The 128,689-nt window shown below is 42.7% G+C and overlaps 4 protein-coding genes and 1 pseudogene across 15 annotated transcripts in view; 1 reads left to right on the plus strand and 4 right to left on the minus strand.

Annotated features, from left to right (window-relative positions):
- Positions 1-47,626: 47,626 nt before the first annotated feature.
- On the plus strand, positions 47,627-47,759 carry Gm23939 (annotated as a pseudogene).
- A 2,515-nt stretch (positions 47,760-50,274) lies between these two features.
- On the minus strand, positions 50,275-56,684 carry Snrpe (small nuclear ribonucleoprotein E). The gene is made up of 5 exons (NM_009227.3): positions 56,568-56,684; positions 56,122-56,148; positions 55,301-55,363; positions 52,905-52,983; positions 50,275-50,480 (listed from the first exon to the last, which is right to left on the minus strand). The coding sequence occupies exons 1-5, from the start codon at positions 56,619-56,621 to the stop codon at positions 50,425-50,427; spliced, it is 279 nt and encodes a 92-aa protein (NP_033253.1). The 5' UTR covers positions 56,622-56,684; the 3' UTR covers positions 50,275-50,424.
- A 9,581-nt stretch (positions 56,685-66,265) lies between these two features.
- Zc3h11a (zinc finger CCCH type containing 11A) lies at positions 66,266-107,803 on the minus strand. Of its 8 annotated transcripts, none has more exons than XM_030242922.1 (18): positions 107,660-107,784; positions 101,749-101,802; positions 100,377-100,436; positions 93,740-93,933; positions 92,131-92,250; positions 87,016-87,139; positions 85,444-85,647; positions 85,237-85,353; positions 84,937-85,017; positions 83,753-83,863; positions 82,401-82,460; positions 80,166-80,264; positions 73,171-73,674; positions 72,252-72,334; positions 70,887-71,214; positions 69,388-69,554; positions 68,521-68,588; positions 66,272-68,205 (listed from the first exon to the last, which is right to left on the minus strand). In XM_030242922.1, exons 4-18 carry the CDS (start codon positions 93,791-93,793, stop codon positions 67,947-67,949), a joined length of 2,379 nt encoding a protein of 792 aa, XP_030098782.1. In that variant the 5' UTR covers positions 93,794-93,933; positions 100,377-100,436; positions 101,749-101,802; positions 107,660-107,784; the 3' UTR covers positions 66,272-67,946. The 8 variants fall into 8 exon arrangements, with proteins under 8 accessions (NP_001344157.1, XP_030098782.1, XP_011246377.1 ...); XM_011248075.1 differs by having other exon boundaries at positions 100,377-100,842; positions 107,660-107,749; XM_011248073.2 differs by having other exon boundaries at positions 100,377-100,842; positions 107,641-107,730.
- Zbed6 (zinc finger, BED type containing 6) lies at positions 102,283-107,289 on the minus strand. The gene has a single exon (NM_001166552.1). The coding sequence runs from the start codon at positions 105,999-106,001 to the stop codon at positions 103,059-103,061; it is 2,943 nt and encodes a 980-aa protein (NP_001160024.1). The 5' UTR covers positions 106,002-107,289; the 3' UTR covers positions 102,283-103,058.
- Positions 107,804-125,420: 17,617 nt separating the features above from the next.
- Lax1 (lymphocyte transmembrane adaptor 1) overlaps positions 125,421-128,689 on the minus strand; it is a 14,006-nt gene continuing 10,737 nt past the window's right edge. For 3 of the 5 annotated variants that reach the window (XM_006529557.4, XM_030253995.1, XM_030253996.1), the window contains one exon: positions 125,421-127,039. In XM_006529557.4, coding sequence (XP_006529620.1) covers positions 126,182-127,039 — 858 coding nt within the window. In that variant the 3' untranslated portion in view covers positions 125,421-126,181. The remainder of the gene's footprint in view (positions 127,040-128,689) is intronic. The other 2 variants (NM_001159649.1, NM_172842.3) reach the window with 1 other exon arrangement.

Consider the following 128,689-nt stretch of genomic DNA (forward strand, 5'->3'; position numbering starts at 1 on the left):
CCACCATGTGGTTGCTGGGATTTGAACTTCAGACCTTTGGAAGAGCAGTCGGGTGCTCTTACCCACTGAGCCATCTCACCAGCCCATGGAGGCATTTTCTCAGTTGAGGTTCCCTCCTTTCAGATTACTTTATCTTGTGTTTAGTTTACATAAAACCATCCAGCACAGGGAGTAGGCACATCTAGTGAGAACCTTCTGCATTGCTCCACTAGGGAAGGGCACATGAACATGCTCAAAATGAGAAGGGTAAGGCCCAACTTCCACTTTCATAGCTAGCTTTTATAACTCTCGCATTAACGAACCCATTTCCTCTTAGAACTCTTTCAGTGACAACTAAACTTCAATGTTGGTGAGGACATTCAAACTATAAACATTTAAAAATATATAATATAATGCAGGGCAGGGCTGGGGAGCAGCTAGGAGCACCTGTTTCTCTTGCAGAGGACCTGCGTTCATTTCCCAGCATTCTCATGATGGCTCACGACTGCTTGTATTTCCAATTCTAGGGGTTCTGATACTCTTTTCTAACCTTCTCGGGCACAAGGCATGCAGGTGGTACACAGACTTACAGGAATAAGTAGACAAATCTGAAAACAAACTGTTATAAAGCAAAAATAAAACAAACAAAAAGCCCTGCCTTTATCTTCCATATTTTATATCCTCAGAAGTACAGGATAATTAAAATATTAATTCTGTGTCTGCGTTGGGGTTTGTGCATGTAAGTACAGAGCGTGAGGAGGCCAGAAGAGAGAACTGGATCCCCTAGAGCTGGAGTTACATGCAGTTTTGGGAGCTGTAGGATTTTCATGTTAGGGATTAAACTTAGGTCCTCTGGAAGAACAGGAAGTCCTCTTAACTGTGAGCTGTTTCCACAGCCCCACAACTACCGAGCTTGACAAAACAACTTAAAGGTAAAAAGATCATTTCCCAGGCCTAGTGGTACCAGTCTGTAAACCCAGTAACTCAGAAGGCAGAAGCAGGAATTCATAGTTCAAGGCCAGGCTGGGCTATGCAGGGTTCCTACCTTGCCTGAGCATTTTAGTGAAAGCATATCTCAGAAGGAGGAGGGGAGAAGGAGTCAGAGGAGAAGGAGTTGGTTGGTGGTGGTCGAATTAAGCACAGTGATAAAGTCTTTACCTAGATAAAGCCCTAGGTTACTTCTCCATCCCATAAAATGGGGGACAGTGATTTCATACATGCATATAATTTGCTTTAAAAATAATATTTCTGGCCTTTCCACATGGCTCCATTTGCAAAGGTGCTTGTGGCCAATCCTGATGACCCAAGTTTGATCCCAGTAACCATATTGTTGGACAAAGAGAATGGACTCCTGCGGGTTGTCCTGTGACCTCCACATGCACACTATGATACACACATTACTTACACACACACACACACACACACACACACACATACACACACACACACTACACACACAGATGTAACAAAAATAAAAACCTTTTAAAGTATTTCTCACACTCGGTATCACACACAGACACTGTCTCCTGTAGCTCAATTTACTTCCCCCACTCTAAACACAGCCTGCTCCCCTCCTGGTGAGCAGGCAAGGGCCAGGCTCTGCTTACCCATCACTCTCCTCTCCTAAGCACCACTGTGGGAGTGTGGGGCCATGTCACTACCCTGAACCACCAGGAGGAAGTCAGGAAAAGCTTGCAAGCACTTCAGGGGCTTTAGGTCCGCAGGTCTCAAGCACCTACAGACCTCCTCCCAGTAGACTCAGTCACCATCATGGAAGCTCCAAGAGAGCTAAGCTCGTGAGAGGGAGACATTTCCAGTCAATCTGCTTTCCTTGAAGACTGGAGAGCAGACGGTGGGAAAGAGGCTTTGGGACCAAGAAGGGGAAATAGAAGCAATGTGAGCTTTAGCCAGATGGGTTGAAAACAAATTTACTTTCCTGCTTCAGTCTCCCCAAGGGTTAGGATTACTGAGCTACCCCAGCCAGTGGGAAACTTTTTTCAGGTCTTTAACAATTTGTGTCTAGAGGCATTCATGGGCTGTTCAAAACAAAAACAAAAGAAAACAAAACAAACAAACAAACACCCACACAAAGCAAACCAAACCACCACCTCCAACAAATGTGGAAAACCGTGCTTGCTAATGTCTGAGTGAGGTACAGCTCTTTAATTTCAAGTCCTCAGAGGACCGCAGTCCTTGGAGGTATAGGGACCCACATTCTCTTGAAGCTACAGTGATTAAGAAAGAGAATTAATGCAGAAAGATGGCTCTGGTGCCACAAAAGCCCCCTTTTTAGAATGCCAGTCTTGCAAGGCTACTAAGGAGAGTGGGTAGAGCAGAAGCGGTCTGTTACTAATAATCTGGCCCTGAATAAATATACAAAAATGTATCTTCCTGTCAACATGGGCTTTGATGGCTATGAACGAAATCTCTATGACTGGTTCCTTACAATTATCTGAACACTTCCAGCTATTAAGAGTTATAATGGAGCCTGGGACAGGATCCTTCTAGTTTCTATCTGCTCCTGGATCTGGTCCTGTGTCATAGCACTTCATACCCAAATTCCTCCCTGAGAGAACTGGTCTCCCAGGAGGGACACTCAGGCTTGCAGGAGGGACAAGCCACAGTCAGAGACAGCAAGACCAGCTAACACCAGAGATAATCAGATGGCAAGAGGCAAGGGCAAGAATATAAGCAACAGAAACCAAGGCTACTTGGCATTGTCAGAACCCAGTTCTCTGACCACAGCAAGCTCTGGATACCCCAACACACCAGAAAAGCAAGAGTCTGATTTAAAATCACATCTCATGATGATGACAGAGGACTTTAAGAATGACATAAATAAATCCCTTAACGAAATACAAGAGAACACAGGTAAAAAGGTAGAAGCCCTTAAAGAGGAAACAAACAAACAAAAAAATCCCTTAAAAAATTACAGGAAAATACAACCAAACAGATGAAGGAATTGAACAAAACCATCTGGGGTCTAAAGATGGAAAAAGAAACAATAAAAAAAAATCACAAATGGAGACAACCCTGGAGATAGAAAACCTAGGAAAGAGATCGGGAGTCATAGATGCCAGCATCACCAACAAAATACAAGAGATAAAAGAGAGAATCTCAGATGCAGAAGATACCATAGAAAACATTGACACAACAGTCAAAGAAAATGCAAAATGCCAAAAGCTCCTAACCCAAAACATCCAGGAAATCCAGGACACAATGAGAAAACCAAACCTAAGGATAATAGGTATAGAAGAGAGTGAAGATTCCCAACTTCAAGGCCCAGTAAATATCTTCAACAAAATTATAAAAGAAAACTCCCCTAACCTAAAAAAGAGATGCCCATAAACATACAAGAAGCCTACAGAACTGCAAATAGGAAAAACCAGAAAAGAAACTCCAAACCAGAAAAGAACTCCAAACCAGAAAAGAAATTCCTCCCGTCACATAATAGTCAAAACACCAAATGCACAAAACAAAGAAAGAATATTAAAAGCAATAAGGGAAAAAGGCCAAGTAACATAAAGGCAGACCTATCAGAATTACACCAGACTTCTTAGCAGAGACTATGAAAGCTAGAAGATCCTGGGCAGATGTCATACAGACCCTAAGATAACACAAATGCCAGCCTAGACTGGCATTGGTATACCCAGCAAAACTCTCAATTACCACAAATGGAGAAACCAAGATATTCCATGAGAAAACCAAATTCACACAATACCTTTCCACAAATCCAGCCCTGCAAAGAATAATAGATGGAAAACTCCAACACAAGGAGGGAAGCTACACCCTATAAAAAGCAAGAAAGCAATCTTCTTTCAACAAACCCAAAAGAAGTTAGCCTCACAAACATAAAAATAACATTAAAAAATAACAGGGAGCAACAATCACTATTCCTTACTATCTCCTAACATCAATGGACTCAATTCCCCAATAATAAGACATAGACTAACAGACTGGATACTTAAACAGGATCCAGCATTTTGCTGCATACAGGAAATGTACCTCAGTGTCAAAGACAGACACTACCTCAGAGTAAAGGGCTGGAAAACAATTTTCCAAGCAAACAGTCCCAAGAAACAAGCTGGAGTAGCCATTCTAATATCAGATAAAGTCGACTTTCAACCAAAAGTAACCAAAAAAGACAAGGAGGGGCACTTCATACTCATCAAAGGAAAAATCTACCAAGAACTCTCAATTCTGAACACCTATGCTCCAAATGTAAGAGTACCCAAATTCATAAAAGAAACTTTATTAAAGTTCAAAGCACACGTTGCACCTCACAAAATAATAGTGGGAGACTTCAACATCCCACTTTCATCAATGGGCAGATCATAGAAACACAAATTTAAACAGAGACACAGTGAAACTAACAGAAGTTATGGACCAAATGGATTTAACAGATAGCTATAGAACGTTTCATCCTAAAAGAATATACCTTCTTCTCAGCACCTCATGGTACCTTCTCCAAAACTGACTATATAATTGGTTACAAGACAGACCTCAACCGATATAAGAAGACTGAAATAATCCCATGTGTCCTATCAGATCACCATGGACTAAGGCTAGTCTTCACTAGCAACAAAACAACAGAAAGCCCACATACACATGGAAGCTGAATAGCGCTCTACTCAATGATAACTTGGTCAAGGAAGAGATAAAGAAAGTAAAGACTTTTTAGAATTTAATGAAAATGAAAGGCACAACATAACCAAACTTATGGGACACAATGAAAGCAGTGCTAAGAGGAAAACTCATAGCTCCAAGTGCCTCCAAAAAGAAACTGGAGAGAGCATACACTCGCAGCTTGACAGCACATCTGAAAGCTCTAGAACAAAAAAGAAACAAATGCACCCAAGAGGAGTAGACAGCAGGAAATAATCAAACTCAGGACTGAAATCAACCAAGTAGAAACAAAAAAGAACTATAAAAAGAATCAACAAAACCAGGAGCTGGTTCTTTGAGAAAATCAATAAGATAGATTAAACCCTTAGCCAGACTAAACAGAGGGTACAAAGACAGTGTCCACATTAACAAATCAGAAACGAAAAAGGAGATTGAACAACAGAAACTGAGGAAATTAAAAAAATCATCAGATCCTACTATAAAAGCCTATACTCAACAAAATTGGAAAATCTGGATGAAATGGACAATTTTTTTTAGACAGATACCAAATACCAAAGTTAAATCAGGATCAGATAAACCATCTAAACAATCTCATAACCTCTAAAGAAATAGAAGCAGCCGGGCAGTGGTGGCACACACCTTCAATCCCAGCACTTGAGAGGCAGAGGCAGAGGCAGGTGGATTTCTGAGTTCCAGGACAGCCAGAGCTATACAGAGAAACCCTATCTCGAAACACAAAACAAAACAAAACAACAACAAAAAAACAAAAACAAAAAGAAATAGAAGCAGTCATTCCAAACCAGAAAAAGGCCCAGAACCAGATGGGTTTAGTGCAGAATTCTATTAGACCTTCAAAGAAGACTTAATACCAATACTCTTCAAAATATTCCACAAAATAGAAACAGAAGAACACTACCCAATTCACTCTATGAAGCCACAGTTACACTAATACCAAAACCACACAGAGACTCAACAAAGAAAGAGAACTTCAGACCAATTTTCCTTATGAATATCGATTCAAAAATACTCAGTAAAATTTTTGCAAACCAAATCCAAGAACACATTAAAGCAATCATTCACCACGATTAAGTAGGCTTCATCTCAGGGATGAAGGGATGGTTCAATATACAGAAATCCATCAATATAATCCACTACATAAACAAAACTCAAAAGAAAAAAAACCACATGGTCATTTCATTAGATGCTGAAAAAGCATTTGACAAAATTCAACATCACTTTATGTTAAAAGTCTTGGAAAGATCAGGAATTCAAGGCCCATACAAAAACATAGAAAAAGCAATATACAGCAAATCAGTAGCCGACATCAAACTAAATGGAGAGAAGTTTGAAGCAATCCCACTAAAATCGGGGACTAGACAAGGCTGCCCTCTCTCCCTGCCTATTCAATATAGTACTTCAAGTTCTAGCTTGAGCAATTGGTCAACAAAAGGAGGTCAAAGGGATACAAATCAGAAAGAAGTCAAAATATCACCATTTGCAGATTATATGATAGTATACTTAAGTGACACCCCCCCCCAATTCCACCAGAGAACGCCTACAGCTGATAAACAACTTCAGCAAAGTTGACCAGATATAAAATTAACTCAAACAAATCAGTGGCCTTCCTCTACTCAAAGGATAAATAGGCTGATAAAGAAATTAGGGAAACAACACCCTTCACAATAGTCACAAATAATATAAAATACCTTGGTGTGACTCTAACTAAGCTAGTGAAAGACCTGTATGACAAGAACTTCAAGTCTCTGAAGAAAGAAATTGAAGAAGACCTCAGAAGATGGAAAGATCTCCCATGCTCATGGATTGGCAGGATTAATATAGTAAAAATGGCCATCTTGCCAAAAGCAATCTAGAGATTCAATGCAATCCCAATCAAAATTCCAAATCAATTCTTCATAGAGTTAGAAAGAGTAATTCTCAAATTCATTTGGAATAACAAAAAACCCAGGATAGTGAAAACTATTCTAAACAACAAAAGAACTGGTGGAATCACCATCCCTGACCTCAAGCTGTACTACAGAGCAATCGTGATGTAAAACTACACAGTATTAGTACAGTGGCAGGCAGGTAGATGAATGGAATAGAATTGAAGACCCAGAAATGAACCCACACACCTATGATCATTTGATCTTTGACAAAGGAGCTAAAATCATCCAGTGGGAAAAAAGTCAGCTTTTTCGACAAATGGTGCTGGGTCAACTGGTGGTTAGCAGGAAGAAGAATGCAAATCAATCCATTCTTATCTCCTTGTACAAAGCTCAAGTCCAAGTGGATCAAGGACTTCCACATAAAACCTGATACACTGAATCTAATAGAAGAGAAAGTGGATAAAAGTCTCCAACATATGGGCACAGGGGAAAAGTTCTTGAACAGACACCAATGGCTTATGCTCTAAGATCAAGAATTGACAAATAGGACCTCATAAAAATGCAAAGTTTCTGTAAGGCAAAACACACTATCAATAGGACTAAATGGCAACCAACAGATCTTTGGGAAAAGATCTTTACCAATCCTACATCTGATAGAGGGCTAATATCCAATATATACAAAGAACTCAAGAAGTTAGATTCCAGAGAACCAAATAACCCTATTAAAATGGGGAACAGGGGCTGGAGAGATGGCTCTGTGGTTAAAAGCACTGTCTGCTCTTTTGGAGGTCCTGAGTTCAATTCCCAGCAACCACATGGTGGCTCACAACCATCTCTAATGGTATCTGATGTCCTCTTCTAGTGTGTTTGAAGAGAACAACACTATACTCATTACTAATATACACAAAATAAATAAATACTTTTTAAAAAAAAATGGGGAACAGAGCTATACAAAAAATTCTCAACTGAGGAATTCCGAATAGCTGAGAAGCACCTAAAGGAATGTTCAACATTCTTAGTCATCAGGGAAATGCAAATCAAAACAACCCTGAGATTCCACTTCACATCAGTCAGAATGGCTAAGATAAAAAAATCTCAGGTGACAGCAGATGCTGGAGAGGATGTGGAGAAAGAGGAGCACTCCTCCATTGTTGGTAGGATTGCAAGCTGGTACAACCACTCTGGAAATCTGTCTGGCAGTTCCTCAGAAAATTGGACATAGGACTACCTACGGACACAGATATACCACTCCTGGGCATATACCCAGAAGATGCTCCAACTTGTAATAATGACACATGCTCCACTATGTCCATAGCAGCCATATTTATAATAGCCAGAATCTGGGAAGAACATAGATGTCCCTCAACAGAGGAATGGATACAGAAAATGTGGTACATTTACACAATGGAGTACTACTCAGCTATTAAAAACAATGACTTCATGAAATTCTTAGACAAATGGATGTATCTGGAGGATATCATCCTAAGTGAGGTAACCCAATCACAAAAGAACACACATGATATGTACTCACTGATAAATGGATATTAGTCCAGAAGCTCAGAATACCCAAGATACAATTCACAGACAAATTTAAGCTCAAGAAGAAATATGGACACTTCGGTCCTTCTTAGAAGGGGGAACAAAATACCCATGAGAGGAGATACAGAGACAAAGTGTAGAGACTGAAGGAAAGACCAACTAGAGACTGCCCCACCTGGGGATCCATCCCAAATACAGTTACCAAACTCAGACACTATTGTGGATGCCATCAAGTACTTGTTGACAGGAACCCGATGTAGCTGTCTCCTGAGAGGGTCTGCCAGTTCCTCACAAATACAGAGGTGGATGCTCTCAGCTAACCATGGGACTGAGCACAACAAGGTCCTCAATGAAGGAGCTAGAGAAAGGACCGAAGGAACTGAAGGAGCTTGCAGCCGGACTAAACCACCAACCAAAGAATACAACATGGAGGGACTCATGGCTCCAGCTGCATATGTAGCAGAGGATGGCCTAGCCGGTCATAAATGGGAAGAGAGGCCCTTGGTCCTGTAAAGGCTCGATGCCCCAGTTATAAGGGAATGCCAGGACAGGGAAGTGGGAGTGGGTGGGTTAGAGAGCAGAGGGAGGGGGGATGGCATAAAATAAAAATACATTATATTTCTATTTGGTTTTGTTTGTTTGTGTTTTTAAGACAGGCTATTTGCATATAGTCCTGGCTGTCCTGGAACTTGCTATGTAAATCAGGGTGACCTTTTGAACTCACAGAGATCCTTCTGCCTCTGCCTCCTAAGTGCTGTTGTACCTTCCTCAGACTGATCTTTAGGTTACGATGTCCTGCTTAGTCAGAGCTTCCCATGCTATGGTAAACACTGTGAGCAAAAGCAACTGTGGGCAGAACGGCTTTGTTTCACCTTACAGATTCTAGTCTATCATCCAGGGAAGCCATGGCTGGAACTCTGGGTAGGAACCTTGTGGCAGGAACTAAAGCAGCCACTATGGAGGGATGCTGTTTACTGGCTTTCTTCCTATGACATACTCAGCCTGCTTTCTTACAGCATCCAGGACCACCAGCCAAGAGGTAGCACCGCCCACAGTGAGCTTGGCCCTCCCACATCAATCATTCTTCAAGAAAATGCCCTATAGACTTGCCCACAGGCTAACCTGGTGGCAGCAGTTTCTCAACTAAGGTTTCCTCTTCTCAAAATACTCTGTGTCAACTTGACAAAACAAACAAGCAACACCAAAAAGAGAAGAAGAAGAAGAAGAAGAAGAAGAAGAAGAAGAAGAAGAAGAAGAAGAAGAAGAAGAAGAAGAAGAAGAAGAAGAAGAAGAAGAAAAGAAAGAAACCCTAGCCAACACATATTTGCTTTGACTGTGCTACTAGTCTCAAAATAGTCCATAAATTAGTATATACTTATAACCAAGAAACATACAAAAAAGGAAAGTACGAAGAGACCGTGAGAATCTATAGAACAGGCACCTGTAATTCCAGCCCTTGCGAGGCTGAAAGGAGGGGTACAAGTCCGAGGCTAACCTGTGCTACATAGTGAGTCTGTCTCAAAACCACAAACAAACAACAAAAAACCCAAGACAATAACAAGAAGAATAGATATAAATAAAATAAGGAAACGGGCAAATATAGCATATCTGTGCATGGGAAAAACCCAATATTAAAAATAAAAATTCAAACCACATTCCAATAGACTCTTCTGGAGAGCCTTTAGCTCTTGTGAAAGATTAAAGAGCCAAGACAGTTTAAACAATACATCTCAATACCTCGTACAAAACCAAGCAAATATAATTTTAAAGACCATGGCAATGGCCTAGGGATTGCTGAGCCTGCCAGTGGACTAGATTGGAGAGCTAGGTGTACACACATTTAAGGGAGCAAGATGAACTTTCTGTCAAAAATCCCTCATGCAACTGAAATCATATTACACTAGCCAACAATCCGTAACTGAAGAAAATTAGAACTGGTCCCTTTTACAAGTACATTCTGCTTTCTCAGAGGCCTTGAGTTTGGTTCCCAGCATCTACAGCCACCTTAGCTTCAACCCCAGTAGATCTAATGCCCTATTCAAGCACACGTCACACACATGACATCACTCACACAGATATACCCAGATCAAATAAAGATATTTTTAAAATCCAAATATATATACAGAACTAAATATAAAAGCTAAGAAGGTAGCTTATTTTTAAGCTCTGGCCCTGTTGTGTTATCCAGGCTGGTCTCAATTCCTGGGCTTAAGTGGCCCTGTACCAGCCTCCCAAGAGCCTGAATCTAAAACCATGCACCACCATGGCTAGCCAAAATTTAAACATCTTTAGTAGAGAATTTTACTGTTATTTGAGATAGGGTCTCATTAGCCCAGGCTAGTCTTGAACTTGATATATGGCCAAGAGTGACCTTGAACGTCTGATCTTCCAGCTCTGCTTCCCAAGAGTTAGCATTCCAGAAATGTACCTCCATCCTCAGTTTCTTCCTGGAGAATATTTTATGATTTTAGACATAAACATTAAGGGAAAAGAACAGTAAGTTTGACATTGTTTCAACTTAACTTATGTAAAACAAGAATTCTGTAAGCTAAAACAATTCTGTAAATGTAAAACAAGCACAGACTAAGAGTCTATGAGTCAGTACACACAGCTCCCAAGGGTTCCGCACTTAGAATCCACAAAATATATCAATTTATACATTGATAAGAAAATGAAAAAAAGGCGTAAACAGAAAAGTGGCAACGGACAAGAAGCTCACCATAAAGAAAACTGAGAAGCCAATAACCACGAAGAGAGGCGCCCACCCTGCACTTGTAAAGAGAAGTCTAAGCAGCGAGTAAATCCCACTCATATTAACCCGATGGAGAATCATTTTAAAATCTATGGAACCTGATGTTAGTGAGGATGCGAGGAAGGAGGACCAGTACAGATGGCTGAAGGACAGGATGCAGACAGACAACAGGATGCAGACAGACAACACAAACCCCCTGGAGAACACAGCTGCCTGTACACAGGCAGAAAGTGTGAGTTTAGTCACTGCAGCGTAACATAGCCCGGAACCCTGGAAATGATTCTCCATGTTCATCAGCTGTGGGACTCCAAAGAAGCCCGGAGGGAATATGTCTTGTCTGGCACAGGCATGGGCATGCCAGGTTCACCAGTGCCTCAGACCTATGTGACTTGACAAAGCCTTCCTTTCCGAGGCTGAGGCTCAGAGGGATAGCAAAGCCTCCCTCTGTTCAGAGTGCCACTGTGGACAGTGAGAGCAAGTGTTAGTATGTATGCATGGCTAACTAGTGTGTACAAACCAGCAACTGCAGCTCCCTCCTCCAGGATGACTGCAACCTGAGCCTGCTCTCCTACAGAGACTGGTAACCCCTCACTCCGCGCTGTGGTTGTGGAGTAGGTTCATTCCATTGTAGCCAGGAGAGCCCACCCAGAATATCCAGTAGTTAAGCAATGAATAAATATATGAATAATATTGAATGGAAAAAAATCAGTTTTCAGAATACTGTCTGACCCATTTAAATAAAGTTTTGAAATAGGTAGAAAATGGGCATATACTATAGTATATACTGAATGCAAAAAAAATTATACAAGAAAATGATAGATACCAAGCAACAGCAGTGTTGGAGAGAAAAACAATGGCTTTTATGAAGTTAATTCTACCGCATATGTACTGTTCAATTCCTTTTTAAGAATATTTATGGGGGTGGGTGGGTATGGGGGACTTTTGGTATAGCATTGGAAATGTAAATGAGCTAAATACCTAATAAAAAATGGAAAAAAAAAGAAATGAGGAAGCATTTCTATAGAAAAAAAAGAATATTTATGTTATTTTAATGTGTTTTTGTGTATATCAATGTGTTTACACACACATGCATGTGCGTGCCACAGAGGCAAGAAGAGGGTGTCCGATACTCCAGGGGCTGTGAGTCCCCTGAAGTAGGTGCTGGGAATCCTACTTGGGTCCTCTGGAAGAAGAGCACGTGCTCTTTAGCGCCAAGCCTTCTCCCCAGCCTCCCTTGCAGTTTCTTAAACAGTACACACCCAAACGTCTGAAACAACACGACCAGTGGCTGAGATCTGACAAGACGCTAGATGGACACTGTTTTGAAGTTACTGACAATATTTCCCTGTCTGCCTGACAGCGTTTGTAACTTAGGTGGGAGAAAGAAGGAGCAGAAGGAACTGGGCAGGAGCCCATTCTCTGCAGCTCAGCACCGTCAAGTCACTCGCTGCCCCATCTCCTCAGTTAATCAGGAGAGTGGGGGAAGAAACGTCCTGTTTTTTTATTTAAATTAGATATGTTCTTTATTTACATTTCAAATGTTATTCCCTTTCCTTCTTTCCTCTCCGAAACCCCCCATCTGCTCCTCTGCCCGCTGCTCACCAACCCACCCACCCCTGCTTCCCTGTCCTGACATTCCCCAACACTTGGGCATCAAGCCTTCACATGACCAAGGGCTTCTCCTCCCATTGATGTCCAACAAGGTCATCCTCTGCTACATATGCAACTGGAGCCATGGGTCCCTCCATGTGTACTCTTTGGTTGGTAGTTTAGTCCCTGGGAGCTCTGGGGGTACTGATTGGTTCATATTGTTGTTCCTCCTATGGGGCTGCAAACCCCTTCGGCTCCTTGGATACTTTCTCTAGCTCCTTCATTGGGGACCCTGTGCTCAGTCCAATGGATGGCTGCGAGCATCCACCTCTGTATTTGTCAGGCACTGGCAGAGCCTCTCAGGAGACAGCAATATCGGGCTCCTGTCAGCAAGTACTTGTTGGCAATCCACAATAGTGTCGGGGTTTGGTAACTGTATTTGGGATGGATCCCAGGTGGGGCAGCCTCTGGATGGCCTTCCTTCAGTCTCTGCTCCACATTTTGTCTCTGTATCTCCTCTCATGGGTATTTTGTTCTCCCTTCTAAGAAGTACCAAAGTATCCACACTGTGGTCTTCCTTGAGCTTCATGTGGTCTGTGAATTGTATCTTGGGTATTCCAAGCTTTTGGTCTAATATCCACTTATGAGTGAGTGCATACAATGTGTGTTCTTTTGTGATTGGGTTACCTCACTCAGAATGATATTTTCAAGTTCCATCCATTTGCCTAAGAATTTCATGAAGTCATGGTTCTTAATAATTGAGTAGTACTCCATTGTGCAAATATACCACATTTTCTGTATCCATTCATCTGTTGAGGGACATCTGGGTTTTTTTCAGCTTCTGGCTATTATAAATATGGCTGCTATGAACATAGTGAACCATGTGTCCTTGTTATATGTTGGAGCATCTTCTGAGTATATCCCCAGGAGTGGTATTAGTGGATCCTCAGGTAGTCCTATGTCCAATTTTCTGAGGAACGGCCAGACTGATTTCCAGAGTGGTTGTACAAGCTTGCAATCCCACCAACAATGGAGGAATGCTCCTCTTTCTCCACATCCTCTCCAGCAACTGCTGTCACCTGAGTTTTTGATCTTATCCATTCTGACTAGTGTGAGGTGGAATCTCAGGGTTGTTTTGATTTGCATTTCCCTGATGACTAAGGATGTTGAACATTTCTTTAGGTGCTTTTTGGTCATTCAGTATTCCTCAGTGGAGAATTCTCTGTTTAGCTCTGTTCCCCATTTTTTAAACAGGGTTATTTGGTTCTCTGGAGTCTAACTTCTTGAGTTCTTTGTATATATTGGATATTAGCCCTCTATCAGATATAGGATTGAAAAAGATCTTTTCCCAATCTGTTGGTTGCCATTTTGTCCTATTGACAGTGTCCTTTGCCTTACAGAAGCTTTGCAATTTATCACTATTTGGAAGTGATATGATAGTATACTTAAGTGACCCCAAAAATTCCACCAGAGAATTCCTAAACCTGATAAACAATTTCAGCAAAGTAGCTGGATATAAAATTAACTCAAACAAATCAATGGCCTTCCTCTACTCAAAGGATAAATAGGCTGATAAAGAAATCAAGGAAACAACACCCTTCACAATAGTCACAAATAATATAAAATACCTTGGTGTGACTCTTAACTAAGCAAGTGAAAGACCTGTATGACAAGAACTTCAAGTCTTTGAAGAAAGAAATTAAAGAATATCTCAGACCCGGGCCGTGGTGGTGCATGCCTTTAATCCCAGCACTTGGGAGGCAGAGGCAGGTGGATTTCTGAGTTGGAGGCCAGCCTGGTCTACAGAGTGAGTTCCAGGACAGCCAGGGCTATACAGAGAAACCCTGTTTCAAAAAACCAAAAAAAAAAAAAAAAAAAAGACTATCTCAGAAGTTGGAAAAGATCTCCCCATGCTCATGGACTGGCAGGATTAATATAGTAAATATGGCGATCTTGCCAAAAACAATCTACAGATTCAATGCAATCCCCATCAAAATTCCAAATCAATTTTTCATAGAGTTAGAAAGAGCAATTCTCAAATTCATCTGGAATAACAAAAAGAAAAAACCAAGATAGCAAAAACTATTCTAAATAATAAAAGAACTTCTGTGGGAATCACCATCCCAGACCTCAAGCTGCACTACAGAGCAATCGTGATAAAAACTACACGGTATTGGTATCGGTATAGTGACAGGCAGGTAGATCTGTGGAATAGAACTGAAGACCCAGAAATGAACTCACACACCTATGGTCACTTGATCTTTGACAAGGGAGCTAAAACCATCCAGTGGAAAAAATATTAATGGTTCTGGTTCAACTGGCAGTTAGCATGTAGAAGAATGCAAATTGATCCATTACTTATCTCCTTGTACAAAGCTCAAGTCCACATGGATCAAGGACCTCCACATAAAACCAGATACACTGAAACTAATAGAAGAGAAAGTGGGGGGAAGTCTCAAACACATGGGCACAGGGGAAAAGTTCCTGAACAGAACACCAACAGCTTATGTTCTAAGATCAAGAATTGACAAATGGAAACGCCCTGTTTTAACACTGCCTCAGTGGTGCGTTGGGAGGCAGAGGCAGGAAGGTTATTTAATCCCGTGAGCTTGAGATGAATCTGAGTATCGCGGTGAGACCCCCTCTCAGAACGACAGCCAGAGAGACAGCTCAGCAGGGGAGGGCCTGAGCTGGAGCCCAAGAATTAGCGTGGTGGTGTGGCTTGTGTGCGAGCACACACACATGAACACAACAAACAAACATGCAACTTTAAAAAAAGGAAACTCAAAACAATAACAAGCAATCATCTCACCTAGAGTATTCTTTTTTTTTTAAGATTTATTTATTTATTTGTTATATGTAAGTACATTGTAGCTGTCTTCAGACACTCCAGAAGAGGGGGTCAGATCTTGTTACGGATGGTTGTGAGCCACCATGTGGTTGCTGGGATTTGAACTCTGGACCTTCGGAAGAGCAGTCTGGTGCTCTAACCCACTGAGCCATCTCACCAGCCCGAGTATTCTTAAATATACTTACCAAAAAATACCTGACAATGATTATCATATCACTACATGGGATCATTATGCTAAGACGTGAAAATCAAAATAGGTGTGGTTAAAAAAATGAAAATCAGTGAAATGGGGAATAACAGAAAAACTCATCTAGGATATAATAAAGATATATATGTATATATATGTGTGTGTGTGGTATGTATATGTACATATATATATATATATTTATATACGTGTACATATATACACAGGTAGGTTTTCTTTTTAATTTTTTTCCTGTTCTGGGATCAAATTCAGAATTACACAGTCCAGGCAGGTGCTACCTATAGCTGTGAGCCACACCCCGGGCCCCTAGGTTTTCAATGACTGTGAAAAGGGAGCAAGAATCAAGTCCTGGATAACTTGTCTCAGTATTTTCTTAATGGACACAATGGGGCTGGAGAGATGGCTCGTGGTAAGGGGACTGAGGAAGCAGTGTTGGTTTGACTCCTTGTGAAAAAGGTCTTGGTGGGCAGTGGCAGAGGATGAGGGAAGCTGTGGTGGCTTAAGGACAGGTGGTAGGGGAGGGGGTACTCAGGCTGCCTGGGCTGTGGGCCCTTCTACTCACAAGCTCTTCTGCATTGTCGTCAAAGTGTTTTGTATGTGTGATGAAGGACCATGATTGGTGGGCTTTAAGTCAAAGAGATTATTCTAGACAATCTTGGGGGTGGGGTGGGCTGTTTCAATCTGTTTCAAGGTCTTATAGGAACAGAACCGAGAAGAAATTCTACATATGGACTGAAACCTCAGTTTCCTAAAGAGCTGAGCCTGCCTAGGAGTCAGTCCCCTGTTCCGTGGAGTCTGGAGAGAGCACCAGCGTGCCAGAAGAGCCCACTGCTCTTTAGATTTGGGTTTTTTAGTCTGCTGTTATTAGCATATAAACTGTTTCCTTGAAAAAATATTTTTAAAAAATTACTTAGCCAGACATGATGGTGCACACCTTTAATCCCAGCACTCAGGGGACAGAGGCAGGTGGATCTCTGTGAGTTCAATGATAGCTGGTTTACATAGCAGGTTCCAGGATAACCAGAACTACATAGAGAGTCCCTGCCTCAAAATAAATTTTAATTTCATTGTGTGTGTGTGTATTCACATGACGTGTGTATTTATGAGTGTGGGTGTGTACCTGCCATAGTGCCTGGAGGGGGTCAGAGGGCAACCTTCAAGACTGACCCCATTCCTTCTACCCTGGGGTAAGTCTCTTGTACTGAGCCTTTGATTCTGGTGGAATCCTGATCAACTGGATAATATTTAGCTACAGTTCCTGATACATCTAAATTAAGATTATAAAAAAAAATATAGATCCTTTAGTCCCAGGACTCAGGAGGCAGAGGCAGGTGGATCTGTGAGTTTGAGGCCAGCCTGTTTTATAGTGAGTTCCAGGACAGCCAGAGCTACACAGGGAAACTTTGTCTCAAAAAAACAAAACAAACAAACAAACAAACAAAAAACCCCAAACAAAACAAACTATACATATATATGTATAAAATAAATATAATATGTTTTATATATCATATGAATATATTACTGATTTTAGAAATTATAAAACATCTAAATAATTTTTTTAAAAAATAAGGAGAAACACCTGTAGAATACATAAGAAGCCCGAAGGGTTTGGTGTGACAGTGTGTGCCTGCCATCTCATTGCTCTGGAAGGCTGAGGTAAGACAGGAAGATCACTGTGTCTACAAATTCAAGTCCACCCTGGGCAGCACAGTGATTCCTGGTCTCAAAATGAAAAGGAAAAAACAAGAGTGTACAAAACTACCTTAGAGTGTAAAGACTAAATATTTTTATTAGATGTATTTAAGTAAGTGTGTAACTACAGAATTAAGAATATTGCTGAGCATGGTAACATACCATGTTAGACCAGCATTTGGGAGGCAGAGGGGCAAAGGGGCAGAGGGGCAGAGGGACAGGGGGGCAGAGGGGCAGAGGGGCAGAGGGGCAGAGGGGCAGAGGGGCAGAGGGGCAGAGGGGCAGAGGGACAGAGGGACAGAGGGACAGAGGGACAGAGGGACAGAGGGACAGAGGGGCTGATCTCTGTGAGTTCCAGGCCAGCCTGGACTATATGAGATTTTTTTCAAACAAAAACCTAAACCCAACAAAAGATATTTGAGACTCCCAGTTTGTTTTCTCCTTCGATGATCTCCGGGATCAATTACTCTGAGGTAAGTCAGCTGACTCTGTCATAGAGGTTCTTAAGGGGGAACTGGCCAAGCCACCAAAGAACAAGACCTTGAAACAACAGCCCTCTGGGTGAGGCTGGAACTCAACCATCTAGCCCCGGGGACATTTTCAGAAGACCAAAGCACCAGGCGGCATCCTGTGCAACCTCAAGAAAGAATGAGGGGACCATGCTGTCAAGTCTCTCAACTTCCAGAAACTGGTTGAGATAATCGCTTCCTTTCCAGATAGACTTAAAAGATAACCGAAGCAAAGCAAAAGCCGCTGAGTGGAAGGAACAAAGATAAAAAGGAGGAAGCCTGAAGTGGAAACTAAGATTAAAGTCAACAATGAAACGATTGCTACTAAAAGGCAAAGGAACATAAATCACGGGGAAATGAGTCGCATTATATGTTTCTAATTTAGACATTTAGACACCAAAGGTCAAGGGAGGCCAAACAGAAGGAAATGAATGACGCCAAGCGTGGTGGCGCACAACTTTACTTCCAGCACTTGGGAGGCAGAGGCGGGCAGGTCTCCGTGAGTTCGAGGCCAGCCTAGGCCATGTAGTTTTGAAAGAAAGAAAAGAAAAGAAGTGAAGATAAACTAAGCTTACAGGAAAAGCATGCAAGGGTAGCAAGCAAAACTAATGTTAGGACAAAGTGAAGCTTAAGAGGAAAAGATCCACCAAGGCAGGGAGAGTTCTTACAGAAGGAAAGAAGATCGGTAATGATAACAAGAAACCGCTGCATACAGAGTCTCCTTGATTGGCCTCTGATGAGAAACTGGTCAAAGTACAATTAGAGTGAAAGATGTTAACCCTTTCACATACCCTTGGCGATCAAGCAGGGAGCACTGACCCAGTAAAGTTAGTAACATAATCCATTATCCCAGATTTCAGATTCTGCAAATAATGGCTATACATGCTCATGAATATAAATTGTAAAAAAAAAAATCAAACAAACAAGCAAACACTAAAAACAGATTACAGAGAAAACAATCTCATTAAAGGCAATTTAAAAAACATCTGATGGCTCATGTCTTCCGTCTAAAATTAAACACTGACGGCGTAAGTAGACTCCGAAAGCAGCCTTCACAAGCCTATACAGTAAGTAAGCTCCTCACAAATTAAAGCTTGCACGGCATAAAAAGAAACAAAAAAAAATGTGGAGGTGGGGTTAAGAGCGGAGGAGGGGTGTTGCAGAAGAGGATGCTGGGGCTAGAAAGACAGCTGAGCACCCCGAGCCTTTGCTCCTTTTGCAGAGGACCCGGGTTCCATCCCCAGCGTGCAGGACTGTCTGCAACCCAGCCTTCAAGGGCACCGGACACACACGGTACACAGACAAGCACACTCGTAAAGTAAAAAGAAAGAAACTGTTTAAAAAGAAAGCGATTTGTAGGCCACAGGCTATGGTGGGTGTTGGTAGTTACTATTAGTTGCCTATTAAAAGATGACAATAAGGGCCAGCAACATGGCTCAGTGGCTCAAGGCACCTGCCACCAAGTACTCATACCCTACGGACACAAAATAAATAGTGTAAAAATGTTTTTAAAGCATCTAAAAAATAATAGTGAAAAACATCAGGCTAAACCTTTGTGATAAGTCAGAGCACTCTTTTGAAGAAAACATACAATTTTAAATGTTACTTAATATTTTAAAATCTTTACTCATTTGTTTACGCAGATGAGCGGGCTGAGGTATATGAGACAGGCCAGGAGCGACCTGGAAAGAATCCATCTTTTCAGTTCCCTCCGTGGGTCTGCGGCTGTCAGGCTTGGCCCACTGAGCCATCTCGCTGGCCTAGTGTTATATTAAAAGCATCGATAGCCTCACATAGCAACACACGCCTGTAGCTCTGGTACTTGGAAGTGGGAGGATCAAGAGTTCAAGATCACACTCATCTATGTAGTGGATTCAAAGCCAGGCTAGACTATGAGAGTCTGCCTTGAACTAAACTCTGAAAACAAAACCCCTAAAAGAAATAAAAGAACAGGAGTTCTTTAGGCCAAATAAAACTAATTTGAAAATAAAAAGGATTTGATCATATAAACATTAGGAAATAGACAAGCCTTCAGAAAATCCAATTGAAAAGAAAATGTTCCCAAGAGGTAACAGTCTGCCAACACATTTAACAAGTCTCCTCTCCAAGGCTTTTTTTCCTTTCACTTGCTTTCGTTTTAAAAGATCCCTTCAAGAGCAAGCAGCTTCTAGAAATCAAATGTATTTCCAGATCATGAGTGTAATACAAATCTTTAGTTTTTCTGAGTGTTGCAGACTACATACTAGAACCATGTGCCATCATTAGCTAAAATCACAGGATTTTAAACAGTCTTTAATGTGTTCAGAAGTCGACAAGAGAAACAAGGGCAGTTGGCTGTATTATGCCTGCTCCAAGGGGTTACTGACTGGGTGACATGTCTCAGCTTGCTGCTTTTAATTCCTTTGCTCAAGTTTTGAAGACAGCATCTGAGGGAGGGTCTCACTGAGGTAGCCCAGGCTAGACCTAAGACTCTATTGCCTCTGCCTCCTCTGCCCCTGCCCCTGCCCCTGCCCCTGCCCCTGCCTCTCTCCAGGTGGATTGTAGGTGTGCTTGACAGTGTGTGGCCTTACTTAGGAGGAAGAAAGAAACACAGGAAACCTGATAATGCCTTCTTGTGCCTCAAGTCTGCTCCAACCCAGGGTCTGGAACAAGCGAGGTGAACATTCTACAACCACTGTACCTCCAGGCCTTGACTTGTCTTTTATGATTACTGAAGACTTTTTAGGCTGGGCATCTGTTTTACCGTTTATAGTTGGGCACACGTACAATGTAGAAATTAGTGGGGAACGAGAGGGATGCTAGAGGCATGCTGTGACCTCCCTTCTGTCTCTCTAACTCCTCTGCTCATGCCTCTGTGCACTAAGAACATTAATAATATATTCTTTTTCTCATTATGAAAAGTTTCTTTTTCAGCAAGGCATGATGGCACAGGCCTTCAGTCCCAGCACTCCGGAGTTGGAGGCCAGCCTGGTCTGGGTTATATGTGTGTGATGTGCATGTATGTGTTCAAAGGTATTGAAACACAAGTATGTGAGTATGCAGAAGTGTACACATATATGTGGAGATCCAAAGGCGAGGTTGGGTGTTTTCCTCGATAGCTCTGCATGTTATGGTGTCTTGCTGAACTGGAGTTCACTGATTCCAGGTAGTGTGACTGCCCAACTTGCCCCAGGGATCCACAGTCTCTGTTTTCTGAGAATTTGGTCCCCAGGACCCATGTATGGCAACTCACAACCACATGTAACTCCAGCTCCAGGGGATCCAATACTCTCATCTGGTTCTTATGGGTGCTCACAGACACACACATATAATTTAAAATATAATAACATAATTTAAAAACACCTCATATGCATCACAATTAGGGTAATAGATGACTTATCACTAACAATAACAGAAGTTAGGAGGTAGCAAGATAACACTTGAAGCTGGGTGGTGGTGGCGCACGCCTTTAATCCCAGCACTTGGGAGGCAGAGACAGGCGGATTTCTGAGTTCGAGGTCAGCCTGGTCTACAAAGTGAGTTCCAGGACAGCCAAGACTATACAGAGAAACCCTGTCTCGAAAAACCAAAAAAAAAAAAAACAAAAACAAAAACAAAAAAAACACTTGAAGATAGTTTTATAGGCACTATGAAGGGTGGTTGTCAACTCTTTATTGTTGTTGTTGGTTTGTTTGTTTCTCTGGGTATAGCCCTGGCTGTCCTGGAACTCACTATGCAGACTAGGCTAACCTCAAACTCAGAGATCCACCTGCCTCTGCCTCCCAAGTTAAAGATATGTACCACCATGCCTGTATTTCTTTCATCAGTAAATATAGATTTTTAAAAATAAAGAGTAAATGGGAGCTGGAGAAATAGCCTAGCAGTTAAAACCATGTACCACTCTTGCAGGATCCAAGGTTGGTTCCCAGAACCCATGTCAGGGGCCTCTAACTCCAGCTCCAAAGCATGGCCTCTGAAGGTGCGTGCATGCATGTGTACACATACACAATTAAAAATAAAGTCAATCTTTAATAAAAAAAAATAGAGTAAATAGAGGACCCTTCTAGAGACACAAAAGCAGTTGTTTGCCTCCACAGAACTTGAGTGTACACATTAGGTAGAAAGAAGACGGATGGTTTAAAATCTAAGAGGTAACAATAGGTGGGAGGACTCGTCTGTAAGCATATTTTCAAGACTAAGACAGAAGGGGTGACTTCTGGGCCAGCCTGGGCTATCTGGTAAACTTTTGTATCAAATAGAGGAGGAGGAGGGAGAGGAGAAAACAGCATAACAAAACCCCAGTGGTGCCTCCAAATGCTGGTCATGTGAAACTGTAATAACGAGCTCGCCTCGCGGAGTTAAGAAAATGAGATAAAGCACATGAGAAGCTTGGCATGAAGCTCTGGAGATGTGCCTGAAGCTGGATCATCCGAGGTTCACGCTGCTGGGAGGAGCTTTGGCTGTGGGCATGCGCAGAAGGTCATCTTCAGCTACACAGCAACAGGGGTTGTCTCTCTTACATGGGATGAGTCTTAAGTTGGGCCAGTCATTGGTTGACCAGTCCCTCAATCTCTGCTCCATCTTTATCCCTTTGCATCTTGTAGGCAGGACATATTTTGGGTTGAAGGTTTTGTGGGATTTTCCCTCCACTGGAAATTCCACCTGGCTATAGAGGTGGCCACTTCTGACTCCATATTCCCCGCTAGTAGGAGCCTCCCTGATCCTAGGTCTCCAGCTAGTCCCAGAGATGCCCTCATTGATTTCTGTTTTCACTCTCAGCCCTCTCATTCCCCCCTCCCCATACATGATCCCCAACCCTGTTCCCTAAAAGCTTTACTTTTATTAACTGTTCCTGATGGAGAAACCTGCTCCATCTTCTTAACGGTTCCAACATTGTTCCAAATCTCTCCTGAGACTCCAAGTAAACATGCCTGATAGTCTCTGGAAACAAACAAGCAAACAAACAAAAAACAACTAGCTAGCTGGGCATGGTGGCACACACTTTTAATCCCAGCTCTTGGGAGACAGAGGTAGACTGATCTCTGTGAGCTTACAGGGATTCTTACAGCATTCATTCTCTCAGAGAAGACCACACCCATACTCTTCTAATTGTCTTCTTTCAGAGCACCTCTTCACCTCTTCTCTCTTTGAACCCTCATGCTTAAGCTTATATTTAAATGTTGTCTTCATTAATGTTGTTCTATTGCAGTGATGAAACATCATGACCAAAAGCAACTTGAAGAGGAAAGGGTTTGTGTCCCTTCACTTCCAGGTAATAGTCCATAGCTGAGGGAAGCCAGAGCAGGAACTCAAGCAGTCCAGGAGCTGATGCAGAGGCCATGGGTGGATGCTTCTTACTGGCTTGCTTCTTGCAGCTTTCTCGGTCTGATTTCTTATAGAATCCAGGACCACCAGCTCAGGAGTATCTCAAGCCACAATGGGCTGGGTCCTCATCAATTACTAGGAAAATGTCTTGCAGGCTTGCTTGTTAACAGCCCAATATTATGGAGACATTTTCTCAATTGGTGTTCCCTCCTCTCAGATGACTCCAGCTTGTGTCAAGTTGACATAAAACTAGCCAGTACAAATAAACTAAGAACTCTGCTTTATACTGACTAATCTAGAAATTATTTTTCACATTGAAGCTATGAATCTCAATTTGAGCTGAACTGAGGTTCCCAAAAGATTAGAGGAATTCTTTAGGTTGTTATAGGTGACATCATGGATATATGGCTTCTGCGTCTGCCCACTTGACATTTGGGGGCTTGTCTGGGATACATAGGCAGCATTGCTGACAAGTTTCCCCCATCATTGTTAAACAGTTCTGTTCTACTCTCAGTTTGCACATACTTTGTTCTCTTTGCTTATATTTCCTGGTCATACTCAGGACAGCAGCACAATAACAGAAGTACCTGGGGAATCATTCTCTTCTTGGCTTTGTTTCTCAACACTGATAACCAACAGAGCAGAAGCAAAATACCATTTCAAAAAATTGCTGCTGCTGCTGCTACTGCTGCTGCTGGTAGTGCTGGTGCAGTTAAAAACCCATAACCCTTGTCAAACCACCATTTCCAAGAGTTTAGTTCAGGTAGCACTGAACTATATGTTGAAGCTTGACAGAAGAACACTGTGAGAAATCTTGAATCAAATATGAATATAACTGTACTTACTACTTTTCTGTTGCTGTGATAAAACACTCATAAACTTATGGAAAAAAGAGTGTTTGGCTTATGGTTCTAGAAGGGTAAGTGTCCATCATGATATAGAAGCAAGGTGGCTGACATAGTTGTCATCACATCTCAAGCACAAGAACAAAGCAGAGAGCAACTTGGGATTGGGGCAAAGATTTAAACTCCCCAAATCCTCCCTAAGTGATGCACTTCTAACAAGACTACATCTGCCATGACTTCTCCAAATAGTTCCACCAACTAGGGACCAAGTGTTGAAACCCCTGGGCCTATGGAGGACATTTTACATTCAAACCACCACAGTCACTCAGTAAGCTGACAACGTGGTGAAACCAAACTTTCATATAGATTCTAAACTGTGAGAAGCCACATGAGCCGTTGCAGAGTGGCACTGACTACTGCTGGCCACCACGCATAAGATTGGACAAACAACCAATGTGTACATATGCAGTAAAGTTTTTTGCAAAGACACTGCCTGGCCCAGGCATGATAATGAGGTTCTGTAAGGTACTGAGAGTATAACCAATCAGATGTGAGACATGCAAATGAGGTATGATAATGAGGTTCTGTAAGGTACTGAGAGTATAACCAATCAGATGTGAGACATGCAAATGAGGTATGATAATGAGGTTCTGTAAGGTACTGAGAGAGAGTAGCCAATCAGATGAGGAACATGCAAATGAGGCTTAGTGCATAACCAATCCGGGTGTGAGACACGCCCCTCCTAGGCCTATAAAAGCAGCACCAGTTCTGGGCTCGGGTCTTTTCGCCTCTGCAATCAAGCTCTCCCAATAAAAGTGTGCAGAAGGATCCTGTTGAAGCGTCGTTCTTCCTGGCCAGTCGAGCGCGCGCAAGACTAAACAGTGTTCAAGACACTGAGAAGAGATGCCCAGTTCAGGCTAGCAGGGATTCAAAGAGGCAGGGCTAGATTAGAGACTTCATTTGTGAAGTACTGCAAGAGTAATCAGATTATCCACAGATTCAGAAAGGAGAGGGGGGACGCCCATTGCAGGACCTTCCAGGGGCAGGGGAGTGTGAGAGAGTGCGGACAAAAGCCAACCATCTTCTGTATCTCTACCCAGGTTTCTCTGCACATCCTGTCTGTGTTTGATACCCAGGTTGTTTCTGAAGGACACACTGGTTCTACTCTGCTCTCGCCCTACATCACTTCCCCTTTATCTTTCTTTTAATACTTTCTCATTTTTCCCTTCTGCTTTTTTCTCTCCAAAGAACGTAGTCTGACCTGGTTTTCAGGGTTCCTGGTCTCAGCTTCCTTAGAGACAGTATTGTTCTACATTAACTGGTCCCGTGTCTTTCTTTGCCTCTCTCTTCTGTCTATATGTAGTCAGTAATCCCCTGACTTACTTTTTGGCCCTTAGTTTCACACACACACACACACACACACACACACACACACACACACACACACATATTCTCCTCTTCTACCTTCTATTATGCCAATATGAGCTACTAATCTTACTGGGTTTTTTCCTTCTTTTTCTTTCCACTTATGCCCACTACACAATCAGTACACATAGTGCTACTACTGATAAATGCTAAGTAGGGGTGGTTGTTGTATAGTCAGTTGGGTCAGTGGGTGTACTGTTTAATGGTAACTTTTTGTTATTGTTTTTGTTTTGTTTTGTTCTTTTCAGAGAATGGCTGGAGATAAAGCCTGATTCCCTAAACATCAATTTTACAGAGGAAAGTGATACCTCTCAATTCTACTACAACCTAGTCTCTACCCAAAATTACCAACACTTCCGATTGAAAGAACTTACTTTAACAAATCTTTTAAAATTCAAATAATGATCTGACTCCAGATGTGCAAGTCCAAATAAAGGGGCTAGAGAGATGTCTTGGTGGTAAAGAGCATTTGTTAGTCTTTCCGAGAACACGAATTTGGTTCCTAGCTTCCACTTGGTAACTTACAACCATCTGAAACTCTAGTTACAAAGAATCCTATGCCATCTTCTGACCCCAGTAGGTAGCAGGTATTTACATAGTATAATACATACATGAAGGCAAAAACACTTATGTACATAAAATGAAATAAATCTTTAAAAAAAACCACAAATGGTAATGCAAACTACAAGTAAAGTAAAAAAGGCAAGACAACTTGCCTTCTCCAAAATCTGTCAGTCCTGGAGTAAATTACCTTGATGAGAGTGATTTAGATGTGATTGTAGACAAAAAAATTCACAAGAACGATGATAAAGATGTTTAAAGAAGTAAAAGAGAGTGTTTGATGGCTATTCTTGGTTGTCAACTTGACTACATCAAAACTCACATGGCTGGACACATGGGTGAGGGTTTTTGTTTTGTTTTGATTAAATTATTTGAAGAGGGAAGAACTACTTCTAATACAAATTTTTTAAAGATTTATTTATTTATTTATTTAATGTATGAGCGCACTGTTGAAGTCTTCAGACACAACAGAAAAGAGAATCAGATCCTATTGCAGATGGTTGCTGGGAATTAAACTCAGGACCTCTGGAAGAGCAGTCTGTGCTCTTAACCACTGCACCATCTCTCTGGCCCCTAATATGGATCTTTTAGGTTCGAAGATCCACCTTTAATCTGGGCCACATCTTCTGCTGGCAGCCTATAGAAAGGACATGGAAGAAGGAAGCTTGTTCCCTCTGCCTGCTTGATCTAATTATTGCTAGCAAATCCATTCCTTCAAAGTCTAATGCCTACTTCTCCAGGGTTCACGTGTATATACTGAAGACTGGAGACCAGCTAGATGTTTATCTAGCCTCATTGACTGAACAACTACTGGATTCTCAGGCCTCTGTTGGACTGGCTGAACCATAGCCTGTAAGCCATTCTAATAAATCACCTCTCTCTGTGTGTGTGTGTGTGTGTGTGTGTGTGTGTGTGTTCACCCTATATATATTCTGTTTCTCTAGAGAACTCTGACTCATATAGGGTGTGAATAGGTTCTGAATGAATTCCAAGAGAAAACAGACAAACAGTTGAATGAAAAAGAAAAGATACTATTGAAAACTATGAAAAAACAGAATTCTATATAACTATAAATGCTGAAGAAAACTCAAACTGAAGTCATGCTGGAAATAACAATCCAATAATTCAAATAAATGTCTCAGTGGAGAGCCTTATCAGTGTGAAGGCTCAAGAAGAGGACAGAACATCAAGACTTAAAGACAGAGTAGAGGAATTGAAATTTCAGTCTAGGATAGTCAGTTTTTAAAAACATGAACAGAAAGTGCATGACCTTTGAGATCCCATGGGAAGACCATATCTATGAGTTATGGGCATAGAAAAAGAGCTCCATCCAAATGGCACAGAAAGGATTTTCAGTATAATCATTGTGGAAATTTTCCTGAAACTTGGGAAAGAAAGGTCCATTCTGGTACAAGAGGCACATAGAACATCAAATAGGCAGAAAGGAGGTTCCCATGTCATGTTATGTTTAAAATACTAAACATATTTGTATTGCAGTTTGTAAACATATTCTTTACGTACAAAGGAAGTTTACTGGGAGCTCCAAGTGAGAAATATCAAGTCACAAAGAAAGTCAGGTCTATCAGAACTACAGCTGATCTTCCAACAGAAACTTTGATAACGCAAGGGGCATAGAAGGATATCATTCAAGTTCTTAAACATTACAGTTGCCAATCTAGTGCTTTATACCTGGAGAACATGGTCTACTTAGTGAGTTCCAGGTCACTCTGAACTTCATAGTGAGACCCCGTCAAAAACAGAAACAAAAATCAAATCAAGACAAAACAAACCAACAGTGGATGGGAGATCAGATGGCTCATTCAATGAAGTATTTGCCGTGAATGCATGAGGACTTGACTTTAATCTGGGTATGATGAGGGCATCTCTCTAGTCCCAGCTTTGGGGAGGAAAAGGTACAAGGATCTCTGGGGCCTTGCTGTTGGACCGATGTAGCCCAATCAGTAAGCTTCAGATTCAGCAAGGGAGTTTGCCTCAAAAAAAGGTGGACAAATGACAAAGAAAACAACCATCAACTCGTGTGAGCTCACACACACTTACATGCACCCAACACACACACATGTGCATTCATGCTTGCACACAAAAATAAAATAAAAATGCTAGATGCTTACTAAGCACACACAAGGCTATGGGTTCAATCCTCAGTCTACACACTACCCCTAAAAAGCGATCTACACATTAAATACCCATTTCTGGAAAAACAGATTCACAACCCAATGTCAAAATTTTTTCATGCCAATAACCTTCTTTAAAGAAATCTATAGGGCTGGCAAGATGGTTCAGCAGCTAAGAGTACTGGCTGCTTTCCAAAGATCCTGAGTTCAATTCCTAGCAACCACATGGTGGCTCACAACCACCTATAATGGAAACTGATCCCTCTTCTGGCATTCAGGTGTACATGCAGATAGAGCAGTCACACATAAAATTAATAAATAAACCTTTAGAAAGAGATAAAGAAAGAAAGAAGCAAAGAAACAGAGAGAGAGAGAGAGAGAGAGAGAGAGAGAGAGAGAGAGAGAGAGAAAAGAAATTTATAATCAATTTCAAGTTTTTTTTGAAAGTGCATGCAGACCAGAGGCAATGAAGACCCCCAATCTCCTCCTCCCCCTCCTCCTCCCTCTTCTTCTTCTTCTTCTTCTTCTTCTTCTTCTTCTTCTTCTTCTTCTTCTTCTTCTTCTTCTTCTTCTTCTTCTTCTTCTTCTTCTTCTTGTCTCTTACTGAACCTGGAGCCCACTGGTATGATAAGACTAGCAGGCCAAGCTCCCAGGATCCTCCTGTCTCTATCTGCCCAGCAAGAGGATTACAGGACTATGTCACCATGAAATCCTGGGATCTGAACTCAAGTCTTCATGCTCATGTGGCAAGAACATTACTTACTAAACATGCTAACTTACTAAGCCCCACTAATTTCCACCCTGATAACATAATTTTGTGACACATAAGAACTAGAAACTGGCCGGGCATGGTGGCACACGCCTTTAATCCCAGCACTTGAGAGGCAGAGGCAGGTGGATTTCTGAGTTCGAGGCCAGCCTGGTCTACAGAGTGAGTTCCAGGACTACCAGGGCCACACAGAGAAACCCTGTCTCGAAAAACAAGAAGGAGTTGGGGGTGGTGGAAGAGGAGGTGGAAAAGGAGGAGTAGAACTGTAGTGATGTGGGTTTGTGATCCCAGCACCCCAAAGGTTGACGCAGGGGGACTGTGAGCTCAAAGCCTGCCTAACCTATACAGAACACTCTATATGAAAGAAAGAAAGAAAGAAAGAAAGAAAGAAAGAAAGAAAGAGAGAGAAAGAGAGAAAGAGAGAGAGAGGAGGAGGAAGAAGAAGGCGGAGGAGGAGGAGGAGGAGGAGGGAGGGAGGGAGGGAGGGAGGGAGGGAGGGAGGAAGGAAGGAAGGAAGGAAGGAAGGAAGGAAGGAAGGAAGGAGCTGGAAAGATGGCTCAGTGGTTAAGAACACTGAATGATCTTCAAGAGGTCCTGAGTTCAATTCCCAACAACCACATGGTGGCTCACAACTATCTGTAATGAGATCTGATGACCTCTTCTGTTATGGCTGAAGACAGCAGCTGTGTACTCACATACATAAAATAAATAATAAATAAACAAATAAATCTTTTTTTAAAAAATGAAAGAAAAAAATCCAAAAGAATGCCCAGGAATAGGGGCTAGATGGCTCAGCGGTTAAGAGCACTGGCTGCTTTTCCGAGAGGCAAATTTCCAGCACCCATAGGGCAGCTCACAACTGTTTGTAACTCCCGTTCCAGGGGACCTGGCCCTCTCACACAGAAATATATACAGGCAAAACACCAGTGCACAGAAAATGTAAACAAATAAATCATTAAAAAGCATATTTGTAAAAAAAAAAAAAAAAAAAAGAAGAAGAAGAAGGCATAGAAACAAAGGAAGCAACGGTACAAACAAAACCAAGGTATCAGGTGGCACACACCTGTGGTCCCAGCCCTGGGGCAGGAGAGACTTTGGCAAGAGGAGCACTAGTTCAAGACCACTTAAGGTGACATAGGAAGTTCAAAGTGAGCCTGGACTATATAGTGAGTGCTTGTCTCAGAAACAACAACACTCACAGAGAACCAAAAAATACAACAGCTATAAAACCCACAGTGACAATACTCCTCCTCCCAAATAAAGTTAGGACCAGTGATGGAGGGAGGGAGGGAGGGAAGACTGGTGGATTGTTAGGCCCAGTGATGGAGGGAGGGAGGGAAGACTGGTGGATTGTTAGGAACAGTGATGGAGGGAGGGAGGGAGGGAGGGAAGACTGGGGGATTTATAAGCCACAGCTCAGAGCAGGAGAACCTATGGCTCACCTCAAGGGCAGTAACCAGAGCACTGCCCTCTTTGTCCCCGTTTGCCAAACCCCAGCTTCCACAGAGCAACGCAATGAACCCACACAGCGTTGTATTATAGGAGAAAACACAGATGTTTGAAGGACCAATTTTTCTTGTTTGTTTGTCCGCTGTTGTGTGGGTAGTGAGCATGTCTGCCTCTTGCTTTGGTGGGAGACACTATCTTTATCCTCCAAGGCTGTTTTCCACATAAAAATCCTTGAAAGGATCGTCTGGAACAAAGGGCAGTCAGTGCTTTGCATGCAGTACACATGCAAGGGACTTATAAAGAATGGGCTGTACCTCGTGATGGTAGATTTAAGCTAACTACATTAATAGCTATGCTCAGGGTAAACAAAATACCTCAATTAAATGCAGTAATTGTCAGGCTGGACACGAGCCATCTATGGTGAAACCACTTTGTTTATTAAGATGGAGAAGAGAGGCTGGGGTGTCTTCTGTGTATGGAGTTAGTATACCTGAGGCCCTGGGTTTGTTTGAGCCACAGCCTTGCATAAACTGGTGTAAGAATATACACCTCTAAGCCCTGGGCAGAGGCCGAAGGGTCAGAAGTATAAGACCATCCTTGCCTATGTACAAAGTTTGGGAAGTTTGAGGCCAGCCTGGGTTACATATTGTATCAAAAGAGAGAGAGAGAGAGAGAGAGAGAGAGAGAGAGAGAGAGAGAGAGAGAGAGAGAGAGAGAGAGAAAATAAGGAGACAGAAAATTAGTAAGGTTAAAGACATATAGGAGCTAAACTAATTTAATCTGTTCCCCCAAAGAACATACATTCTTTTAAGTACACGTGGATTTATATTTGTCAATATAAATCATCCTGTAGGTATCTGACAAAGCTTGCAAATTCAACGTGATAAAAATAATACATACTATACTTCTGGAGCCAGTGAGTTGGCTGCTCGACCTGGCTCAGTTTCTCTTTTCAAACCTGATCTGACATCTTTGCTACCCTCACCCAAACGCCTTCCCTTCCACTCCTAATACTATTAACTAAAATTTGAATTCAAACCATGTTATTTTTGATCGTTTATCCTCCAACAATTACTGAAGTCAAAGAACCACTGTTGTTCCTTGGCTGTGTGACAATTTGTATAGTGGGCATATTCACTCTACCACAGCCATGCCCCACTTGAATCCTGAAAATACTTCAACTGAAACCCGAGGCAGATCAGCCCCAAAGCAGAAATACAAAGAAACAAAACAAACAGACAAACAAACAAACAAACAACCCAAGCAGCAGAACTACTCCAAAATTTACTAACCCTACAGTAAGAGCAACTAGGGAGAATAAATTAGAAATCCCAAAGAACTCAAAACAATAACTGTGTTCTAAGAAATAAAAAATTAAAAAAAAGAACTCCCAGTCAAGAAACAAATACCTGAATGAAATAAGAAAGACAACACAAAATATAAAGGAGGAATTTAACAAAGAAATGCTGAAGAAAAACCAGGCACAGTTGGCAATGAGAACACAAGTCAAGCAGTCAACCCAAAGGCTTCGGGAAGTCTCAGTAATTGAATGATTGCAGAGGCACAGAGCTGACAGGCGGTGGTGGCGCACGCTTTTAATCCAGGCACTTGGGAGGCAGAGGCAGATGGGTGTCTGAGTTCAAGGCCAGCCTGGTGTACAGACCGAGGTCCAGGACAGCCAGACAATTTAAAGGAACAATCCAGCAATATGGCACCAGTGGGAATTCCAAGATCTCTATGTGTATTAGTCAGTGTTCTATTGCTGTGCAGAGACACCATGACCACAGCATCTCTTATATAAGAAAGCATTTAGTTGGGACTTGCTTACAGTTTCAGAGGTTTAATCCATTTTTGTCATGGCAGGGAACATGGTGGCACAGAGGCAGACATGGTGCTGGAGAAGTAGTTCAGAGTTCTAGATCTAGATCCGCAGGAAAAGTAAGACATTGGGACTGGCTTAGACTTTTGAAACCCCTAAGTTCCATCCCTACCCCACACCCACACCAAGTAACAAACTTCCTCCACGGGGCTACACCTCCTAATCCCTCTCAAGTAGTTCCACTTTCTGATGACCAGGCATTCAAATACATGAGCCTATGGAGGCCATTCTTCAAACCACCACACCAACATATTCTGAAAAGACCAAATCTACAGGCAATACACATGGAAGGAGGAAGAGGAGGAGGAGGAGGAGGAGGAGGAGGAGGAGGAGGAATCACATTTCAAAAGCATAGAAAACCTGTTTCAAAGAATCATGACAGAACATTTCTTAGAGTTAGGGAAAGAAATGGCAATTCAGATATAGGAGGCGTTTAGGATAGGAAACAGATCAGAAAAGAGCCTTCAGTCAGCATATTATAATTAAAACACCAAATACACTGAACAAAAAAAGGACATTGAACGTGGCAAGAGAGAAGCATCAAGACACATATAAAGGCAGACTCACGGGAATAACTTCAGATTTGTCAACTGGAGAGCTGTATGCCCTCTTCTGGCATGTAGGTGTCCATGCAGACAGAGCACTCTTACATTTAAAAAAAAAAAATAGATTTAAATTTGTATTTTAGCATTGGGGGTGGGTGGGCATGTACAGACCATGGTCTGTGCGTGGCAATCGGAGGAGCATTTTCAGAAGTCTGTTCTCTCCAGGAACTGAGAGGATGCCTCTGCAGCAGAGGTGTTGCAGCTCCTGGGAAAAAGGATCCCCAGTGGAGCTCAGGAGCTCAGGAGCCTCGGCCCCACTCCTTCTTCACTTTTTCTTTTCATTGCTTCTTTTCTTCTAACAAGGGAGTCACACCAGGCAGAAATCTTCATGAAAGAGATTTACTGAAGGATCCAGGGTGTGGAGAGGAACAAATCCAGGGAGATTTATTGAAGGATCCAGGGATTCTGCTCCCAGGAGTGGGCAACAGGGAATTGGGCCAAGGGCAGTGCTTAGATGGTATTTTGGCGGGGGCGGAGCTTCTCGGGCAGAAATTTCCAGAGTGAGGACTGGTGGGACTTCAAGCTCAATCTTGAGCTTGGGAGACTCAGGGATTGGTGGGTTTCCTGCTCAGGGATTAGTGGGTTTCCTGCTCAGGAATTGGTGGCTTTTTTTTCCACCCCCTTTCCCTGCATCGGGGCCCATGGGTTAGGGTGGGAAGTCCTTCCTGACATAGGTGGCTTTGGCTGAGGTGCCATCTCTGTGGATCTGCTTGGGGGAGGGGGGGGGCAGGCGGGGAGAACGGCTGGAGAGGAGGTGCTGCCATTGTGGACAGCTCCTATGGGACAGCTCCTGCAGTGGTGTGTTCACTAAGGCTGTAGACTGAGGCAGGAAAGGTGTCAGCTCCTGTGGACACCTCCTGAGAAGGCTGCAGGCTGAGGAGAGGTTGTGGTGCCACCATTTTGACAGGAGCCACCACTTTGGACAGCTCTTGCAGGATATTTTACTGCAGTGGCCATAGGTTGAGACAGGAAGGAGGGGCCTGTTGCCACTTTGATGGCTTTCGAGGCACAGTGGCTTTTGTGATGCGCCACTCAGGGACTACAAATATTGCAGAAAAGGAGGCAGAAAGAGTGTAAAAGCCAGAGGACGGGTACAGTGACATGAAACAGTACCTTTTGGACATAACATAAACACAGCAGCAGTGGGGACCTGTGTAGGAGCGCACAGGGCCAAGCCTGTGAGTAGTCCAAGATGGATAGACCCCACCCCATTACGGGGAGTTAGTGGTTACAGGAAGTCATTTTTCCCCCAGGGGTACATCCATTGGTAAGTTGTTCATGACCCAGTAAATAACTCTATATCCATGCAGTTAACTATAATTAAATGCAGTGGGTTATAGAACAACAATAGGAAGCTCATAAAGTAGGAAGGGATATGTTCAGAAGAAGGAGGAGGTAGTGAAAAAAAAACCCTTACAGTCCAATATAGCAATTCTAAGACTCTATATCATAGAAATACATAAATAAACAAGACTGCACATTACAAGTGCCACCCTCCCCTGGGTGTGTCAAGCCCAGCCTTGCAGATGCCAGGCAGGTGATCTACTGCCACTGTCAAGCTCTGTGGTATTTCATTAGTGTTTTGAGCTAGGGTCTCATGTAGCTCTTTCTGGCCTTGAATTCACTACGTAGTTGAGGATGACTAAATTCCTAATCTTCCTTCTACCTTCCAAATTCCAAAATTACAGCTATGCACCACCGTGTGTGTGTGTGTGTGTGTGTGTGTGTGTGTGTGTGTTGGTCTCTTTTTTGAGACAGAATGTCACTATGTAGCTCTGGATGTCCTAGAACTTGTTTTGTATGTAGACCAGGCTGTCTTTGAACTCAAAGAGATCTGCTTGCTTCTACCTCCAGAGTTCTAGGATGAAAGGTGTGTGCTACCATCCACAACAGCAGGAATGTGGAGGTATTTGGGGGAGTCAGTTCTTTCTTTTTACCATGGGATCTAGGACGTAAATTTAGGTTGTCAGTGTTGCATGGCAAGTGCCTTTCCCCACTGAGCCATGTCACCAGCCAGCCATCAGTTAATTGTTTAATTAACGTTAGTATATATGTTTCATGTGGAGGTTCATTTCTTAAAATGTATTTATTGAAACAGGGTCTTACTATAAAGCTCTAGATCAGGCAGCCACTCTCCTCTACCTGTGGGCCACTACCTCTTTAGGAGTTGAAGGATCCTTTCATAGGAGTCACTGAAGACCATCAGAAAACACAGATATGCATTATGATTCCTAACAGTAGCAAGATTCCAGTTATGAAACAGCAACAAAAGACTTTTGTGGTTGGGAATCAGCATTACATGAGGAATTTTATTGAGGGGTAGAAGCATTGGGAAGGTTGAGAATCACTGCTATAGAAGCTGCAGACCAGGCTGGTCTGGAACTCAGAGAGATCTACTTACCTCTGCTTCCTGAGAGCTGGGACTAAAGGTGTGTGCCATCACGCCAAGACTCATTCTACTGTCTCTTATATCCCAGATGAGTCATGGCTCTGGCAATTTTGTCTATCCCACAAGTAGCTGAGACTGCAGGTGTGTAGCTCTGAATCCAAATACAAAAGTCTTAACCCTAAAATATTTACCAATGGGGCAGAGATATTACCGAGATATAACAGGCTATGTCACAACTGTGTAGTATGGAAATATGTCCAAGTGTATCTGTCTACTTATCTGGAAATATGCCGTTTTGTAAAGATTCTCCGCTGTGGTGGATCTTTGACTATAGCCATAGCTATGGTAATGTGCTTTCCAGAATTAAAGTAGGTAGCTTCTCTAGTTTCCAGCCTGCCCTACCCTCAGGACCCCAGTAATGGTGATCCAATGAGATGTTTATCCATCACCTGACATTCTTTAACTGGGGACTCACTGGTCACTCCTAGTAATGGCAGGTGAAAACCAAAAAGGGGACTTAACTTCAGGTGAGAATGTTGCCTGCAGGTCTGTATGTGGACTGCCTGCATGCCTGCTACCCTCAGAGCAGAGGAGGACATGAGGCTCCCTGGAAGTAGAGTTCTGATGTTTGTAAGCCACCATGATGGTGTTTTCAGCCTCTCTCCCAATCTTGTCTTTCTGTCCTATAGCTACTCCAGCCTGTAAGGAAATGGTAGGCTCCCATCCTCAGAGACCACTCTACAGGTTCTGCTCTCAGTGAAGGCCTGCACTATCTTAAGTTGCTTGTCTCTCATGTGTCTTTCCTTCCTGCCAACCTTTCAAAATGTACACACAGAGGTAAAGACAGAGAACGGAATGGGTAAGATGGTGAATGTGGCACCTGAAGAAAGTTCAAGTATCCGGGTCTATCCAGACCAGAAGATATTTTTGACAACTGTCACTTGGAAACAAGTATGTGCTAGATTTCCAGAGCTGAATAAAAATGGAATTTGAAATGTAAGAACAAGAAGCTGTCAAGATGGCTCAGTGGTTAAGAGCACCAGCTGCTCTTGCAGAGGAGCAAGCTTTGGTTTCCAGTACCCACATGGTGGCTCACAGCCATCTGTAACTTCAGTTCCACGAGATCTGGTGCCCTCTCTTGAACTCCAAGGGTATCAGGCATGCATGTGGCACACAGACATACATGTAGGCAAGAATCACACACATCAAATTAAATAAATCTAAGAACAAGAAGAGAAGGAGGTGGAGTTAGGACACTCTGACTTGAATCGTGTTGCTCCTCTTTCTTCCTCAAGTCTGGACAGCACCAGGGGAGAGGTTTTCTTGGATGTCTTTAAATGGAAAGAGAACTGGTGGCAGCTACGGACTTCTCTAATATTCAAAGCTAGAAGCCACTCCAGTCTCCTCCCAAGCAAACTACTAGCAGTAATAAAGAGCTAGACTGACCTGCCTCAGGCCCAAAGAAAAGGTCACGGGGACCACTTATATCTTGATGATATCTATGTCCTAACAGCTGTGGCACTCAATTCAAGATCTAAGCCAATCTCATGCCCTCATCTACAGGTCTGTGTGGGTTGTCTTCAGAAGTACTATGGGAACCTAGCTTGTGTCCTTATGTAGCTAGCTACTCCAATGAACCCTCAGAGAGGAAGGCGGGACAGAGCTAGACCTGTTTGGTCTAGAAAGTCAAGCAGCAGCTCCAGTCTCTCAAAAAGCCCACTCAGTGATCACAGTCATGAAGAGTGAGGAAGACTTCCACCCATGAACAGATATGTAAGAGATAGCTAGACCCAGCTCAGCCAACACCCCACTCACTGTCTCCCACTGACATGGGTAACTTCCAATTACACATTTCTATGAAGAAATCCTCTGGGGCCACCTGTTCTAAGCCATCCACCCAGTAAATCTCTCTAACCTTGGAGCCCAGCCTATATCACTATCCAACAGAAGATGCCAAAAATTGGTATCACCAAGCCAGTGAATACATGCTGGGACTACCCTAACCAGGAGTCTGAATAGTACCAGCTAAGAGCTCTGCTGAATGGCAGAGTCTACAGCGGTCACACAGGGCAGATGTTACCCAGGTAGGAGTCCCACCCAGCACCAGTACAAAGGTAGCAGCCTAGCCAACTAGGAACACACTGAAAACTTTCCCGACCTAAGTTCTCTGGTCCTTCCATAATCATATGCTATACTAAATCCTGAAGGACTACCCTTGCCAAAGATGTACAGACCAGCAGAGGGGCTACCTCCTCAATGGACAGACAGCAAGTCAAGGGTCACTAGAGAAGACTATATGATGTAGTCAGTGTGCTAAAAGACAGTGGAGTGGCACATGCCTGCACTCTCGGTACCTGCTGGGCACAGGTAGGAGGATCGGTTCAAGATCATTCTCAACTACACAGTGAATTTAAATCCAGTTTGGGCAACATAAGACCCTGCCTCAAAAACAAACAGTCTAACAGAAACAAAAATACTAAACAAGTAAAAAAAAATGTTAAAAGAAAAAGTCAACCGATATCATTTTGTCTTTCAGACATGAAAAGTCAAAAACTTAAGCCATATTGGGAATGCACAAAAACACTAGTGACAGGTATAAAGCAAGTTTATTCCTAGCAAGAAGACTAAAAGACAGTACTATAGATAACTGCAGCTAAAATAAGTTGGGATACACACTAAAAATGACATAAACTCTAGCATCAAAAAGTCCAAAGGGTCAGGCATGGTGACATAGCGGTGTATGCCAGTACGCATACTGAGGCAGGAAAATCTTGAGTTTGAGACTAGCTTGTGCCTCTTCCTAGACGCCCTGTTTCTAAAGAAACAAAATAAAAGAGGAAAGAAGAACTCTCAGGGGAAGAAGAAAGTGACAGTCAGAAGGTGAGAGAGGACAAAAGGGTAATGGAGTGAATACAACCAAAGCAGGTGTGATAACATCATGACATTTGGCTTAGTCTGTAAAAGTCCTTCTCCTGCAAGCCTGACCTGGAATCCATAGTGGCAGGAGGGAATGCGCTCCTAAAAGCTCTTCTCTCAACTCTATAGGCACAACTGGCATGTTCATGTGCACACACACACACACACACATTTTCAAGTCTTATGTGTATGGTGTTTTACTTGCATGTATGTATGTATGTACATGCATGCTTGGTGCTCACAGAAGCCAGAAGAGGACGTCGGATTCCCTGGAACTGGAGTTACAGATGTTTGTGAGCCACCATGTGGGTGCTGGGAATTGACCCTGAGTTCTCTGGAGGAGTAACCAGTGCTCTGAACTGCTATGCTATCTCTCTAGCCCCAATAATAAACTTTTTTTTCTTTCTTTTTTTATTAGGTATTTATTTCATTTACATTTCCAATGCTATCCCAAAAGTCCCCCACCCGCTCCCCCACCCACCCCCCCCACCTACCCACTCCCACTTCTTGGCCCTGGTGTTCCCCTGTACTGAGGCAGATAAAGTTTGCACAACCAATGGGCCTCTCTTTCCACTGATGGTCGACTAGGCCATCTTCTGATACATATGCAGCTAGAGACACGAGTGAAACCCATTATTTTACACAATTAGCATATGCTAACATGGTATGTGTGAAAGTACAGAGTTGTATGCAAAGATAAATTGTTTTGAGCCCAAAATAGGGTATTATAAGATTTATACTCAGTAATTACAAAGCAAAAATCTTTAGAACTACAAAACCAAAATAGAAAGGAGGGTTGTGGTTACTGCTTGGTGGCAGAGCACTTGACAAAATCCTGGGTTCAATCTCCAGAGTGTGTGGGTGAGAAAAGCCAAGGATTCAAAGTGCATCCAGAGAGAAAACCATCGAGCCACAAAAGAAGGAAACAAGAAAGGAAGGAATCAATTGTCTAAAATCAACCAGAAGGACGACAGCAGTAAGGTTTACTTTATTAATATTTATTTTGTTGTGTGTTCACGTGTAAGGGTGTGCACAGGCCATGGTGTGCATGTGGACGGTCCTTCTCTTCCAACAAACACACTTGAGGCAGCCTCTCTTGTGGTTTCCCACCGTGGCCCTCGAGCTTCCAGAGGATTCTCCTGTTCCTGCTTCCCATCTTGTTCTAGGGATGCTGAGATCACAGACATGTGCTACCACCTTTCACCTTTACATGGGTTCTATGGGCTCAGAACTCAGGTTGTCAGGTTTGTGTTTAACCTGATGAACCATCTTGCCACCTTGGTAGTAAGTTCCTACCTATCAATAAACTTGAATGTACATGGATTCAAGTCTCCGAAAATACAGGGTGTTTTAAAACAGGCTATATTAAAACAACAAACAAAAATCCAACTATGTGCTGTCTGGAAGAGAGTTGCAGACACACAGACTAAGAGTGAAAGAACAGAAGATATTCCACACAGATGGAAACCCAAAGAGCAGGAGCAGCCACAGTTACAAGTCAGTGAGATAAGGCAGGACTCTGGACATCCTCTTCTGGCTTTTATGCACATGGACATGTACACACATACTCTCTCTCTCTCTGCGTATGGGCACAGGCACGCTCACGTGCGCACCCCTCACCCCAAACTAAAACAGAAACAACACAGAAATTATGAGATACAGCAAAAGTAGTTCTAAAAGCAACAAAAACATTGACAGATGCCAACTAAATAAACATCACTCCTCAAAGAACTAAAACAAGAACTAAGGTCAAAGACAGGAAAACTAATAAAGATGATGAGAGCTGAAGTAAAAATTGAAATTAAGATCTGGGTTTTGGGCTGGTGAGATGGCCCAGTGGGTAAGAGCACCCGACTGCTCTTCCGAAGGTCCGAAGTTCAAATCCCAGCAACCACATGGTGGCTCACAACCACCCATAATGAGATCTGATGCCCTCTTCTGGTGTGTCTGAAGACAGCTACAGTGTACTTACATATAATAAATAAATAAATCTTAAAAAAAAAAAAAAGATCTGGGTTTTATTTGTGTTTATATGTGCGTGTGTTTATATGCATACACACATGCACGGCCATGGCACATGTGTGGAGGTCAGGTCTCCAGGCTTGTATGGTAAGCACTTTTACCCACTGCACTATCCTCTGTACTCAGGAGGTCCTTTTTTGAAGGCTGAACTCCTGTAATCCCAGCATTCTTAATACTACAGTGGAATGATCATGAGTTCAGGGCCAGCTTGTGCTACACATAGATACCCCATCACCAACCAGTTAGATAGCCTGTAAGAAATGCATATGTTCCTGCCAAGACTGAATCATGAAGAAATAGAAAAATCCAAAGCGGAGGGTGTAGTTCAGTAGTAGAGGTCACAGCAAGGAGGGAGAGGGAGAGGGAGAGACAGGGAAAACTGAGACAGACCAGGAGTGAATAAGGAAATTGAATCAGTAATAAAACCCTTAAAAGTCTGGAATACAGCTCAGTGCAGTAGAGTGCTTGATAATGTGTGTACAAGGTACTGGATTGAACCTAGTTACACACACACACATGCATGTATGTAAACAGGCTCCTAGCAAGGAAAAGTTCAAGACTGAATATTTTCACAGCCAAAATAACTAAGACAATTCTTCTTACTTTTCAAAAAAAAAAAAAATGAAATCAAAGTGGCGCCAACTCTTTTTCTATGGCTAGTATCACAGATACCAAATCCAAACAAGAGCAAGAGAGCAGCAGCACAAGATTTTTTCTTTTCTTTTTTTTTTCTTCCCAAGACAGTGTCTCACTGTGTATCCCTGCCCACTGGTCTGGAACCCTCTATGAGGCATTACGCTGGCCTTGAACTCACAGAGATCAACTGAGAGTCAACTGTTTATGTTAACTTCTAAGCATGAATAGACACAAGTTCTCCTACACCTTTAGAAGTTTCCGAAATCCCCAAGCATTTCTTCAGAAGAAGACTTGAATAGTGTGTGTCTATCATGCTAGAGAGGAGAACAGTAACAGCCTTGAATAGTGTGTGTCTATCATGCTAGAGGGGAGAACAGTAACAGACTTGAATAGTGTGTGTCTATCATGCTAGAGGGGAGAACAGTAACAGACTTGAATAGTGTGTGTCTATCATGCTACAGGGGGGAACAGTAACAGACTTGAATAGTGTGTGTCTATCATGCTAGAGGGGAGAACAGTAACAGACTTGAATAGTGTGTGTCTATCAATCATGCTAGAGGGGAGAACAGTAACAGACTTGAATAGTGTGTGTCTATCATGCTAGAGGGGAGAACAGTAACAGACTTGAATAGTGTGTGTCTATCATGCTAGAGAGGAGAACAGTAACAGACTTGAATAGTGTGTGTCTATCATGCTAGAGGGGAGAACAGTAACAGACTTGAATAGTGTGTGTCTATCATGCTAGAGAGGAGAACAGTAACAGACTTGAATAGTGTGTGTCTATCTATCATGCTAGAGGGGAGAACAGTAACAGACTTGAATAGTGTGTGTCTATCTATCATGCTAGAGGGGAGAACAGTAACAGACTTGAATAGTGTGTGTCTATCTATCATGCTAGAGGGGGGAACAGTAACAGACTTGAATAGTGTGTGTCTATCATGCTAGAGGGGAGAACAGTAACAGACTTGAATAGTGTGTGTCTATCATGCTAGAGAGGAGAACAGTAACAGACTTGAATAGTGTGTGTCTATCATGCTAGAGGGGAGAACAGTAACAGACTTGAATAGTGTGTGTCTATCATGCTAGAGGGGAACAGTAACAGACTTGAATAGTGTGTGTCTATCATGCTAGAGGGGAGAACAGTAACAGACTTGAATAGTGTGTGTCTATCATGCTAGAGGGGGAACAGTAACAGACTTGAATAGTGTGTGTCTATCATGCTAGAGGGGGGAACAGTAACAGACTTGAATAGTGTGTGTCTATCATGCTAGAGAGGAGAACAGTAACAGACTTGAATAGTGTGTGTCTATCATGCTAGAGAGGAGAACAGTAACAGACTTGAATAGTGTGTGTCTATCATGCTAGAGGGGGAACAGTAACAGACTTGAATAGTGTGTGTCTATCATGCTAGAGAGGAGAACAGTAACAGACTTGAATAGTGTGTGTCTATCAATCATGCTAGAGGGGAGAACAGTAACAGACTTGAATAGTGTGTGTCTATCATGCTAGAGAGGAGAACAGTAACAGACTTGAATAGTGTGTGTCTATCATGCTAGAGGGGGAACAGTAACAGACTTGAATAGTGTGTGTCTATCATGCTAGAGAGGAGAACAGTAACAGACTTGAATAGTGTGTGTCTATCATGCTAGAGAGGAGAACAGTAACAGACTTGAATAGTGTGTGTCTATCTATCATGCTAGAGGGGGAACAGTAACAGACTTGAATAGTGTGTGTCTATCATGCTAGAGGGGAGAACAGTAACAGACTTGAATAGTGTGTGTCTATCATGCTAGAGAGGAGAACAGTAACAGACTTGAATAGTGTGTGTCTATCTATCATGCTAGAGGGGGAACAGTAACAGACTTGAATAGTGTGTGTCTATCATGCTAGAGGGGAGAACAGTAACAGACTTGAATAGTGTGTGTCTATCAATCATGCTAGAGGGGGAACAGTAACAGACTTGAATAGTGTGTGTCAATCATGCTAGAGGGGAGAACAGTACAGTAACAGCCCAACTCAAATAAGCCCAGTCCTCTCCCTTACCTGACAAGCGTGGACCGACAAGAGTTGGCGCCCATGAATAGTAAGTCTAAGATTTTCAAACTTTTCCTTCCCTCTACCTGCCATGGACAGACCAGGCTCATATCAGTACTTAATTTTCTTTCAGGGCATGCCTCTCCAGCTCCCCCCAACCCCCTTTCAAGAATGTTACAAGAGTTAGTGGGTGGTTAGCAAGACCCTCTCTGAAACAAAGAGCCATTCCAGAAAAATAATTGCCCACATACCAAGGGCTGCCAACATGAGCTGCTTCCCAGTAGTTCAGTAGCCTTAATGAAGGGAGAGCAACGCCTCCCTGCAATACAAATTCTAGTTTGAAGAAAGGAGCTACAGATTGTGGAGAAGTCCAAGTTTAAAAGGCAAACACCACAGGCTCCACAGAGCAGGGAGCAGCAGGCAAAGATTTCTAAATACAGAGCTCAATTGTAAGAGCACCTATTTCTCACTAGATCATCGTTTGCTCTGTCAAAAATAGAACCTTCCACATCTTGATCCATTCAGAATAAGCCACAGCAGGCTCAGCTTTGCTTACACAGGGCAACCGGGTCAGAAAGGCCACACAGGGAAATGGAAAAAGCAGCCAGCAGGTTTTCTTAGGGATTATCCTGCTCCAGCTTTTATCCTCCTTCCCAGCTATTCTGGTGCCAAGAAAGCTGCAGGGAGGTCTTTAGCTCTGGTCTTTCATCAGCAGTCCCACCGCTCTAACTCCCTCTACTGCCCAGTATTTTCTTTACAGAGCTGGCTTAATGAATTTCAAACTCAGGCATGTTGAAAGTGCTAAAGTAGTCTACTGAAAATATAACCAAAGGGCACACATTTAGAAAGGAGATCGCTGTAGCTAAAGGCAGCTCCCAGGGGCTGACTTTTATGGTCATTACAACTCTCCTGCCTCAGACAGAGTGATTTTATTCACTTTAATGAATCTCAAAAAGAACTGGGACTTTAAAAAACTTTATTATAACTTATTTGGTGTATAATGTATGTGGGAACACAAGCTCGTCACATTCATGGAGGTCAGGGGACAATTGGACGCTGGCTCGTTCTTCCCCACAGTGTCAGGCTTGCTGGTGGGCGTCCAGGTGCTTTTACCTATGGAGTCATTTTTCCAGTACAGAAACTGAACTTCCTGGTGGACTTTCAGCCATCTTTACCTTTATCGTGATTTCAGATGGGCTCTGGGGCTGGGAGTGCTGCCCAGTGACAGAATGCTTACGTAGTATACACCAGGCCATGTGTTTGATCCCCAGCACCACAAAATATAAACATAGGATTGGCCTTCCTCATCTTGTAGTACCCACTAAGAACATAATACTAAAACTGTTAGCATGAGTGAGGTGGCACATGTTCATAGTCCCAGCTCTTAGAAAGCTGAGGCAGGAGGACTAGGCTTAAGGCTACCTGGGCCAAACAAGGGGAACCAACCTAAAATAAACGGAGAACCCCTGCTTGCTTGTGAATCTGTTTCAGTATTTGTTCAACTTTGCCTAGAAAACCTCTATTAATTGTCTATCACAATTATTACGCAAAGCTGGAGACTTCCAAGTGTGAGGGCTAGAATCTGCCCATGTGAGCTTTCAAGGGTGACAATCAGAATCAGGAGAAACAATACACTCTCCTAAAGGCAAAGAACTTACTTAAGAAGTAAGTGATGGTGGAAAAGAACCAATCCCCTTCAAGTTGTCCTCTGATGAAATGAGCATAATCCACACATGACACTGCACCAATATAGTGACAAAATAAACAAGGGCAAAAATACCTGCTGGAGGGAGGGGCAAACCGCACCCAAAGCACAGCCCCCTGACTGGGGAGGGGAGTAGTTGCTCTCCTGAGGCAAGGCAGGAGAAATGTGCAGTCCTTGCTTCAGGGCAAGCCCAAGACACCCAGAGGACAAGCCAAATTTCGGTGGAGCAATGATTTTGGCAGATGAGCTGCTGTGGACAGAGGGAGCAGCCAGGCACCATCTTGTCCTGATTTGACATAACTCAGGACAAGCCTGTAACCCCACACAGGGAGGTCAAAGACTCAGGAGGAAGCTGTCCCAAATACTTCCATCACCTTTGTGACCCCTTCAAGCCTACTTTTGCACACATGTGCTGTAGCATCCATATGACGTCAGAAGACAACTTACAGGAGCTGGTTCTCTTCCATGTGTCCTGGGGGTTGAACTCAGGGAATCTGGTTTGGTAGCAAACAACCTCATCTGCTGAGCCATCTTACCAGGCCCCTTACTCTCTACATTTTTATTTATTGCTTTACAATTTCTTGCTCTTCAGGTTTTTGTCTCATTTTGTTGGTATGATTTGTTTTTCTTCTTCCAGACAGGGTTTGTGTAGCCTTGGCTATCACTCAGAGAATGCCTACCTCTGCCTTCTAAGTGCTGGGATAAACAGCATGCGCCACCACCATTGAGCTTTGTATGTTTCCTTATTTCTTAGCTCCCCTCCCGCTTTTCCTTCCAGGATCCTCTCTATTTTGGCTACCTTAGCTCCTTCTTGCTCTTCTCCTCCCTCCCTATTACACCTGTTTCACTGCATCTCAAAGCATTGACTTGCTCTGCTTGTGTTTCTCCCTCTTCCCAGCCAGCTTCCTTTATTTCAGCCCTCCCTATTTCCACACTTCCCTAAATATTTTTAACTGCACAGTCAGCTCACCACTGTTTTATGATCTCTGGTAATGTAAGGAGCATGATTGGTTCAAGGGAAACTTAGCTCTTGTGCAGGTTGATGCTGCTGTAGTTTCAAGTGTTACCTTCCCACTGAGTCACAGGGAGGGAGGGCGAAGTCTTCCAGCATAGGCTGCTCAAGACTGGCGGTGGTGGTCCATGCCTTTAATTCCAGCACTCAAGAGGCAAAGGCAGGTGGATTTTCATGAGTTCGAGGCCAGCCTGGTCTACAGATTAAGTTACAGGACAACCAGTGCTACACAGAGGACCCCCCCCCCCAAAAAAAAAGACAAAACAAAAATATTTAAAAAAACAAAACAACAAAACCCCAACCCTTCCTTGACCCACATAAAACACAGTAAGCAATGAACTCAACTGAACAGAAGACCGTCCGGGTGGAGCCTGCAGACTGACAGGGTCAACCTAAGGCCATCCAGAGTCACTCAGAGAACAAGGCTCCAGCAGGCCTGAGGGGCTTTAGATTAGGCTACTTGGCCTGTGAGGGATTATGGTAGAAGGCCCTCCTTAAGGAAGGTGGCACCATCACCCGGAAAGTCCTGCCTCCCCACCTTGGAAAAGGAAACCAGCTGAGTGACAGCAACCACCTTTCTCTCTTCTGACTGCAGACGGCTGCTTCCAGCTCCTGCTGCCTTGACTTCCCTTCACAAAGGACTGCATTTCAAACTGAGTCGCTAAAGTAACACTTTCCTTCCTTAGGCTGCTTCGCCAGGTCATTTTGTCACCGTGAGGAACAGGCTCACAAAGTGCACCAATAAAGAACAAATAAATGGGCAGAGGCATAACATCCAATTATTGGCATTGTGATCAACAGAGCAATCCATGGTATGGATAAGGAGTGGAAATGCTAATGGTATGATTCTATTCATGGGATTCTCATAGAAAACCTTTCAGATCAGGAGAAAAAGACATTGCAACATAAGAGGTATTTGAAACCTCAAATTAGAAAATGCATGGACATCATAGTAGAGTCAGTCAGGCAGTGGTGGCATACATCTTTAATCCCAGCACTTGGGAGGCAAAGGCAGGTGGGTCTCTGTGTGTTCTTAGATAGCCTGGTCTACAGAGTGAGTTCCAGGACAGCTAGGGCTACACAAACTCTGCCATGAAAAAACAAACAAACAAACAAACAAACCCCTCAAACACACACACACACACCCCATAGTAGAGTCAAGATACTAAAAGCTAAAAGGCAAAGAAATGACATTGAAAGCTAAAGGGGAAATGTCAACTTAGTTGCAAAGGCAATTAATACTAGGTCTCTTGGGGCTAGGGAGATGGCTTGGTGGGTCAAGCCATCTGATGACCTGAATTAGATACCTGGAACCCAAATTATGGAAGGAGACAGATTCCCACAAGTTGTCCTCTGATCTCCACATACATGATTTGAAACACATACACATGAAACAAATGATAAGACTTGAAATCCTTGAACTTAGAGGAAATTATAAAAACTGTAAGATAAAAGCTTCCTGAAAAGGATTCCAATCGGCACAAGACATTTCCCAAGAGCTGGAAAATGAGTGATAGTCTAAGTGAGGGGGAAATCTTTGCCACAATGATCAATCCCACAGGGATGTATAGAGTATACGGAGAACTCCAGAAAGTGTCAACACCCAAAGCAGACCATCTAATGAACCGGGAAGGCAAACTGCAGTTTCAAAAATAGTCACAAGTATTGAACATCCTTAGCCAACAGAAATGCAAATTAAGTGATTTGAGGAGCCTGGCAGTGATGGTACATGCCTTTAATCACAGGAGGCAAAGGCAGATGGATCTCCTAGGTCAAGGCTGGTCTGGTCTACAGAGTGAGTTCCAGCACAGCCAGAACACAGATAAACTCCGTGAGGGAGAGGGGAGAGAGGGAAGGGGAAAGGGGAGACAGGGGAGGGGGGGGAAGGACTGATTTGAGGATCTAGGGATATGCTCAGAAATAAAATGCTTACGGCAGCATGAGAACATGAGTTTGATCCCAGGCAGTAGGGAAGTATGTCTGTAATCTTAGTGCTTCTGAGGTTGGACATGGAGACAAGTGATTCCCTGGAAGCTCATGGGCCAGTCAGCTTGTTACATTTAGCAGTGGACAACAACAAAAGACTCAGTCTCAAAGTGGAAGATGAGGACCTATAACTTCCATATGCATGCCATGCCATACATACACCTATAGTCTCTCACACAATCACAATCTAAACTGAGACTCCATCTCATTCATCCCAATCAAAACAGCTATCCTTGAGGGGGAAAAAAAAAAACAAAAAACCCTAACAAATCCCAGTGCGAGTGCTGGAAAGAGAAACTTACTGCTGCTGTTCAGGCCACAAGCCTGATAGTGATTACTAATGTCTGCATGAAGGTTTCTCAAAAGACAGAAATGTTACTGTGGACATGACCATAAAGAGAAAATTCCCATGAGGTTTTTCATATGCTACTTGACTAGCAGTTACCCTGTTGGGTACATGCGGGGGGTGGGGACACAGAAATGTCATATGGCTCGCACGGACTCAAAAGATTGGAGAGACTTGCACTTCCACGTTTACTGTGGCACTTTTCACAAGTTAGCCTAAATGTCCCTTAACACGAATGGAATAAAAGAGCATGGAATACACGCCAAATCCTGTTCATCTGTAAACATCAGATCATCACACTGACAAGGAAATTGGTAAGATGGGCAATCTCGATCCCAAGCAAACTACAGGAGACTCAGACAAGTTCCATCAAGGAAACCTAAAGGGAGGTGGGCCACTTAGGGGAAGGAAGGGATCCAGGCAGATGGGGTTAGGAGACAGAGGAAAGGGAGGGGGCTGATCAGACTACAGTATAATGACGTATGTATGGAAATGCCACAGTGAGTGTATTACTTTGAATACTAACTTAAGGGCTGTGTGTGAAAATCCCAAGGAAGGAGGTATTTATTAAGACTTGGGTATGTAGCTCAGCTGGTAGTGTTTGCCTAACATGCTCAGAAACCTGTGTTCACTCCTCAGAACTACACACAACCAGACATGATAATGTATGCTGGCAATCCTAATACTTGGGAGGTAGAGGCCGAAGATACGTACAGTGTTCAAGGTACATCCATCTAAATACTGAATTAAAGTCCAGACTGAACTACATGAGACCCTGTTCCAAAAACAAAATAAAACAAACTAGGAGCCCATCAGTCATATTGATACATGGCTACAGTCCCAGCAGACTGAGGCAAGATCATGAATCTGAGGTCAGTCTGGATTACCCAGCGAGTCAGCACCTAAAGAGAAAAAATATAAGAGCCAGTGGCTGGGTGGAAAACTGGCTAAAAGGAAGAGCTACCACTCAACCATGAAGATCCTTAAGAATCACAGCATCCATCAAGAGCAGCTGGTAACTCCAGCTCCAGGGGATCTGATGCCCTCTTCTGATTCTATGGACACTAGTAGATTGTTTCAGAGACATACATACATACACAGATACGTGCATACACAGAAACTAAGATGGCTTGCTGGGCAAAGGCAATTGGGTATTAGCAACAACCTGAGCTGGCCACCTAGATTCCATGGCTCAAGGAGAGAATCTACTCATCAAAGTTGTCTTCCGACCTACACAGATGGCCACGACACCCGTATACATAGTGTATGTGCATATACAGACAGACAGACAAACACCCACACACCAATTGGTTTCCACATGGAGAACTGATTCTTGAAAGCTGTTCCAACCTCAGTATTTCTGCTATGTCGTCAGCAAGCACATCCTCATCAGAGACCCAGAAGAAGAAAGCTAGATAGTGATGGCTCACAACGGCAGCACTCAGGAGGCAGAGGCAAGTGATGCTGTGAGTTCAAGGCCAACCTGGTCCAGAGAGTTCTAGGATGGCCAGAAACGTACAACGCTGTCTCAGAAAACAAACAAAAAAAACTAACAAAACAAACAACCCCCCAACAACAAAACAAAAACCCAGACAACAAAAAACAAGGTTTTTTGTTTTGTTTTTTTAAGGGGTGGAAGCACATGTTTATGCATGCCTGACATTGTCTGTCTTCCTCACATACTCCCATCTTACACTTTAGGGAAGTCTATCACTAAACCCACAGTTTGCAGATGGTGTTTCCAGGTTCCATTTCTACCTCCTAAGGACTGGTATTACAGGCAGACCACAAGGCACCCAACTGTCATTAGGTTCTGGGGTGCTAACTCCAGTCCTCATGCTTGAAAATGTTTACCCACTGAGACATTCCGCAGGCCAAACAAATTAGCATTATCATTTGGGAAGGAACCTAAATCTTTACAGATGAGAACAAGTAAGTCTTTTCAGTATGCTACTATTTTACCTAACGACTAATTTACCAGGTGTTTGTGGTCTTTCCCAAACTAAGATTCCCAAGAGCTTCCTATTAGTTTTTTACATTTATCTGACTTGTACTTTAAAGGTATCTCACTCTACCCTCCCTCCTAGTCCGCTCTTGAGCCACTCTTGCTATCTAGCCTGGACAGACCTTGTCCTTCACTCCACCCTCTTCAATCTCCTGCTGGGTTACAGGCACAGGACACCATACCTGCTTTCCACATTCTCATCTTAGTGATAAGATTCTCAATTCTTCAGTGTCTCAGTAATTGCTAAGCAAACAGAACTACAAGCATGTTTGCAACCTCCTGCACTTACAAGTGCTGGTGTCGCAGTACTCAGAAGTCAGCGGTGGGTTTTTGTTCTGTAACACTGGGGATCTAACAGGGCCTCACGTGTGACAGACAAGCACTTAGAACTGATGAGTACATCACTAGTAAAAAACAAAACTTGTTTATTTTCAATTACCCCCTCCCCCCCAGCCTTTTCCACCAACCTTAGCAGCTTACCTGTGCAGGCAGAATTCTTAATCTGCCTCAAGAACGTACAGATCCATGCTCCGAGAAAAGCAAATGTCAAGGGGGACTGGAAGCCCTCAGAAACCTTAAATACCGACCCTAGGTAAAAGCATTTTGCCACCAGAATGAAACAATGTAAAATTTTAACAAAAACTTCCTACAGCATTTATTGTCACCTAATAATAATGTGCAAGTAAAACAAGTTGAGTAAATGCAGGTTGCAGCAGACATCTTTAAACACGCTCAAGGGGTCTTCTCAACATCCTACAGACTTCACCATTCACTGCTAGTTGGAAACACTTTGGAGCAGAGTAATATTATCTCCTTTTAGCATGATCCGACCTGTAACAACAAAAAAAGTGTTACAAAAGCTGTGACTAATCAGAGAGAGACATTTACTTATCTTTCAGCCTCAGAGTTTGGCTCTGAATAGTACTGAGGCACTTCTCTCTCTCATAACGCTATGTGAACATTTTCAATCGTCCATATTGAAGGCTTCCACCAGGTCTACTGGGCTTTCAGTAACAGAACGAAACAGCGCTGTTTTAATGAAACATAGTTCCTATAGTCTAGGTCAAGTGAAAAGGCCCAATACAGCATCTCCCAATACTAAGTTCATGAGGGTTTAGAAATGAGTGTTTGTCAAGTATACATTTCAATTCCATCTGCAGTAGCCTGAGTTCTTGCTGCGTGAGACAGTGCACACCTGCAGTCCCAGTACTGGAAGGCTAAGGTAAGATCGGACAGCCTGGGTTATAGAGGTAGAGCACCTCAAAAGCAAATAAAAACAGAGTCATTTCTTAGAATCTACCTTCCACCTATCTAGCTTTGGTCAGTAGGGTTTGGGAAAGAGATACCTGAACTCCATCACTAATAAACGCACGTGAGCACTGACTATTCTAACAAAAGATAACCTAACCTCAGTAAAGTATCTCTTAATGAGACCATGGGTCCTCTTGTTCCCTGGGCTTTCTGAGTTTATGTGAAGCACTACGGTGGTCATTGGAAGCAGAGAGGACATGACTCATGCACTCAGGGAGCATGCAGTCTAACAAAGAGGCAACGATAAAATAAATGATTCACTACAGAGTCAACATATCACATCTTGTGTTCTCCCATCCCAGAAAAACTAAATTAAATTTGGGTTTCCTAGAGAAAGTTTGATCAGTGAACAATACACGTAGCAATATTTGATGGAGTCAAGTGTAATAACCATGGCGTGATAATTGTGTTAACACTGCCATTTAGAAAATGAAGCAAGGATCTCAGAGTTAAGGCCAGCCTGGGCTAAACAGGAAGATCCTACCTCAAACAGAAAGTGAGGCCAATGTGCAGGCTTAAGGAATTGAAAGAAGAGCTGGGCAATGGGGGCACACAGCTTTAATCCCAGCACTCCAGGAAGCAGTGAGCTCTGTGAGTTTGAGGCCAGCCTGGTCTACAGAGAGTTCCAGGACAGCCAAGACTACAGAGAAACCCCCAAACCAACCAACCAGCCCCCCTCCCCCCAAAAAACAAAAATCCAGCCCAAAACCCTCCAAAACAAAAAACAAACTGAAAGGAGACAAGCATGGAGACTGCTCAGAAAATGGGACAGTGTGAATCAAGATGAGCGAACATCAGGCCAGATAAGAAGGCTCTTGCCAAAACATCACACTGTCCCCTCAGGAAAAACAGACAATGGAAAATTTCAAGCAAAAGCTGGTAAGGTCAGACCCAGTGTTTCAAAAAGATGGCTACATCTGGAGAGCAACTTCAAATGGATGAGGGAGCTACAAAAGTTAGTAAGTTAGTGGAAACTACTGTTCCGTTAGGAAGTGATCAGCAAACCCACGCTGAACAGTGTAAGCAGGCAGTGAAGTTGGCTTCTGACAGGCTGCCTTAAAAACCTTCTATGTGGAAAGTTAAACAGGTTCAGAAGAGGTTTGGGCTATACACATAAATAAGGAAGTCAATGCCCAGATTAGTACCTGGAGCTGTGATCTCACTGAACACTAGAAGCCTAGAACAGAGCCTCTCAACCTTCCTAGCGCTGCAGCCCCTTAATAACAGTTCCTCAAGTTGTGCGGACCCTCAACAATAAAATTGTTTTTATTGCTAATTTATAACTGTAATTCTGCTACTATTATGAATCATATTGTAAATGTCTGTGTTTTCTGATGGTCTTAGGAGACCACTGTGAAATATCGTTCAACTCTCAAAAGGGTCATAACCTACAGAATGAGAACTGCTGGCCTAGGGAAAGACTGTGAAGGGCGAGCTGGAACCCAGCCTCAAATACTTAATGGCCGGGTAAAAAAGGATGAATATAAAGAAGTCTGGAAAAAAAAAAAAAAACAGCCAGAGTTGAATAAAAACTGACATACTATGTCACAAACCCAAGATATCAAAGTATTGCAAGGAAGTATTGAACTGTGTCAAATTCTACTTAATGTTAAATATAAGTGAACACAAAAAACGACATCAGATTTAACATCCTTGGCAAGGCATGGTTGCGAATGTCTATGATCCCAGCACTTGGGAGGGGGAGGCAGGAAGGCCAGGAGTTCAATCTGTCACTCTCAGCAAGACTGAGAGTAGCCTGGGCTACCTGAGACCCTATCAATGAACAAAACAAAGGAGTGGGTAACAGAGTAAGTGGCAGGAAGATGAATTCAGAAGTGTGCTTCTCCCTTCAAATGTAACTTTATAGCATGAATTTTCAGCTATAGGCCATTCAAGTCTGCCAGTGAAATAAACAGAAATCTGTAAAGCCAACTATCTCCTTACCCAGTTGTTTTCTTGACTTTGTTTTAGAATGAATCTCTTCTGCATCATCTAATACGAGGTTCATGTACTCATCAAAGCCCTGGGAAGGCAAATGACAATCATTTTTAAGCAAATCACATCCGACCATTCTAAAAGAATAATTAGATTCAGAAATATCAACAAATTTTAGAATTTTATGCTATCACTGATTTTTCAACACAAACACCTACAGCCTCTACTTACTTATTAACTACTTTGTATTCTTTTAAAGTGTTACCTGTATGTATTTATTTTTGGATCGATGCGTGCACATTAGGACAGGTGCTTAAGGAGGGCAGAGGCACTAGATCCACCTGCCAGAAGTACAGGCAGTTGTGATCCATCAAAGGTATATACTTTGAACTGAACTTGGTCCTCTGCAAGAATAGTAAATACTTTTACCTGTTGAGCCCCTTACTTCTGAGACAGCGTCTTATGTGGCCTATGTTTGCCCTAAACTTCCCACACAGCCAAGGAAAGCCTTAAACTCACAAATCTCCTATCCTCTCTATTCCAAGTGTTGAGACTACAGGTATGTGCCACCATGCCTGGTCATATGTGACATGCCCAATGCGTGGGGGCATTTTCATTCCTTTTTGGGGGCAGAGATGGTGTTGAGGATTAGCGCACCGACTTCTACCCATTAGGCAAGAGGTTTACTACTGAGCTGCATCCCCAGCCTACCTCTTTTTAAATAGCAAAGAAAGCTAGAATGAGATCCAAAGTACTTCAATCCCTTAGAGGTAAATATTCGCCAGGAATGCCTGCTGGACACTACCCAATTCGGCATGTGCACACATGAATTGCCTTCTGTCACTGCACACCCATGTTCCTCACTAACACGACTCCCACTAACTACTGTGCTTGTTTACCAACTCCTAAGAGAGTATTGATAGACACTCTTGATATCTACATAAAATAACAAAATACTGTGCAGCTTTGGGAGGAAGGGTAGGTACTAGGGAGACATGTCAATTGGTAAAGTACATGCAGTCATGAGTTTGGATCCCTACTCAAACAATGCAGTGCACAGTGGCCTGCAGCCGCACCTAGTGCTGGCCAACTAGTCTTGTTAAATCCATGAGTTCCAGGCTCAAAAAGCAGAGAGCAATAAAAGATACCTCTAGCACATACATCCACACATATGAGTATGTACAAAGCAACCCCACTCACTCCCTTGATGCAAAAAAGAAAAAAAAAAAGTGAGGCTGAGCACGTCTGTAAATCTCAGGAGGCTGAGGCAGGATGGGAAGTTCAAGGCCTTTACTGGGCTACATAGCAATTTCTTGCCTCAAAATAACAATGCCAGAGCTGGACAGTTCAGTAGTTAAGAAGACTGGCTTTTCTTCCAGAGGACCCAGATTCAATTCCCAGCACCCACATGGCATCTCACAACTGTTGATAACTCCAGTCCCAGGGGATCTGGTGCCCTCACACAAATAACAGTAGGCAGAACACCATTGCACATAAAAATAAATAAATCTTTAAAAAAATTTTTTTTCCATTTTCATGGCTATTAATCTAAACATTGAAGAGGCTCAGACAAGAGGATTTCCATGTGTAAGTCTCTCTTAAAAGACTCTGCCTCACACAAAGGAAAAACAGAGACGGGAGAGGTGGTGGAGTTACAAATCCTTCCTTGCTGCTCTTGCAAAGGACCCAGGTTTGGTTCCCAGCACCTACATGGAAGCTCACAATCACCCATCTTCAGGTGAGCCAACAACTTCTGGCCTGTTTGGGCATTAAACACACACAGGCAAAACACTCAGACAAATAAATCTAAAATAACAACAAAAACTTATTGCCATGGTAGCTGTGTGGTAGAGCAGGTACTTTGATCCCCAACACCATCACGATAGAAGCCTAACAAACCATAAGTCTCACCCCCACCAGCTCTATTCTGGCATGATCTAATCCAGAATGCAAGTCCTTTATCACTCCCCGCCCCCCTCTCATTTTGTTTTTGTTCCCTCTCCTCACAAACGAAGCTCTTCTTAAAAGTCTTAACTCTCCCTTCCTTTTTTTTTTTTTTTTTGGTTTTTCAAGACAGGGTTTCTCTGTGTAGCTCTGGCTGTCCTGGAACTCACTCTGTAGACCAGCCTGGCCTCAAACTCAGAAATCCGCCTGCCTCTGCCTCCCGAGTGCTGGGACTAAAGGCGTGCGCCACCACCGCCTAACCTCTCCCTTCCCTTCCTCTTAAGAGAAGTATTATCTAACCCTATTAACCAGAGCAAGGAGAAAAGGCTAAATAAATAACTCCAGCTCTGAAGAGCTTTCTTTGGGTTGGGTCCTTGACGCCTTGTATATTGTTCTTACTGGCCATCTTCTGAGATGTCTTTTTTAATAACAACTTGAGGAAAAATAGCCTGGGTACTCACAATAATACAACCTTCTATCCGCATATTCACTTGTTCATACAGCCACACCTGAATTCGAGATCTCTGAAATAAAAATAATGACTTTAGAAATGTAAACAAATCCCACTCCATTACTTTGTTTCCACAATAAACGACTTATCTTAAAAATTCCAATAAATATAAGCCAAAAACTAGAACTAGTTAGTCTTCATCTAAGAGCTAGCAACACTGGTTAACCTGCTGAGAAACATTTAATAAGTGCTCGGGCAGGCCTGTCCAAACTAATTTTCCTACTCTGAAAATTTATTTTTGCTTCTGGCATGAATACACTTACAGTTAGAACTGTTCACAGGATAGTACAAAGCGAATCTGGCGATTAAAAATTACAATGGCTTAAAACGATTTTTCATCTGTGTTGTAACACTCTAAAATAAACATCGCTAAAATCTCCTCAAAGAAGAGCATTTGCCACTCGCTTCTCTGTATATAACGCCCCCACTCCCCCAAACCCCGCTTTGGTGTCTTTTCTCCATTCTAAGTCCAACTATGGAAAAAGCACTATGCAACTGTCACTGCTAAATCCGATGACAAATCGTTCTTACAGAGTAATTTTAATAGTAAATATAATTACATTGTTCTTACAGAATAATGGTAACTGTGTGCATCCTTAAGTCAGCACGGACATATTAATAATTAGCGCTTTCCCTGTGACCTTATCCTCAACTCTGGTTCTCCCCCCCCCCCAATTTTTTAGTCTAAGCACTAGAAACAGAGAATTTGTTACAAAGAGTCAAACAGGCCCAACTTTCATTTCAGTAACAGTAAGGAAACAACTTACGTACATTTTGCAAGTATCTGAAGATAAGGTTCTGCAGCACGGCGATCAAGGAAAAGAACTACACAAACAGCGGAGCCTCCGCTCCCAACCGCGCCGGACTCTCCAGCGCCCCAAGGTCCGGCCGGGCTACATCCGCAAGCACAAACGACCGCCGGGAGCATGCGCTCCCTCCCCACCGCCCTCGTTTCTCCAACCTTCCCGATGGCCCACATCCTCCTCTCCTCCTCGGTATCCCCCGCTTTCATCGCGGATCGCCAGCCTGGCCGGGTCCACCCGGAGCCCGCCTTCCGCCTCCCGCCTCCCGCCGCCCTTCAACTCCGCGCGCTTTCCTGCCTCCCCGTTCGCCCCAGGGCCTCACGGGAAGCGGCCCGCAGCGGGCTGCCCGGCTCCCCGCCCACGCTCACGGCGCCTACGGCCCCCAAAGCCCCGAGTTCACGCAGCGTAGGATACGATGGGCTGCACCATCACCTTCTGCACCTTTTGGCCCTGGCCGCGGTACGCCATGGTGGAAGTCACAAAGACCACACGAGTAGGAAGGCCGCCTCGGAAAGCGACTTCCGGAAGCAAGACCCGGAAACGGAAGTGCAGTGGTCGTCGGCGACGCGGGCCGGTCCTGGGGAACGCCTCTCTAGGCCAGGAGCCGCTTTTTCTCTATGCTGATAGACTCCGCCGGCGGCCTTCCGACTCAACCGCTCTTTGAAGTCGAGGTCGGTCCTACAGCGCCACCTGGAGGTAGGCTGAGAGGCTTGCCTCTGCCTAGGTGCTCTTCTGAGAGCTGCTCTGGAATTTAGAGGCGGCATCTTGTCCAGAACCATCTGCAGACTCCCCTTATTTGTTTTGGGCCCCAGAGCTAGTCTAGATGGTCATGCCCGAAGCAGTGGTGGAGTTGTGGCTTGTTCAATAACAGATTCAACCCTCATCACCTTTATGCAGAGTTAACTGTTGCAGTGGCAACTGAAGATGGCAATCTAACTAGCTTGGAGGTATTGAAATCGGCTTGTTGGACTCAGATCTCTCTCAGTTGTGTGACCGGTGATAATTAAGTCATTAGGCCTCAGCATCTCCGTCCCGCAAGGGGACAGGAGGTGAAGATTCAGGGAGGTAGTAGTGCACAGGTGCTCCTAGAACACATCTGTAATCTCAGCTTGTGGAAGGCGCAAGGTGAGTATGACCTTAAGCTAAGTAGTACGTTCCAGATCTAAGCTACATGAGGCCTTGTTTCAAAACAAAACAACCTACATGGTATACAACCTGATAAACTTAAGGTAAGTTAGAAATGTAAGTTAAAAAAAAATGCATTTAATGCAGATACCTTGGGCCCAGGGGAGATGATTCGGTAGGTGGGACATGAGGTCTGTCAACCAGCACCTACACAAAATTACATGCCTGTAATTCCAGAGACAGGAAGGAGGGTGCCTGGGCTGGATGGCCAACTAGTCTAACTTAATCGCCAAGTCCTAGGTTCAATGAGAGACCCTGTCTCAGAAGGTAGGGTGAAGAGTGACTCAGAAGGACACTTGATGACATCCTTTGGCCTCCACATGCACACAGAAAATTGTTGAAAATGTATATGCCTAGTCTACTCAATGCCATCGCTTAGCAACACAACATAGCAGCCTTTCTTGAAGCTGCAGCTGCCCCCCACCTCACCAGAAAGTACCTAGAGCTGCTTACCAGGGAAATGATCAAAATTTAAAATGCAAAGTCTGATTTTTTTTTTTTTACAGAATTCATATTGCTTTCACACCATCTTTAGGATGAAGAATTGTAAGTCAGGAGCTATCTGGATGTGTGTGTGTGTGTGTGTGTGTGTGTGTGTGTGTGTGTGTGTGTTAAAGCCTCGTCCCCCACCCCACAACACAAGTAGCAAGAAAAGGGACTGATTAACCTGATTAACCATGCCTATGTTAGTTAGTAACCATGCCTATGTTAGTTAGTAACCATGCCTATGTTAGTAGTAGGCAAGCCTACTCAGTTTTCTGTTAGGACAGGGCTTGTGGCCTGGTTCAAAGTCTATCTAATATTTTAAAATATTTAATATTTAACATTTATTTAAATATTCTCTTTCTAACAAGGAAGCTGAGCCTTGAAAGGATTTTGGATGGCATCTAAGGGGACTGGCTGGCACTTTAGGAGATACCACTTAGGTCAAATAACAGAATCTAAATTTGCTTACCTAAGGTCTTCTTCAGATGAGAATAACACGAGCGCCAATCTATAAAAGTATTACGATGAAAGCTTTTTTTTTTTTTTTTTTTAAGACAGGGTCTCATTCTGTAGTCATGGCAGTCCTGGAACTTGCTATGCAGACCAGGCTGGTCTGAACTCACAAAGATCCACCTGCCTCTTCCTCCAGAGTGCTGAGACGAAAGGCATGTGCCACCACACCTGGCTGAAAGCTATTTTTAAGCTACAAAAAGAGACTTACATTTTTTTACATGGGAAAATTATTTCTTTAAAGAGAATCTATTACACTCCAAACATGAGAAAAAGCATTTACTGCCCACAAAGGCAGAGTGGAGAGAACCCACAGAGACCCACTCCATCTGAAATGCAAAGACACCTCACCACTTGCTTATGCATTTTCTGATTCCTAAACTTTGGTTAGTTGAATCCTATAAACAATTCTTTTAAGTGATTCTACAACTCATCAGAAATGTTGTATGATTTCTTTGTTCTTAAAACAAAATTATTTTCCAGGGCCAGCAAGATGACTCAGCAGGTAAAGGCACTAGCAATGAAACCTGGTGATGTGAGTTCAATTCCTGGATTCTATGTAAAAGTGGAAGGAAAGAAATACATTAAAAACCATACACTTGCTGGGTATGGTAGCACACATCTTTAATCCCAGTAGTTAGAAGATAGAGGCAGGTGAATCTCTGAGTTTGAGGCCACCCACAAAGCAAGCTTTGGGATAGCTGTTGATACACAAAAGCTGAAAAACACAAAAACAAAAACAAAACATATACTTACATGCATGGGAACACATCGTAAGTAGAAATGTGGTGTTCTAGCCTGCGTAGAGGACAGTGGACAATGTTTAAGGAGTTTTGGTTGGTTGATTTGTATGGTTTAGATTTGTCCAGGTATCTTGTGTTTACTGATGACCTAGTATCACTACTTGTAAGTATTCTAGCTTTATATATTATTTGGTGGGAAGTAAGTAGAATTTTCCTTTATTCAACTTTAGAATCAGATTATCAAATTTTAAAACATTATTGGTTTTTTGTTGTTGTTTATGTTTGTTTATTAGTAGAATGTCTTTGTGTAGCCCTGGCTATTCTGGAATCTCTGTAGACCAGGCTGACCTCAAACTCAGAAATCCTCCTGCCTTTGCCTCCCAAGTGCTGGGATTAAAGATGTGCCCACCATTGCTTGGCAAAACAATATTATTTGCCTTTTATGTGTAGAGGTGTTTCTGTAACTAGGCCTATGCACCACATGTGTGCCTGGTGCCCATGGAAGCCAGAAAAGGGCATTGGATTTCCTGGAACTGAAGTTACAGATGATTGTGACCCACCATGTGGGTGCTGGGAATCAAACCCAGATCCTCTGGGAATGGAGCCAGTGCTCTTGATTTCTGAGCCATCTGTCCAGCACCTAGATCACCAATTTTTTAAAATTACATTTGGAATTTGTGTTACTATTAAATTTAATATCAATATTAAATTTAAATGTCAAATTCCAGTACATACTATTGACTTATTTCTTCAGAGGTTTTTGTTTGTTTTTTAAGTCTGGGTTTAGCTCTCTGGTAGTGTAGGACTAACAATCCTACACGTGGCCTTGGCTTTGATCCCTTCTCTTTCCCCCCTATCCCTAGACAAACTTAAGCCTGCTATAATGTGATTTTTGTACCATTGTTGGAAATATAGACAGGACATCAAGTCTGTTGGTCTATAAGGAATCAATGATTCCACAGATTGTAGTACAGTGCAACTGTCATCGAGAGTAAAGGAGCTCTTTTCATCCCTTGTGTCCTGACAGGAGAGGTCAGCCAGTGGCACCCTGATGGGGGAAAGCAAGCAATGGAGTGTGTGGCTTGAGATTGACCCCAGTCTCAACCTAGGTTATAGCAGAATTTAGGGAACCACATGTACGTGTGTAACTATAACCCCAAGAATAAGCACTTCCTTAAATTGTGCCCAAGCTACCTCTTCGTCTTACCCTGGAGAGGTTCCAGCCCTGAGAGCCTAAATAGGGACAACAGTGTGGGAAGAGAGCAACAAGATTAGCTGAGGGGCTGGAAAGACAGTTCAGCCTTTGAGAGCACTTACCCCTCTTATAGAGGACCTAGCTAGCCTAGGTTCCCTGGACTCACATGGTGGCTCGCAACAGTAACTCCAGTGCTATAACCCTGTGCTGCCACTAGGGACACAAGTACTACATATACATACATGATGGCAAACACTCATAAAAATAGGTAAATATGAAATATGTTGGCTATGAATTTGTAATTGTTAAAGCTAGGTAACGTCCTGGATTTTATTGTAAAACTTTCTTGTCATTCTGTTTCAAATTTCTCTCATAGCTGGGCGTGGTGGTGCATGATTTTAATCGCAGCCCTCAGGAGGCAGAAGCAGGTGGATCTCTGAGTTCGAGGGCAGCCTGGTCTACAGAGTTCCAAAGCAACCGGGGCTACACAGAGAAATCCTGTCTCAAAAAAAGAAAAGAAAATATGAAAAATTTTAAATAAAGTACAGAATGGCATTTAAAAAGATGTATATGCGTATAAATGTTTTGCTTGCACGTATGTCTGGGTGCCACATGCGAGACAGATACCCACAGAAGACAGAAAAGGGCGTTGGCTCCCTTGGAAATAGATAATATTGTGAGCAGACGTGGGTGCCAAGAATTGAACCTGGGTCCTCTGCAAGAAATGCTCTTAGCTATTGACCCATCTCGCCAGCCTCTAGAATGTCATTTTATACACACTGTATTTACTGATATACGAATTAATATTTCACAGTTCAATATTTAATAATGGAAACCTTGGTTTATTTTCTTTTAGATTATATCTAATCATAATATTCTTGTAAATCTTGAGATTTCCATGACACTGCCAGGGTCTGAAAAGCATGCCTGAGGAGCACCAGCTCGGCAGAGCACCGGCTCCAGCAGAACACAGGCTCCAGCAGAGCACCAGCTCCAGCAGAGCACCAGCTCCAGCAGAGCACCAGCTCCGGCAGAGCACCAGCTCCAGCAGAACACAGGCTCCAGCAGAACACCAGCTCCGGCAGAGCACCAGCTCCGGCAGAGCACCAGCTCGGCAGAGCACCAGCTCCAGCAGAACACAGGCTCCAGCAGAGCCAGCAGAGCACCAGCTCCAGCAGAACACAGGCTCCAGCAGAACACAGGCTCCAGCAGAGCACCGGCTCCGGCAGAACACAGGCTCCAGCAGAACACCGGCTCCGGCAGAGCACCAGCTCCAGCAGAACACCGGCTCCGAGAGGCGTATTCTGATTCAATCTTATTGACCTGGTATCTCAAGTATCTGTCCTCCTCCAGGACTGGCTCCAAGGCTGGCACTGAACTCCTAATCCTCCTGCCTCTACCTTCTAATTGCTGGGGTTACTGGCATACATCACCATAACCAGCCACTTCCCAAAGATTTCAGACCTTTCCCCATTCAGATGAAGTTCCGTTTCCCCCAGAATCTGGCATTGAAAGGCTGGCCGGGACTAATGCAATCGTGACAAAGACATTAAGAGACGGGGCCGCCCAGCAAAGATGAGCAAGCCTTGAAATGAGTCAAGAATCATTTATGAGATGGATTCCTTCTGATTTATCACTCCCTCTATTGATGCTCTATCCCCTTGTACTTCAGAAAGAGGAATTTGTAGATAAGGCAGCTTCTGGGGTTTTGTTGTTGTTCTTGTTCTTGTTTTTTTAAAAGATTTATTTGTTTTATGGATATGAGTACACCATTACTCTCTTCAAGACATACCAGAAGAGGGAATCAGATCCCACTACATGTGGTTGCTGGGAATTGAACTGAGGGACCTCTGGAAGAGCAGTCGGTGCTCTTAACTGCTAAGCCATCTCTCCAGCCCCAGCTTGTTTTCAACTACTTTTTATTTTGAGATAGGGTTATTGAAGAGATAATTAAGGTCACTGAGGTCTGGGTGGGACCTAACCTCCTATTTCTGGTGTCCTTAGAAGAGAAAGAGGGGCTGGGGAGGTAGGTCAGGGCAAGGTTCTTACTTGCCTCCCATACATGAGGTCCTAGGTTCCATGCCTAGTACCCAAAGAAACAAACAATAAAAACCAACCAAAAGACAGCGCATAGGCCTCCATTTCTCCATAGGAACCATGTAAGGACACCGTAGCAGCTACTCATAGTCAGAAGGAGCACTAGAAATGCCATCTATCTGGCCAGGACTTTTACTGTCAAGGACTGAGAAAACCGTTGACCTATTTGGCATATGTTGACATATCTGGGAGGACTAAAGCATTTATATTAGCCACAGACTGTAAAGGCAATCAAAAGGTCTGTCTTCAAAGCTTTTCTCCCTCTCTCCCCACCTTGTGCTGAGGATTCAATCCAAGATCTTCTGCATACTAGAAAAGCGTTCTACCTCTGAGCTACACCTTGCACTTTGCTCTGTGAGCGAATCACTGGGAAACAGTTTCTTTGGGGGTGGGTGGGGCATTGAGACGCGATCTCTACACAAGCTCTGGCTGTCTGGAGCTTACTATGTAGACCAGGCTGGCCTTGAACTCACCTACCTCCGCCTCCTGGACAGCTGGGATTAATGGGGTGTACCACCATGCCCAGCTGGTAAATAACTTTAAAATACAGGGTAAATGAAGCCTATGCCTGGTGAGTCCCTTATATGAGGGAAAAGGAGGCTTCGTGGAAGAAATCCAACGGTCATGGCCTTTTTCCTTTTTTAGGGAGGTGGCCACATAAGCAATGAAGGCAGGGACTGAAGAGATGGCTCCCAGCTAAGAGGGATTAATTCTACTTACAGGTTTAGTTCCCAGCATCCACATGGTACCTTACAACAATCTGTTAACTCATTTCAGGGTATCTTTATACTCTCTTCTGGTATCTACAGGCACCCATCATACAAATGGTGCAGACATACATGCAAGCAAAATACATACATTAAAAAATTTTTTTGACAAAGGGGCTGGGTGTAGTGGTGCATACCTTTAATCCTAGCATTGAGGTAGAAGCAGGCAGAACTCGAGACAGTCTGGTCTACAGTGAATTCCAGGTCAGGGCTATGTAGAGATCCTGTGCCAATAAACAAACAAACAAACAAACAAACAAACAAAAATATTCAGAGGGCAAAAGACATGTTTTAGAGTTGAGGCATTAGCAAGACCCTTACTCTATGGCTTAGATCACCTGTTGAAGATGAAGTGCTGGGAGTGTTTTTCTAATATGTTCAAAGCCCTGGGTTTAATCTCCAGTACTACATAAACCAATGGTAATGTAGACCTGTAATCCCAGCATTTGAAAGTCAGACGCAAGAGGATTAAGAAGTATAAGGCCATATGAGCTCTCTTCAAAAAGTACAGTAAGACATGAACAGAAAAAGCTACTAAGATTCCAGCTCATTAAACGAGGAAAATACCTAATTAAAAAAAAAAGAGAAAAAAAAAGATTCCAGCTCATTATCTACTTAAAATTTCTGTTAAACTGGGCATGATGGCGTACACCTTTGATCCTAGGATTAAAGAAGCAAGCAAATCCCTAAGAGGCCAGGTCAGCCTGAGCTACAAAGCAAGTCTTGGGCTACTCAAGGCTATGTAGTGAAACCTTGTCTCAGAAACTACCAAAACCAAAGTACTACTCCACTCCTCTTTACTCTTGTTTTTCTGAAATTCTCTGAAATTTTCTGAAAAACAGGCTGCCCTTGAACTATCCTCCTGTCTCCCTAGTGTTGGGCTTACAGGCGCGAGCAATTCCGCTGGCTGTTCCTGTTTTACAGTATTTCCTGCGGGCACTTGCTCTTCCAGGACCTTGAGCTCAGTCCTTAGCACCTGCGGCAGGCAGCTCACAACTGCCTGTCACTCCAGCTCCAAGGGATCCTGTGACCTGATCCCTCTGCAGGCATCCTCACACAAGTGCCATTCACATCCCTCACAATTGTTTAAGGACTTCAGGAGCAGGAATCTGACCTAGAACTCACCCATCCCTAGTGACCAAGATAATCTAATTACAATGTAAGTTCAAAATTCTTCTTTGTGTCTCCAAGGGTGGGACTCCAAAATCCTTATGGCAGTCAATGCCAACATAAGTTATCTTTTCCTCCTGGTAGCCTTTCTAAAAGACAGACCAATGAGAGCTTGCAGTGGCTGGCCCATGAGGTAGGGTTTCCCTCGCCTTCCAACACTACTTTCTCGTTCAATGTTTCCCTAATCTGTTTAGTTCCTTATCTTATACACACAGCACCTTTAAAGAAACCAACTCCTCCAGCTCCCTTGACAGCAAGCCAGTGTCAGGAAAGTGGACTGTTGTTTCACTGCAATGAGAACAAAGTAAGAGATTTTTAAAAAGGACAGAGGAGATATTGCTTTAACTCACTGTCACACTTCATTTTAGGAATTAAGTCCAACCAAATACTGAATAATAATAATAATAGACCTATTCAGTAAAACTTGTTAAACTTTTCATAAAAAACAAAACAACAAAATCATAAAACCCTAGACTGCCGTTCCAGAGTCTCTGCATGCTTTGGTCGATTTACTGTGTGTTAAGAAAACGGTAGAGAGAGTGAGTCCTTTGTACTTTGGCCCTTCGACTGTTTACCAGTTACATTTGTGTGTTTATGGGTGTGTCCATGTGCCACACGCATGACGAGGCCAACATGCAGCAGTCAGTTCTCTCTCTGCATGCGCCTGGAGGGTTCAACTCAGGCCACCAGGCCTGACAGTCCTCGAGCTGAGTCACTGGCTCTAACCTCTCTTCTTTTTAATTTTTAGAAACTTATTTTGGGGGGGCATGACATGGCCTAAGCATAGGAAGTCAGAGGGCAGTGTTGGAGAGTTGGTTGTCTTATTAGATGCTGGTTGCCAGGAATGTAAGGCAAATGCCTTTATCAACTGAGCCATCTCTCCAGCCCCCATAGCCCTTGACATCACTTTGCAAACTAAAAGTCAACTGCAGGGTTTGGGATGCAGCTTAGCACCACACTCTGGGTTTAGTCTCTAGCACATGAACCTGACCTGGTTCATGTCTTCCATCTAAGCACTTGGGTGGTAGAGGCAGGAGAATCAGGAAAGCTTAAGGTCGGCCTGAGCTACACAAGACGGTCTACAAATCGTTGCGTTTGAGCAGATGGCCTTGAAAGCTAGCAGTAACCTTTCTCTGTAGCTTTAGCTTAAGAATGGGTCCCCAGGAACATTTAACCTTAGTTTTATCTACTAAGCATTCACATCGGAGCCCATGCACTTTCTGCTGTTAACTGCCAAATTCAAGGGCATCACATGTTAAAAGCCACAGAATTATTCAGACAAAATGAAGCATTAGCTTCAGAGCAGGATCACAGGAGTCTGATCCAAGTAACTCAAGCTTCCAGTGTAAACTGTAGTTACTAAACTTTAGCTTCTCCCTATGGGAGCTTGTGAGACTGGCAGGGATGAGAACGCACATGTAGCCATGAGAGTCAACTGTTAAGGTCAGAACCTCACTGATTGTAGTCTTTTTCTTTTTTGGCCTAGAACTCAGAGCTCCGTCTGCCTTTGGTATGTGCCACCACATCTGGCCTAATCTTGAAAACTTGTAAACTAAAACTATCCCCATACTTTTGAGCAGAGCCAAGCTGCAACATCTGGTCCACTACCGTTAAGATGTGTATGAAAAATGTCCAACTTGATAGACTCTGGGGGAAAGACAGCTCAGGTTGGACAGAGGCCTCACATGGAGCAGGCAAGTGGGCCACTGCTAAGCTACAGCCTCAGTCTGGGGACTATTAGGCTACTATTAGGTAGAAACTTCTGTTCTCTGGCTGCTAACAATTAATGTGTTTTTGTAACAGTAAGAAGTCAACATACACACTGAAAAACCCTGTACTCTCCTAAATATTTTCTTTCATCATCATGCTTGAAAATTCTCAATCATTGGATATTAAGATCACTTTTAGATCTGCCCTCCTTTAAAACAATAGCATCACTTGAGTTATAATGATAAGAACTAAGGATTTCCTATATCAGTTTTATTTAAAACACAAATAAGTATTTCTCTTTCGTTAATGGCAAATGGTTCAAATAATGTTGAACACAAATCATTGACTAATACAGGGCATTAAATATGAACAGACCTTTTTTTTTTTTTAAAGCAAAATAATAGAGGTTATATACAAAAGAGGCCTACAACCTATAGGCCAATTCAAAACAGGAGATGTGTTTATAAAATGTGTGGTGAAACCAGAACCTTCCACCTCTGCTTTGGAGAAGGGCTATCATACAACATTCAGTCAGCTGAAGATGGATCGGTACAAGCGTCTATACAGAAACTTCAAGTCATTTTTGCATGTGCAGAATCATCCAGATCTTCCCAGACTGAACTGGCAGTCCTGTGGCTTTCTTCCTTTTCCATATTCCCAACAAGGCTACATGAACTTCAACTCTTGATGAGCCGCTTACAACAGCAGTTCCTTAGGAGCCAACATGACAGGTGGTCCAGGATTTCCCTATGAGAAACAAACTGGCCACCTACAGAAAGTATCACAATGAACAAGTCTTTTCTTTCCTTCTTCCAATTCTGTACAGTGTCTCCTTTCAAGACTATTATCCTCATCAGACTTGTTCCTTCACAAGTCTAAACCTTGAGGTGATGTGAAGAGGACCAACATTAAGAAAAGAAAACTCAATCCAGAAGTGAAGAAACTGGAGGTATCCAATACACCCCAGAGCATCTTGCCATCCCTGACAGTACAGCCCAGTGTACTGCTACAGTCTGTAGATCAATACTGGCAGCTTGAGGTCCACCCCCCCATGGTTAAAGCATATCAAATAAATACTAGGCAAGGAGTTTCCTGGGAGAGTTAGAAATTAAAAAAATTTACCAATTTTCTGTCTCTGTGATAATTCAATGCCAGTAAGAGAAAGGTATTGAAGGGACAATTTTCATACTAAAAAAAGAATTTCCCTAGTCATGTCACCATCTCTTATAAAGAATCCAGGGAATCCCAGAAATAGAAAATTAGTTTCAGGGGACCCCTGAGGCACTTTAAAGCCTTTAAAAAATTACAGTAATAATAAATTAGCTATTGCTCTTCAGAGGCTCACGGAACAGCTAACACAACAGGACCAGGTCCAGAGTTAGGTCCGTATCTCAGGTTCTCGAGCTGCCCGGCCCTCTTTAAAGCTTAGACGAATTTCCAAATACAAGACATACAATTTAACACAGACTGAGTGGGTCTTTTGTTTAGTGGTAGCATGACATTTGGTCCACAATGGTTAGCAGCTGTCTTCATTTTTAAACTCTGATAAAATTAAGACAATACATAAATAAATAGAGCAGGGAAGCTAGCCCACACTAACAAACACCTCGAGGACCACTGAGTTCTCGTGCACCGTTTCATTTGGAGCTCAGTCTCAGGTGGAGAGAAGGGCATTACAGAACTTTCTTCTCAAAGATGCTCAACAATGGCAGCAAGTGGACAAAACAGTTATTTATCAAGGGATGTAAAAGATCCGACCCCAGGGAGTCCAGGACACACAGGTACTTCAGAGGTATACTTTTGATTTGGGCAAAATTTGAGACTTAAAAGAAATTATCACCTCAGGTAAATAGATGAAACTAAGTCCAGTTTTTGGTGAGGGTTTTTTTTTTTTTTTTTTTTTTAAGTGTCCTCATTATCCCCTTGGGTTTCAGCTGTCAATCATCTCTGAGAGCTCAAGCAGAAGGTCATCTTCATCCTTCCCAGGATCCAAGTCGATCTCAGCTTCCAATTTGCCCCCTGAAATTTCCCATATTAGTTTCTCAAAATCATCTTCCACAGAGAGTGGAGGCTTTCCCGTGGAGGCGGAGCTCAGCCGGCGCGGTTTTGTTGCCGTCTGGGATGAGGAAGGGCCAGAGCCTTCCGGGAGCAAGGGTTCCGAAGCAGCTTGGGCTGAAGACAGCACAGAACTGTAAGGGGAAGAAAGGCATACTGTTAGAGCAGGCGGTGGACTTCTTTCACGGTTAAATGACCACAGCCTTGGCAGTTTAGGAAAAGTGTTTCTGAACACACACAAGAACAGGCCCACTAATTTGGAATCACATTGTGAATTTAGCCAGTTATCTAAAGTATCTTTTCATTAGTAAAGGCAAACACCGCAGGGCGTGCGGCCCTCAGTTTGGAGTTAGAGGGGATAACCCGTAAATGTTCAGTGACTTATCAGCATTTTTTTTGCTAGAGAACAAGACCTGAAATGGCATGGAGTTTGGTTAAGACAGCATTACCTGTCTTTTGGGTTTTCTGTCTCAGACATGGTGACGGGTTTATCCTCAGAGAGGAGTGGGACAACAGCCTATAAAGGAAGAGAGAGAAAGGGTCAATTGCTGAGTTAGGCTTTACTCTTTTAGTGTCTGTGTGTTGTGGGGTGTGTGTGTGTGTGCAAGTGCCTGTGTGCAAGTATGTAGAGTTCAGAGTCTTCTCCTGTGCTCTGTCTCACCTCCTCGGAAAGTCCATCTCTTACTAAACCCCAAGCTGGTGTTTTCCAGCTCTGTTAGCTGGGTCTACCTGTCTCCATCCCTCAGTGTTGGGGTTACAGGCAAGTGTACGGCTACACTGGCTTCTTATGTAGGTGCTGGAGATTCAAACTCAGGTCCACATGCGTGTGTAGCAAGCACTTACCCACTGAACCATCTTCCCGGATTCATTCTTTCTTTGCTTGCCTGCTTGCTTTGGTTTGAGACGGGGCCTGACTATGTAGCTCTGGCTATCCCAGACCTCTACCTTCCCCTACCTCCCCACTGCTGGGCCTGGAGTCAGGTTTTTGTTTTGTTTTTTAAATTCCAGGGCATATTTTCTTTTGCTCCCTCTTTAGAACCAAGGCTGTAGTTGTTTTGTTTTGGCATGACTGGAGATCTTTGATGACCTTTCATGTTAGGTGGTCTCTCTACCACTGAGCTATATCTTCGGCCCAAAGGCATTGTTTAACCCAGAGTATATAAGTAAGTAAAGGGGCTTCAGATCTTCAACTAGAGTAACAGTCTAAAAAACCAGTATGCTTAGGCAATGACACAAGTGTGAGTCAAAAACAGAGACAAAGCCAAAGAGCAACTGTACTGCCAGAGTCCTGAGCCACTGCGGTGCTCATCTCTTACCACAGCTGCTTTCTTGGTGGGGCTTTCCTGCAGGACACTGCTGGAGCTGAGCGGCTTCACGGCTGCGATGACGGCAGAGTGCATCTCCACAGCCTTGCGTTTGGGAGCCAATTTGGGAGCTGAGACAACCTTGACCACAGATGGCTTCACATTTACTTTGGGTTTGACTACAGGGGACAGAACATATCTGATTAGCAACTAGATAATCTCACATATTGAGCAGCTCAGAATAAGATTCAATGCCTTTAGTAGTAGAAATATATATTTAAAAAAAAGTGTCCAAGTATGGTGTGGGTGACTTAAATCCCAGCCCTGGGAGGCAGAAAGAAGCAGGAGGATCTCTGTGAGACTGAGGCCAGCCTGGTCTACATAATGGGTTCCAGCACAGAAAGGGCTATGGAGAGACCCTGTCCTAAAAACAAAACAAAGCAAAAAGCAATACCCAAAGAGCAAACATCATGAATAAAAAATGAAGTCACATGGGTCACCATGGCGCACTCTTTAATGTTACTATCATATTCTGAGGAATTTTTTTTGTAAGACAGTAAGAAAAACTAAATGCAGTTGCACATATTTATAATCTAAGTACCCAGAAGTCTGAATTCAAGGCCAGCTGGAACTATATATAATAAGACCCTATTTCAAAACACCAGAGGAAATATGCACCACAGAAATTCTGGATGGGACTTTTATGTTTTTCTTTTTCTATGACAGTCTCATAGCCCAGGCTATCCTCCAATGATGGCAGTCTCATAGCCCAGGCTATCCTCCAATCATGTAACTGAGGATGACCTTGAACTTCTGATCCCTCTATTTTCTTGTGAGAGCGAGGATTTGGTGACTCCAATTATAAACCTTGGAATGTTTATGAGAAAGAAAACGATGATGCTGTTTGCTTCTAGCACCTTTGACTAAAGAGGAAAAGAGCGAGCTCCATCGTAAAACTACCTAGATGTATATGAACAATCCAGAGTTCCAAGTCCATCCTGAAAGAGAATCTTCCACCAGCCACAGGACTCAAGTGGCCAAAACTCAAACTTAAACCCTCATCATATGTTGGCTGGCTGAAACATGGTTAGGACTGAGGCATTCAATAGAGGTTGGTGTGTCCGGTGTGAGAGAGTCACTGTTGGACCACCCAGACTGTATCAGGTAAGCCAATCCAATAGCTCCTCCTCTGTCTACATTCACAATACTGGTTCTGTTCCTCTAGACAACCCTAATACAACTGGGCTGGGATTATATGCTGTAATGAAACCCAGGCTTTGTGCTGGCTAGACAAGTACTTTACCAACTGAGCTACATCTCCAGCCCATGTAAGGCAGAAGACAGCAATTTTAGGTTGTGAAGAAGAACTCTGCCTACATTTCACATTTGCAGCTCATCACTGTATTAGTACCTGTTGGTGTGACCTCAGTATACACGAGACTCAGTTCTGCTGCTGCCAGAGTTACTGAAATCCGCTCACTGTGCTACGATGACGGTATCAAGCCACTCACCTTTACTCCTCTTCTCCAAAGTCTGTGCTGCGCATTTCACATTCAGTATTGAGTCCCCGATTCCGGAGGTTTCTACCTCCCCTTTCTGGGATGACTCCACGGGGAGCCGTTTTGCCAGATGCCGAGTGACGCCTGATACAGCAGTGAGCACCGGCTTCCCCGCCACTCGGGTATAAGAAGAAGCCTCATCTCCTCGCACAGATGACAAGGCTGCTTTCTCCTTTTGTGATGCTCCTCTCTCCTGCAGTCTCTGTGTGTGTTTCTCTTTGACAGTGTCACATCTGTTGACTGCAAGTTTTGTGGGATCACTTATGGTCTCATCTGAAGTCTGTGGACAAGTTCAATCAAAGAATGAAAATGTACACTCCCATTTATAGTGCTGAGTAAGTTAGGTAGAGTATTACATGATTCAGCATAAAGAGGAGGCTCACTATTTGCTAACACACAGAAGATATGCTCTATAATAGAACTGAAAATGTATGAAATTAATTTAAAAAAAACCCAGATTCTATAGGCTTTAACTACAACCCTCAGTAAACACTAATGACTTGACTACTAAATAATTAAGATGCCTATACACTAAGGTTTATGCCAAGATATTATTTACAACTGTGAAAAAAATCTGATGTCTAAAAAGAGCTTATATTTACAAATTCGAATATTTATAGTCAGTAAAAACAAACACCTTAAGTAATTACTAAAGCTGCAGCAGGCTGCAAAATGACCAACTGTCCAGCTCCCATCTGCCTGAGGGTTAGAGTCACTCCTATTAACAGATGGCTCAGTGGTTAAGACACCTGCTGCTCTTGCAAAGAATCCAGGCATGCCAGCTCACACACAGATAAAGTAACTGTAAGAACAAAGAAAACTAACAGGGAACTGTGAGAATCTCCCACAGGTACGGTGGTACACAATTTTAATCCCAGAAATCAGGAGGCAGAGTCAGGCAAATCTGTGTTGAGTCAGAAACCAGTCAGGTCTACATAGTGAGTTCCAGGACAGCCAGGGCCACAAAGACCCTATCTCAAAAAACAAAAAACAACAACAAAAATGACTCCAAACCAAACAAAAAATACAAATTTCACAGAAAATTTTAACCACAGTCCTGGGTTGTAATCTAGCATTAAGGAATGAGACTCGCTGAGCCAGGCAGATTGAGATACATAGTGAGAAATTGTCTCCAAAAATCTCAAAAACAAACCAGCCAAACAAAAAACCCAAAACCAAACAACAAAAGCATGAACCAAAGCAATTAAAACCACAATCAATGTACCACTGGAATTACTGACAGAAATTCGCTATAAGCTAAACTAAAAGCACACTCACCCGATGAGGTCTGCCTAGGACATAAGGTAACAAACTTACCTCATTAGCCTCCATCTTAGTCACACTGCTCTGAGGAGGGTCACCACTGTCTTCAAGGCCACATTTTTTCTCTTCTTTTACACCTGTATTCATATTAAAAAAAACACCATTGCTTTAATAAAGCCGCAGGCTCTGGAAAAATGAACTGAACTAAAACCTCTCTCTCTCTCTCTCTCTCTCTCTCTCGGTTTTTCGAGACAGGGTTTCTCTGTGTAGCCCTGGCTGTCCTGGAACTCACTTTGTAGACCAGGCTGGCCTCAAACTCAGAAATCTGCCTGCCACCATGCCCGGCTCAACAAAACCTTTCTTAACGAATACAATTTTATTGGCTAGCTTTTCTGTCAATTTAGCATTGGCTGGTCATCTAGGAAGAGGGAACTGAAGCTAAGAAACCACAGACTAGCCTGTGGGGCATTTTCTTGATTGGTAATTGACGTAGAGTGTCCAGCCCACCTTGGGTAGTGCCACCCCTGGGCAGGTGGTGCTTGGCTATATAAAAAGACAGACTGAGCAAGCCGCGGAGAGCAGACCAGTAAGCACCATGCCTCAGGTGCTCTCTTCAGTTCCTGCCTTGCTTCCTCAAGAATGCACTTGTGATGTGGAAGTGTAAACCATATAATACTCCCCAACTCGGGCTGGCTTTGATCAGTGTTGTATCAAACCACAGAAAGGAAACTAAGACAGTAATGAAAAGAAACAAGGAAAAAAACTTCATAGCTAAGAGACTGGCTCCATAAAATCTCAAGATTACAGGAATACAGTGTTGAACTACAGACCGCCATAGTGTCAACACCTTACTCTACTGAATCCGGTGACTCCAGTTCCCCCAGTAATGAAAAGCCCTCAAAGACCTCCCCAGGCTCCTGTAGGTGCTGCCCTGTGCTGGAACAGTGACACAGTTTGGAGGGGCTATACAAACCTGCTCTCTTGGTGATGCGGAGCAGCCTCTTTGTCCCTGGGGCAGCCTCAGCTTGAGGTCGGGAGTTGCCACTACTCTCAGAGCTTTGCTGCACCCTCAGGGCCTTCTCCAGCTTAATTTCCTCTAGTGTCTTAATATGCACCTCCTGCATAGACCTGGCTCTTCCTGCAGGCTCCTCTGGTTGTCCTTTGCTAACAGCAACAGTGGGCAGACTCACTGTCTTTTTCATTTCAGTGTCGTCTGTTAGCGTGAGGCAACTTGTATCCTTTTTGGATTTCTGTCTTTCCATTTCCTGCTGCCGGTGTTTCTTTTCAGCCAGGACCTCAGAGAAGGTTTTGATCCGCACTGAAGAAGAACTTTTTGTCCCTGATGGAGAATCATCGGCTCCTGAAGGTTCTTCTGCCTTCAGTTTGGTTTGCAATTCTCCACGTTTCTGACTGGCTCTTTCAAGAAGAATTTCTTCCAGTGTCTTCACATGGATCTCCCCAGCTTTATGACCTCGCTCTGTTTCAGGGAAGACAGATATTTAAGCTCTCATTATCTTAATGATCTATGATCTCTCCACAGACAAGTAAAAAATCCAAAGGAACATCAAATGTTCCATCATCCTCAGTTGTAGGTAACTGTAAGAAAAACTCTTATCGAAACAAACCTAGAGATTTGTATTTCTACAATGCCAATGGCTGAAAAATCACTTACCAGTGAGGAAACCTGCGCCATTATGATCCTAAGTGAAAGTAACAATGAGCTCTCCATTCACTCATAACGTGTGTGTATAAAATGTGCACAGGGCACTTAGGCAAGCATACTTCTGCCAAGGGTGGTATACAGCCTGACAAAGGCCAGTGAGTAAATGAGCTATATGGAATATGGCAGTGAAAACTGCTTTAAAGCACACAGTGGAAACATCAAGCCTGGTCTAGGAACTGGTCAAAGCAAATGAAGTGACATTTAAAACAGGAAAAAAACAGGGAAAATAAAACAGAGGACAACAAATTTAGAGCAATCCTCCCGCTTTCTTGGGTTACAGGCATGAATCACCATGACCCACTAGTTCTGTTGTTCTTGTTCATTTAAATGGTTAATTTTAAGTAAGCCCAACTTGTATTCTCACCCTCTATTCTAGGGCGGTGCTCTGGTGAAAACACTGATCAGAGTCCTGTAACTGCCTAATGCTCCAAACATACTATCTGCTTTTTGAAAACAGTTGATGCTATTTGGATCCTTGAAATATTTTAGTAAAGTACTCATGACAAAGCAAGAATCAGGCTTCGACTGGCTAGGTCTTCTGTGGTAGGATCTTTGCTGGAGTATGGGAGCCTCAACCTCACCGTTCTCTTGTCTCGGCCTTTATGAGTACTGAGATTGTGAGGAGGCTACCATACCCGCATTCTCATTCTCATTTCAAATGATTGTAGAGTTGGAGAGATGGCTCAGTGGTTAAGAACACTTGTTACTCTTGCAGACAGTCAGATTCAGTTCCTAGCACCCACATGGTGGCTCAAAACCACCAGTAACTCCAGTTCTAGAGTATCTAACAACCTACTCTGACCTCTACATACACCAGGCATACATGTGATGCACCTGCACACAAAAAAGCAATTCATACATATAAAATAAATAAATCTGAGAAAAAAATTAATTGTAATTTTTTTCTTTCAGTTCACAATGACAATCTAATCTCAAAATTATCACTCAAAAAAAGTAAATGGTCAATAGTGAAATGGGAGACTTGTTTCTCATTCCTACCAAAAACCATTGAAATGATAAAGACATTGATTAAAACTAGAATTAATCTACACTAGCAATGAAAAATGAATAATGCCATGGTAGAGCAATCTTAGAGCATTTCTGAGAGGAATCTATTGCAGTAGATCAAGTGTAAACATTGTAGCTCTAACTCTAGAAGACTGGTTAAACACTCTAGAAGACTAGTTAAACACTCTAGAAGACTGGTTAAACACTCTTCTACTCAGCAGCAGAGCTAACAGCAAGGCCTGGGTTAATAAACACCAAAAGCAAAAATGACCCATAGAGAAATCTCTAAGGCAGATATTTAAGGACTGGGCAGAGGACACCCCTCCCTGGAAGACTACTTGCATGGCATAGCATACACAGGCCCTGGCTTGATTTCCAGCATCTCAAAACCAAATAGAGAAACAAAACTAAGCAAGCAAGCAAGCAAACAAAATACATTCATTAGAAAACTCCACAGCAGCCTACAAAAAATTAAGCTGTAGGGAAAAAAAAGCAGAAGACCAGAACAAAACTCCTCTGAAGACAAGAGTCAAAATAAATTCATTTGAAAGTGTAAGTGATGCAAAAAGTCAACCAACCATTTAAAACAGTGTAAGCAAGCGCGGGCCCACAAGCCCGATCCAGCTGTAACCTACTTCTGTGAGCTGTTTCCTTGAAACACAGCCACTCACTCATTTACACACTCACTCATTTACACACTCACATATGGTTGCCTTCACACCACAAATGCAGAGCTTAGTAGCTGCCACTTAGATTATGGACCACAAAGCCTAAAATACTTTTGTTTTTAAGAGTATCAGGAGGATGGACATCTAGAAACTGCCATATCCGGGGATCCATCCTATAATCAGCTTCCAAACGCTGACCCCATTGCATACACTAGCAAGATTTTGCTGAAAGGACCCTGATATAGCTGTCTCTTGTGACAGCAAGAAGGCAAGGAGTTTGCTCTTCTGACTGTTTAAGAACCTGTTGCCTCCTCCCTGACTAAGCTAGCAGACAGGCCTACACACTCCTTCAGAGATTTGGAAACTTCAACTATTAAAAGTTTCAAAATTTAAAAAGCTAAAACACATTTTTATAGGTCAAATACCTTTTCAATGTTTATAAATTAGACTGTACTTCTAATGCAATTAAAGAAAAAAAAAATCTCAACAGGCAGCGGTGGCCTTACTGCACTCTTAGTCTCACCAGAGGCCAGCCTAGTATACAGCTCAAGTTTTATTAGGACAGCCACGGATACACAAAACCAAACTAACCAATCAGCCAATCAACCAAACCAACACCTTCAAGTTCTTAAATGTTTCTCCTTAGAAATAATTTATATGAATTATACGCTCCTCAGAACATTCCAGACTCCAAAAGGGGGGGAGGGACAACCCTTTAGAGCAGTGGGGTGGTTTAGTGGGCAAAGCCTCACAATCTAAGTATGACCCAGAACCCATGTCAGGAGGAGAGAACCAAGCTCACACAGCTGTCTCCGACCACCACGCAAATGCTGTGCCTGTGCACACGCATGCATGCACGCATGCATGACTACATGTACAAAGATTACTGAATTCAGAAACTTATTACTATTGTACAATTTTCTCAATCTTTTTATTTGTTCTTTGAGACAAGGTCTTACTATGTAGCCTTAGCTGGCCTGGAACTTGCTATGTAGACCAGGTTAGCCTTCAGCTCCCAGTCTCAATCTTCTAAGAACTAGCATTAAAGAGCAGGCTCCTTCTCAATCTTTTGACTTCAAAACCTCTGCTCTAAGCCTTTCTGCTTGGAGGCGGCACTAGGGGAGCTCAGCTCTTAACCCAGTGTGAGGCTTCATGTGGATGTACATGGAGAGGTGAAGGAGGAAAGGACAGCTGCTTAACTAGCCAATCAGCCTGGCCACCCCTGGGCTGCAGTGGTGACAGCATGTCTCTTTCAGACATCATGGACTGCTTTCACACACTGCCAATTTAATTGAGACATGGGTATTAGGTAAAGGCTCTGTAGATTTTCCTCAGGACCTCACACGTCCTAGGCAAGTGCTCAGCACACTGCTGAGCTATGATGTGTAACTGACACACGATGGAAACCGGACAAAGAACTTCTGCTTGCCTGGAGCACACAAGCCACCAACTGGAAACATTTACTTAACCAAAGTTTCATGAGCTAGAAGTAGAAAAGTTTACTTTTCTAGAAGCTCTACTGTTGAGGCCTGGGAGGATGTATGCGATGCTGAGAAGATTTGGGGACCCCGCCTTTACACATCTGGTAAGAACCCTGGAATGATGGTCACCATCCGGAGGTTCCAGACAATCAATATCAGGGTCTTAGACATCACTGCTCCCAACAAAGTGTTAGAAAACACAACTTCAAAGGAAGAGCTAACCATTCAGCAATCTGTTTCTGCCACATGGCTGACAGGCCTCTCCCCAAACCTGGTCATCTCTCCCCCTACCCCAAGAGTTCTTCCTCCCCCCTTATCTAAAACCTAACTATGGGGAAAATGGGTACACAAATAGACCAACTATGCCCTTGGGGGCATAAGCCCACCTTGACTCTGAGAGAGATTGAAAGACAAGCCATCTGTATATAGGCAGGCTCGAATAAGATATCAGAGTCTCAGTACCTTCAACACTGTAATGTAACAATTCATCTACAGGTGTTAACTGCAAAATTTCCTCATATTATTTAGTACCTTCAAAGGACACCTGGCTTGCTTTTGCCTCTCTGTTATCAGTCCCTTTATCCTCACTGAAACCTTCGCTTACCTGTTCCCTTGCCTGAGGTAAACTATAATTCTAGAGAGAGAGCTGAGTGTGGGAACACCCGGGACATCTACACTGATCCCGGACGGCCAGGGCAGCTCCAACAGTGCCCCTCCTAACAGACATGGGCACAACAGGGTCTGCCAGCACGGGAGTAGCAGCACTTATTAAGGGAGATCAAAATTTCAAATACTCAAGTCAACAAACTGATCAAGACCTGTCAGAATAACAAAATGCCAACAAAGACTGATATAAAAGTTGGTCCCCACTGGTCTTAGAAAAAAATTAAGAGTCAATGATTTGACTCTAAGGAATAAGCTCAAGGGGGGCATGTGGAGGCCTGCTCTTTTTAACATAACGGAGCCATTCTGTATTCAAGCTCCTTTTACTCAAATGGTGAAATGAAGTTCAGGTTCTCCAGACTCCACTTCCCAGAAGTGATCATCCACAGCTGACCCTGAGGAAAGCTGCTAACAAGCCGAAAGTTCTAGCTGAATTACTTATGCTCTACTTTCTCAACGGTCTTAAATTCCCCTGTTCACCACCCATCCCCCACCCCTCTTACCTCACTTAAGACCAATCTGCTTAAAAGTTGGCTGATAATACACTGTCTAGTTAGCCTAAAATATTGTACTACTTCACTGCTTGTCTTTAAAACTTTGAACCTGGCTTTTCATATAAAAAGTCTACTTGGAGGACAGATTAGTACAACTCCTTTCGTGGTCCTGATCGATCAGTATTAGGATATACATTCAATAAACTATTCTTGCTTAACTGAGATCAGTGATTCTATGGTTTGCGGCAGTTCCTGAACCTCAACATCTACACACAAGAAAACAAAACCAAAAACCTCCATCTGCTTCTCTCTCGGGCATTAACAGTTCACCTAAGTCATAAAGTGGGGGAAAGATCTGCCTAGGACGTCTCGCCTTTAGACAGCACTGTAAAACCTTAAATACCCCAATTTAAACACTCATCTATACCACTATGTCCATTTACTTGAACTATCTTACATCTTTTCAAGGTTTATTTTTATTTATTTCTATGTCTATATCATGTATGTACATGTGCCTGCAGAGGCCAGAAGAGGGCATCAGATCCCTGGAAGCTAAAGTTACAGTAGCTTTGTGCTGTCTGAAGTGGGTGTTCTCAACCACTGAGAAATCTCTGCAGCCCTATTTGGGTTATTTTATAGGTCATATTCCAGCTAGCACTTTCCCTTCTACTGTTTCTCAATAATACAAGCAAATACAAGTGCAAATCAGACCATTTGATCCCTTTTTAAAAATTTTTTCCCTTAGAATTCTTTGGTTTGTTTTTTGTTTACTTGAGACAGGGTCTCTCTACATAGCCCTGACAGTCCTGGAACTCACTATGTAGACTAAGCTGGCTTCCAACTCACAGAAAGTCACTTGCCTCTGTGTGAGTGCTAGGATTTAAGGGCATGTGGCACTATACCCAGGCCTTTCTGACATTTAATTTAGTTACGTGTGTGTGTGTGTGTGTGTGTGTACAGGCACATGTGCCTCACTAAGGCCTGTGTGAGTCAGAGGACACCTTTGGCGTCAGTTCTCTCCCCCACTGTCACTGTATGGATTAAACACGGGTCATTCACCAGACTGTGGCAAGTGCTTTTACCAGCTGAGCCAACTTACCAGCTTGCGGTAACTGTAAAATAACATTTAGTTTGTCACTGAACTAGAATAAGCTCAAGCTCTTCTAACTCTTATATAACAGATTAGTCCTTTCCCAATTCCATGCTTTAGCCGCCCTCTGATCCTGGAGTGTGATATGCTTCCTTGGCTCTCTGACTCTGCAGAAGTCTTCTTTAATACAAACCCTGGTTGTTTTAGTTAGTTTCTACTCGTGTGATCAAACACTATGACCATCAACAACTTGGGGAGGGAAGGGTTTATTCCAGTTTACAACTCTCAGGTCCCTCCACTGCTGAGGGAAGTGGGGACAGGAACCTGGAGGCAGGAGCTGATGCAGAGACCCAGGAGGAGTGCCATTTCCTGGCTTGACCCCCATGGCATGTTCGACCTGCTCTCTTACACTATCAGGTATCACCACCAGCTCTGGGGTGGCACCACTCACAATGGTCTGGGCCTTCCCAACTAAATCATCAATTAAAAAAAAGTACCACTTTCTCGCCCATGGGCCAATTTGGTGGGGATGATATCTGTCTCAATTGAGCCTTTTCAAAACAACTCTAGATCGTGTCAAGTTGACTTAAAACTAGCAAACACTGGACTTCTAACTTCAGCTAGCCAATTCCTGATTTAGAGTGCTCCCATGAGACCATGCATTTTCCCAGTATCATGCGGGAACCTATGAACTCCAGTGGTTGTTGATAACTGTTAGTTTTATTAAATGTTAGCAATTTAGAATCAAGTAGAGTAAACGTTCACCTGAGCGAAAAACGGGGACCATACCTGTTATGACTACAAACAGGCAGGCCATGTCTGTAAGAAGCAAAGGCCTTACCTTTCTTTGGTGCTTTATCAATGTTAGTTTCTGGCGATTCCACTTTTTTTCCCAGCCTCTGTGCAAGGCTTCGCTTTAATGGAGGGTCACTATCACCACCTACAAATAGGGAGAAACTCATTTTAAGATTTGATCTTCAACAAAGTAAAAAACAAAAATAGACAATTTAAAATATTCTCGGATAGGCCGCAGTGGTGCATGCCTTTAACCCCAGCACTTGTGGGCCAGAGGCAGACAGATCTCTGAGTTCTGAGATCTGGTCTCTGGACAGCCAAGTCTATGCAGAAAAACCCTGTCTCCAAAAACAAAAACAAAAAAACAAATGAACAACAACAACAAAAAAAAAAAACCACTGAAAGTTTTCTACATTTAAATGATGTTTGCCCACCTGCTTCCTAGAACTTAATGTTAAAACCAAAATGTCCCAGAAAGAAAAAAATTAGTATACAAAACAAAACAAGACCATGAATGAATTTTGAAAAAAAAAAAAAAAAAAACAATTACTAAACTTACACACTGACTCATAAGCCTGGGATGAAGCTAAAGCTCAAAGACAGCAATGTCCTTTTGACTGTGTGGATGGTGTTAAGTCAACTTGACACAAGCTAGAATTATCCGAAAGAAAGGAACCACATATGAGAAAATGCCTCCATAAATCAAGCTGAAGGGAATTTTCTTAAATTCTAATTGATGAGGAAGGGCCCAGTCCACTGCGGGTAGTGCCATCCCTGGGCTGATAGCCCTGGGTCCTATAAGCAGGCTGACCTAGTCATGAGGAGCAAGACAGTAAGCAGCACCCCTCCATGGTCTCTGCGTCAGCTCCTGCCTCCAGGTCCCTGCCCTAACTTCCTTCGATGAAGAACAGTGATGTGGAAGTGTAAGATGAATAAATTCTTTCCTTTCCAACTGTTTGGTTATGATGTCTCATCACAGCAATAGAAACCCTAACTAAAACACCAACAAACTCTGAATTCATAGTAAATTCAGTTAGGAAGATAGTAAAAGAATTTATAGTGCTAATTTTTCCTGGGGTAAGAAGACTCTGAAGAGCCGGGCAGTGGTGGCGCACGCCTTTAATCCCAGCACTCGGGAGGCAGAGGCAGGCGGATTTCTGAGTTCGAGGCCAGCCTGGTCTACAGAGTGAGTTCCAGGACAGCCAGGACTACACAGAGAAACCCTGTCTCAAAAAAAAAAAAAAAAAAAAAATCTAAGACTCTGGTTAGAGCTGTGGCTCTCAGGGCCTTATGTTCAATATCCACCACTAAATAAACTTGGTGATGGCGGTTAAATGATCAAATCCTGCCTTAAAAAGAGAAAGTAGAAGAAGGGAGAGGAAAGATAAAAGGAAGGAGAAGGAAGAAGAAGAGGAGGGAGGAGGACTCCACTAACCAACTGAAAATATCTAAGGTTCTTATTCTTTTTTTTAAAACATTCATTTATTTTATGCATGAGTATACTGTAGCTGTCTTCAGACACACCAGAAGAGGGCATCAGATCCCCTTACAGATGGTTGTGAGCCACCAAGTGGTTGCTGGGAATTGAACTCAGGACCTCTGAAGAGCAGTCCATGTTCTTAACTGCTGAGCCATCTCTCCAGCCTAGGTTCTGATTCTTTTGTTTCTATGATCCATTAAGTTTAATGCAGACTGTTGTCTGACTATAATACTATCAGCCTTTCTGTATTTGTTAGCCAAAAGGGAAGGAGTAATGGATAGGGAACCATTAGGAAAACCATAAAAACAAAATAAAAAACTGGTTTTTGTTATTTGTTCTTTGTTTGTTTGTTTGTTTGTTTGTTTGTTTTTGGAGACTAGGGTCTCTCTATGCAGTTTTGAATTATAAATACCAGGCTGGTCTTGAACACACAAAGAACCTCTTGCTTCCACCTCCCGAGTGCTGAGATTAAAGGTACATGCATGCCACCATAGCTGGCTCAAGCCTGTAATTATTAAATCTAGGACCTTCTAAAAGGTTAGCCACGGCCTGGACATGGCTTGGCCATTCACAGGCTTACAATAAAAAAGGTTAGTTATAATCTAATTAAGGCATAATACTTTAAACTGTTGTAGCTTCAATGAAAGGTGTAACACACACATGAAATTTTACAAATGTTGTTAGTTAAGAATACAAGCAGACAGACTAGCATGTCGGTACTGATGGTGCTTACAAGAGTCTCAACAAGGTAGCATGCTAATGCACGAACACATAGACAGAACGACACAAGATCTAACTCACCCACTGAAAGTTTTCGTTTCCCCAGTCTCTCAGAAAGACTCAGTCTAACCAAGGGCTCTTCTGAAATGGCAGAAATAAAGGGTTTCCACTGTTACCTGATTGAGGACATTACTTTATATTCCTATGAGCCCACTAAGGAGTTATTCTGAAAGTCAGGTCATAGTCTTATTTAACAAGACAATCATCAGTAGTCTAGTAAACATGCAACAGCAGGACATTTTAACAGCAGCCAAACATAAGGAAAGAGGCTTTGGTCTTAGCCAAACTATCCTGTGTACCTTGAAAAGTTATCTAACATTATCACTAGAAAGCATAAGCCTTCTTCCAAATGTTTGTTGTTCAAATGGAACATTTAAATGTACAATTTCTTTTGTGTTATATTATTGTGCTAGATATTTTTAAGTCGATGTGACACAAGCTAAAGTCACTGGAGAGGGAGAAGCCTCAATTAACAAAATGTCTCCATAAGACCAGGCTGAAGGCAAGCCTGTAGGGCAACAGTTCTCAACCTGTGGGTTGCAACCCCTCCCTTGGTGGCAGTGGTGGGGTCTAGTGAGCATTTCACAGGGGTCATATCAGATATTTACATTATGATTCATAACAGTAGCAAAACTAGAGTTATGTATGAAGTACTAATGAAAATTAATTTTATGGCTGGGGGGGGTCACTACACCATGAGGAACTGTATTAAACGGTTTCAGCATTAGGAAGGTTGAGAACCACCACTGTAAGGCTTCTTCTTAATCAGAGATTGATGTGGGAAGGCCCAGCCTACTATGGATGGTGCCATTCCTGGACTGGTGGTCCCAGATTCTATAAGAAAGCAGGCTGAGCAAGCCACAAGGAACAAGCCGATAAGCAGCACTCCTACAAGGCCTCTGCATCAGCTCCTGCCTCCAGGTTTCTGCCCTGTTTGAGTTCCTGTCCTGACTTCCTTTGATGATGAGCAGTGATGTGCAAGCATATCAAACTCATTCATCCCCAAGTTGCTTTGGTCATGGTGTTTGGTCATAGCAATAATAACCAAAACTAAGACAATTTATTAGATTTTAAGCAATTTAGTAAAAAGATATACATTTCTCTATCATTCTAAAAATGTAAGAACATTCTTTAGTCAAAATGAACAGTAAACTTGCTGAAGCAAAGAGAAAATGTTAAATTAGATGCATAAAAATGTGAGACTACCTGACTAAAAATTCCAACTCTTTAAAAAACAACAGGTCAAATGTATCAATTTTTCAACCTCATATCTGATCAAAATGTTTCAAGTCCTCCTAAAACTCCAAAGTAATCAAAAGCATCACCCAAGGCCACACCCAAGGCCACACCTCTGAGACCTGCCTCCTGCTTACCTGGTTTGCTGGATAGAGTCACCATCCTCACCACAGTCCGAACATTCTCCTTCTCAGGGCCTGGATTGGGCTGAGGCTGCTGTAAAACACTGGAAACTCCCGAGGAGCCTTCTGAATGAAAACAGACAAATAAATAACCTGTGGGAAGGAAGGCTAGTCCACGTCAAGAGTCTGCCTCTATGAGACTGACTGCTGCCTCCCTTAGGTAAACACTCAGCCTTCTGCTTTCCTGTGAGGCTAACAGTAAAGGTGAAGGCAGAAGCATGGTTAGCCATCAGCCTTGGCAATGCCTGTGCTCCCACTTGAATATTATCATCCTCAAAACAAGGTTCCTACAGAGTAAGCTTTAAGAACAGGCTCCTCAGATCCAACTATTTACTCTAGTTAGTGTACATCTCTTTATTACCTTAGAGTAGGAAATACATTAACTGGGTTGAGACAAGTAAGCGCCAGCAAAAAACTCTTTGTAGATCTTAAGAACCCTCTTGTACCCAATGGCATACATGTTCTTTTAGTAGGTTCTGTTTACATATGGAAGGAAGAGGTCAATTCTGCCATTCTGCCATCTCTCCTCATTCCTCGGGAGATCATATCTTACAAGGACCTGAGGTCTGCTTAGACTAGGCTGGTCAGCAAACCCAGCAATCCTCCTGCCCAGAGAAGCAGGATTACCAGCACACATCACCATGCCTGGCTTTCTGTGTGGGTTTCTTTCTAAGCCAGAACACAGATTCTCAGGCTTGTGTAGCAGGCCCTTTACTCTACTGGCTCCTTAAGACGGCTCTTAACTGTAGTTCTTTACAGTTAAATAAGTCAAGATATTAACCCAGCATGGCAGCATATGCCTTTAATCCCAGCACTCAGGAAGCAGAGGTAGGTGGATCTCTATGAGCACAAGGCCAGCCTGGTGTACATAGTAAGTTCTAGGACAGCCAGGGCTACACAGAAAAAACGTTTCAAAAACACCATCAATCACTTTGAAGATAAGCAGGTTTTTAAATTATTATATAGACTCAGCTCTGAACATCGAGGATGGAAAGAGCTCCAGTAGCTGTGTTTCACGGCAAACAAGCCACAGAAATGAGTCTGTATTTGCCGAATTTGGCTCTTGTTGCCAGAAGTCTCTTTACTATTCGAGTCTGGTAAACATGCAAGTACTCAAGCCAAAGCCTGGAATGACTTACCACCTTGCTTCTTGGATTTTTCCTTCATTTTCTTTGATTTAATTTCCTCAAGAGTCTTTATTCCAAAATTCAAACATTCACCTGAGAAACCCAAGGAGAAGCACATGAGGAACTATAGCCATTTTCTTTGTACTTTGCTGCACTCATTCAAGTATGCTTTGAGTAAATGACTTACGAGAAAGTACACATTCTACGAGCATAGCATATCTGCTAAAGCTTAGTGGCTGTGCACTAAATGTCAATGGAGTTACAACAGTCAGGGATACTTCTAGGGCTGGAAATCCGACAGCCTCTTCCTACCTTGCTTTAAACTGACTCCAGGTTTGCGGGCAGAAGCCACTCGTAATCCATTATGGACGTCAGGAGATGGCTGCAGGGCAGGTGTCTTGCTTTCATCACCCTCCTCAGAAAACTGATCTGCATGCACACATGGAAGGCAAACTTCCAATAAGAACAAGTCCAGAGCTTTAACTTTTTCCTGTCTAGTTCATTACAGCTAAAACATACCATCGTCATCTTCATCATCATCTGCAGCGTTGATTACAACAGGCGGATGTGTGGGGCTGGGAACGTTTTCTGAGCTCTCTACTTTCATTACACTCCGCAGCTGAGGGGAGGGGTTAGACTGAACAGACAATTTGCTCTGTTGAACTGTGAGCTGGCTAGTCTTTACTTCTTCTTCTTGTGACTCAGGCACAGTGGGTAACACAGCTAAACACACAAAACGAGACATAAATTTAGAAGACAGAACTATAATCCCTGCTCAACAAACACCCTGTCCTTTATGATACATCTTAAAGACTGTATGTTTTTTAAATCTAATTTTCCCAGTTTCATTCTAAAGTCTCCATGATGACAAAAGTTTTTTTGAACCAATGGCTCCTTTATTAGAGATAAGCAGATGGCAGGCAATAAAAGCAATAACCCCAAGTGTTAGTTCTCGATACTGGACGTTCCTTTGTAAAAGTGAGACTCTACAGTTTATACGCTCAGCGGAAAAATGCATACAGAGACCACCTGCCTCCATCTCCCGGCTGGGGTGGGTGGGTGTGTGTGTGTGTGTGGGGGGGGGGGTGTGTGAGAGAGAGAGATAGAGAGAGAGAGACAGAGAGAGAGAGAGAGATGGAGAGAGGGAGAGGGAGAGAGAGAGACAGAGAGAGGGAGAGGGAGGGAGAGGGAGAGAGAGAGAGAGAGAGAGAGAGAGAGAGAGAGAGAGAGAGAGAGTGAGTTAGTTTTGCTATGTAACCCAGGCTGGCCCCCACACTTATATTCCTCCGGCCTTAGCCTTCTGAGAGCTAAAATCACAGCCACCTTCCACTATTATAAATAAAAATTATCTTAAAAGGGACTTTGAAAATAAGCCACAGATTTCCGTGGAGGTAAGACTGATTTAAGTCTGGGGCTATAGCAGAGTGGTAGAGGGCTTGTGTAGCATGCTTGAGATCCTGGGCTTGATCCTCAGCCCTGGAACAACAGGACAAACATTTTTTTAGGAGGCCTTCGTTAAGAATTGTTTATTTTAGCAAGCTTATAACATGCTGGACTCGTCGGTCCATGAGGTGCCATGGTGAATAACCATAACCATCCCAGACTCAGGAAACCAAAGCAGGAAGATCCCAAGTTCTCAGCCAGTTCAGGCTACAGCGCATACCCCGTCTCCACAAAGGGGCTAGATGGCTGGTGCTGTTGGCTTTGTACGTCAAATGGTCTCTATCTCAACTAGTTCACTCTGCACTATTAACACTAAACCAGCCACAGAAGGTATGTATTCAATAAATCTTCATTTTACAGAACAGGCAGAGGACCCAATTTGCCAACCTCTGGTCTGGAGAATTAGATTTCTTTTAAAAACATCTAAAAGGTTTAGTAAGAAAATAAAAATAAAAGTAACTATAGTAATATAATGTGACATGACAAACATTTGGTCCTCTCTGTGCATACTTATCACCTAACCTCTCTAAGGTTTTGTTTCCTCATCATATACTAGAAAGAGTATGGCTCCCACTGGACTAACAGAGGTGTGAACAGAAGGTGCTCACTGAATAGCAACTGCTCTTTTACAATCAAAACCAATCTCACTTTTGCTTGGAGGTAGGAAGAGTCCATCAACATAGCGGCTTCTGGTGTGATGGAAAGCGCAGTTTAGTTTTTGACATCCCACTGGCTGATTTTCCCAATAACAAGGAATTTCACTTCGTTTTTTCTGTAAAAAAGAACACATTGTTTTCAAATAAAAAGCGAAGTAAGTCCTAAATTAATTTTATGATTGATTTTCTAAACGAAGTTCTAAACTCTGACACAGGAGGTCATGTTTAGCAAGAGAGGCTGCTGACTGTGATGTTTAGGCGTATGGAGAGGTAGAAGGAGCTCTTCTTCCTTCCTGGTCTTCATCCTGAAAGCCCTAAATGCCCTTATTTGTTGAAGAAAAGCAGGATAATATAGCAGTTTAGACTATGGAGTAAGATATTACAGTAACTTTACTCAAGGACCTTATGAGCACAGACAACCAAATGTCTGGCCTGTCTCATTTTCCTTTGCTACAAAATGTGAACTGAATGTGTACACGTGCAGGTATTTGCATGGAGGCCAGAACAGGCCATGAGGTAGCTTCTACTGCTCTCTACCTTACTACAACTTGAGATAGGATCTCTCACTGAAGCTGAAGCTGATTTCAGCTGGGCTGACCAGCCAGTCAACTCCCCGGATTCTCCTGTCTCTGCTCCCAACACTGCGCTTGTATCTAAGTGCAGCCATGCCCAGCTTTTTATGTGGGTGCTGGGCATTCAAAGGCAGGTCTCCTTACTTGTACAGCACATGCTAATTTACCCAGTGAGTCATCTCCCTAGCCCCTGAATGTGTGAATACTACACCAATGCTTCTAAGGGAAACAGACAGCCAGGTTCCTATTATCCTCTGCACCTACAAAGCTTCATCAGCCAGTCATACACTCATACATAAACTTGTTTCATGAGTTTCTATCAGGATGTGTTGGTACACACTTTTGATCTCAGTACTTGGGAGACTTTGGATCTCTGGAGTTTGAGGTTAGCCTGGTCTACACACTAAGTTCTAGGACAGCCAGGGCTACACAGAAAGACCCTATCTCAAAAGGCAAGCAAGCAAGCAAATTAAAGGGGGGGTGGGGGGACACTGACTGACTCTTACTTAAGTACTAATATGAAACCCACAACCAACAGCACTACAGGACTCAGCATGAACAAGGCTTACTAACAGTTACTGGTAAAGCACAGCACAGCTTCCCTCTAGTTAGAAACCCTGTCTAGCATTTTAGCACTACTTGTTGCCCTGTTTCTCAGTGTCTCTTCTTTTTCTGCTACTAATTTTGAAAAGCAAAATGATCAACCAAGAGCACAGAAGCAAGCAGCTGGCAATCAAGAACACTTGACTATAATATGGGAGCAGTTTGTCACCCGCTCCACCTCCGCTGGAGACACACATCAAGGAACTGGTGTGTTTCTCTCTCAACACGTCTTACACACACATTTTCTTGAGCAGACACATTAGTGACTACTGAATCCATCAGTAATGAAAATAAGACTGTAAGGATATGTTGTGAACAGAGTCCTTAGAGCTCACTCCACCTCGACAACCATGATTAAAGGTCTCTTTTATACTTCCAGAGAGTTTTTAAATACACATACAACAAATATAAGTACAAATCTTTCCCCTCTTCTATTTTTATTTAAAAGGGTTTTTTTAGGCTTATGTATTGTGTGTGTGTGTGTATGTGTGTTTTGCTTGAATTGTACATGCACCACGTGCCAGCCTTGTGCCTGCAAAGTTCAGAAGAATCCAGAAAGCAGCATGGGACCTCCTGAAACAGTAGCTGGGACAGTTGTGAGTTGCTGTGTGGATGCTAGAGCCTCTGCACCACCACCAAGTGCTCTTGACTGCTAACTGCTCTCTCCTCTATTTTTAGCCTGCTGTTCTGTTCCCTCTACATTTCCCCTTAATATATTCTGATCTCTCCTTACTAAATAATTAGTGTCCACCTTAAATTCATTATTAGTGTTAACTGATGCCCACCCCTCCACAGTGTGCAGGTAGCAAAACTACATGGTTTCTAGTACTTTACAAACTGCTGCAGTGGTAGCTCTGATAGATTTAGCTCCGCACAATGAGAACAACGTGTAAACATTTAGTTCTCATCAGACACAGGGAAATAAGTCTGTGCAAAACAAACAAATAAAAAAACAAACAAATATTAGAATGTGATATTGCTTGGTTGGCACATGAGAGCATGGCTCTTAGAGTACCTCCAAGTTAAAGGTCAGAGTGGGAAAGGAGAGACTCACTGTGCCTAGACTTTTTGTACCAAGGATATGGTCCATGCTGAACATCTGAGTCTGGGATTTTGGTACATAAGACAGATGGTGCGTGGTGAGTTTCTAACTGGCTTTCCATGGGAGACCATTGCAGTGAGTTGCTACCTTCCACTTCAGGGGAAAGAGTACAGGAACAAGCAAGCCTAAACAAGACTACCATAAACTCCATAGACCCAAAACAACTCCACAGACCCCAACACCCTTCTGTCCTGTCATGTGAAGTGTATCTTTACGCTTGTGATAGCTCCTAGATGTGATATTTTAGAGACCTATTCTTAGATTCTTCCTAGGAGTCATGTAAAGGTAGAAGATGAGCTTTCAAAAGTCGCAGAGTAGAATCTCAATTTAATGAGCACCTTACTGCTTGCACAGTAGGCAACTCAGAAAGCAGGTATAAAACTAGAAACTGGGAACCAGATTGGAGCAGCTTCATAAGCCCAAGCAGACAGGTTACATAGGCACCCTCTTCCTTCTTTCCTCATCTCCTCGGTAACAACTGAACTGAAAATCAACTCTGAAGGAATTGCATATTCATTTGAAAGAGAAATACAAAGCGGTCCACACCAAGATTCTAAGACGCTGCCCATAACGGGTTGGGAAGGCACTGTAACAGGGAGGGCTTCCTAAGGGTTGAGAGGATGAATCTAGGAAAGCTTTGCTGCAGAAGGGGCTCCAGCGCAGTGAAGAGGGTGTGTTCATGGACAGTGCGGGGCAGCATCACAGAAGGACAGCGTCCTCCTCTGAGAGAAACTGGTACCCAGCAGGAAGTAACTGGAGTAAGGAAGCACCTCACATAGGGAGTGGCCTAGCACAAAGTACCAGAGCCCAGGACCTTCAAAGGGTGAGATGTCCTCAGCAGGATGGTACAGTTCAAGGAGGAAGGGGTCTTCACAATGGAGTTACGGTGACACTATGAAGCAGTACCTTCATGTAACATTAGAACGGGGTACATGGAGGGGAGAGGGAAGGGAAGGGAAAGTGGAAAGGAAGAAGGAGGGAGGGCATGAATGGTTCTCACTTTTGAGAAAACAGTAACAAAAGAAACCTACACTAAACCCTGGTACTGATCAGCTGAAAGCACCTATGTGAATTTGTGCCTTTCAATATGAAGACCCAAAGCAATGCATGCTTATTTATATATCTCCCACTTCTCTCTCTACTAAGGACTTGAAAAGCAATAGGGACAGACCAAAGCATAGTGTCTATCTACCTTTCTTCACTGAAAGAAACCAATACAACTTTATCTAGATAGATTCTAGAGTAGGAGTAAGAAAATTACAAAGATTAAAAGGCCTGGAAAACCTCTATTGACCAAAAAGTGAGGAGTGGTAAGGAGTGCCCCCCCCCCCAGTAAATAAGTAAGTCAGCTTGAAGGCCTCTTAAACGTTAAATTGGAATATAATGGATATAATACATTAAGCAAAAACAGAAAACCAATAATTCACACTAACACAAATAGATCCAGGGGAAAAAATCAAGTTCGGTGGGAAATGGGCCATCTAGAGTATCTAGAGTGTTAAAAAACTTCTAAAACTGGGGCAGTGAAATGGCTCAGTGGTGAGGATACCTGCTGTCAAGCCTGATGACAAGTTCTATCTATGGGGTCCACATGGTAGAACAAGTGACTGGTGAAGTCCTTCTCTGACCCCCACATGCACACATACATGTACATACTTATAAACACACATAGTATTTTTTATTAAATGTAACTACACTGTGAAAAAAGTTAGAGCAGTAATGAAAAAACTGCAATTGTATGCCACTTTATTATCTATGTACAATGAAAAGAATGTTGCTTTTGTGATGTCCCATGAAACAGATAGCATCTAGGGGGCTGAAGAGATGGCCTAAAGGTTAAAAGCATTCACTGTTCTTGCAGAGAACCCAGGTTCAGTTCCCAGCACCCACACCGTGGCTCCCAAGTATCTGTAACTTGGCTCCAAGAGATCCAACTCCTGACTTCTGCTGGTCCTACCTATGTGGTACAGAGCATTCCAACACATACACATACAATTAAAAAAGAGACATATACAATTGTAATTCAGTAATGAAAATGTAAAAATAAATTGAATCATGTTACAGAACACTTGCCCTACAACTATCATGACAGACACTGTCCTGTGAGACTAAAACATCAGACACCACGCGTCATCTGTAAGCGCGACTGTCCCTTCACTATAAGATATGACCAGACAGCAGCAAACCTGCATGAGGACAAAAGTGTTACCAATTCCCATTTTAAATTTTCATTGTTTGCTACTGTTATGTAGGAAAATGCCTTGTTTGTAGGAAATTCTCAATGTAATGGGAAATAGAAGATAAGATGGCAGTAATTTATCCTTAAGTGGGTCAGAAGAAAAATATTTATTTTATTTTCTATGTATGCATGTTTTTTCTTGAATGTATATATGTACCCCACATTTGTGACTGGTGTCCGTGGAAGTCTAGGAGGGCATCGGAGCCTTAAAAGTAGAGTTAGATGATTGTGAGCTACCACATGGGTGCTAGGAAACGAACAGCAGGTACTCTTAACCTCTGAGCCATCTCTCGAGCCCCCCTAACTGTTTTAGAACTTAGAAACACGGGCCAGCAAGAGGCCTCAGCAGGTTAAGGTATTCAACAAAATTCAAGCACAAGTTCCAGGACACAGGTTGTGGAGCCAGAGCTAACTCCTACAGGTCAGGGTGTTCTCTGATCTCCACATGTGTGCAACAGCACGCACGCATCCCAACCCCCACCAGTCTTGGCAGTTAATTGCTTTTACTGAATCACCCCACCCTCATTAGCCACTGTCCTCAGATTTTTTAATGATTCTATATACCTATAGTAACAAATATTGGAAACTTACGTCAATTTCCATGTGACGAAATCTGCACACCTGTCGAAAACAACGACCTTCTTGCCATAGTGTGCAAACAGTTTCATTTCCTAGTGCAGCTTCACAGTGACGGAATGGGCAGCTGTCACCCTGTAAATAAAACAGGAAAGGACTGTGGCACATGTCCATAAGAACAGTGTCCAAGAACCTAACAAACACACTAGTAAGCAAAGACCTGCAGGGCAGAAAACAAGATCTAACAGTAACAGCAATAACAGCCATCTGAAGCAATACATCTGTACTAGAATAACCTATTGCTTCTTGTGGTTTGTTTGACAGGGTCCCTCACTGGCCTGGAACTCCCCATGCAGATTTAGGTTGACTGACCAGGGCTCAAGGATTGATCTTCCTCTACAGCCCAGAACAACAGCATGCCATCCATCATGCCTGGCTTTTTAAAATGTGGATTCTGGATATGGAACATGCAAATCTCGCTGACTGAGCCATCTCCCCAGCCTTAACCTACTTCTTTGCTGTTGTTTTTTGAGACATGTTCTCACTGCACTCTTGGTACGCCTAGGACTCACTATGTAAATCAGGCAGGTCCTGGACTCAGAGAACACCTGTCCCCGCCTCACCAGTGCTGGGGACGAAAGGCGTGTGCCATCATACCCAGTCCTCCTCAACCTACTGAGTGACATGACTGACTAAGGGGCTCAAAAAGACAAGGACTCTCAGGAAAGAAAATATCCTCTAAAGCATCTTCAAAATGGCTTCAGATCCTGACATATTTTCCAGCTTTTGATAGAAAATAAAAGAGAAGTTGAAAGGCTGCTGCAAGTGATGAAGCATAATTAATATATGACTAATAGTTACTTTTGGGGGGGAGGGGTCAGAGAGATGGCTCAGCAGTTAAGAGCACTGACGGCTCTTCTAGAAGTCCTGAGTTTAAATCCTAGCAACTACATGATGGCTCACAACCATCTGTAATGCTATCCAATGCTCTCTTCTGATGTGTCTGAGGACAGCTACAGTGTACTCATATATTAAATAAATAAATAAATAAATAAATCTGGGGTGGAGAGATGGCTCAGTGGTTAAGGGCACTGACTCCTCCTCCAGAGGTCCTGAGTTCAAGTCTCAACAACCACATAGCCGCCTTCTGGTATGTCTGAAGACAGCTACAGTATACTTGTATAAATAAAAGAAATACATCTTTTTTTTTTTAAAAAAAGTTACTTTTATTATCAGAAACAAATTGCTATTGTACAAACTGCTGATATTAAATGGAAATACTGATGAAGTCTTGAATGTTTTTTAAATCTTGCTTTTCTTTTTCAGTGTCAGAAGCTGAATCCAGCAACCCTCGTGCTTGCAAGTGCTCTACAGAGGCCCAAGTGGTAGAATGATGACTATACAACATGGGCATTTTGGGGTTTTGTGGCACATGGGAAAGTTATAATTATATAAATGAAGAGGGAAAAAATGAGTGATGTGTTTTTAACACATGATTCTTTACTAAAAACTGGTGGCAGGTGATATAACAGCTGAACAAGACAACATACAAACAGTTTAGAATGCAGGGAAATCTTAGCTAATGTTATTTAAGAAACCACAGATTTAGTGATGCCAGTCTTACTTTGGCGCATGTAGAATAGAAATAAAAATAGCAGTCTTCTCCCTGATTAGGCATACTGGGTAAATTCTCAGGCCAAAACCGGCTTCCTGGAACAAGCCACTGCTTCCGAGGTGAGACCAGCTCCGAGGACTCTTGAAAAGGACTTACTCTTCCAATGACCACTCAGCCACAGAAATCGTCTTTAAAATGTAACCCTGAAAGGGGAGACAGTGGATTAGAGTACTCCAGCTAAGTTCTCCTAACCTTTCCCCCAATGCTTAATGATACCACTGTTAAATTAGATTTGAATTGTGTTAGCACGCACTTACCACACAGAGCATTATAAACAAGCTACTTATGAGTACTGTATGCTCCCATATGCAATATAAAATTTTTGCTAAGGATAGCCATGCCCTGTTCTTTTCAATGTTCTATGGTGCTTGTTTCATATTTCAGTATAAAATCTAAGTACATATTGCTAAACATGTGAGCTGCATTTTAGAATAGAACACAGATTATTTGTAAAATACTTAGCAATGTTATTTTCACCTAAATGAAAAACTCAAATATCTTCATAAGCATGTTATATCAGAAGTATATAATTATCCCTGAATGGAAGAACCCTATTTAAGTAGAGTAGTTACTGAAACAATTATGTAACTACTCTATTAGGAATTATCTTTGAGGAGATCTGTGGGTTAGGTTAGCTACTAAGATAGCAAAGGAACAAAGAAGTCTCCCAGGGCAGACCCAGAGAATTAAGAGTGGCAACTCAACTAACATTCTAATCCTCACACCTACCATTCTCTGAACCCACACAAAATATGCAAGAAAGCTGCTACAAAAGCAAACCGCCTGGAAGAGCACATGCGAATGTGCAAGGGGAGCGCTAAGATTCTAAGAATGCCAGCTAAACCCTGGCTTACCATGATAAGTCCAAAGCCAATCTTATCTTCCATTAGTAAAGTAATTCCTAATCCAAGAATTGTTCATCAAGATGAAAGCTAGCCTTCAAGCCAGTGATCTAAGTTAGCAACAAGAGTCTTCAACTAACCATGTCACAAAATCTTCAAAATGTATATACCCATTATCAAATGATTTCAACTCTACAATTTAAGGTTAAAAAGACAGTAAACACTCAAGTAACAGCACAAAACAAAGTACACCTCCATTTTGCTTCTAACAAGAAAATAACACCCAGAAACCTTCAAGTTCAAAACCTGAGACTCTGTAATATGTCCACACATAGCTATACAACATACTTTAGTGCTCACAGGGGACAGATGCTGAAAGCACAGACACCTACATTTGTGAACTAAGTTTGAAATGCTCAGAGGAAAAAGCATCAATGAAACCGCTGCTAGAATTAATTACACTAAAGGTGCTTCTGTAAGAATCCAAGCAAGGGGCTGGGGAGCCGCCCCGGGGGTTTAAGAGCACTAGCTACTCCAGAGGACCCGAGTTCAATTCCCAGCAACCACATGGTGGCTCACAACCACCTATAAAGGGATCTGATACTCTCTTCTGGTCTACCTACAGATGTGTAAGTAGCAGAGCACTCATACATTAAAAAAAAAAAAAAAAAAAGAATCAAAGCACATGCCCAAGACTGTCAACACAGAACAAGACTCTTCTGGAGAAGCTGGGTTCAATTCCCAGCACCCTGCAGCAGCTCACAGCCATCACTAACTCCACAGACATCAGACATGTGATACATGACATGCAGGCAAAACACCTCCCTTGAAAAATCAATCAATCAATCAATCAATCAATCAACTAAAAGATAAATCAACATGAGACAAAAGGATGTATTATGTGAAAATAATTTCAGGGAATTCAATTCCCAGAACTGGAACCCGTGTAAAGTAGGAGTGACAGGGGCAGAGCTGCCTGCCTTTAGAGACACTGGGGAAGTGCTTGACTCAGTGACAGACTACTAACAAAATGAAGCTCAGACTTCTCAGCTACAAATCCAGCTACCAGGCAATGGATCTTAAAGGAGACTAACCAGAGAGTCAGCCTTTTAAAACATTTCATGAAAATCTCAGGATGTAAGTCTTTAAAAAAAAAATATATATATAGTGTATATATAATGTTTATTTATTTGCATATTATATATACACATGTATATATCTAATATGTATGTGTATATATAATATACAAATGTATATTATATATATGTATGTGTATATATAATATATATAATCTCAAAAGGTATACCATCAATGTACTCAATGGATTCTTAAAAAATACACTATTGAAGCAAATATTCTAATAAGAAAAAAATTAGAAGTAGAAAAAGAATAAAACCAACTCACATATAAAACATTGATGTTTCAAACATTTATGCTGTTGTTTGAGGTAAGATCTTTGTTTGTTTGTTTGTTTTCTTGGTTTTTCGAGACAGGGTTTCTCTGCGTAGCCCTGGCTGTCCTGGAACTCTGTAGACCAGGCTGGCCTTGAACTCAGAAATCCGCCTGCCTCTGCCTCCCAAGTGCTGGGATTAAAGGTATGCACCACCACTGCCCAGCTAGGTAAGGTCTTAATACAGTTTTGCAGGCTGACGAAACCTGCTACTCCCCTGACTTTGCTTCCCAATTGCTGGGATCACAAGACATACTCAACTCAAAAAAATTTTACAAAAAATTATGATAGAATGAAAATATTCTAAATATTAGCTATTATATATTATACAGTAAAAAGAGTAACACAGAATGACCTAAAAGGCTTATTTCAGAACCAAGAGTGGCTTAATATTAGGAAACACATTACATTAACAAAAACCAAAAGTAGTCAGGTGGTACACACCTTTAATCCCAGAACTCAGGAGGCCCAGGCAGGTAAGGATCTCTGAGTTCGAGGCCAGCCAGGGTTTCAGTGAGTTCCAGGCCAGCCAGGGCTACAAAGAGAGACCCTGTCTTAGGGTTTTACTGCTGGGAACAGACACTATGACCAAGGCAACTCTTAATTGGGGCTGCTTATAGGTTCAGAGGTTCAGACCATTATCATCAAGGGTAAAGTATGGCAGCATCTAGACAGGCATGGTACAGGCAAAGCTGAGAGTTCTACACCTTCATCTGAAGGCTGCTAGCGGAAGACAGACTTCCAGGAAGCTAGGATGTAGATCTTAAAGCCCATGCCCACAGTGACATACCTACTCTAACAAGGCCACACCTCCAAATAAATAGTGCCACGCCCTGGGCCAAGCATATTTAAACCACAACAACTGTCTCAAAACAACAAAAATAACCTTTGTGTAAGACTTCAAAACAGAAAGCTTATGATGACATCAAAAAGAAAAGTATAATGGCTAAATAAACGAATCAAAATACAAAACATTTCGAAATGGGGCCAGGTAGAAGCTAGAAGACAGGTGAGTGGGGAGCTCACTCACAAAAGCATGAAGACCTAAATTCAGATTCCCAGAAGCCAGTAAAGTCAGTCAGTGCCAGGAACCTCTAATTCCAGGACTCCTATTAAAGGTAGAGGCAGAGACAAGAGAAGCCCAGGAGTCTCTTCACATACAGAGGTGAACAAGGCCCAATCTGAAACAAGATGGGAAGCCAAAACCAACATCCAAGGTTCTTCTCTGACCTCTGCACAGATTCAAGAGTATACACAGATGTGCACGTGGTACATACACACACATACAACACAAAGAAACCTTGGGGGGTTAAAAAGTCAAGTACGGCCGGGCAGTGGTGGCCCACACCTTTAATCCCAGCACTTGGGAGGCAGAGGCAAGCGGATTTCTGAGTTCAAGGCCAGCCTGGCCTACAGAGTGAGTTCCAGGACAGCCAGGGCTACAGAGAAACCCTGTCTCAAAAAAACCAATGGGGGCTGGAGAGATGGCTCAGTGGTTAAGAGCACTGACTACTCTTCCGAAGGTACTGAGTTCAAATCCCAGCAACCACATGGTGGCTCACAACCATCTGTAATGAGATCTGATGCCCTCTTCTGGTGTGTCTGAAGATAGCTACAGTGTACTTCTAAATCTTTTTTTTTTTTTTTTTTTTTTTTTAAGTCAAGTATGGTATAATACAGGCCTGTAAGGCCAGTACTGGGAGGTGGAGGCAAATGACAGGTCATCCTCAGCTATATACTGAGTTGAGGCCAACTCGGGCTACAAGAGACTCCCTGTTTCAATAAAGACAAAACAAAGCCACACACTCCAAGCCAAACAATCTAGTAAATTACTACTAGTAAATTACCTCCACCTCTCCCTTTGTTTTTGAGATAGGGACTAAGAGTTCATTTATTTCTGGTTGATCAAGGATCACTGGTATGGGACCCATGCTTGGTTTATGCAGTTACTGGAGCCAAGCCATGACTTTATACATACTAGGCAGATATTCTCCAAGTTAGCTACTACACACACACACACACACACACACACACACAAGCACGCACATGCACTTGCGATCCACAGTATATTAGCTTGCTCAAAACAAAGGAATACTCACTCTTCACATTGCTCGGCTCCATTCCAATGTTCTAATACATAGAGGAGTCTGAGGAGCACAAATACAAGACAGGACAAACTCTAAACCAATCCATGGTATGAGAGTGCACACCTTTAATTCTCAGCACTCAGGAGGCAGAGGCAAGTGGATCTGTGAGTTGAGGCCAGTCTAGTCTCTAAAACGAGTTCTAAGACAGCCAGGGCTACACAGGCTACACAGAAAAACAATTTCAGGGGAGTGGGGAGAACCAAACCAAAAACAATCCAGTGTCTATAAATTATACGCTTGCAAACTAGCAAATCTAACAACTAACTACAAAGTATTGAAAATAGCAGGACCATAAATAAGGAAGATAACCCAAAACTGTACAATTGTCCCATTCAGATAACAATTCTGAGTGAGGCTGTAAAAGATGAAGAAAATGAAGGATGCAAAAGCCATATTAAATACAAAACCAGAAGCTGAGCAGTGACCAGGAACAGAAGACCTATATCATTCATAACTGGGACAATAAAGGATTAAGGAAATTAATTCACCACCCAAATAATAAACACCTTGAATTCAATTCAGAATACCAAAGGAAGTTTCTCCCTGCAATTTGAATCTGTAAAATCATTATCAATAGTTGAGAAAAAATAAAGGCAATTTAAAAGAGAATAGAAGGGGCTGGCGAGATGGCTCAGTGGTTAAGAGCGCCGACTGCTCTTCTGAAGGTCCAGAGTTCAAATCCCAGCAACCACATGGTGGCTCACAACCATCTATAACTAAATGTGATGCCCTCTTCTGGAGTGTCTGAAGACAGCTACAGTGTACTTACATATAAATAAATAAATAAATCTTTAAAAAAAAAAAAAAAAAAGAATAGAAGAATTGGGGAGATGGCTTAGGGGCTAAAGTGCTTACTATGCAAGCTTTACGGCCAGAGTTTGGATCCCCAGAACACACATAAAATGCTATGTGGGAAAGGCAGTCCTTATCTAACAAGTCTATCCCTGAAAAGTGTTACAAGGAGCACCAGAGATGAGCTATCTATCCAAACTGTCTCTCCACACAACCAGTGAGATCTAGACCAGTGAAATCAACATAATCTTGGGGCCTCCACATATGCCCCATATATATGCAAACATGCACACATACACACACACACACAAACTGAAAGAAAAAAGTAATGGAAGAGTTTTTTTTTTTTGCTCTACCTGATTATACCGTAAGTATAAAGTGGTTAAACACAGAATATAAGCAACTACACAAATCAGCAATGCAAAAAGGCAATAAATTTGGTTGTAAGAAAGTTTGAAATTAACAATAAAGTCAGTCACTTGAGAAGAAGTCTCCTTAAAGTGCCAGGATAATAGAAGTGTCAGATCCTTAGAGCACTAGAGTAAAGCACATTCAGAGCCCACAATTGCAGTCAGCAAAAAGATAAGCCCCATCTGATGAGGTCTTCCCTATGTGTAGAGTGGCTATGTCATGTGACTGTAATCCTTAAACAGCATCTGAATATGCAGCATATATTAAGTATATGAATATACAGTATATGGAAATCTTGGTTTTTTAATATGCTGAGTGAAAATACCGTTCCTATAATACAAAAGTTAAAAACCATTAACAAAATAAGGAGAAAACATTTTTATAGAATGATCTATCAACAAAATGGCCAAAGAGTTGCTATCTTTACTAAAAACAGTACAATCAAGAGATTCCATAAATAAGGAAGGCCTCAGTTGTTCAGTAAATTGTTAGAAGTTCTTCTGAGTAAGGTTTAACTATTCTGTGAATAAACTGGTTCTAAGATAACACAAATGTGTGCATCCAACTTACTGAATGCAGGGCTTCTGTTAATGATATCAAACCCCTCAATGTCTCCCAATGGGCAATACATTACATTATGGCACGTCCACATCGTGAAATACATGCTACATAGCTACTACAAAAACAAAATAAAGCCACTTATCTAGACAAGGAGCTACTCAGTAACAATTAATGATTTTTTTTTCTCCAAGGAAAAAGAATTATAGAATGTCACCTTAGCTCCAGGAAGAAATGTTAGTTTCTATTCCCCCGCACCCAAATTAAAAGCTTATTTAAAAAATTACGAGAGATAAAGTGTGGACAATGGCTTTTGAGCATCACTAGTCTAGCATGCCTTAAATTACAGTGTACTCCTTTCATGATAAAGCCCCATCCCCACTTACATTAGCTGGTTGCTCTCAACAGGAACATCTGTGTCTTCACTCAGTTCCAAGCTATTACGCCTGTAGGTCGAACCAACACTCAATCCATGAATTAATAATAATGAGGTAGAAAGAATTTTCTTCCTCACATTGCCAAGGAAACCTCTCAGCCACAATTGAAACACAGGATGTGTTTTTAAAACATCTTTAAAACATCTCCCAACTCCTGGAAGATTAAGTCCATTTGTATAACCTCTGTCAGACTGGAGACAGCTAGCATTAGTTATCTCCTCAAAAAAATAAAAAAATAACAACAAAAGTTCATTTAAAGATGAACTTAAAATTCAAAGAATTTAAAAAAAATCCATCTTCCATAGCTGAGCAATATAATTTAAAAATAAAAAGATGAAAAAAAGAAAAAAGAAAAAAGTAAAAACACCACCAAAATTCAATAAGATCCAATTTCTGGTCTTCAAGATTTCTTCACCTATTAAGAAAAAAAACAGAAACCTTCCCCCATCTTTATTATCTGTATAATAAAAGCATACTGTATGTAAAAATATAAAGTGTTTTATGTATATAATATCCATATAATATATACTAACAGGCTTATACACACACAAATGTATAGAAATAAAACATTTGGGTAACTATTCTTTTAAAATATAATATAAAAGCTTTTATATTTGGGTTCAATATAAAAATAGTGAACTTACTCTTATACCAAAGTACCATGAAGTTAATGCTACTAAATTTTACCCAGTCACAAAATCAAGATGAAATCCATATAGATGGATGTATTGATAGATACATATATTTGTCAATGTATATGGTATGTTTAACAATCATCGTCAGGGAGTGTTTAACCAAAATAGGTACAAGTGTATAGTTACAGAGTAACTACAGAGTGGGGCAGCGAGCTGAAGAAGGCAGAGCAGCATTACAGCCATTCTGAACCAGCTCGGGTGGGCAGGCGGGCGGGGGAAGCACAGATATGCTCACGGGAAGCACAGAGATGCTCAGGATGCTTACTCTTCTTCCTTTAGATCAACAGAGCATCACTGGCATGGCATTCAATGCTGGCCCTGCAAAGGCTTCCTGATAACTGATGATTAGAGCTAAAGACTTCACTCCAGTTGGTAAAAGGGTAAATTTGGGGGAGATAAAATTTCACTTCACAATGAATGGTGCATTTACCATTTAAGAATTTAAAATTTAAAAAAAAAAAGTTATTTTAATACACAGAAATGAGTTTCAAAACCAGCCCAGTAACAAAGTCACTTTGCTTCTTATGTAATAAACACTACAGACTTTCTAGGCTAAATCTTGCCAAATACTATCCAAGACAAAACTAAAATCAAGACTTAAAAAAAAGTGGACACCTTTTACTCACACTTAATACTAGTCAATTTTCCAGGAATTTTTTGGGCAGGGAATATCCCCAAATCTAAAATGAAAAAAAAGGAAAAATTGGGATCTTACATTAGTTATTCAATCTGAAACATCTAATAGACTTACTAAAAGTCAGCTCTCTGTGGCCTCCCACTCAGTCACAGAAACAGACTCTCCGAGTGGGAAGGCACCTGCAGGGCCACTGAGACAGTTCACTCATTTCAGCAATGATGCCTAACACAGTAAAGTTTCAACTGCTTATCTCAGTTAAAAATACAGTTCCAAACTGCAGTTAGGAACATCATGCTATGGACCAGGAGCACCCTTGAAAAAAATGAACAAGCTCTAGAAATATTCTCTGGGAAACTCACATGGGGTCTGCACGTTCACGAGGCTTGCTTGTTTTTTGATTTTACAAACATCTAATGTTTTTTACTAATGGGTTATTTTAAAGGCACCTATATAATCCCTGTTTTTGGTACTATATTATAAAAAGCAAATCAAAGACCAAAAAGTCATTTTCTAATTGTTTTGTAATGTTCCCTTTTATATAGACCCAATCCTAAATATAAAAGATAATTCTATCATACCCAGTAACCTGACATTATAAACTGACCAGGGTGAGGCAACTATAATTTCTAAAAATGAAACAATTTTGTGGGTTTTCATTCTGTCAAGCTGTGTCAGGGGTTTTAAAGAAATTAAAAAACAGGGGAGGGAAAGACTATGTTAATGCAGTCACTAACACATTCTAAACACCTTTGTGCTCATAGAAGTCCTGAATCACTGTATTTATATAAATAATAACTGAAACCCAATCTTCCACAGTGGAAGAAGTTTTTACTCTAATCAATGACTAGCTCAATCTACCAACCAGAAATACCTAAGTCCTTCAACGCTTCACTGTGTTTCTCATTAACACTGCCCTCTCTCTCAAGTGATACAAATGACACTTTGATAGATGTTAGTTACACTGAGTTACAACTGTGAAATTTTCAAAGTTAACCTTCATTTTGTCATCGTTACACTGCCTCTGTGGAGTTTTCAGTCTTTCTGTAATTTCGGATTTCCTCAGGTTTTTCATTTTTGTAAGGCAGGATCTTAACATGTTGCCTGGGCTGGTCTCAAACTCATGTGCTAAAGTCATAATCCAGCCTCAGTGTCTCAAATAGCCAGGACTACAGGCACTGTGAACACACCCAGCCATTTTTTTAAAAGGATAAATAGTACGACTACATATAGTAACAACAGCAATAAGATATAGTAATATAGCGAAAGCTGCCCATTTTAAGTAGGACAAGGAAAAGGAAATTAAGGTAGTATTTCTTTTTCATTGCTCTGAACAGCCTTATTTTCAGGGTCCCAGCTCAGAATCAATGTAGAATAGTCATAGTTAACATTCTCCAAGTTCATTTTCAGAAATATGAGCTGTTCTATATTATCAAAGTCCATGTTCATGATCTGCTTTGGATGAAAGTGGCTATTTGTGGTAAACATGCATTCAGATTGCCAACTACACATGGGGCAACTCAGATACTGAATGGCAACTTGGGTCAAAGCTGGCCATATGCTCACCTTCCTCTGCCAGTAAACCAAAGGGTCATCACCTCCTGAGAGCTCTGAATACTTCTCTTTGAAGTACTCATCTACTACTGCTACCGCAGCGGGGAGCAAGGAGCTTTTGCTCCCAACAGCAACACTGCCTGCGGCTGAGCTATCCAGAGAACCTGCACTGGAGGTGCCTTCTTTTATAGAAGTAAACGAATCAGTTCCTAACCTAACTAAAGGGCCAGATGTTTCAGAACTTGAAATCTGGCAGGCCCCTGGCGAAGATTCCATATAATTACAAACCTCTTCTGCAAGGATCTGTTTGTAAGTTTCTAAATCAGCACCTTGAGGAAAAAAGTCCTCCAAACTGTTCTTAAAACAAGGATCTAACAAAGTAGCCAAGATACAATGCTTGGATTTGAGCATGGCACTTAGTAAGGCATCACTTTCAAGTTTCAAAGATAAACTGTCCACCAGATTGAGGGCCTGAGTAATACCTCTGACTTGAAAATCTTCTCTGAGTCTCTGCAGGGAAAAGAGGAGATGGTGGATTAGGGGTAGCACCTGATTCAATCCTGTTGTCTTCACACTCACTCTCTGGGTGGCCTCCTCAAATGGCTTAAGAATATCACAAACGTATGTCATTAGAGTCCACTGAAGGGAGGTAAGTACAACTCCACTGGCTCTGCCCAGACTATGGTGAACAGAGTAGCAATGTTCTAAAAGCCATTTTAACATGTAAAAGGTAGAAATCCAGTGGCCAGTTTCATCCTGCTTCAGATTCTTCCATGGAAGCTGGTGATCATTTTGGAATTCTTGTAGTATCTGGCGGGCTTTGACAGAATGGCTAAAATGATGGCAGGTTTTCCTAGCAGCCACTAACATATTCTCAATACTTTTGTGCTCACAGAAAAAGTCCTGAATCACTATATTTAGACAATGCAGGAAGCATGGCACATGGGTAAAGCCACCACCTTTGATTGCATGTACCACATTAGAAGAATTGTCAGAAACAATGAAGCTAGGGGTAAGGAAATTAGGAGAAAGCCACAGACCAATCTGGTCATTTAATTCTTGTAAAATGTTAGTTATCAAACAGTCTTTGGCTAAACCTGTAACACAAAGTACTGCCCACTTTCTAAAATTGGGAGTCCCACCATTACTGGGAGAAGATGCAGTTTCCAAAGAGACCCAGTGTACAGTCACAATGAAATAGTCAGTGGAAGGGTCATGAGTCCATATGTCAGCAGTCAGGTGGATCTTTTGGCTTTGAACATTCTCTAAAGTTAAGAAAATTTTTTCTCTAACAGAATCATATAACTGAGGTACAGCTTTGGTGAAAAAGTAAGTCTCTGATGGCAATCTATAGTCAGGAGCGACAATCTGTAGAAACCTTTGAAAGGCTGGGGTTGAGAAATAGTTGTACGGATGCAGATCCTCCACAATCATCTGAATAACTGCCTGACTTATTTGATTTGCGGCTGCATTTTCACAATGTGTCGTCGTTTCTCTCTCTTGTGCGTGCACCGGATTATCTTGGTCTGCAACAGGAATAGGACTCTCAGATCTATTTTCAACCTCTAAACAAGGGGGTTCATCTGTATCAGAGTCACTGAGGTCCTCAGCTGTTAAATCTTGGCTGCCTGATGACTTCTCTCCAGGCATCGTATCATTCAGGAGATCACTGCTCTCTGTTTCAGTCTCATCTAATCCGTTTCCAATAGCACCACTGTCTTTGTTGGCAACAGCCCAATGGATGGGATGCGTGGCCTGAAGATGTCGTTGAAGTGTTGAAGTTCCTAAGTGGGAACCTGGCCTACCCCGGCTCACACTTCTTTTACATATGTTACACACAGCTCTTGAGATGTGCTGAGGGTCAGTATAAAAAAAATTCCAAACTGCAGATGTCTTGGCTCTCGTTCCTGGAATTAAGGCATGCTTGACAATGTTGCTTTTGATGAGAAAGCGCCCTCTTTTTGCCCTCAGGGCATCAGATGCTGACTTATCGCGCTTCTTACCCATTCTGTTTTCATCTACAGAATCAGTAGGAATATACTCAAAGCTTCCATTGCTTCCAGGAGAAGGAGGAGACAACGATAAATCCAAGGTAAAGTCCTCCTCCCCATTAGTGACTCCAAACTTGTTGGCCCTGGTCCAGTGAGGAGAATGCCTTGCCTGAAGATGTCTTTGAAGAGTAGATGTACCAAGATGGCTGCCTGGCTTACCCCTGCTGACACTTTTTTCACACAGGTTACAAATTGCTCTCCAGGTATATTGGGGGTCAACATGAAAGAAGTGCCACACAATGGAGGTTTTGGCTCTGGTACTAGGCAGATAGATTTGCTTTTCTATGTTGCCCTCAAAAAGACTTTCTTCATCTTGCTCAGGGGCACCGGAAGCTAACGAAGCAGGGGCATCAGCAACAGGTCTCCCAGACCCCAAATCCTTACTAAACTTTTTGGCAAGAATCAATTTTTTTCGGCGTCTTTTCCCCTTAATTCGCAAACCCTTCTTTCTTTTCTTTTTAGCAGGCAATTTTGTCTCTTTATTCGCTCCTTCTGCCACCATCTTTCCCTCTACCACATCGTCTTCGTCTGTGTTTGAATTAATGGAAACGCACCCCAGAATCCCAGCATCACCAAAAGTACTGCATCTTCTGCCAGGAGAGATTGAGGAAACTGGTACACTTAGAGTACATACACTCATTCTCTTTATGTCTCCACAATGCGGACCAGAACCTCTCAGTGGGTTTATTACTCTGGCAGAAATACAGCTGACCCTCTCCACTTGTATTACCTTTCCTCCAGTTTCTATGGGGAGTCAAATTCCCTTTCAACTGATGATTTCCAAGCCAGGTTATTTTTGGAGGAAAAATGACAGCAATGGAGAACATTCCCAAACTCTGTCTTGCAGGGCTTTAGGAGTTCTTGTAACTTTCAAATTCAAATCGTCCAGTGTCCTTATGTTATAGAAAAGAGAACCGAGGCCCATTTTCCCACCGTCATGGGATCTGGAGCAGCTAAAGGTTAAGTCTTCCAAATTGCAGGTTCACGTTCTTGCTGCCGAATCAAGAACTTCATCTGCTGGAAATGCCTTCAGTTCTTAAAATATGTACTTTTAGTGAATCCACACGACAACAACACTGGCTTTCCCTTAACTTCGGGAATATTTTCAGGAAATTTCACTTAAGCTTAGTGCACCACTCAACAGTCATCATTTAAGACTGACTTGCCAATACAACCTAAAAAGTCAATTCCGGCCAGCTAAATCAGATTCCACATACTAGGCATTAGCAGTAAGCGCTAGCTGTGCCCTTTCTGTTCTGATATTTTGAAAACTATAGGTGGCTGAAGAAAAATTAACTGGAAATAAAATTTCAAAACAAGGTAACAAGCTATATTCTTCATTTACGGTTTCTATCAAGAGTTCATATTTTTAGACTGAAGCAACATTACATACAACCTGTAAATAACTCATAAATTGACATTCTATGAGCAGCCAAACTAAAATAAGCTTTAAACCACTTCCATTCCTTTTCCGTGGGCCCCCTCCCCTCCCCTCAATACCAACACGTTTACCCTACGAAAGCATGGCTACCACTAGCTGCACAGCCGCCTTCTCTGGGTTCAGAACCAAAGCCTGGTAGATGTCAACAAAACGAGCCTTCCCCATGGGGATCCGCACCGATTATGGGCGTCTAAGGGGTGTTCTTCGTACGATCTCACCAATCCTACAAGAACGAAGAGTCCCTGTAGCTCTTGACTTCGAGGATGAAGGCTTGGGCGGGAGAGTAATCAGGGTAGGGAATGGGAATAGGATACCAGAATTCGACTCTGTATGTGGAATATTAGAAAACCTCCAAAGTAGTGGGACCCTAGAGAGGAAGGCGAGGAGGTAAAGTCGGGTCCAGGCACTTGATCTGATCTCGGGAGGGAGGGCCAGCTAACTAAAGAAACTGATTCCCGGAAGAGAGCAACCTAGTGTCAGTTCCCCCTCCGGGGGTCCGAAACAGTCGCTTTTCCGGGGCTACCCGGGAATCCCGGTTCGGGAACACCGGATGTGGGGGGAGGGGGAAGAGGTTGGTAAGTAAGGGAGCAGGCGCCGTGGGGGTGGGGCGGAGCGGGTGGGGGCAGGGAGGGTGGGAAAGTGAGCTGAAGTCTGCCTAGGAGCCCAGCAGGCCGGGGCCGCCGGCGGGAGTCCGGGTAGCTGCCGTGCTGATGGGCCCGGTTCAGACTTCCCGGGCTAGGCCGAAAGTCGGGCGAGGGGAGGCCGCTGCCACTCCCCTCGCCCTCTTCTCCCTCCCAGGCCCCAAGTCACCCGGGAATCAAAAAATGGGTCTAGTTACCAGAGAACAGAAACTTTACCGAACCGATGACAATGTCTCCGACTCCCGCGTGCTGCCACGTCTTTCTCTTTTCTTAGCTGCGGTCGCCCGCCGTCCTCACAGCAGCCGAACAAGCAGAAACCCAGGACTGCCAGCGTCAAAGATGGCGCCCGGCTACAGGCTCGCCTTTAAGGCTGGGCCAGTGAAAGTGCCAGCACGACGCAAAGCGCAGGCATTCTGGGAGTTGTAGTTTCCTCTATGAGGCCAGCCTTAAAATGGCTTCTTGGGTCATAGGGTCACGTGTCACGGAGGCACGGGGACCGGAATTTCTTTCTGTGGACCCGGATGCCTATCAGAAAATTATTCTTCACGAAAGTTTTGTTTTGTTGTAAAATCAAGGAGAGAAGCAAGAAACCTGTCTACCAGATACCAAACATTCAATTTATGTTAACCAGAGTGTGTATAATGAGCCTTCCAAACCTGATAGACATTTAATTAAAAATTAGCTCCGAACTAACTGACCTGTTGTGGCAGCACTTAAGAAGCAGAGGCAAGCAAGTCTCTGTGAGTTTGAGAACACCCAGATCTATATAGTGAGTTCCAAAACAGCCAGGACTATTTAGAGAGTCCTGTATCACAAAACAAAACAAAAACAAAAACAAAAACAAAAACAAAAACTACTTTTCTCTTGCAAAGTTGAAGGACTTCCATAGCAGAAGTTCTGCTCTGGATGCTTTCCTTTACTTAATCACATTTATCTGTTTGTTTGTTTTGGCTTTTGAGACAGATATACTATGAACTCCTAACCTGGAACTTGCTCTGTAGACCAGGCTAGCCTCCAATCTTTAGCAATTCTTCCTCTCCTTGAGTGCTAGTGCCACAGGCATCTGCTACCATGCCTGGCTAGTTTTGTCTGTCTTTCTTTCTTTCTTTCTTTCTTCCTTTCTTTCTTTCTTTCTTTCTTTCTTTCTTTCTTTCTTTCTCTCCTTCCTTCCTTCTTTCTTTCTCTCCTTCCTTCTTTCTTTCTTTTTTTCTTTCTTTCTTTTTTAAGGTTTATTTATTTTATATGAGTACACTGAAGCTGTCTTCAGACACACCAGAAGAGGGCATCAGATCCTATTACAGATGGTTGTGAGCCACCATGTGGTTGCTGGGAATTGAACTCAGGACCTCTGGAAGAGCAGTCAGTGCTCTTAACCACTGAGCCTTCTCTCCAGCCCATTTGTTTGTTTTCTTAAAACAACGTGTGTTAGAAAAATAATCCATGTTTGATAAGAAAGTTACAAGATCGTGCAGTATGTAAAGCACTTTCCATGTATGCCTCAATTCCATCCCCAAAACCCATAAAGTTGTCCTCTGACATTTAAAAGTATACTGTGACAGGAACACCCATCAGACAACAATCTTTTTTTTGTTTTGTTTTTGTTTTTGTTTTCTTCAAGACAGGGTTTCTCTGTGTGGCCCTGGCTGTCCTGGAAGTCACTTTGTAGACCAGGTTGGCCTTGAATTCAGAAATCTGCCTGCCTCTGCCTCCTGAATGCTGGGATTAAAGGCGTGTGCCATCACTGCCCGGCGACAACAATCACTTTTAAAAAATGAAAATAAAATTGTAAGTTCAATCGCCAAGTTGGGGGTGTCAGGAAGTTATGAAGAGCAGTGGGGAAGGAGGAATTTACGAAGGTTGAGAGACAAGAAGGAAAAAAATATGAGCAACTACCTCTCATTATTCACGTTATTTTGTACTTTTTCTTTAATATGAAGACAGACAGAAACACACACACACACACACACACACACACACACACACACGCTCGCGCACATAGTTTTTGGGAAAGAAATGGCCTCTGGGCCTGGTATAGTAGTATACACCCCTGATTCCAGCTCTTATGCCACAATAACATAAGATCACCACAGGCTAATCAAGACTATGTAATAAAATCCACAACAAAACATTCGAGGCGTGGTGGCGAGCACCATTAGTCCCAGCACTGAGAAGGCAGAGGCAGGTGGATCTCTGAGTTCAAGGCCTGCCTGGTTACAGAGAGAGTTCCAGGACAGCCAGGGCTACACAAAGAAACCTTATCTGGAAAAACAAAACAAAAATGACATCTGACCTTGCAACTTTAAGTCATAATGACAAACCTATGCAGGGGTAGCCAGGGTGCTCTAAAAACCTTTGCTTTGTTTATTGTTTTTGCTATTACTGGGATTGGGGGGGGGGGAGGGCTTGCTTTTGTTGTATGTCGAGACAGTCTCACTCTATAGCTCAGGCTGGCTGTGAACCTCTTGTTCTGCCCCAGTTTCCCAGCTGCAGTCCTTCCAGGCCTGTGCAGCTGGCCCTCAGCTATATTTAGATAACTGTACTAGCTAGGCATTGGAGAATTCCAAAATAGGGTATGTTCCTTGTCCATATGGCAGTTTGGAGTTCTCCTGAAGATGTGGTAAGTATCTCTCAGGCAGTGAACACCAAGCATCAAGCCGTGGTTTACACGGAAGTGACACACTCAATTCTTATATGATCCAGATAGATGTGTGTGTGAGTGTGGGAAGACTATAACACCAGCATGCTTCAGTGAAAGGGACAGCTGTTATTCTTCGCTCCAGCCCATTTGTACCTAAAAGGGATGGAATGCAGGCCGAGTATTGGCATGTCTTCTGAAGTTTTTAACATGAGCAGGACAGAAAGAAAGAGAGTGGGGGGTGGGGAACGTTCACCAGAGATTTAGATTACTGGGGGTGCAGGGTGTACAAGTGTGGACCTGTGGAAGTTAGAGGACAATTTCAGGCATTATCCCTTAGATGCCATGGTCCCCTCTCACCATCTTTCACCATCCTGGAACTGCAGGCAGGCTAACAAGCCCCAGGACCCCACCTGCCGCAGTCTCACCAGTGCTGGGATTGTAACCCCACTGTGGGACTGTGAAAGGTAGCTTGGTCCCCCTGTTGAACTAAGGCTTGAAACCCTGGAGAACCTGGAGGGGTCATGTCCTCTACGTGTGGAGGGATTGGGGTATTGTGCTTCAGTGACTGATGGTCACAAATCTATAGGGGGCTGCTGTTAGTGACAGGGGCTTGGTGCCTGGGATCAGGTGAAACTTCTACTGTCCCTTCAGGGTCTCTGGAGTTGCAAGCCTTAGCTCAACTGGGGACCAAGCTACTTTTCACAGTGCCACACCCCAGGGCATGCCTGAGCTTGCCCATGAGTTTTAAGAATCAAACTCAGGGCCTTGAGGTCCTGGAGTTAGCGGTTACTCAAGAAGCTATCTCTTCAGCCCAGAATTCAGGCCTTTTTGGTGAAAAACTTCTACATTTGGAAGCTCCTTCAAAAAATTTACTTTCTGGGCTGATGTGCAATCTCTACCTTCCATTTTGTGTGGAGGAGTGAAAGAAAAACCCAAGCAGCAAAGAAAGTCAACAGTGGAAAGTCCATGCAATCGATCGTAATTGAACCAAACAAGCCACATTCCAGCTCCAGCAAGCAGCAGATCGAGGCGGCTTTTGACAGGTGGGTCTGGCTTTAGAGTCAGGGGTTGTAGAATCTCCCTCTGGGAGGAAGCTCCCTCGGTGTCCCTGTACAGAGGCCCAGAGAAGCCATTGTGTGAAGCTGTGAAGGCAAGGCCTGGATTGTTGGACACCCCGGGATGCTGGAGATACCAGAGTCGTGGGATACCTACGTAGGAAAGCTGCAGACCCAGCATGGGACCAGCACAAGAGAAAGAAGTGGGTCGTACTTAACAGAGCTGAAGGAGATGGAGGTCTAAAGAGGACTGTGACATCAGACAGGGAGAATACAGAACTTGGAGATTACCCTGCTGGGTTTTTATCTTGCTTTGGTCCATTTTTTCCTCCCTAGACTCCCTTTCCCCACATTTGGAATGCCAATGTACATTCAATGCACTGTATGCTAGAAGTATGTGATCTGCTTTTTTGATTTTGGTTGCACAGGGATTGCAGTTAAGGGATTGCCACAAGTCTCCGAAGGGACTTTGAACTTTGGGCTTTTAAACCTTGTTGAGATTGTGATAGACTATGGAGAATTTTGAAGGATTGGATGCATTTTTGCATTATGAGTGGTACAGCCTATGGAGATCATACTGTAGAATGTGGTGGTTTGAATAAGAAAGGCCCCCAAAAGCTCATATATTTGAATGCTTAGCCATTTGAATCAATATCATTGAATCAAAGTAATTGAATCAAATAGTAGCACTATTTGAAAGTATTAGAAGGATTAGGAACTATGTGCTCTTTAGAATGAAAACCAAACCAAACCAAACCAAACAAACAAATAAAACAGGTCTTTAATCCCAGCACTGGGGTGTTTGGAGGGCAGAGGCAGGTAGATGTAAGTTCAAGACCAGTTTGTTTTACAGAACAAGTTCTGGGACAACCAAGGCTACACAGAGAAGCCCTGTCTCAGAAAAGCAAAACACAACACAACACAACAACAAAAGCGGTATGGCAGCTGGGCGTGATGGCGCACGCCTTTAGTCCCAGCACTTGGGAGGCAGAGGCAGGCGGATTTCTGAGTTCGAGGCCAGCCTGGTCTACAGAGTGAGTTCCAGGACAGCCAGTGCTACACAGAGAAACCCTGTCTCGAAAAACCAAAAAAAAAAAAAAAAAAAAAAAAAAAAAAAAAAAAAGCGGTATGACCTCCTTGGAAGAAGTGTGCCACTTCTCTGTTCTCATTAGAGATGAGCTTCGAGTTTTCAAAAGTCCACACCAGGCCAAGCATGTCTCTGTCGACCTCTCTCTGCTTCTGGATAGGTATATAGCTCTCAGCTCCTTTTCCAGCGTCATGTCTGCCTGTATTCACCATTCTACCCAGATGATGATGGCCTAAACTCTGAAACTGTAAGCACACCCCCAAATAAATGCTTTCTTCCGTAAGAGTTGCCTTGGTCATTGTGTCTGTTCACAGCAATAATGTAGAACACAACTACAACTACAACAGAGTGTTTCTCTGGGGTGTTGTTCTTAGTCAATGGCATCAGCCACCATCTGCCCAGATGTTGAAGCCAGGAAACTAGGCAATATCAAGGACTTTATTAAAACAGGACAGTTTACTGACTTTACTTCATTTATATACATATATATATATATATGTATGTATGTATGTATGTGTGTGTGTATGTATGTATATGTATATGTGTATATATATACACATGTATGTATTATATATAAATTTTTTTCTGTTCCTACATATATTTTTTTTCTGTGCATCATCAAACCCAAGGACATACACATTCTAGACAAGCACTCTGTCTACATACTTATTATGGAATGTGTGCCACGACATTTGACTTAATATTTTTAAAAGAAATTTTTCTATGAACAAGTTTGTGTGTATATATTGAAAACTGTTTATATTTGCATTTTTAAAAAGAAATTTTGACCCATACCTGCAATAATAGACAACTCTATCACTGAGCAACACATCTATTATGCTCTGTAGCCTACATCTCTAGCTCATAGTTGTGCATACGTGTATATAGGATATACACCTAGCTCAGTAAGTCACGAATTAACTTGTTTTGAATCCTTGGGACAGAGTTTCATATAACCTAGCCTTGAACTTTCCATGGAACAGAGGCTGGTCTTAAACTCTGACTTATTCTGCCTCCATTCAGGTGCTGGGACTCAGGTGTGTGCCCCCACTCCTGACTTTCATCTGCATCTCTGTCAACACTCCCATTGCAACTGCTGAATGCAAGCCTTTGACACCCATTGCTTACTGCCCACATGGCTGACATCTTGGTTTTCTTGCCTCTTCTGCTCTCTCTTTAACTACCTTTCTTTTCTTTCTTTCATTCATTCTTGTTTGTTTGTTTGTTTTTCTTTGTGTAGCCCTGGCTGTCCTGGAACTCACTCTGTAGACCAGGCTGGCCTCAAAACTCAGAAATCTGCCTGCCTCTACCTCCCCGTACTGGGATTAAAGGCGTGCACCACCACTACCCGGCTTTACTTTCTGTGGTTGAAAACCACTCCTCTTCTCCTCTCTTTTTCCCTCTTGTCTTGGAGTTCAGGCTGGCTTTGAACTCATGTAGCCAAGGATGACCCTGAATTTCTGATTTCCCTGCCTCTGTCTCTCAAGTCAAGGATTAAAAGTATGGGTCAGAATTTCTCTTTTAAAAAATGCAAATATAAACAGTTTTCAATATATACATACTAACTTGTTCATATAAAATTTCCTTTAAAAAAAATAGTAAGTCAAATGTAGTGGCACACACCATAACAGTGTAACTAATGCTAGTTTTATGAGATATAGGCCAAAAGCTCACTGGGAAAATGAAGACAGCCTGATTTACATAGTGAGAACCTTGCCAGCCAAAGAGACAGAGTGAGACCCTGTCTCCAAAGCCAACAAAGATCTTTTATAATAAATCCACATGAGAGCAATACAGACTACTACACTAATTAAGCCAGATCATAAGAGTCTTTTAATTTTGACCAGTGACCAAGAGTGCGCTCATGCCTCAAAGTCTCTTGGTACTGAAGCTCAGGAGTGCAATATTTTTGAAAGCAGACCCCACAAAAATCCCAAAGACATCCATAGTGCACTGGGTAAAGACTGTCTTTGTATTATTCAGATGCTGATTTCTGTAGCAGCAGAGATCTGAATACAGGCCAGACTTTGGTATTGTTATTCCAATTGCCCAGCTTGAGCTACGTATTTTGTAAACACTCCCTCTCTCACCTTCTGATTGGTTTTAACAAAAATCTGAGGGCCTATAGCGAAGCGGGACAGGACAGGCAAGGCTTCTGGGGAGAGACCGAACTCCAGGAACGTCAGGGGTGGGAACATTTGCCAGCCCGACACTGAGGAAGAAGCGGGCCAGGTACTAGAGCCTGAGAGGTAACAAGCCATAGAGCAGACATAGAATTATATAGATAGGTAAATATTGTATTAATTTGTAATAATTGTATTAAACTGTATTAATTAACTGTATCAATGATTTTGTATTAAAAATGTTGTACAAATTAATTAATTGTATTAATAATTGTGTTAAATTGTAATAATGTAAGAGCTAGTGGGGAACTAGAATAACCAAAGGCCTAAAACTATTTTAAATAAATATGTCTCTGTGTCATTATTTAGAGCTAGGGCAGGCACAGAAAGGCCTTATGCAGGGCTGGAGACATGGCTCAGTGGTTAAGAGCACTGACTGCTCTTCCACAGAGGACCTTAGTTCAATTCCCAGCAACCACATGGTGGCTCACAACCATCTGTAATGGGATCCGATGCCCTCGTCCCCGGTGTGTCTGAAGACAGTGACAGTGTACTCATATACATTAAATGAATAAATAAATCTTAAATTAAAAAAATAGGCCTATGGTTATATACATTGATGTTAAATGAAGGTCAGAATAACCTTGAAGCATTTGTTTTGATAGAACATAGTAGCTATTTCAGACAACACGACAATTTTGACTTATATATACCTTTTTTAGTTATTTTAGTTTAAGTTTATATAAACATGAGCATTTTGGTTACTACATCTGGAACATGGTTAGAGTCACGGAAATCCCACATGTGTTGCCAAGACAGATGTGACTACTGGAGGTGTGGGGTAGAAGACTGAGACATGTCTAAGCTAACACAAAATGGAGTCAGGACAAGATGGCTTCACCTTAGTCTCCTTTTACTGACACTGGTTAACTGGTGAGAACCGGAGTGGCTGTCTGAGGCAGGGGCTGTTTACATTTTATTGTTTATCACCTTGCTGTGGTTCTAATCTCATTTTACTATGCATGAGTTACTTTTATTGTAGGAAAACTGGCTTTTAAAATCTCTTTTGACTTAGCAATTCTACACTGAGCTGCTGCTTTATAGCTGTAGTCACACAGGGGCAAAAATGACATAGAAGAACACGGTGTCCCTAGTGCCCGTAAACACTGCCGGGACTAAATATTAAATATTATAGTCAGGCTGCAGAGATGGCTCAGCAGTTAAGAGCACTGGCTGCTCTTCTAGAAGATCCAGGTTCACAGTGGCCCACAGCCACCTGTAACCCCAGTTCCAGGGGACCCAGTGCCCTTTTCTGGACTCCAGGGGCATCAGACATACATGTGTTGCACAGATACTTGTGGGCAAAACAACCATAAAAACAAAAAAATAAAGTTTTTAATTAATAAAAAAAAATACAACCATAAAATGGGGTTCCATGTTATTGTTGAGAATATTCATGTTAAAAAAAAATTCTAGTTTTAAAAAAAAAAAAAACCACATTGAATTGCCTGGCTTTAATCTCAGCAGCTGGGAGGCAGAGGCCAGTGGATCTCTGAGTGAAAGGCAGGGTCTAATCTACCTGGTGAGTTCCAGAATGGCCGGGGCTATAGAGAGAACCCCTATTTCAAAAACAAACAAACAAAAACGAAATGAGCCGGGTAGTGGTAGCAAACGCCTTCAATCCCAGCACTTGGGAGGCAGAGGCAGGCAGATTTCTGAGTTCAAGGTCAGCCTGGTCTACAAAGTGAGTTCCAGGACAGCCAGGGCTACACAGAGAAACCCTGTCTCGAAAAAAAAAAAAGCCAAAAACAAACAAACAAACAAAACGAAATGAAACTAAAAATATTCATGTTAAAAGCTGGGCATGGTGTGACCTTTAATCTCAGCCTTCAGGAGAAAGAGACTGGCTGAACGCTGTGCCTTCAAGACTAATCTGATCTATATAGCAAGTTCCAAGACAGTCAGGGCTAGGTAGAGAGACACTGTCTCAAAAATACAGAGAGAGAGAGAGAGAGAGAGAGAGAGAGAGAGAGAGAGAGAGAGAGAGAGAGAGAGAGAGAGAGAGAGAATAAAGGGGAAAAAGTTGATATTGCCACATACAGGGGTGTGTGGTCCTGGAGTTCTAGCCCACAAGCCCAACTCTGAGGATCCCAACAACTCAGGTCCAGCAGCTTGCCCAAAAGCCAAATGCAAAAGGTAATGGAGGAGAAAGGGAATTCGAATCAGCATCACTACGTTAGGAAGACACGGGAGCAGCTCCTCAGCGACTTCAGTACTGTCTTCCGGGTGCTGACATGAGCTCCCAGATTGGAAGGAGGGAAGAAGCGGTGGGCAGCACAGGAGTCCTTTCACTGGTCCTGTTCAGACTGTGATCTGCTTGGTCGGGAGGGCCTTGTCCTCCGTAAGAAGGCAGCTGTTGCTTCAGGGGACGATTCCATCCACCTTATCACAAGATGTTTATCCGTCAGACCTGTGGCTCCTGGACTCCTCGTGACTGCAGCACAGAAGGACTTAGAACAAAGAAGCCGGAAACAAAATGGAGGCCGAGGAGACAAAAGCGGCTACCCCTTCCCCTGGCCCTGCCCTTTCATGGCATGCTAGAATTTATGGTAGGGCTATAAACCTAGCCCAAGATTCAAAACTTGGACAAAGCAATTCGTCTTATCAGCAGGCTGCAGGAGGACAATTCCCACTCCTAAAGAAAGCTCTAAATAACTTGTGATGGAAACTTGCTAAACTGCATAAGGAATATCTACACAAAACTCTGTACAAACCCTCAGAAGGCCATTCCTAAGCAGCAACACTTCTCTTGGGGACTTGCATCTTCACTATCATATCTCTATCCTTGTTTGTTTGTTTGTCTGTCTGTTCGAGACAGGGTTTCTCTGTGTAGCCCTGGCTGTCCTGGAACTCACTCTGTAGACCAGGCTGACCTCCAGCTCAGAAATCTTCCTGCCACTGCCTCCCAAGTGCTGGGATTAAAGGCATGCGCCACCACTGCCCAGCAAGAGTGATCGACTTTGCAGCACTCAGTCCTAAATGGGATGAATCCATCAAACCCCTCGAGGCTCAGGGAGCTATGAGGAAGAGAAGGCAGAAATATTGTAAAAGCCCGAGGTGATGCATGACTCAGGAAACCCGTGTTTTCCAGATACAAGATATCCCCCCTCCTCTTCCTCTTCCTCTTCCTCTTCCTCTTTTCCTTCTCCTCCTAATCCTCTTCTTCCTCCTCCTCCCAATCCCTTTTCTTCTTCTGTAGTGCTGGGTTGGAATTCAGGACTTCACACATGATAGGGGAGACCTCTGCCACTGAGTTATATTCACAGCCTGAATAGTTTTATTTGTTTTGTTTTAAGACATGGTCTTACTTGTAGCCTTGGCTGCTTTCTAACTTTTCTACTGCTGTGATGAAACACCACTGAAGACCATAGAAACCAGGGACAGAAAGAGATAAGTTATTTCAAGGTCACTTTTCTATAGAGACAGGATCTCCTACACAGCCCTGACTTGTCCGGGCACTTCCTGTACACCGTGCTGGCTTTGAACTCACAGAGATTCATCTGCCTCTGCCTCCCAAGTGCTGGCTTTAAAGACATGCGCCACCATGTTGCCTTTGTGTGACTCCAAAGCACTATGAAAAATTATTCATTTCTGACAAGACTCCAGGTGCTTCTGAGCCTCTATTTATGAGACTAATAGGAAGTTGCAACATTTTCTGGGAATTAAATTTCTTTTTTTTTGTTTTGTTTTGTTTGTTTGTTTGTTTGTTTGTTTTGCTTCCCTCCACCCCCAACCCCTAACCCCCAGCCTTTGAGACAAAGTTCCAGGTCTGATTGACCTGGATAGAACTCACTATGTAGATCAGGGTGGCCTCAAACTTGGAGACCTTCTTGCTTTAGTGCTGGGATTAAAGGCATGTCCCATCACACCCAGCTTATCCCCAGTCACTGCCTGTTCCTTCAGCCCTCTGAGCTTCACTCTGAAGTTTCTGGTCTCTGAAGATGGTGCTTTTGGCCTTGACCTCGGCCAAGTGCAGTTAGGCACCTGCTGGCTGCTAATAATGGAAACACGTATCCACAGCTCAGCAGAATGGGGAAGCTGTTGAATGCATTTAAAAATGTTTACTGGCCACTTGTGCTTTCCTTGTATTTTTTGAGAACTGCCTCTTCAGTTCATCAGTTTGTTTATCGACTGGCAGCTTTGTTATTCTGGTTATTAACCTCTTGTCTGAAAGAACTGGCAAAAGTTTTTCCAACAGAGATCCTGTCTGTTCGCTTTGTTGATACTTTCCGTGTGCCGGAGCAGCTTTTAATCCCATGTGACCACGCTTCCAACTATTGGAATTAGGTCTTGTGCTATTGAAATCCTATAGAACGTTCTTGCCTATACCAATATCTGGAAGTGTTTTCTCCTGGTAGTTTCTGAATTAGACTATAGTTCTTGATTTATTTTGAGTTGGATGTGCAGGGGGAGAGATGCGCATCCCAATTCATTCTTCTGGAAGTGGATTTCCAGTTTTGTTAGCATCATTTGTTGAATAAGCTTTTGTTTTCCTGGTCTATATTATTGGGATCTTTGTAAAAAAGATTAACAATAGTTGTGTGTGTTTATTTCTATGTCCTGTATTATGTTTTATATATTATTATTATGTTTTATATATAGTGCATAATATATAAAACATAATACACATATAGAATATATAACCATGGTTTTTGTTTGTTTGTTTGATTTGGTTTTTCTTTTCTTTTTTTTTTTTAAGATTTATTTATTAGGGGCTGGTGAGATGGCTCAGTGGGTAAGAGCACCCGACTGCTCTTCCGAAGGTCCAGAGTTCAAATCCCAGCAACCACATGGTGGCTCACAACCATCTGTAACAAGATCTGATGCCTTCTTCTGGAGTGTCTGAAGACAGCTACAGTGTACTTACATATAATAAATAAATAAATCTTTAAAAAAAAAAAAAAAGATTTATTTATTATTATATGTAAGTACACTGTAGCTGTCTTCAGACACACCAGAAGAGGGAGTCAGATCTTGTTACAGATGGTTGTGAGCCACCATGTGGTTGCTGGGATTTGAACTCTGGACCTTCGGAAGAGCAGTTGGGTGCTCTTACCCACTGAGCCATCTCACCAGCCCCTGGTTTGGTTTTTCGAGACAGGGTTTCTCTGTATAGCCCTGGCTGTCCTAGGACTCACTCTGTAGACCAGGCTGGCCCCGAACTCAGAAATCTGCCTGCCTCTGCCTCCCGAGTGCTGGGATTAAAAGTGTGCACCAGCACGCCTGGCTTATATATAACCTTGTATAGTATATAACTTCATATGTTTATATAAATATATCCATAAATATGTAAAATATTTATATATATATATATATATATGTATGTATACATGTACATGTATATGTATATACTAGTATACATGTTGTCCTTTGGCCAAGACCATGCTGTTTGTCACTATCACATTGTTGTGTAATTTGAGGTCTGCTTGTTAGTGCTTCTAATACTGTTTTTTTGTTTTGTTTTGTTTTTGTTTTTGTTTTTTGCTTAGGATATTTTTTGACTGTCTGTGGTGTTTTGTATGGAAACCTGAATTTTAGAAATTTGTTTCTACTCTATGAAGAATTTCACTGGATTTTGATGGGAGTTGTATTGAATCTGTGGATTAATTTCACAATGACCAATTTTCACAATATTAATTCTGATAATCCAGGAGTATAGAAGGTCTTTCCAATGTCTTGTGTCTTTCTTTCTTTCTTTCTTTCTTTCTTTCTTTCTTTTTTTTTTTTTTTTTTTTGATCTTGAAGTTTTTAATGTAGAGGTCTTTGATTTTTCTAAGGTAGACTTAATGGATTCTTTCTTTGTTTTAAACTATCATGAATGCAATACTTTTCTCTAATTTCTTTCTTAGCAAGTTCATTTTCAGTATATACAAGTTAATTATTTTTTGTGTTGATTTTGTGTCCTCTTACTTTACCAGAAGTGTTTATCAGAGCTATCTAAAAGAAGTTTTCTGCTGGGTTCCTCAGGGGCTTTCAAGCTTAGACTCGAGTTGTCTAAAAATAGGAATGAGTTGACTTCTTCCTGGCCTGTTTTTAATTCTTATATCTTTCTCTTGTCTTACTGCTTTAAGACTCTAACTATCATCTCATTGAGTGGAAAGAGTTATCACCCTGTCTAGTTCTAGGAGATGCTGTCAGTTCCCCCCTTTAGTAAGCGTTGGGTATAGGGTTGTTGTACAGCCTTAATGATGTTGTTGTATGTTCTGTTCTGTATACTCCTAGTTTCCTCTGAAATTTTACTGTAAACACATGTTAAACTTTCCCACATCGATCAAAATGATCATAGGACTTCTCTTCTTAATCAGATCTGCAATCAATTACCTTCTTTTTTCCTCATCTCAATACAACCCATTTAGTTGTGACTTACGATTGTAATAATTAATTTTATCAATTTGACGAGGTCTAAGATAACCTAGCAGACAAACATCTGAACATATCTGCAAGGGAACTTGTATGTTAGACTGAGTTGAGTAGGCACACCCCTAATACGGCAGAGCATCTGTGGCATGGTGTCCTGAACTGAGTATAGAGGAGAAAGAAAGCTGGCTGCCAGCGTTCATCTTTTGGCTTTCTTGCAAACAGTAGCTACTTGTGAATGGAGACGGGAAAGCATATCGTTTGTACCTTCTCTTTCTTACTAAGTCTCCACTGTCTCAATGGACTGCAGTCACAAAACACAAGTTCGAAAGCAAGAATTTCTTTCAAAGTCGAGAATTTCAAGACAGCAGGTCAGGTGTGGTAGCTCAAGCACCAGCAAGGTGGAGGCAGGAGGAGCGTAAACTTAACGTCATCCTTAGCTACACCGTGAGCTTGAGGCTACTCTTGGAGTATTAGACCCCACTTGGGGGAAAAATGTATTTCAAGAAGGTGGCAGCAGATTGTTAAATTGAGGTCCTGCCTATAGGTGTGTGCTTAGGGGCTGGCCCCACATGGGAAATTCCTTTCTTGTCAGAGTCTCAAGTTCTTTCCACTGGAGGGCTCCTGAGGTGGGAGGAAGAGTGGTGCCATGTTGTATTCTTCTGAAAAGATCCTAATCCCTCAGGGTGGAAGTGGAGTTGGGAGTGTTGAGGAACGCGGTTGGTAAGAGGAAAGAGAGGCCAGTTTATATCCACTTTCTGGAAACTCTAGGGGAGCAGGCCACCACTGGCTTATTCCAGCTTCTGGAAGTATTTGCAGACCCACGACACCAAGGGATCAGAGAAGATAGATGCCAGAGGGACAGGGAAACATGTCTTCAGCTCACCACCATGACCCGAGGTCTTCTAGAGGAGGAACTTAAATCTCTGTATTTTATCCGAGGTAGTATTCTGAACAAGGAGACATAAGGTCCGATGACGATGGTCACTCTTGGTTACAGACTTTACTGCATCCAGAATCAACTAAAACCCAACTGCTGGACATTCCTGTGTCTTGATATTTGAAGTAAGAAGATCCACCCTAAAGCTGAATTGCAAGAATAGCTTCAGGCATTCTCATACATGTTTTATCTCTCTTCCTCTCACGTAGATGTGTTTTTTGTTTTTTGTTTTTGTTTTGTTTTTTTGTTTTTTGTTTTTTTGAGACAGGGTTTCTCTGTATAGCCCTGGCTGTCCTGGAACTCACTTTGTAGACCAGGCTGGCCTCGAACTCAGAAATCTGCCTGCCTCTGCCTCCCGAGTGCTGGGACTAAAGGTGTGCGCCACTATGCCCAGCTCGCATAGATATGTTACACAATCGTTTTATAGCTATAAAACTGATGACACCAACACAAACACATTGTTACTAACGAAGATGTGGGTGTTTGGAATTTCATCTGTTTTTCTATTGTAGAATCCAAACCAAGGCATTGTATTACATTTGGTCCTGTATCCTTCTCTCATCTGTGACAGCTTCTCTCCATCTTTCCTGGTCAGGTATTTGTGCAAAGGCATCCAGTCTGGATTTTTTTTCTCTTTAAAGATTCATTTTGTTGTTTTTAATTACATGTCAATGTGTGGGTCTGTGTGTAGGTATGTGCCTGAGCGAGCAAGTGTCCTTGGAGGCCAGAGGCTTCGGATCCCTGGAGTTGAAGTTATACCTAAATGTGAACACTTGGCACAGATGCTGGGAGTCCATCTCAGCTCCCTGCAGGAAGAGTGTGTGCTCTTGACAAGTGAGCCTCCCCAGCCTTTGTCTGGATGTCTGATAAAGCTGGAGTTATGGAATTTCTGATAGTGATCTTGTTCTTATGTGACATCACTGTGACTTAGTGCTGGTGGGCTGACGCTGACTAACTGTAATCACTTGATGAAGTGGTATCTGCCAAGTTTTTCCACCACAGACTTAGTATTTTCTGCTTTTCATGTTCTAAACGTTATCATTAAACGCAGCCGGAGAGAAGGCTTCAGGGGAACTATGGAAATTTTGTGAACTTGTGTTGAAACCACCGCAATAATGAAGAAATATTTAGGGAAGAGCCTGTGTGATTCTGTGACCTTGCTTTTTGGTGTCACTCACTTGTCTTAGCATCCGTCAGAAGGCTTAGTGACAGCACTGTTCTGCATGCTTAATGGCAATTTGTCTACTCTCGTCATCCTTTCTGCACACAGTATTTGGGATTCACCTATAGTTCAGCACATCCTTTCTTCATGGTGGATTTACTTATTCACCCTTGGAATGAATTTATGGAAATGTATTTTGTGAACAATTATTCTGAGACTACTAATCAATAACTTTATTTTTCATTGCCCATTGGCATAATGTTATTGTGTACTATATAAAGTTTATCCTTGTATGACTCAAATGATATCTATGTCCCCATATCTGGTTGTGATCAGAACGTGCATTGTAATGCTTATTCTAAGAATCTCCTATCTCAATGTTGTTTAAACATTGCTCCCCAGTTATCTCTGATTGGTCAACAGAAAGCTGATCAGCCAATGATGGGGCAGAGGAAAGGATAGGGTTGGACTTCCAATCCCAGTCTGTAGAGGAGAGGGAAGAAGAGAGGACCCTCCCTGGAAGAAGGACCCAGGAGTCACCATGAGAACATTCTGGAGAATGTTCCAGAGAGATCCAGAACAATACTAAAATGCAAATATCTCGGGGATTTTGGCTGGGGCAAAGCCAGATTAACTTAGAGGATTGGAATAGATAAATATCTGCCCGGTTATTCTGCCTTAAAGCTTGTTGAAAAAAAATCTAATAGTCTCTGTCTCAATTATTTGAGAGCTAGCTGGGATAGAGAAAAACTGCCACTTTAACATTTGTACTAACAATTTCCCCGGTCGTTTCAGGTTTTAGAATTGGGAACTCAGCCGGGCGTGGTGGCGCACACCTTTAATCCCAGCACTCGGGAGGCAGAGGCAGGCGGATTTCTGAGTTCGAGGCCAGCCTGGTCTACAAAGTGAGTTCCAGGACAGCCAGGGCTATAAAGAGAAACCCTGTCTCGAAAAACCAAAAAAAAAAAAAAAAAAAAAAAAGAAAGAAAGACCCTCTCTCAAAACAAAACAAACAAATAAACAAACAAACAAACAAAAAAGAACTGGGAACTCTCTGCAGCTGTCTCCTTTGGACATTCTCTCTCTCTCTCTCTCTCTCTCTCTCTCTCTCCTTGCCTCTCTTTCCCTTACTCCCTTTCTACTCTCTACCCTTCCTCCTTCTACAATATGCACAGGCAGGATTAGAAACAGCCACTTCTCCAGCAAGTTCTTGTTCCTTTTCCCTTTTCCTGGAGAGCAGTACTCGGGGACAAGGGTCTGAGTGTTCAGTGTGCTCAGGGTTCCTTGAGTGACATTGCCTAGGTTCTGGGTCATCCTAGTGGACACACACTTCATTCATTCATTCAGTCATTCATTCAGTCATAGAACTAATGATAGGAATAGATACTTTTCAAAAGATGAAGTACAGATAGCCAGTAAACACATGAAAGAAGGGTTTACCATCACCATCTGAGAAATGCAAAGAAAAGCACACTGAGATTGTACCTGACCACAGTGAGTACTACACCGATTAAGAAAAGGAATATTCCGTTTGCTCTCTTTAGTAGGCCCTAGATTTTATGTAGGTACATAAAATCATTTATGTACAGATGACAGAAAAGCAGAAGTGAGGCTGTCTAACAGAAGGCAATGGTTTTGTGAGAAGAAGAGGCGAGACAGGGGAAAGTCTTGGGAAATGGGTGGATATGTCAGAGTACGTTATATGCTTATGTGAAAATGGCCATAGAGAGAGGCCCACCCACAACCATGTGATGTGAGGCAGGTGGAAGACACCTAGAGGCCTTCCTGCAGCAACATAGCCTGCCCTCAGCGGGAGCTACTACATTATGCAAGTGTGTGGTAGACAGATGGGAAAGAAAGAGAGGTGGAGCAACTTGAACACTATGAAGAGAAGTGGAATGAAGACACAAGGGTAGAGAGGACTAGCATGTTGTGAGTAGTCCATTGTGCCACTGGAGGCCATGGTGAAGTCTCGGCCCATGCTGCTGTTGGGGCCATGTCTGGGCTTGTGGCCATGTCGCAGTAGGGGTCTGTACAGGACGCGTTCCATGGCTCACATTACCACCAAAGGCCATGCAGACGTCCCTGCTCTGGGCTGTGGCCTGAGACCATGTTGATGTCCAAGGGCTATGCAGAGTTGGCTCCACCCCTCAGTGGCTGCTGGACTCTGAGAAAGAGAGCACCTCTCCTGGGTAACAGTAGAGCTGGCCCTGAAAGAATGGACATAGGTGAGCTGGCCCTGTCCCCTGCTGGCTGAGCTCTCCCTGGTGGGATGGGAGAGCTGTTAGGCTGACCACCCAGGCCCAGATCCAGAGCTTTCAGTTGCTCCACCCCAAGACCTACCCCCATCTATGAACTGCTAGAGCGTGCAAAGTGGGCCAGTCCTGCAAGTCCAACACTACAGGATCTCCATGACATAGGGCAACAACTAGATACCCAAAAGGAGTGTAGCAGAATCTGGAGACCTCCAACCAGACCAATGACTCATTGCAATGAACATTTGCAAGTAAAGATATGTGCACAAAAGGGTATACTGTGGAACCAGAACGAGGTGGTTTTTTTTTAATTTAATTAATTTATTTTTATTTTCTTTTGCTGAGGGGTATACTGTGGAACCAGAACGAGGTGGTTTTTTTTTAATTTAATTAATTTATTTTTATTTTCTTTTGCTGAGGGAGATTGCAAGGGTGGAGGGCAGATAGAAAGGCATGGGGAGATGAATGAGATTGGGGTACATGATGTGAAATTCACAGAGAATCAAAAGTTTAAAAAAAAAGAAAGTGACCATATATCACTCAGGTTAATAAAGTAAAAACAGCTTAAAGGGAACCTGCCCCTCCTTATCTACAATAGACTAACTTATTTGTACACATTGAAAGTAGTTTCACATCCTAAGGGTGAGATGGACGGCTCCAACGGCAGGTATCTGATCTGTAATCCACCAGCATCAACAGGGCTCCTGTCGTTCTACACCCTCACCAGCTCTTCTCAAGCTGGAAATCTCCCACTACCCCAGCCTGATCCTCCTTTTGGCCTGCCCGGGGCCACAGCTGCTTGGTAGCCAGCTGGAGTTTGTGACCCTGATTACTTTCTATCACGTCATGCTTCCACTCTAAGTGCTATGTGCCTTTTTATCCCCAACATCCCCATAACATAGTGTCGCTAACTTTCTTCAGTTGGCCTGAGAGCTAACAGCAATCTTGCTCAGGAAGGATTCTCTGGACTTCCTAAACTTTTGCTTTGGGGAAGCCTGCTAGTGCCCAGTTCCTCTTGGCCTCCTTCCCCTCAGCAAGTGAGTCCCGAGATGCTAGGGCATTCAGGCATCTTCATCAGATGTTTCGGTGGCTAAAGACCCAGCAGGGTAGACCACCTCACAGAGCTTTCCAGCTAGGTCGCCTGGTGTTCCTTCATCAGAAGGATGCTGAGTACCAGGTCCCTGCTTCCAGTCCCTGCCTTCTAACTCAGCAACCAGCACAGTCTCATAGTCACTGGAGTCTTCGCTTGACTGCTCTTCTCTATGGACCATGGCACTGTCCTCACTCTGTGCCGACGGCTGAAATGCCATATGATACACTGAAGAGAGGGTCCTCCAGACAGGTTCCCTGTGGTCTACAGTTGACGATGCCACTTCTTCCAGAGTCGGCAGCTGGCTCTCATTGGTATCTACCCATGGGACATTTTCATAATCTCTGCAGCACTGAAAAGCTCCCCTGGGTCGATTCTCTTGGATGTTCTCAAGATCCAACCCTGTCATATTGACGTAGTCATTTGAAGTCTGAGATAAATCGTCTCCGTCGCTGAGTGAATCACTGCACTTGGGTCCTGGAGCCCAAAAACCATCGTGGTCCGTGGCATTCCCACAGCCTGCATGCCCTCCTTCAGCAAACTCCAGCCGCAGGGCACTTGGAAGACCAAGGTGATTTTCAGGAGTGCTTTCTATGCGAGTTAGAGTCTCACAGGTGTCCTCTACTGTGGGGATATTGACATAATCATTTGACTCCTTGGAAGAAATGCTGGGGTTACTTCTGGAAGTTCTGACACAGACATGATGTGTTGAGGAGGCCAGGTGCCTGCACATCTGGGGCACTGTGCCATTGTCATAGATGTTTACTGAATACTCCACAGTATGAACGGACACTCTATGCATCTGAAGGGAACCATTGGCTTGGGGGGCCTGTGAGGAAGAAGAGAGTGACAGCATGAGAGCAGAGACAGGGACACAGCTGCTCCTCCTTTTCACAGTGCCTGGAGCTCGGCTCCAAGTCAGAGGCTCACACTGCAAGTGTTTGGGTGCCCGGTATGTCTGGAGGATGGATGAAGTGGGCTGAGATTCAGAAAAGCAATGTTGGGCCTGAGGCTCAATGGTAGGGTACTTTTAACATGTACAAGGCCCCAGGTCCAACCATCAATACTGCAAAAACATTAAACAAGACAATCAAACAAATGACAGCTGAAGTGAGATGTTAAGTCACAACAGATTTGGGCTACGGTGAAGGACTCAATGGGGAGGATGGTGGCATGCCCCGGAGAAAGTACACTTCACCAGGAAATGGTCTACAGAGTGAGTTCCAGGACAGCCAGGGCTATACAGAGAAACCCTGTCTTGAAAAACCAAAATAAATAAATAAACACTTCACCAAAGCACACTGGAGGGACAATGCAGTATGGGCTAAAGATGGAGACTTAGACTCAGACTGGGAAGGCAATCCCAGCTTTGCCACTTTGTGCTGCGTGAATCTGAACATCTTAACTTGGTGTCTTCACCTCCAAGTCTATGGATTGACGAATGCCACCATCTGTATTATAGGGGTTTTGCTTGTGGTAAAAGAATTACTATATATGATGTATTCAGAAAACACTAAAAAGATGAAGAATATTAGCTTCTAGGACTCCAGAAAGTTCAAGAAAAGCCTATGTAGTACCTTTAATGTGAAATCGCCCCACCTTTCTTCTCTCTCTCTCTCTCTCTCTCTCTCTCTCTCTCTCTTTCTCTCATAAGACAAGGTCTTCCCCTGTTGCTAAATAGCCCAGGTTAGATATCGATGGTCAATCCTGCTTTAGCCTTCTGAGTGCTTTTGCAGGAACAAACCTCGTCCAGTTTTATTTTATTTTGTTTTTGTTGAGGTCTGCCCTTCCCCGGAAGCATAGGTGTAGCCATTTTGTTCCGTGCCTGACACAAGGTGTTTTCCTACAGATTCACACAGTAACACGAGCACACCCTCACACATGCACACACAAAATAAATTAGTAAGAAACAACGTGATTTCTGTCCCCCAACCCCGACCCCTCCCCGCCAGAGCATTTCTCTGTGTAGCTGTGGCTGTCCTGGAACTCACTATGTAAACCAGGCTGCCCTCAAACTCAGAGATCAGCCTGCCTTTGCCTTCCAATTGCTGGGATCAAAGGTGTGCACTACCGTCGGCCAGCACAGATCTGGTTTTACAGCAGGTGAGTGTCATTTGGCAGACATCCTGCATAATTTCTAAAAAGAGACAAATCATCTTGTTAGTACAGAAGTGGAGTAGATGGCGGTGTGGGATCCTGATCAAACTGATTTAAACTGTATTGCACGATGCCTTGTGCCAGGTTACGACTGCATGAAAGCCTCATTAGACACATCCCTTGACCTTGACTTTCCAGCCTCAGTGACCAGCATGCTCTCATTGACCAAATATATTCTACATCAGCTTCAGTGCTGAGTAGCTCTGGGAAATCTCTGCTATTTACAGTCATTGAAATGGTTTGGCATAGGCCCTAGAAGTAATTCCCAAAAGCAGGTTTTAGGAGCTGGGGAGAGTACTCAGCAGTCAAGAGCACTTGCTTT

Source organism: Mus musculus, chromosome 1, assembly GCF_000001635.26.
Source record: "Mus musculus strain C57BL/6J chromosome 1, GRCm38.p6 C57BL/6J".
NCBI lineage: Eukaryota > Metazoa > Chordata > Mammalia > Rodentia > Muridae > Mus > Mus musculus.

What these genes read in the sequence shown, in the direction of transcription:
- Snrpe (NM_009227.3), bottom strand. Translation starts at nt 56,621, where the DNA reads ATGGCGTACCGCGGCCAGGGCCAAAAGGTGCAGAAGGTGATGGTGCAG. An exon ending in AGGTGATGGTGCAGCCCATC is followed by an intron (nt 56,149 to 56,567) that starts GTATCCTACGCT and finishes GCCGTGCTGCAG; the next exon opens with AACCTTATCTTCAGATACTT. An exon ending in AAAGTCAAGAAAACAACTGG is followed by an intron (nt 50,481 to 52,904) that starts GTAAGGAGATAG and finishes TTGTTGTTACAG; the next exon opens with GTCGGATCATGCTAAAAGGA.
- Zc3h11a (NM_001357228.1), bottom strand. Translation starts at nt 93,793, where the DNA reads ATGCCTAATCAGGGAGAAGACTGCTATTTTTATTTCTATTCTACATGC. An exon ending in TGATGATGAAGATGACGATG is followed by an intron (nt 85,354 to 85,443) that starts GTATGTTTTAGC and finishes GTGTGCATGCAG; the next exon opens with ATCAGTTTTCTGAGGAGGGT. An exon ending in CTAAGATGGAGGCTAATGAG is followed by an intron (nt 71,215 to 72,251) that starts GTAAGTTTGTTA and finishes ACTTGTCCACAG; the next exon opens with ACTTCAGATGAGACCATAAG.
- Zbed6 (NM_001166552.1), bottom strand. Translation starts at nt 106,001, where the DNA reads ATGAGTGTATGTACTCTAAGTGTACCAGTTTCCTCAATCTCTCCTGGC.